This window comes from Myripristis murdjan, chromosome 13 (assembly GCF_902150065.1).
Source record: "Myripristis murdjan chromosome 13, fMyrMur1.1, whole genome shotgun sequence".
Taxonomy (NCBI): domain Eukaryota; kingdom Metazoa; phylum Chordata; class Actinopteri; order Holocentriformes; family Holocentridae; genus Myripristis; species Myripristis murdjan.
This window is the reverse complement of record NC_043992.1, coordinates 31,656,958-31,799,029: the sequence shown is the minus strand read 5'-3', so window position 1 is coordinate 31,799,029 and position 142,072 is coordinate 31,656,958. Positions and strand designations below refer to the sequence as shown.

Here is a 142,072-nt window from a genome sequence, read left to right as displayed (position 1 = left end):
GTTTTGATAAATCCCCTTAGTGCAGCCAGATTCACACTTCTCAGGCAAATCCTGCAGAGCCGCATTGTTATGAGTTAAGTGTGACGACGAATGCTAATAGCACACTGGAGCTTGAAAAAGAATTGAATTGTTCTATTTTTGGAGGTCTGGTGATCCCTCTGTTCTGAGCCATAGTCAAATTTGGGTGGCGGAGGAGCATGGTGAGAGGGGAGATGACACTGCACAGAAGAGGAGCTTGGCACGACTCCTCGTATTGGCAGGCTTCCACCCTGACTCTGCACTTTGACCAAGAAGTGGAGGAGCCACAAGTGAAACAGTTGTTTGCCTGTGGGGATCAATAAAGCATCACATTATTATCATTATAGTAATTTCTCTAACTTTAAATGGTGGTCTCTCTGTCCTCAAGTGTCTGGTAAAATGTCAGCAGGCCAAGTAATGTAAAGCAATTTGTATCTGGCCGGGTCCCAGGCAGTTTTCTTATTAGAGTGATGTTGAAAGGCTAGAACGTTGTTTGGTTGTCCAAAATTAATCGACTCCATAATACACTAATACATAAAAAGAAGAAGAAGAAAAAAACAACAAAGGACAGCACAGGATAAAGCCGAATGATACATTGCATTTTGCACTGCACATTTGTTTGCTTGCTCTTCGCCAACATTTTTTAAACTATTCTCTTATTTTTCTCCCTGACAGAGTGTGATGCAAAAATTCATTCTTCCCATGGCAATCATTCTTGAGCCATATCTCAAAAGCAGTCCTTCACTCTGTTTTCCCCTCCTTTTTCCTCATTTTTCTCATTCCCTCTGCCTTGACTTCTTTGTTTCTCTGTCTCTGCCACATCCATTCATTTTATTTTGTACACGCTCCTATACTCAACAGGAATTTTGGGCTAATTATGTATACACATCTTGTATATTGTTTCCCCAGCCCTCCTTTGTTGTTTTGATCATCTGTATTCTCCTCCTCTTATTCAAAAGGGTCATTTGCTGATTGGGTGGTGCATGTCACTTTTACTTCCCCCCGTGTGTATCGTGATTATGCATGTTTGTTTAATTATGGGAGAGCAACTCCTTTTGTCTGTTGTTCATTTTTTTTTTCTTTTTATCCTCTTCTGCTTTGCTGGATGTACGAGTCCTGCGGTTGCATCTGCATACGATCTTGAAGTAATGCAGCGTTGAGAAATCTCTTTGAATATATAGTTCTCCTCACGAGAGAGGCTGCGACATGATTTCTGTGTGTGCACATGTGCCTGTGTGAGTGCATGTGACACCATATTAGCACAGTGTTTCCCCTGGCAAGCTCATATTTTCTGTGGCACAAGCAGTTAGATCAGCCGGAGCAAACAGAAACCCTGCTCATCGGTACAGCCTCTGTGGGCTTGAGACCGCACATAGCTACATGAAACATGCATCACATGACTTATTGAATCTGCTTTTTTGATTTCGTAACTTTTTTGTGTGATGAATATATCATCATACCTGGCATGTTCAAAAGTGAGAAAGTCAATACAGGTCAATACAGGTAAAACATCCAACGGGTTGCCTATTCCAGCAGTTTCAAAATACTCTGCCAACTAATCCATGATGGTTGTTTTGCTGAAATTTCATTTCCTTGTAGCCATTAATGCTCTTCATTCATAAATAATCACTTCCTCCTTTCACTGCAACCACAATGTACAGTTTGCAATCAGTGCCTCTTCACATCCATGTAGTGTAAGATGCCCACAATGTAAACTACATTAGGAGAGAGAGATTATTGTTGGCAGCACTTGGAAGGTAATAACTTAATACAAAGCAACTATTGCCATTTAAATTGTAAATGATGCTTAATATAGAATACAGGATGTGGGTGTGGCATCACCTACATGGAAGTGTCTTATCTGTTTATTCTGATGCCAGTATTGTCAAATGATTAAAATTCATGAAATCTGAGGCAGCTGTACCAGCGCACATTTCATGACTCCAGCGTTTTGTGGTGTGTCATTTTCCTCTTCAGCTCGTAGTTAATGATTTGCTGTAAACTTAATAAACAATCTCACTGTTTGCGTGTTTATATGAGAACTCTTTTTTAGATACTTAACTGGAGGCAAAATGATTAAGTATGTGCTCGCCTGCCTCCTGTTCCATACCCCTTTTAAAATGCTGAAATAGTATGGGGTCCCTGTGGGAGCGACTGTGGAGGGAACCCAAAACACAGCAGCCTCGGTGCACAGAGACCTTCTCCCATGACACATTTGTACTGGAGAAGGGGATTTATCCTGTTTGGGAGGGAGCAACATCTGAGATCTCAGCATCCTCTATCCAGCTTGGCTCCGTGAGTGCTGGAGGCAAGGCACATCACCACCGTTTGATTAAAGATTTATACCCTTTCAGACATGTTTTCTCTCATTTTTAGCAAGCCTTATCTGCCGCTTTTTGCTGAGAGCTGTTTAAGATGAGGGAGTGGCTCCTGTCTCAATTGTTTTGCTACTGTTTCAGTGTCTGGAATGCCAAACAATAGCAGTGTACGTTTTCAATATATGTCTTCAGTTTTGCTGATGGAGATTATGCAAGTAATGAAGGACTTTAAGTGGCAATAGTATAGGAAATTTGAATTTTCTTAGATTGATAGAGGTTCATTTGCTGCACAAAATGTACTGTTATTACATTGTCAAGGACCTATTGATTTTTCAGGGACTGCTTTGAACTGTCATCAGTTAATGAACGACTGGACTGCACTTGAACTTGAACTTGAACAGCCCTAAGTAACAGTTTAAATGCTTCCTCTCAGCAGATTTACATTTGAATTGGTGGGGATGGTGGTGCAGTGTCTGCAAATCAGTATTCCAGAGTCAAGTATTGTAGCCGTTGAACAGATTTCCTTAAAAATGCATTAGTGCAGTGCACTAATCAAACAAAATTTATTTGAAAAACATCACAAGATGTACATTTGAATATAAATGAATGAAGAAGGCATAATATGATCCAACAATAAAACACACTGTTTCAAAAAACAGGTATTGGCCATGTACCTTGCTTGTCTGGGTTCATTTGCTGTTTGCTCGTGTATTTCTCTCATTCACATGGATGACATCGACCATGTGATGTCACGCACAAACACTTCTGGAAACTTTGCAGAGGAGTTTGATAGGAGAAACATCTAAAGCATCACCTGCACACATCAGGTTTTGGTGTCAGTCCCTCAGAATAAAAAACAAGGGCTTCTCTCTAGATTCATCATTTTGCGCCAATGTTCAGCAGCAATACGGGGAGAAATCTATCACAGACGAGACAGAGATTCGAATTTCTCCACCGACAGTATCCTCGGCAGACCAGAATGCAATTCAGCCACAAGACATGCTGTGTTTTGAAAAAAGGAGGGACTCTTGCTTTTTCTCCACTGGAAAAACTTGTTCTATCGCCTATTGTTATTATTTGTATATCTGTATGACAAAACCAACGCCCAAGTTCAATAAGCCCAGGTAAGTCATTGTGGGAAATGCAGGCAATCATTTACTGGAAGAGAGGAAGACCAGCCAGGTTGAGGCAAAGTGGATATACGACCAATAGACTGAAGAATAAGACTTCCTCCAAAAAAAGGGGAAAAAAACCCTCTTGGAGCCCAGCGAACATCACAGTGTGATGGTATATGAGTGTGAGAGTATCTGAGGGTGGAATTTTTCTTGAAAGGCTCTTTAATGGTAGCCACCTGAGTGGTCTGTTTTCTGCCAGCGGAGTCAGTCTGTGCCCTGAAGCCTTGCACAGCACCAGTGACTTTTAATTGGTCCCTCTGTCAGAGAATGAAAATGTTAAGCCTGGTCTCAGCCCTTTAATTCTCCACTGGTTACTAGCAGTAAAAAGTTTAAGAAGCTCCTCTTTTTACAAAGTCATAAAATTTAAATGAGTGAGTAAAAGGGTGAATGTGCTGTGCCAAACACTCCACATTAACTGTAAAATCAGTTTGGCTGAATATTTTTTTTGACAGAGGACTGGGAGGGAATGAGCATAGCAGTGAATCAGTCCGTTAGTTTAACCATTCTTTGATTTGTTCATCAATATTTCCTCAAAGAGAAATGTTGAGCATGTGATATGAAGAAATATGAAATAAAATATGCAATAATAGCAGTTGATGTGGTAAATAACCGGCTGATAATCTACATTTTTAATATACCTTGAGGTATTTGCAACAGGTTGGGGCGAATATAAATGAATAACTAGTGACAGTTTGTGCATGTTAGTGAGTGGGTGAGCGAGTGAGCGAGTGAGCATGAGGGCGGGTGAGTGAATGATTGAATGTGAATCTGGTGGATAGCCATTCATTACTTAGGCGACTTGATGGACTTGCTCACAAGCACATCATTGTTGCTGTGAGACCTCTGGAAACCGGGGTCTCATCTTTGAATTGCAGAGCGTAGAAGCCCGAGAGGCGCTCGGGCTTCTGGGAAGGCTTGGGAGCTGACCTCCGACCTTTTGTAATGGAATGTGGTCGGTGTTGGTAAGGAAGCTTTGTTTGTAGGGGAAAAAAAGTGCCAAAAGGAGTCAGGGAGGTCTTGATAATACAAGACCACGGCAGTTCAATCGCCCTTGGAGGCAAAAATATGAAACATAGAGATTCTTTGATAACCTCAAGTTTACTGGAGCGAATGTACGTATATCATGAAATGAAATACTCGTGTAAAACCTTTGAACAGGAGCCTTCAAAGCGCACTTCTGCATTCAGCAGAATCAATATTATTATGTATTTTTTAAACCTGTGGAAAGTGCAGAATATGAAAGGATTTATATATGTGTTTTATATATATATTCACATTGTTTTTTCTAGAAAAGCAAGGGTGAGAAGACAAATAAAGTCCAAAGATTGCCTCTGGCATTTCAGGTAATATCAAACATTGGAAATAACCCAGAGTAGAGGCACTAGAAGGTGTTTTCAAGAATGTGAACAGGCCATTATGCTGTCCACGTATCGCAGCAGATTAATGGTTTGTTGTCCTTGTGGCAGTTGCCAAGGCTGCTGCAAGATGAATGAAATGTGGCTTTTTCTGAAGAAATGTGGAAGCCAGGATACATAAAGAAAGAGATTTAAAGAGGTCGTCTAATTGGAGTTAGAGATAGGCAGTCCTACTCATTATCAACCCAGACAGACTCTCTAAGTGAGAATAGGGTTGACATCAATGAATAATTGCATTACCCTTCACCTCTATCTCCCCCATGCACTGCAGTGGCTGCACCGACAAACAACATGCAGTGGGATTGTCTTCCTTTACAGGTAAAAATATGGATAGACCACATCAATATAGCAAAAACATATCAAAGCACCCTGTGAATCCTGACCTTAATCGCAAAACAAGCCTTTTTTCCCACTAACAATCTTATTTTTTTGGCCGCAAGCTTTTATTTAATGCAATTTCACTTTATTCATTTACCGTTCTGCCGCTCCAGCAGACCGTTTATTTCTGAAAAATCCTGCACTGCCCCTGTAAAGTGCATGAAAAACTATCCATGCAACAAGTGGGCTGTCAGTCATTCATGGCTTGCTATCCACCAAAACACCCTGTTTATGCCAAGGTTTTGTTGACTCCTAGGGGAGGGCACTGAAAGGATTATCACCTTTGTTTAAAAACTATTCACTATTCTCTTTTCCTCTCCATGAGGGAGGTCTCAAAGACCCCTCAGTGTATACGGTATGTACAGTAGCTATTTTTACAGCACCATGCGTTCCCCTGCTGATTAATATTTTGAGGAGAGCAAGCCTGGAGGTGTGGCTCCTGCAGTCTATTAACCATACATCACAACAGCCCAGCCATCACCGAGGACACCTTGCTCTGCCTTGAAAATGATTTTTCTTGCGCTGTAAAAGAGCAGGAAATCTACTAGTGGGTAATAATCTCTTAGTGGTTAATCTGCTTATATCACTCATGAATAAATTTAACAATCAAAATCACATTAAAAAATGTAATTAAGGCTTAATACATGAAGAGGTTTCCATCATAAACAGCTTTAATGTGCCGTGCTGAAGCACAGAACCAAGCCAGGCTTTTAGTGGACATCTCAAAATGTATTATGCCTCTTACAACATGGCTCCTCGCCAAAGACCTTTAGAAACAGGAGTGTTGTTTTTTTTTTTTTTTTTTTCAGAGTGGAGGTTGGGTTTTTGATAACCGTGATATTCACTTGGCTTGAGACACTGAAGAAACTTTCTCTCGTCTGTGCTTGATAAACCGCACTTCCAGATTTGGCCTGACAGCGCACCGATAAGCTGATATAGTTGCTAACCGCAAACACTTACCTCATCTGAAATGTTTCATATTTCTGATGTTGTCTAAATGTGTATGTGGACTTGAGGAGAGGCAGCTGTTCACTGTTGCTGCAGCTCTTCTAGATAAAAACAAACAAAAATATAAGACCTACTTTGGCATGACAAGTGCAGACTGCATCACTGACTCAAATGTACATTAAACTGGGTATTTCAGAAAATGCCATTTTGTTAGATATTTCAACACTGTAGATATCAGCAAAACTGCCTTTCCTCTACATTTTCATGCATGAAGATCCTCTTGACTAAAAAACACGACTCAATGACAAACATTTCATTAAAAAAGACTGATAAGTAGATTTCAGTAGCACAGAGTTGTGTTTCCCTCATGAAGGTCCACTCGAGGTGCATTTTTGGATTCTAAAAAGAAAATATAATTCATTGAGCCATGTCCTTCATAGAAGATCAACTCAAGCTGCTCTGAGACTGAATACAGTGAAAACAGTGTGAAGCGGTCTGACACTGTCAATGACGGTGTAAATCAGTTTTAAAAAGTTCTCACATTTCTGTGTGTGGGATCAGAATTTGCTCAAACCCAGTGGATGAAAAGGTTGCCAGAATACACACTGTCTATGAAATAAAATCTTTAGCAACTTAAAATTTAAATGGTAAATGTTTAAAACTAAATTGATTACACAGAGATACAGATCTATATGTTCCTGTTACAACTACTTACATGCTCTTTAACTGAGAGGAGACAGCGTCCTTGGCTGTCATGCTGTTTTTCTGAGGCATTTTAAAGCCAGAGTGAATATAGTGGTATCACGTTGAACAAGACCACCTAAGGAATCCGCTGGCACAAATGGATGGCATGCTATGTTGTCGGCAAGGTGGCTAAGTATTGCTTCAAAGTTAGGGAAAAACTGGAATGGTCATTTTCAAGCGGGTTGCTGAATGAAAATGGGTTTTCTGGGCAGCCAGGGGTCTCCCCTCTACAGACATGTCCAACTTATGCTAATCCCATGCAGTTTGGGCCACAAACCATGCAGGTTTTCACATGCAGTACAAATGTGTTCTTTTGGCCTGTAGTAAAATGGTATATTACTGCGTACTGGGGTCTTGGAGTTGCATAAATTGGATTTGACTGGAAAGCCGAGACTCTTGTGGATTCAATGAGCCACATTTGATTCATGTGTGATGATGTTAGCCCCCGTAGCAGCCATTTCACTCTAGTGAGACCATTTTTTCAAACTTGACATCACTGTATAAAATGCCCTATAGTGACCTCTAGGATAATCACAGCCTCATGAAACTTTACATCCACTACCTAGAAACTGGGGCCATTCAGAGGGTGTATGGCTTTCCTAGGTGTATTGACGATTAAGGTGTTTCTGAGCAATTTCCAGAACAGAATGCTCGCCATTCAATCTCTGAAAAATCCAATTCTTAAAGAAATCTGTAAGAATTGTATTTGAATCTGAGTTTTTGATGTGAAATGCTCAGCATGACTTTTTCTAGGGTGTTCCTCAAAGTCCTGGTGTCCTAATGTAGTGTTTTGGAGCGATTATTGATCATATTTATCAAGCAGTCAAAATGGTCAAATTTTACACCAAATCTGTGTAACAAATGGTATCAAACCAAAAACTGTGACAACTGTGCAATAACTGTGACACATAAATAGGCATAAGAGTGATTATTATTATATCCTTGGATCATAATGTTGCAAATCCAAATAAACTGTAACTTTCAAATTTTGAATAGACACCTAAAAACAAACAACAATGTGTATTACAGATTTATAATGATAAAAACTTGACACAAAGTGTTCAGCTGCATCTCAGAATTTACTTCAGGTTTCCAGCTTTCAGATCATGAATATGACTTCTTTGACCTTTTTTTTCCCGCCTTCAAGATCCCCTGCCTCCCCCCCTAAAATGGGCTTAACAAATGGGGGTGGAGTGGAAGGATTTCTGCAATAAACCTGTCGCAAGAATTATTAGGTCCTCCAGCCAGCTACTACATTCATTACATTTTAAAAGTTTTTAAATGTAAAATACAACCAGTCAGCGCCTGTGTCAAGAAGTCATGAAATTCAGAGCTGTTTCACTACAGCAGGTTCCAGCTGAATGGCACAGCTAGCTAATCTCCATATGAAATGCATACAACAAAAGGAGGAAAATTAGCTCAAAGAGTAATTGTTTAAACTGAGCCATGGAGAGAGTGAGCACCAAGAGAGGGAAGAAACCAGAGCGGGGACGAGTCGGGGTAAGTCGAGTGCCGAACTGCCTCGCAAACGTCCCGTGACTTCACACACACGGGAGGCTTCTCTGCCCCGAGTAAGACAAAGTTCAGCGAGTGCATATCAAGATTAATTCTACCTTCTGTGTAAATAGGATCAGTTTAAGGACCTGAAATTACAAAATCACAATTCAGCCTGGAGTATTTACCAAGAACAAATCAGTCAACAGCCAATAAAAAATGATATAATTTAATTCTATTTCATTTTTACTGTTCAAATTGTTGCAAGCAGCTCTTTGGAGGATCATCAGAATGAACCCTGTGTCTGTGATAGAATAGAACAGAATACAATAGACTAGAAACTTTGCATTCCCCATGTGACAATTTGTATTTGGCTTCACAGTAGCAAATGGAAATGAGACACATTTTTGGGATATTTTTCATCACGGAGCAGCAGATTCCAGTCATCCAGCATGGAGAATAACCAAAATATCACGAGGCCAGCACGAACTCAGACACTGTATTGTAACTCCAGGCGCAACATGGTTGTCCAAACAGAAACATGTCGTAACACACAGCAGAACAGAGTGTGGAAACACTAAATAGAGGCGGTGTATACAATGCGGAGTGCACAACACGTGTCAAAGATTGGGGTTGCTGCATGCTCGGTCCGTGATCTGGCTTCAGGCAAGTTTCGGCGTCATTTGCATTCTTTCAAGCAGTTTCAGGGTTTAACAATGCCAGCCAGCGTGCCCTCTCGCAGAACAAACCATTATGTATAGACCTGCTTTGTGCCACCCAGTTGTCTCTGTGGAGCCCATAGCTGGAGTTGCATTGTCATGGACACGGAATGAGGCAGGGGGACGACCGGCTGAGAACAGCATTGACTGGTATGCTAATATTAGCTTGTTTTGGGGGTGTGGTGTGAAAGTGGGTGGGGCTAATTATATCCTTGTAGGTCGTAAGTGAATTTGCTCTGGCTATCATGTTGTTGTTCAGAGCCCAGAGGCATTGTAGAGACAACACCAGCCGAGCTGGGGCCAACCACCACCAAACAGATTGCTGCTCCTGCGCTGTTGTAAAAGCATACAAACTGGTATTACTATCAGTAAAAAAAAAAAAAAAAAAAAAAAAAAAAAACCCTGGAGCCGAAGATACTCCAATCCCTCCAGATTTCAATGTCACAGGGCTTAGTCTCCTCTCCTCTGCTCTGCTTTAGCTTCTGGGCAGACTCCCAGTGCAACTGCCCATGTTTAAACAGGCTTAATCAGCTCTATCTCCTGGACCGTTGACAGAAGGCTGGGTTGGATCCACATTGTTACCTTAAACAATGACAGGGTTTATGGCAACGCTGTGAGGTCCAGACCTGCAAGGTACTCAGCTTACACACAGCAAACAAGGAATAAACTGGCTGACAAGAAAAAAAAAAAAAAAGTCTCTTCTCCGGGATATGTGATTAAAATGGGGAATTCAATTTGAAGTCATTTTGTTCTATTTCAACATTTAATTTACTTTACGTGACGACATGCGTGCAGTTCACAATCCTTGGGTTAGGAAAAAAAACACTGTTCATCTGTAAAGTAATTGGTTAATTTGTTGGTTTCTGTACCTGGCATATCAAACTGACCAGATTAGATCAGTGCAGATGTGGAATGAATATGGCTCCTATAGAACTGCTTTGCAAGGAACTCCCTGTGGATATTCTGCAATCATCCAGCAATTAGAAAAGACTGGGAGGAAATGAACCAGCAGCTGCTAACAGATATGCTTTGGATTCCCAAAAAATCAAGTCCTAATGCTGCGGCATCAAGTGGCGGAAAACAGTGAGTACTAACACAAGATTTGAACGGCAAACCGCTGAGAAATTTGACCAGTGGATATGATGTATGAGTGCCTGCTGAAGTGTGCGCGTAGGAGCTGCACAAGGGACGTCAACCTGAACATTAACAGTGCAATCAGAAATCCAACACGCCCTCAAAACAAAGGGAAGGTCACTTTGTTTGAGAAGAACCTGCATTTAAAAGGAGTCCAGGAACCACAGCCTCTCCAAACCTGTGATTAGAAATACGTGATTTTTGGTCAATTTCTCATGTTTGCTTTAAACTGACATTGCACATACATCACCGAAGAGGAGGGCTGGAGAGACAAAATCGGACAAATCGGACAAAGAGAAGATGAAATCCCACCAACTACTTCTTACATCTTACATCCTACATCTTTATTTGGTACACACTTTTAAACTGTAAACCTGGCTTGCATGTGAACCAAAGCCCATGTTAAACTGAGTTGTGACAGACCTCTGCCTCAAATTCATTTTTCTTGTAACAGTGCCGAAAAGAAATAATTCCTTTTGCTCCATAGTTATGTGTATTTGCCTTTCATAACAATCAATGTACCTAACCCAAGGCAGCAGTTCAACACTCCACTGATATTGCAATTTTCATACCGTCGTTGATAATTCAGCAGTTTTATGACATGGATGATTTTTCTCACGGCAACATTAATCAAATAATTAAAAGAACTTTTTCACAATTTAAAATATAAACCTTCAAACTCTCAAAACCTTGTCTGGAGACACACTTTCTAAAATTGGAAAGGAAGAGGGATTACTGTAATGTATGTAAAGCTCAAAAACAGGGAAACGTGCAAGCCTCAAATGGCTCAAAGCAATCGTTCTTCTTCACAAACTACTTTTTGATGTAATCACAGTGTTTTCACTTCCGAACCATAAATGGCACCAGTTGATTCAGTTGTTGTGGATGAAGATGTTCATCTTTTATATCAGATTTCTTTGTCATCTGTTTGATATTCTTGACATGCCCTTTTCACTCCAATATATCAGGAGATGTTATCTTTCTTTTCTGGTATCTACCCCTTCTGCTTTAAAGATTAACGGGCTAATAGAATGTCAACCTGCTTTTGCCACCGCATTGTCAAACATTTATTTCAGAGAATGATAGTGTACACAGAGACAAATTATTCCAACAACTTTGCTTTTGAAACCCAAAACAGCAATGACTTACAACTTTTAATTATGACACAGAATTACCATAACATAAAATATCTTTTGTTTAAGAGTTAATTTCATGGAACATTTGGATGTTGCACATCATTATGAGAAAGAGGCAGAAGAAATATTCTAAAATATTCACCGCCACATTAAACAGGGATAACAAGAGTCTGCCATTTGTGCTTACTCTGGTTGTTGTTCAAAGCATAAGCCTGCTGCAGGCGGCATTTAAGCAATGTTGATTCCACAGGCGTTGAGCCACCATTAACTGACAAACCAACAAATAGTTTCAGGCTTAGGTGAGGAATAAACAATACTGACAGCTGACAGCTGCCTGGGTTGTAGCGGACCAGTCTACATCTTCATGAATAAATTCTCTGCCTCCTATGTCGCCAGTGAATTGGATTTAAGCATTCACAACCATGTGATTTAGGAAGATGGAGACCAGCAACAAGCCTGGTACACTGGGTAGTGTACCTGTATATCAAGCGCCAGCGCCAAAAACTGCAGCCATCCATTATGTAGACTGAGAGAGACTGTGAGCAATTCACCTGCAATACATCTGAACTCTGTTGTTTTTTTTTTCCTGCAGCCTTTGGCATAATTGATTTTTCTGGTACAAATATCTCCACAATCAGGTGGTATTTAGTTTCCCTGACTAATTCCTAAACAGTCCCTGCTCCCAGCTTGCTTGCTGAGACTATCCCCTACAATATCTTTCCAAGAGGCTTTCTGAAGGCTATGCTGTTCAGGATCAGAGCCAGAGTAAGAATTAGAATTGGAGATGAAACCAGAATCAGAACTGAAAACAGGGTCAGAATTATTTGTGGTTAGGTACAGTTGGCTCACAAGGAATTTGCTCAGGTAAATTGATACTGCCACCATAAGACATAGAATCAGAATTAGAATTGGAGTCAGAATTAAAATCAGAATCATAATCAGGGATAGAATCGATATCAGAATTTAAATCAGAGTCAGAATCGAAATCAGAATGAAAATTCTTTGAGTGTGTTCACAAGGAATTTGCTCGGGTAAATTGATACTGTCACATTGTAAGACATAGAACTAGAATTAGGATCACAGTTAAAATTCGAGTTAGAGTCAGAATTCAAATCAGAATCAGACTTAGAGATGGAATCTGAATCAGAACTGAAATCAGAGTCAGAATAGGAATCAGAATTCTTATATTGTCTGGAAAAATATATCAGTGACAAACTGGAAAAACATGACTCAGCTCACAGATGACTAGAACTGTTATGACTTCACTAATATGTTTTACACGCTCATGTAATAACTGTGATCTAGTTTGTAAAAAATTTAACATACATGCTCCTTAGTAAATCTCACTCCAAATCAATTTATACAAGACTGTTTACAGTTTTGTGGAATATGGGCTTATACACATTGTCGATATTTTTTTTTTTTTTTTTTTTTTGGCAAAGTGCCCCTTTAAACCTTGTGAAATATATCAACCTAACCACATAGGAAGTGGCATTTGGTATCCTCGTTTGTTTTAGTGATGGTATTGAGAAACCATTTCCATTGATTTGCCTTAATATAACTCAGGCATGGATGGTATGAGCACTCAGACAAAGAGATCCATTCTCTTTTTCTCTGTGTAAATGTGGGGATTAGATGGAGGAAAAAGTTCTCCGTGGAGAACAATGAAATCAATATAACACCGACTCCTCGCAGAAAGAGAGGTAACTTGGCATTGACTACAGGCTGCTCACACACTCAATCAGATTAACTAATGAAGCAATTATTGATTGAAAGCCGGGCTGCTGGTCGACATTGCACTGGCCATTAAGTGGATCTTCCCCTCCCTTGGCCATGCTGAAAATGTCAGGGTCACTGTGTTCACTGCTTGACACAGTTTACCAAGGCCTATTCTGTAGGAGACTAATCACTCCTCTGCCTCCCAGGTGCAGCTCTGAAGGGGCCGACCACTCCACGGGATGGTGGGGAGGGGGGGGAGAATTTGATTTTCGCAAAACCTGGAGTGGAGCTAAATTAACCTGTGCTATAGTTGCCGCTTCGACACAAGTGAAATGAAAGAATGAAAAAAAAAAAAAAAAAGAATTGGCTATTGTGGTGCTGCAAATGGGTATTTTTGATTTACCGCTATGTATACAGCGTGCAAAGAAAGCTGCATAGCCACCTGGTTGTGCTCAGTGGCGTTTGAAATGAATGATTAGCCTGCTCAAGCAAACAGATCAGTGCTGTTTCAAAATTAACATCTGTACATTCTATCAACATTATTTCTGAAATGCACCTGAAATAATGAGTGTCGGAGTGCAACATGAGCCAGTGGAAAACATTTCCTCTCTCTGCAGCATCCCTGAATGTCAAAAATATGTGTACTTTCATTGCCCAAGTCCATAGCAACGCGAGGTTGTTTGTACCTATCCTCATAGCAGGAGCAGTGTCACAAGCTGTCTCACAAGATGTCAAAATAGGAACGCTCATTCTTTCATCAAATAAAAGACAGCAGGAGCTGGTACAGTTTCTCCGATATGACATGATATATTGTAATTCATTATTCCTTGTGTAATCTCTCTCCCCAGCCATGGGGACTGACTGAAAATGTTCTCCAATGAATACAAAATCTACCTGCTCTTGACTTCTATTCGTTCCACTGAAGGAAAATGCATTACATTAAGTTTTTAAGGGTGACGGCTCAAGGGTCGCTAAACTTGCAATGGATTTTTAGTTATGAGAATTTGGGCTTGTCTTTCTTTCTGAGCATGTGGTCCTTGGAAATGATGTTCCTCCCTCAGATCTCACGACGATTCCCAGCTGTAACCGGAGTGGCTTTTGTTTGGGAGTGTAACACCAAACCCCGAGACTTGGTCATCGCTCAGTCTCAGTCACTTTCACCCATGTGGAAGAAGGAAATAGTTCTGTTTTTCTGTCAGTGAAGCGAGGCAGGGAAAATATTACTTCGCCGTTAACTTCTAATCAAATTGTATTAGGTTTTCACAGCCTGTGCCCTCACTACATTTGCACACATCATCACAGGCCTACATGAAATCCTTACCCGGGGTGAGGAATACTTGCTTCTTCACCCCAATAACTTTTCTCCCCCACACCAGTAGGACACACACACACGCGCACACACACACAAACACACACACAAACACATGCAGACTTTGCGATCAGCCAAGCATGATCATGCACTTGCAGCACAGGGGTAAAAGATTTTGGCTACCAGTGCGTTTTTTAATAATATTTCGCATTCTCTGATGTTAACAACTTGTGAGCCCAGCCAGCTGAGACCGTTATCACCATGGCTCGTTAAGGATGTGGTATTTCTAAGAAAACAGCCCTCACTCATATAGTGACCTACCGTATTTCACCAATTAATCGCCCGGCCGCAAATAGCCGCCTGGTTCTTATAAACGCCTGGGGTCTGCACCCATTTTGCGTATTAAACGCCCACCCGAATAACCGCCGGGGCGATTATTTGCATTATATTGAGGTAACCCAAAGTAAGGCTATTCACCTTATTTTTGCAGAAGTAAACAGTTAGCCGCACAATAACAGTGCGGCACCTCCGTTTTCTGTCAAAATAAGAGCGCTAGCTAACGTTAGAACAAAAGGGTGTACCGTAATCTTAAATCGACCGACTGTAAATATGTTGGACAGTAACTGTCATCACAATAATGGCCTGGTGCAAAAATAAATAAAGGCCTGCAGCGAATAGCCGCCTGGTTCTTTTAAACGCCCGGGGTCCAAGTCGATTTTGCATATTAAACGCCCGGGCGATTAATTGGTGAAATACGGTATCTATATTTATTCTTATCAGACATGAACCTCAGAGCATGACATGCAATACAAATATAGAAAACCACTGACATTGTACTGTTTCAGAGGGAAATGAGCGAAAGCTGTTACACCATATAATTTATGTCAGTCATTTTGCATTACACCACTTAGCACCTCATATTAATACTAATGAAAAGTAAAATGAGCATGGATTTGATTAATTAATAATTACTAAATTATTTATTTCATTTGACTTAATTAAAATTATTAACCTTGACACCTCATGGTTTATTTAGAGCTAACCTTCTGTCCTTTTCCTGTAAGGCACAACAGAGTTCATGGCAGTGGCAGAGGGATCACACTGATCAGCAGGTACTCTGTGTGAATTAAGTTTCGCCATGCGTGCGTGTGTGCGTGTACATGTGTATGTGCATGTGCGTGCGTGCGTGCGTATGTGTGTGTGTGTGTGTGTGTGTGTGTGTGTGTGTGTGTGTGTGTGTGTGTGTGTGTGTGTGTGTGTGTTGGAGAGAGGGAAAGAGAGCGGGAGAAAGAAATGTGTTTGAGATGAGGGGTGCACATAGGGGAGTGAGGGGGTAAGAGCTAATAGTGCAAAGAGGGACCATACGGGAGGGGTTCAGGGGTGTGTGTGCGTGTGTGTGTGTGAGAGAGAGAGAGAGTGAGAGAGAGAAAGAGAGAGAGGGGGGGTATCGAGGGCGGAGCTGCGAAGAGTACCCCCGCCCTCCTCTCGTCTGCCCCCCTCGCAATTACCTGTTCACCAGAACTGATGCAAGTGTGAGTCAGTGCGCACATGTTACGCCGGGAGAGGAGGCTAAACTGACCGAACTGCCACCGTCCAGCCCCCCGCCACTTTTCCCGAGGAGCATTTAACCCGAACACAAACTCCAGCCAAGTGGTTTTTAAAAGGCTCCGCGGCACAGCCCAGGATCTGTGAGACTTGCAAGGATGCACTTGTTGTCTGCCAGCTGCGTGTGCGCCCTCCTCATCGCGATCATCTATCAAGGTAGGCTATTGTCTTCATAACCATGCCCTTCTGTTATGCAGGCTGCGCTCAATTCAGTAGAACCCCGGGTGCAAAAAATAAATAAATAACTAAATAAAAGTCCCGGCATGTCTGAACATGTGCCACGAGAAACTTCAGCCCCGCTTATCGGCTGCATTCCTTTTGGACAAGTGGAGCAATAACTGGTGCTCGGCTTTATTTGGACAATGAGTTGAATGACCACCTAAGTATTTTGCACAGACGCACACAGCTCAGAGGGGGGGCTGTCCTGAATGCACCCATGCTGTTTATTTTATTATTATTTTAGATGTAGCTTCCAAATTAATTTATGAGTTTTTGTTCCGTTTGACTTGATTTTGAGTGCCATATCTTGCAATGGGCCTACCCAAAAAGACGCCCATGCCCTGTGGCAATCTGTTTTCCTGCTTTTCACAGTTGTAAAACATGTATGCATAGTCTATATCACTTTTGTATTGTTGTAAGTTAATTCCATGAGACAAATAAAGATAATAGAGCAGGTCGGTTTCAGAGATATCCACAGGAAGGGGGCTTTTATTGTAGGATCAGCAGCCTCAATGGAGGCAGCCTTCACTGTAACTTGTAATTAGCTTTTATTGCACTATCCACTGTCCTGTTGCCTGCTTATGTTATGTGAGGTGCCGCTTTCTACACCTAGGCTAATGAAGCTTTACAATCCTGTACAATCCTGTTTGTTTGACAGGGGATATTGTCCTCTGTGCCACATGTGGCACCTCTGTTCCCCCACATGATGGGAGGGGCAGTGAAGTAGTCATCTTCACATGTGCTCAAGCTGTGATGTCACCATGATGCCTCTCTTTCGGCTTTTTTTTTTTTTTTTTTTTGTCCTGTAATGCACACTACTGAGAGTGAAGTGTTATGCTCCATTCATGTCACATGGGATTTATGATAAAAACGAGCTGTCGACTGGGAAAAACTGCTCCCTTCAGCCTCCCAGTGGTAATTACAAGTGGGATATCTGGGATTACATGGTTGACTTTAAATTCATAAATATAAAATAATCTTGGATGTCCCACTGAGCTCTACTGGTGAACACCTTCCAAGTTTTAGCAGTGAGATTTCATCGTGTTCTTTTGTTTCTTCTGATGTGACGTGAATGCGGCATCGGGGCACAGCAGGGTTTGATGAGGCCAGGATTTAATGGTTTACATTTAAAATGACTCTGCTGAACGATGCCCCGAGATGAAGTGGGTGCAGGATTGTTTGGGGCCGGGGTGTGAGGGTTTCTGAGCTGTTTAATCCATCTGCTGCGTTTTACTTTGCAGGGGTGGGTTGATCGTTAATGGTGAGGTGGGAAGCCATATCTCAGATTAATGATGATGAGGATTAATGAAAAGGTATTCCTGTGTGTGAAAGAATATGAAGCCTCCTTGAAAGCTTTTATGCTTGGTTAAACTGTGTGTGCCATTTCCTCGTTGCCAACATCATTTTCCAGCCAACAGGTAGCAGCACCATGTGTTCATATCACTCAGGCTAGCCATTAAGCAAAACTGAGCTGGAGCTCAGTACTCCCTTGGAAGAAAAGGGGTGGAGAGGTTGATCTCAGTCTGTTCCTTTAGTCTTCCACCTCGTCGCACAACGGCGCTGCCTGTTGTTGTAAATTAACACCATGCACCGCCTGTCACTCAGGCTCAGGTGCTTTATTTGAGAGGAAACAAGAATGCCTTTTTTTAGGTGATTTTACACTGCTGTGCTGCTGCAGTGCTGTGTGCTGGAGGAGAGTGCAATATAATGGTAATGAGGTTGGACTTTATGCTCTGCTCACGACCGTGCGTTGAGTAGACGTGGTCAAACAATGATGGTCTAACCACGTGTGTGTTTGCTCAAACAGCAGATGGCCATTGATGTCTTCTCCATACTGTTGCATTTTACAAACCGAGTTGACTTTCATGCTTGAGAGTCACCAGTCAGCTGGATTCTCTCAATTGAGTTACCACGAAATAGCAGTATTTGTTATTCTCAGTCTAATTGCATGGCCTGGGCAAAGGCTTATTGAGGTGGTTTATTGAATTCGGGATTCACAGTGTAAGCTACATCAATACTTGTAATAAAAAAAGGGGCCTGTGTTTTATTATATTCAGGGGGAATGAACAGATGAAAAAGCAACAGCTCCTCAGGCTTCAACATAAAAGGCTGACCCACAGCCAGAACCAGATAGAACTGAAAAACAGGGCCCTGAATTGCTCTTAGAAGAAACACTCTGCAAAGATGCATCTGGTTTTTGTTCCCTCCCCCCCTCTTCACCCCTCCCCCACCCTCTCCCTCCTCTGAACAGACACCACTTGGTGTCACAGCTGGTCTTACTTGTCAAGCGAGTAGCGCTCTCCCATTGCTAATGGACTAATCTCTCGTTGAGGTGGTGGTGGTGGGGGGTGTCACCCAATTTCACCTGAGATAGATCCACTCTCTCTTCTTTCATCCATTAACTAGGATATGTCCAAACTTGACTTATCAGCGTTCCAATGATAATACACAGGAAGGGCTCATTTGTATGCTTGCTTTGCACACGGGATTTTGTACGAATCTGTATTTGTGTGCTTGCGCACGTCTCATCTTGTTTATAGGCGGGATCCTCTTGATGTCTGAAGACTGTTTGTGGTTGTTTCTCCACTGAAGAGAGATTTCTTTGTGACTTGCAAAGTATTGTAGCCCTCCATGCAGAGTTCAGTTCTATTCATAAGAAACAGGGCAACTCAGCGGAATCATGCCTTTGAATAGAAATGTTGCATCTGTACTCGGTGCTTTCAAGCTAATTCTTCCTCTCTCGAAATAGATTATTCTCAATAATTGTCACTGATAAGCAACCTGAAGGATATAATGGCATTATACTTCACAATTACCAAAGAGACACAGAGATAACCGAATTCAGGCAAAAAAAAATTATGTTTATTTGCGTTATCATTCTGTCGTCACACACTTGTTGTGGTGCTTTTGAGTTTATTCGCACAATGTAGATTGACTGGGAAAGTCTTAAACCTGGCTTTTAAACCAAAGTCATCAAGCTTGCCCTAAAGCTAAACCTAATCTTAAACCTGAAGCCAAGTAACGTAGCCTTCTCCCAAGTCTTATTTCTTTTCCTTCATCAGAAAAGACACATATTATCTACCCAACATCCACCAAATACATCTTAATTTTCCAGCTGTACGTAACGCAAACTGACAGCACACTCAAAAGCTCAGTGGGACACTCACTCTTCTGCGTCTGGGCCCAAATATGACCGATGCCATTGGTCATGCATGTGAAGGCAACATGGCTGCCACATGAATTTCTCTTGTCAGGCCAACCGATATGCAGCGCTAGCAGAAAGTTTGATGACGTCGCTGTTGCCAGCATCACAACAGAGAATAATATAAGAAGTATTCAGATGTACTTTAGGCGTGTGCTCATTGTCTGCTCCTCAAGCCTTGATCAGACTTGAGACTCTGGAGTTGGAGGATATGCAGATAGGTGAGCGGCAGCCAGGGGCGCTGCTTGTGGGAAGAAAAGGGGGACACTTTGAAGGGGCCCCAAACAAGAGAGGGGCCTCTCAGACAGGCAAGACGATACTGTACTAAGTAAAGAGACGACGGGATGGGGCCCTGTGTCACTTCTCATCAGGGGGTCCAAGATTCCTCCCATTGCCCCTGGCAGCTGCTCTTTATTGTCTGAATATGAGCATCGGGCTCATTCGACTGACAAGATCGCTTGTGCTAAAACTTAATTTCGAAATAAAAACCAAAAATACATCTTTTTAATAAGCTACAATGACACAAAACAGTCAAAACCTATATTATTAGCTCAGAGAATCACCGAGAAATAATTAATAGAATTGACATCAAATATTAATACGCAGTATTTCTTAATAAGATATCAGTATATGGCTTTAAGGAAATTCTCCAACCATGTTCAGTAAGTTTGAATAGAGCTGGAAACCAGTAGATTTGGCTCGGATTATTTTGTGTCACAGAAGATTAGCATGTAGTCCATTATGCAGCACGGCAAAAGTCAAGTGATGGCTTTTTTCTGCTGAAAATTGGAGAAATTGGCTATTAAACAACTCAGGTCCATGTATTACCATTCCATTTCCAGTAAAGCAATGTTAGCAATGTGCTAGTTACAACAGGCACTGTATTATCTAACTGGTGAAATTCCCCTCAGATGGTAAAACAAAGAGGCTTTTATTTGTTAACATATATACATATATAAAACATGTGAGCCACGCAGTGTATTTCCTGTCCCAAGTTGTAAAAATGAACCTAAAATTAAATGATGCAATTTCATAAAACACTAAGAATGTAATATAGAGGAGGTTTTGACGTAATATCACTGGATCTAGGGGAGGATGCCTTTGTTTTCTTGTAGAGTGTCCCTTTTCCATGAACACAGTTGGTTTGGGTTGTGCACATTATCCTCGGGGGGGGGTTGTCTGTCCCTCCCAGCAGGACACTGAACAGGTGGAGGCTGTGATGGTGAGACCAGCCTCTCTTAATGATTCCTGTCTGTGTGTTCAGTTGTCAAGGGAAATGCGGTATGTTCCTATCATTCACATACCTCCTGTTAAAATGAACATGCCCTACTTGCCCATTTCAGGATAATCTTTAAATGATACCCCAAACAAGGCGGTTTTCACCCTCTCTTGATTTTAGACAACGAAATGGATGTTCACTGTATGACAAAAGCTTGGAAAATGGTTTAAGAATAAACTGGAATTCATTTTATCTCTTAAAATCACATAGAGTGAGACAGCAGTGGAGAAATATTAGCCGCCACGTGAGCATGCTGAATTTCCCGACATGTCAGAGAGAGTAATTCACAGACTTGCTGGACACACGGAGAGAGGAGATGTATGAGTGGTCTTGCTTGGAGAAAATGAAAGGGCTTGTGTGGCAAATGTAATCACTCTCAAGCAATGACTCAATGAGAAAAAGGTCCTTTGTTCCCCTGTGACAATTTTACACACAGGAATATCAGTAAAACAGCAGCAAGTGAATCTTAATTACACGTTGGTGATTTGCTTGCCCCACCTTTCGAGGAGAGTGTGAGATATATTCTGTTTCTATAATCACATCTAAAATTGCCTATTCATCCCTCCATTTTCCCCAGTCAGGTTAAGAATTTCAGGTTGAAATTAAAGGAAATGCTGTAGACCTGTATATAAATATATATATGCAACATTCAGCATTTGGTTTACATATTAAGATTCTGTGTTGCAAAATAAATGTAAAGGCAGATGCAGAGGATTGTAATAATTTACCAAATGGAAAGGCCAACTTCCTTGTTTCTTTTTCTAATTTTTTTAATTGTTTTGCTCATGTTTGCACATAAATCTTTGCTGTGCTGTGCAAAATAATGGCTTATTTGTTTTCCAAGGGGAGGGACCAAAGGTACATTGTTGCAGTTTAGAGGAAAGCCTTAACAGCAGCAGAGGGATGACTGCTATGCAGTAGTGCTCCTTTCTTTTATGCAGGAATACCCCCATTGAAATGCATGAAGCCATCCTTGGTTGTGACCAACGGCATTCTGAAATTGGTCAGGCCTTGTATTTGGGACAAAAAAAGTGAGGTTGTTTCTTTCTTTTGTCATTGATGCAACCCCCAGCTTTCACTGGATTCCTGTGGACTCCTGCCGACTGTATTGTGAAGCCAGTCCTTTTTAAACAAATGGGTGTATGATAGCGACTTCTTACTCCCGCTCCTCTCTTTGTCATTAATATGGAACAGCACACACCCCTTGGAGAAGGCACAGAGAAGCTGCTGCCTGTCCCCGCACTTCACATGTGCAGCCTTACAGGGGGGGAAGCATCTCTCCTCCATATGAAAAGCCAGTAGCCACACCCAGCTTTAACAAGGCCTGGATCTTTGTTAAAAATTTCCATTGTTCCTGCTGCTCTGTTTTAATTAATTCTTTGAGAGCCTACCATTAACTGTGATGGTAATCACGACCTTCAAGAATATGTAAGGAATACCACACAGAGCCACTTGTGTATGGAAAGGCAGGGGTGGGTGCTTAAGGTGGCCTTTGTTTTTGTAAGTTACAATAATGAACTTCTCTTTCTCATTATAATGACTCATCTAGTTGGAAAAAAAGAGAAAGCAGTAATATTGTTCCATTACTGCAGTGCTATCAGTGAGCACAAAGTGTCACCACATGGGAGCCTCAACAGCAGGGACCCTTACTGACCCATAAAAGGGTCAATGGTGAAATCTCTAAAATTTATGTCTGCACTCCCCATAAAGTCATTATTTCTGCCACTTTATGAGAGCCAACTGGCAAGATAGGAAGGTGCTCTTGTATCAAACCATTTCCTGACTTTGTCTCGCGTTCAGACTGCTCACAGCTTCTGTGCAAAAGGTGAAACATTGAATTCAAGCCCGAGGCTAACTAATAAAATGACATGCAGTTTTCTCTTCCCATTCATTTATGAATCACCCACTGTTGGGTCCGAAGCACTTTTGCAGTGCTGAGGGGACGCTTTATTCATTCAAACTCTCTTGAGCAATTTTTCATTCATGAAAACATCCCGTTGCTCCCTGCTACGCCTTGCCTTTGGGACTCAACATAACGGTTTTGTGTCTGCATTTGACCCCAGTATCCACAGTCTGGCCATTTTAAAAGTTGTCTCTTTGTGTTGTGCTGATGTCCCTCATCCTTCCGTCATAGACTGCAGCAGCAGTCTGTGGTGCCTGAAGCTATCTCTGATTACATGCTGCTTCGGCTGAACTTGTAGGAGACAGGAGTTCTCATTCAGAGAGCCTCCCTCTCACGTCGGTAGGAACTGCATATCTCTGGTAGGAATTAAAAGCCTGTCATTTTGTCATTGTTTAAGTGTATCAAATATTAAATGTCTGGCCCATCTCCCTGGACCATTAATGTATCAATAGACCAGGTAATATTCTTGAAGGTTTTTTTTTTTTTTTGAGGGTCTAACACTTGGAACTCAAAAACTCTTGCCTTGTCTCATACCTCAGATGCCTCTCTTCAGATCTCAGCTGATATTAAGTTTGTGAAAGAGTGGTATTCAAAGGGATCAATAATTTAAATACAGAGTATTTGGAGTTTGTTAGATGTTGTCTTTTTGCACGCCCACAGAGACCCTAACCACCCACTGATAGGTTTATGTACCAAAGCACAGGATTAGTATTTATATTGGTGGAGATGTAAGTAATTCTTTGATCCTGTCTGGAAATTTTCCTCCCTATATGCTGCAGATAAAACACTAATCCCACCGTTCCTTTTGAAAGCAAGACATTTCAGCCCTGAACAGTTGAGGCTGAATCTGTCATCCTGTCCTAGGGCATGTACTTTTTAATGTAAAACTTATATCGGCACTGTGATTAAGTGAGAAACGCAGTCCTCACAGCTGATTACACCACATTAGTAAAACTGTCTTTTTGTAAGCAAAATGCACCGCTGTTGGTGATGTTATCTTCGATTCAGCATCAGGTTACATTCAAGCAAGTCAGGTGGTGACTTTCTGCAGGGCAATTATGATTCTTGTGATGTCTCCGCTGATAAGTGGAAAGTTACTACTCCGCTGTTAGGTATTCCACTATTCTACTGTCTGACCTTAACAAGGAAGGTGAAGAGACTCTTGTCTGGTAATTGGATGCAATACTTAATTTTCTAATGAGACATCTTAAGAGGTCAAACCTCATGTTCCTAGAGAATGTCTCAGCAGCAGCAGAAGGTACCTCCGTCTGCTGCTGCTGCTGTTTAAACACTGACTTTTATCCTCTTCAGCGAAAACACTTGGCATCTTGTACCAGAGTATGAAGATACACTTACCACTCTGCTCTTTGCTTACAAATAGAGAAGTCATTAAAGAAAGAAGCAGGAATATTCAGGGCTGTCACTTTTCAAATTAACGTTGCATTATTGCCATGCAAGGTTAGAGTATAGAGTGAGAACAATGTAAAATGAACTTCAAAGTGTTTCATTTTGAGTAATGGAGGTGCCATAACCCATTATACATCCACTCATTTTTTTCACCTGCCATATTATCATACAAGTAATAGATATAGAGGAGAGGACATGTCATTTCCTAGTGTAATGATAGTGATTTCATTTGAATGCCCAGGGTCACACATTGAGAAATCTGACAGCAAAAAAAATGAAAAAGCAACTTCTGCTTCATCCAAGTTAGCAAGAGGGATAAAAGATGGCTCTTAAGGTGTTTTTTTTTTTTTTTTTTTTATTTTTTTATTTTACTTATTTATTTATTTATTTATTTTTTGGAAATCTTGGGATGGCCTGTCATATGCTGGGAGGCTGGCTATGGTGTATTCATCCATAAACAGAGCTGACGCAAATCAATGCAGCACACCAGAGAGCATACCAGCGAGTTTGTCATAACATAAATATTTATTCAGACCTTCATATCACCCAATGACTTTCCAATAATTGGACAACTTAGTTAGTTCTCAGAGCAAGACAATAATCCCTCAAATATCATACATGGATGAATATGTTTCTCATACCACTGTATCACTGAATAAATAACAGAATACACTCATTCTTCTTAAAAGCAGAACTAAAGGAGGCACCGATGGAGCAGGGAAAGAAACAGGGCCAGGTGATAGATTGGTATTGATGTTGTGATATGAGACTGGATATTATCTGGGATTTTGGGTATTGTAATGTGATGAGGCGTAATAGTTGTCTTTTTCTGGTTTTAAAGGCTGCATTACAGTAGAGGAACATAATTCCCTGGACTAAATAGACTGACGTAGCTTTTCTGTTGTCTTTAGTCATAATAGCCACATCACTAATGACTGTTTACCAGAAATCTCTTGTGTGTAAACGCCTATAGTCATCTCAACAATATCGTCACAGTTTTGATAGATATTGAGGTATTCGGTCAAAGACATTGGGATATTTGATTTTGTCGACCTTGCTCAGCCCTAGTAAGAAATCACCTTTGATCTGCTTTTGGGGGTATTTTTCAGAGGCAATTTCAAAGTATGACATCATAAATCATTTTATTTTGAATCACAAAAGTGGTATGCCTTACTGGTTACATTTTAGCACCTTTATTTTTATTTTCATTTGCTGAACCTCAATATTATTCTCATAGCCCCTGTTAATTTCCAAATGCAAAAATTTTAGATGACTTTCTTGTTAATGTGTGTACTGGTTTAAGGGGATACTCAAAATGTACAGAATGTTCCTAAGGATTTTTTTTTTTTTTTTTTTTTTTTAGTGTAGAGCTATCCCACATTGTAGGTATATTGAATATCCTTCAGTGGAGGGTAGGGTTTTTTGTGCAAATTCTACCTATTGACAGGTTTCTGTGAAGTGGGCTGCTTCTTCACTGCCAGTGGTGAAGTCAGTACAACTCAATATCAGGTAGATCTGCAGGGCTCCTGCTCAAAAGAACCATGTTTTGAATGTAGCACTCAGGGCAGGGAGGCGGTGGGGTTGCAGATAGTGACAGATACGTGGCGCCAGGCTGTACGGCTAAAGGACTTATCTTGCTTTATAGCCACTCTTTATGTCACGATGGCAGAATAAAATGCAATCAGATGAAATGAAAATATTATTCTTAACAGGACTGTGTGGCCAAGACAGAGGGGGCGTATGCTGAATGATTTAAACTGAAATGGCCGATCTGAAGTCAGAGAAATATAAGAAATAAAGAAAGAAAGAAAGAAAGAAAGGGCTACATTTGGTATGTCATGACAGTTGTATGTATATATTATTTGATATTGACCATAATAGGTCTGAGCCTATTCTATCATCTATCCTAGGAGATTTTTTAATAAGCCCATCTTGGATTTCCACCTCAACTGCACACCGTCTTTTTTCTGTATCTTGTGATTTTGTTTGTGTGTACGTGTGTGTGTGCACCAATCAAGAATATTAAATAATAAGAATGGAATATTATCTTCTTTGAAGGAGGTTGACATACCCTTACATACTAGCAATGGTGTTCAGTCCAAACATAAAACAGTGAATTCCCACTTTCATACCAGTATGGCTTTTTTTGTTGTTGTTTGGGGCGTTTGTGAATTTATGTCATGCAAGCACTTGCTCTCGTCTCTGCGGAGGACACAAATCCATCTTACCCAGAATCCAACTTGGTGCCACTGGGCACTGCAGGTTCAGACTAAGAAATAGGCATTTACCCAAATCATATTACGGGTTTTCCCACCACGTAAATCTGGTCGCGCTGAAGTCGTACGAAGACTCGGTGATGTGACGACGTGTGTTAATCTCCCACCTTGCGCAGTGGCCCATCAAAGGAGACGTCGGTCGGTGGGTATTAAAACGTGAAACCACACAGATTTGATGTGCGTGCAGGTACATAATCCTTTCTATGTATTATCTGCATGCCATGTATTCCTCCCACTGCTCTCTGGTCTGTTTTGCCTTGCGAGGCTTTAGGCCCCCCTCGCCCCTCACCTGCCCCCCCTGAGTCAGAGGCTGAAGCAGGACACAATTTGAAACCGTCATGCCCTCTTAATACCAACCAGGCTGTTGGGCTTATTGGAATGGGGAGCAGGGCCGGCGCTGCTTCACAGTGAAGGGTTAGAAGGTCAGGCTTGTCATTATGAGTGCACAACAGCACACTAGACTCTTTGCTGAACTAATGTGAAAGTATCAGTCTTGCTACAGCAATTACCAGAGATGAAAGTAACATAAGCCGCCCGCTGAACAAACGTGAATACCTACCTGTTACTATTTTGTTTGTTGTTTACAGCCTGATAAGTCATACATTATTGATATACTAAAGCCGGGCCGGTGCATCAAAACAAGACCATAATGAAACTCTACGTACTTATTATTTTCTGTTGGGGAAATATTAGTCCCTGTTTCATACACCGTCTAACTTTCAGATCAATGGCTGGCTGATGTTTTGTTTACCCGTGCAGACATGTGATGAGCCTCAGGGTGGACTGTGTCTCCCACCATGCCTCTGGTGGTGGGTGTGGGCTGCTCGCCTGGTCTTCTGTGCAGACAAAGCTCCATTAACCCTCAACAGAAGTGTGTTATGGCAGCAGGCGAGATTGATGTCTTCAGGCACCTCCAAACACACAGATGGTGTAACAGTAAATACAACTGCTTCTTAAAAGCCTGTGTGATGCAAATGTTCAAAACCTTTCGGGGTCGGTGTTTCGGGGTGGGGGCCAAGGTGAGGCACAACCTTTTTTCCAGAGCGGGGAATGCTAAGAGTCGAGACTCAGATACATGAGCAAAAAACAAACAGCATCTTGGTCGACAAGCAGAATCTTCAGCCACCAGCTGGGCTGTAATTGCAAATAGTGAGTTGTTTTCAAATTCATAGGACTTGCCACTCAAAAAGAGATGTTTTTATTCCGTGAGGATGAGGATAGTTCTCGTTTTCATATCCCAACTCTCCCAAAGGGCTGTCTCTGTTCACATAGGTAATTCGCTCGGTATGAAGGTTTTTCAGGGTCATGGTTTCTTTTGAAGTACCTTATTATAAGGATAGTGTCGACAACCCCGTAGGCTAATAATGAAATTGATTGATTGAAAATTATAGACGTTTACCCCAGAAGTTGGTCCTGCTCTACTTGGATTGTGTGTTTGGTTTTGCTTCAGGCAAAGGAGGCTGGTAGTTTTACGGCCTATATGCAAAAATTGATACCTCCTGTCTGATGTGGTACCTGTTGAGAGACCTGGTGAAACGAGGAAGGCTTTGATGTCAAGAATGTTGTTTTGGATGTGTCAGGAACATTTTGGAGCTGCTTAATAACTCTTCCAACTGAGCAGGTAAAAAAAAAAAAAAAAAAAAGTCAGAATACAACATTAAGATAAACTGGCAAACAACTAACACTTTCCGTAGAATTATGAACATCAGTTCAAACACTTCAGTAATTTTGAAGGTGTTATATTACACATATATAACACATTTCTTTGATTTTTAGATTGATTTCTTGGGCTCTAAAGAATGACAGCGTTTCAGTTTAATTTTCACATTTAATTGATTTGATTCTGTTTGGTGTTTTTGTGATAATTGGCGCAAAAGAGATTCAGATGTTATATCACGTCAGCATTCAAAATAGAGAGAATTTTCCTCCAGCAATACATACCATCTCAGACATTTCATGTGTTGTAATCTATATTTTACAGTGTGACCCCCCCCACCCCTCCCACACACACACACACACACACACACACACACATGCACACACATGCACACACATGCACGCTTGCACACACACCCACACACACACAGTCACCGGGGAACAGTGCAAGAAATCTGTTATCAGGGCTCCACTGCCCTCACATGAAAACAGAGCTGGGTGGGATTCCCGGGATATAGAAAAATGGATCAGAGCTGCAGAGTGTTTTTTTGCAGGACACATGTTGCCATCTATGGGCGCCTGCTCTTTTTAGCCTCAGCCGTGATAGGATCTGACTGAGCACCCACAGCTCACTTCTGGCCCTGTAATGGCTGTTTGTTTTATCATGTGTGTTTCTCTAATGTAAAAATTGTGAAGGTTTCCTATATAAATGCCATTGTCTTTACAGACTGTCCATGCAAAATATTGGAAAAGGTCAAACCTTGGCCTAAGAGCTGCTACAAATATAAGTATAATTTTATTGAACATTGGGGTTACATATCAAATTAGATTAAAAAATAATTATCTGTGAAATTTCCAGAGCATTTTGAAGGCCACAGTGAGCTACAAGGCACATTCATTTTGATGCAAAGCCCCAGGCATTGAATGCTACCACAAATGTTGCATGTATGCAAAGTGATTTGAACTGTAAGAATGAGGGACAAACCCACTAACACTGGTATGATCCTTCATTTCATTAGTTAGAAGTGTGAATTCTCCTTCATGGCACCAGAAAGTTGTCATATCTAAATTATTCACAAAAAAAGAGGGATCGAGAGAGAGAATGAATGAGTGGTTTCTAATGACTGTTTTAAATTAACTGCATCGAGAGTTAATGGACCTTAGCCTTGCTATCCTGTACACAAAAAACATCTTCTTGGTGCTTTTTAGGTCCATAAATGCTGTAGGTTTGAATGGGAATTCACATCAGTAGAAGAGGGTGCATGGCTGTTTTTTTGCAGTTTGCAGATGAAGCTAAAGCTTTACTGAATACTGTTATAAACTGTGGTCGTGTACAAAATTGGTATTAAATTTCAGCGCTGTTGGTGTTAAAATAAGTATTAAACCTCCGTATGACCTGTCAAAACCTGCAGGTGACCTGCTTTGGAAAGCAATTTAACTCAAAAAGGTGTTGTATGATCATTTCCACATGTCGCAACCCTAATTAAAATGAGGTTTATCTATACAGCAGGGGATTTGGACGAGAATGGCCAACTTCTGCGTTTTAAAGAGGCAGAAGCTGTTTTTTTTTTCCTGTAGTGATTTGCTACAAGCCATGTTTCTGTTTTACTTTCCTTCTTTATTTGATATTTTTGTTGTGAAATTAGTTGAAAAGAGGGACTTTAATATCTGCAAAGTCATAGTGTCATTTTGAATCTTATCTGGGAAACACAGTGGAGACACAGTGCAGATATATGTGTCCATTAGCTTCCTACTGCCTCTGTCACTGACAGTGAATTCATTTTTTGAAAGGAAGATTTAAGGGCTTCTGGATTATTGTGTGAACATACATAGTCCATATATCAAGGTGAAGTAATTTGAACTCCTGCGGAAACAGCGGAATGATGTCATCGCCAAAATGTTGGACGTCGAATTGCATTAGGGAGAGTTAATGGATAAGTAGGAAACAATGTGTCTGTGCTTTGTTAATGGCCTAATGTTGGGTTTAATGGCAGGTCGTTAATGGGAGATGTTGCTGGACGTATTTTGTCAGGACTGTCAGCTCTCCTATGATCCGCCTTAAGCCCACCTAGGCATCCCACAACCACTTCTCCCTCAGGGTCCCCTGGCCTGCACCCCTCAAATACATAATTCACAACATAATGGAAGTGATTTCTGAGTGCACTTACCCCCTCACAGCTCTGAGGGCTGCTGTTTTAAGAGCAGTTCCTGTGCCCTTGCAGCTCATCTGCTGATGTAATTTATGACATTTTTAAGAGGGTTTTTTGCGGGAGCTCGTGTGGTCTAGTGTATGGAAGAGAACATTTGAAAGACTGATGATCGTGCCACAAGATCAATTTCAAGGAATCCTTATGGCAAGTCATTTTAGAGTGATAATCACTTTCCTTGTAATGTGCTTTATCTCTTCCCTCCTGTCTCTCCCGGAGAAAAATGCAGCAGAAATCACTCTCTGATATTGCCTACAACGTCCCAACACATATGGGCCTCTGTTTTCACAACCGCTTCCAGATTCTGGAAAAAGCAAAGCCATGATCCACAAGTACATGTGCAACACACACACGCACAATTAAGCAGTTACTTCCATGCATTTACACATGCTCTCATAAACTCAACTCTAATTTCAAAGTATATTCTCAGTTCTCAACTAAGCTAGATCTAAGTCGTGTAGTAACATTTATTTTCACTCCCATTCATTTGACTTCCAACTGAAGAAAGTTTTTGTCCCCTCTGGGTAACCACTATTTTTATTTTTTTTATTTTTTTTTTTTTTACAAACAATGTGCTTTGCTGAAGCTTCCAAATAGCTCTAATTTAACAATTTCAGCTAAATCAAAGTCAAATTGTCTCCTTTGATTGTGCCGTCAGCAGCTTTGAAGTAATTCAGTGATTAAAGAACCTTGAATATTATTTGCCAAAATTGTTTTTCAGTGGTTTAATTTTAGTCAAACTAAAATCTCATACAAAACTCATTTTCTAATCAAAGTTGAATCAGTTCTCAAATCTGTGGTGAGACCATCTGTACTCGCTGAGTCTTTATGTGTTTTTCTATTCAGCATCAGAGCTCGGGCATTAATGAGTGTACTTTCATTCTCTGTGACGCCGAATGTTCAAGAGGAGCACTTTTTTGGCGGCGCTGGTGACACAAAGCACCTGCACATTAAGCGTGCAGGCCTGTGGATCATTTGTTCAGCTGAGATGGTGATAGCTCTGCGTTTAATGGAAATAGAAGTGTGCCCTCATTTTTTTTACATTACTCTGATGATTTTACATGTAGGCTTAATGCTAAAGGAATCATCTGCCCGAAAACACATTAAGATACAGAAGAACGCTCTCATTGATGTGTCTTGTATTTCTGGGTACATTTTTTTCTTTTTTTTTTTTTTGGTGGTGTATTGCTCTTATTCCTGCCGGTAACTGGACAAATGTAGATAACTTGACGTGATGTCAAGATATTTCCAGCAATGCTACAACGGAGTTTGATAGCAGAATTTTTTTTTCAGCTATCTAAAACATCAATGGTAAATGTCAGGTTTTTGTGTCAGTCCCCCAGAATCAAAGAGCAAGTTCTTCTTTCTAGGCTCACCAATTTGCGCTGACATTCAGCAATCATACAGGGAGAAATTTATCGTGGAAGACGCAGAGATAGCAATTTCTCTGCTAGACCAGCATGCAATGCAGCAAAAAGGCATTTTTTTAGTAATAATAAAGTAAATAAATGATAGTAGTTTGGAAAAACTCATGCTCGCCTCCTCTATCCTGTGGCACACACGTGTAACCCACGGCTCAATGCAACAAGTCTATACCCTGTTCTCTTGGGATTTTCAAAGGCATTCTGGGAAGTGCACGAAATCACTTACTGAGCCATAAGCAGGTGGGAAAAAGTAAATTATATCACAAAACAACTCCTATAATGCATTGCGATGCATCCTATAGATCTGTGATTTGAAACAATCTGCACTTATCGAAGGATGGAGTTTTTTTTCCCTTTCAATATTCAAATGCAGAATATTTACTTTTCATCAGGGAAGCAGCTCTTGAGCACATGCGTGGTGTGCAACATTTGAAGTGAAACTCATCCTTCCTACTCCTTGAGCCCTTCTCTCTCTTTTTTTTTTTTCCTCCGGAGTCTCGTCACAATCCTTGAAGAGTAAAGCAGAAAGCAGAAACCTGATCCCAAGGCAGCAAGTCTACACAGGTATTGAGGCCTCCTCAGGATAAGTCTGAAACCAGGGAAAATGGAGCCAGCATTGCAGTCACAAGACAACAATGGAAACCCGACAGGTGGGACTGCAGGCAGTGTATTAGCCCCATTCCCGCCTGCTGTCGTCTGTAGGTGTGGCTGTTGACCACACATGATGCAGCAAATGAAGTTGTGCCTGAGGGAGACAGCCTGCCTGTATGCCTCTCCAAAATATATTATTTAGTCTAGGCTGAAATTTGTATTTTCTCCTGGAAAGACGGGAGACTAAAACGTTTAGGTGAAGGGACAATGAGTGTGAAGATGTAAGAAAACCACTTTAAAATCAGTGAGCTTTTGTCCTCTGTGCCTTTGTATTCCTTCATGCTGTAAAGCCTCTTACATAGGCGTCAGTGTTTCATCAGAGTGTTTTTTTTTTGCCTCTATTTTCCTAAATAACACAGTATGCTTCAACAGTTCTGTTGTTGTGTATCTTGTGTTCTTAGCATGAACACTCCTTGCTCTTTGTCTTTTTTGAGGCAGAATATGTGGCGTGAAAAAAGTGCCTGCGCTCCTGAGCGAGGTGCAGGAGCCAATGCGCTTAATAGGCTCACGCTAACAATAAATTGTGTTATATACTCACACATTTTTTCATTTGAAATCCATCATTGTCCTCAGCAGAATGCAGGCTGGTGTTGCCCTGAAGGAAGTGACAGGAGCGGCTCTGTTCAGTGCGGTTGGTAAAAATGTGAATTTTCGGTCTCCCTGCCGTTTTGGTCGGGTTGTCTTGTTTCTCTTCGTGTTTAATTGAGGAATTATCTGTGTTGACAAAGTGTGCACAGTTTGAGATGGATGCCATCTGCACAGAAATATGTGATGGGGGCGCATGCTGTGAGAGATGGCTTGAGGATTTCACAATAAGATTCACATTTTTATTCATTGTGTCACAGAGTCCAGTAGTATTGTTTATTAGGTGTAAAGGAAAAAATCAGTTCTCTTAATTATCCTGTTAAAATACATTTTTTAATCAATTTTGTGATTCCTGAATCCATATAATACAAAAAATCGCAACAAATTGTAATGTCAAATCAAAATGCTTGTAGAATCACAATATTAAAGTGCTGAAATGCTTAAATATTTGATGTGCATTGTTTTTTGGAAATATGGCTCATGATATACAGTCTCCAGAAGTGGATGATTCAGCTTTTTTCCATGGTCTCGTGTTAAAAAAGCAAACAAAAATCATAAAATCAAATTGCAATAATTAAGAATTGTAATACATATCGAATCAGCACCCAAGTATTGAATTGGGAGAGTATTTCGCCCCAGCCATGTTGTGTACCTTCGATATGCCCTAACTGAAGGACAGAGCCCTTTAGATATTTCTGCCTTTTCAGAAAATATTCATAAATCAACTGAACCGAAAGGCTGCCTGGAGCAATATACAGTATATAAAACACCTAAATTTTGCATTGACAGTGTTCTTTTTTTTTTTTTTTTTTTTACAATTCATCAGAACTCCAGCTGGATAACAGTTTGCAGAGTCATCGGTCTAGGGTTAGTGAGCACAATTTGAATCCCTCACACACGTTGTGAAAGTGATTCGAAGCCTCAAAGTGGAAGAAGTCATCCAAAGTTGAAGACGTTGCGCTAAACTGAAGCCTATATGTTTGGCAGAGAAGATAACATTTCATAAATATGAAAATAAATTGGCTGCCTGTGAATCAAACTAATTTGCCTTTCCAGTATTTTTTTCCATTGCGTGGCTATGCATCAGTTCAGTGTTTTATTAATGTCAGACAATATCAGAAAAAGAGTGTATTCCGCCATAGAGCTAATAAATGTGCTCGACTATGGCAGAGTTTACTTCTAGATAAGAATCCATGGAGAGAGGATAATTTATTTAAAAAAAAAAAAGAGAGAATGCTGAAGCCCAGACATGAGCAGGAAACCATGGTAGCCAGGAAAAGGCACAATTACAGAGCTCACGATGCTGATGTTTGGCTTGGCGCTCCCATGGTAGAGCCTGCATGTTGCTCTCAACAAAGAGTCCTGTGTGGAAGGGATGTTGTGCACGTCTGCTGTCAGTTATCCATCAGTGAGATGATTACACCCCGTCCCTAGAGAGAAAAAGACAGACTGAGGAAGGGATGATGGTGCTGCGTGTCATAAAAAACCTGTTCAACAAGCTGGTCTGGAGCACTTCCCACTTCCCAAGAACTGGTATTGCGACATGGAAATGCAGTCGCTTGTCTATCACAGCGAGCAGTGCAGGAGGAAAGAATATGTATTGATTTGAAGCATTGTCAAAACAACAATATATATATCACTCACATTTTGTCAAATAGTTGAAAGCGTCTATTAGGGATCATGGTGGAAAATGACACAATGCTGTTAGAATAAAACTCCATTTTCTGTGAACCCACCGCCCCTGCTCGCTCCCACCACAGCAGCTGAGAGCTTCCCCTCTCTATTTCACGAGTGAAAATAACAAGAGATTTGACTCAATAAATCCCTGACCTCTGATCATTTCAGACGCTTTACCTGGCTATAGGTTTCTTTGATTTCTGGCTGCCTGGCCCGGCGTTGTTCACTATAGGAGCCTGGCTTTTCTCCGAGTATCACTGATCGTGTTGGAGTGGTGCTGTCTGCCCCTCACCACTGAATTCTGAAGTTAGGCTATTTGCCGTAGAGCCTTTGTGGACATGCGCCAAGGGATCACCATTCACTGCACAACCCTTACTTGCAGCACTTGTGGAAGATGTGTGTGTGTGTGTGTGTGTGTGTGTGTGTGTGTGAGTGTGCGTGCAGGTGGGGGGTGGGTGGACGTAAGGTAGCAAAACAGGGATATAGAAAGTGGTGGAGGGAGGCAGCTGATTTCCCTGGTGAGCTTATATCTGAGCTCTCGTCACCTGTCTTCTCAGGGACAGAAGCACCTTAATCAGGAACATGAAAGTAGCTCCCGTGGTGCTGCCTTCTCTCTCTGTCATTCGCCTGTCTTTTATTTGATTCGCCACCACCAGAGTATTAGGTAATTTTTTTTGTCCAGTTTGAATACTTGACTGTGATAACTATAGATGACTTTACATTAAAAAAAAAAAAAAAAATTGGTGAGCCAAACTTACTTAGTTTTCAAAGGACTGAAGCGTCAAAATGTTATTTGCAGTGGTCTTTGTTGAAATAGAAATATGCTTTTATTTCCCTCATTGTAACTGTGAGTCACCATTTGTGCATTTGTGTTAGAACTGACTGTTTTTGTGAATGCGCATGTGCGTGTGGGCGTGCATGGGCGTGCGTGTGCATGCATGCAGGTGTTTGTCAGCGTGATGTCACACTGTTCACCTACTTTTGTTGCAAAGGATTACCTTATCTCAGTAAGCAGCAGGAGCTTTGTCTTCTGTAGCTCAACATGCGCGATTAGTTCTCATTGTGTAACAGTGTAATCTGGGGAGATAAAGTCTTTCCTTCATACGGACTCTTTTAAAGTTCTCAGAGAGGCTGAACACAGCTTTATTTGAATATTCAAAAATGCCTATTTGAATTTGAAATGTAAGGAGTCCATTATACAGGAAGTATGATAACCTTTCCAACACTGCTGTGCTTGTTGTGTAGCCTGAATTTATAACTGATTCTTCTTGTTGGTGAGCAACTTTATGAGTTTCCTAAAATTCAACTCTGCAGATTATGCAGTGCTTTTCTTGGGGCATTAGAAAAGTAATGGGCAACTGTTAGGCTACAGTCTCCTTCTGCTAACTAGATTCTGAAAAGTAAAAAAAAAAGAGGGAGTTTCCATGACCACCAGATTGGCACCAGCAGGCCCAGGTACCCAACATGTGGTTTTTAGGCTACATGTACAGGCAGGCCCTTTGTTTGTCGCTCTCTCACAAAGCTCCAAAAATAAATGCACAAGGAAATCACAACATGGATTTGGGACAGCCTATATCTATAGCAGCAGGTTTTTTTTTACTTCCAAATATTCCCTTGTTTTGCACCAAGAGCTCATTAATTCCCTTCTCTAATAGATTTACAATGTCTCTAGTTTTTGTGCAATCTTCTCTGCCCGAGCCAGAAAGATGCACATCTAGCTGAGGCTCATTCAAGCATGGCAGCCAGTTTCATTAGCTTTATATGAGAACGCCAGAACAAAGATGTAGGATGGCTGCATCAACATGCTGTTTTCACAGCAGCAATCTGCAGGAGCTTCTCAGGTGGATCCAACTGATGTATCCCCAGTTGCCAAAATCAGGTGTGTGAACTAGACAGTAAAATACAGACACAAATTTACAGTCCAACAGTGTTTGCTGCTGCGTCTGCTGCACATGCTCCAAACAAAGAGTGTTACCTGGAACATACACTGTGTCTGCAGTAGCTGTTACTCCAGTGTCATGGCAATCAAATCTGAAGTTTTGTCCTATCAACATTCAAACTGAGAAAAGTATAGCTAATAGGAGATGATGTGCAAATGCTTCTAGGAATGAAGTGAGTTAATCCTTTTTCCTTTTCCTTAGCCAAGCCATGAGTGGAGCCACATGAATGCAAACTTAAAGTGTTGTAAATCACAGACAATGAGGGGAGCAAATGCAGACAACGATTTAATTGTAATGTAGTGGGAATTTTGCACAGATTGGTTTAGGATTACTGGCTGAAATCGTGAGCATCTGAAAATGTGAGATTTGTTTTTCTCCATACAGACAAACAGTCAAATGTTGCACAGCTTTATTTGAATGCAGGGATTGTACCTATAGGTGTCTGAATTTATAGTTTGTTTTTGATTGGTTGGACAGCTTTGAAAATGAACAGTTAAAGCCACAATATGCAACATTTTCACAATACAATGGCAGTGAAATAGTATACATTATCACTCTGTTTCTGTCTGTCACAGCTTTGTGTACCCTGTTTGCCTGGAATTGATTTTCAGTGATGTTTCTGTGGTTTTAGGGTATGTTCTACAGACTACAGACGAGCCCTTTCCAAAATCTTTCTTTATTTTATTTTATTTTATTTTGTTTTTTATTATAGATTGCCTGCATTCACCATCTGCTTCTATAATGCCTGTAGCGACATTATGGATGCTAGTTGCTGCAGCCTCAGACTAGATGCTGTTTCAAAGTAGACCGCTCATCAAGATGAGTGACAGGTGTTGCAGCGTGAACTTCATGAGCGGATGGGGGGGGGGCTCTCCTAACAATAGACTTCACTGACTTGAGGCAAAAAGTTGCAGATTGTAGCCTTAATCAAATAATAAATCACAACTGTTAACAATTATCTGATGAGGTTACTGGGTTGACTCCATGAATTATAGACACATACAGTGTTGCACGTGATTTTATTGTCAATTCTCGACAATAATCATGTTTGTTAAGGCGCAGGATGCATAATAGCCTCCATGCAGTGAGTAAACTGTTGACTCTGGCATTAGATTCCATTGTGCACATACAAGATGCATGGAGCTATTTGTTACTCTGGCCTTGGTTTGCACGATATGGTAAAAAAAAAAAAAAAAAAAAAAAAAAGATTGCAATTATTTTGATAGATATTGTGATAATATTTGCAGTTGTACTGGGAGGGATCATTTTGGCATCATAATTTTCATTTTAACTGGCAAAACATAGTAAATAAATTAAGGATGATGTGATTTTCGCTGGGGTCTTCACCAAAGCTTTTTTTTTTTTTTTTTATGTCTGACGAATATGACTTGTAGGGCAAAGAATCTCTGTTGCTCCACAATACTTCACTTATAATGGTATACTGTCACATTTAACCTTCATCAAAATATTACAGCAGCTGCAATTTGGATATTACACCGATCCATAAGATGATTTCGGTTAATTGTGCAGCCCTACTCTAGCCTCATGTGAACAACGGCAACCATAGTGAAAGCATTTAGTTTTATTCAATCAGGATTCAAATTGATGGCATGGAGAAAACAAATAAATAAATCGTCCATCATGGTGTCACTGTGAAGAAACTCTAATCTATTCTCCTCTAAAAACTGATGAGATTACATGGGGAGTAAAAACACAACTATTGTTGCAGTCAGACAATAGCGACACTGTGGTGTGTAGCTGCTTTGTGCGTGAGTAGATTCAGACGAGTTCAGATTTGAATGAGCACAGAACATTTGCGTTATCTTGCTTGTTGTGAACTTACGCGTACACACAAGCTCATTATGTGCCATTTGTTTAGGAGATAAAGCGATGGATGGCTCCTGCTTTGCACTCATGCATTTCCACTGGGCACTTGATGAGCTTTGTTTGGATTTTACCTCATAACTCTGTCACTTGCATCCACCCACTCGTGCCTTCCCCTCAGCGTGAGCTCTGAGAGGGCTGAAATGTGAATTCTGGATGTGGAAAACTGAGCAACACCTTATTTTCAGTTGCTCCATGGAAATCTGCTTTTCCCTGTGGCCCTCTGGCTGTAACCCCTCATCCCAACTCATTGAAAGACTTCTGCCGGCACCATACCCTCCCATCCCCCTCTCAAGCACTTTGTCTCCATGGCAATGTTTTGAATGAAATTTAGGGCAGGGAACGTTTTTTTTTTTTTTTTTTTTTTTTTGGAAAGAGCAGTTTAATTGCAGTAGGCTATAAAACTGCTTTTCTTAGGGGTTTTTTAGGCAGATGCTAAAAAGGTATTGATGTATGTCAGTCAAATATGTACAGAAAAGAGAACTTTGAAGCATTCAGAATCTAAAGTAGATTTTTCACTCAAAAAAGTTTAAGCTAAATGTTTAAGCTGCCTGGATTAGTCCCCAGTGAAAAATAATTACAAATTGTGATTTTGCTTTTTCTTTCTCAGTGAACAGTTTGGAGACTGTTATCGGCCTGTATGGAGAAACACTTGAGGTGCCATGCAACAATGGAAAAGCAAAGCCAGAGGACCTTTTGATCACTAAATGGAAATATGTAAGTCATTCCCTCATGGAGGTTAATGGATTCAAAATGGTGAAGACTGCCTGACACCCACTTATCATGTCTGAACCACACCCAGTCTGAGTGCATATGCTGTGCAATAGACCGTGCATCTGCTCCTCCATATGACACTGAACATGAACGGCTATTTTACAACAGACAACAGTATGTGCTTTTATTTGAGCTAGAGGCCACTGACAAATGTAAGAGACATGTACAAACTACTTTTCCCTCAGGACAAAGGAGAGGCAATTCGAGGAGACCTGCTGGTCAGGAAAAAAGACCAGAGTGCCTCAGTCCTCGCCCAAGATGAATACAAGGACCGCGTGAGCATGGCAGAAAACTCCAGCCTGCTGCTGTCTGCGGCCAAACTAAGTGACCAGAAGACTTTTACCTGCATGATAGTGGCTGGCGCCGACATAACCGAATACCCAGTCAATGTGCTGATCCACAGTGAGTTCAAAGCGGCATGAGAATAAAATAGCATCATCGTTTTCTAAATAAGACTTTTTTTCAGGTGTTTCAATGAACAACATGAGCAACATGCAGAATTTGAATGAGTAACAAAAACGCGTTGTTGAGTAACCCCGATTTTGATGTATTGCAGAGGCTCCGTCAGGGCTGGAGTTGTCTGAAAAGGCTAAGGAACTGGAGATTGGCAAACCAACTAAGGTGGGATTTTGAATGATAAACATTGCTTATACCTACATTATTTTAAGCAGTAAACCATCAAGGGAAATCCCTCACTTGAGCTAAGGTATCTTGAGGCATACCAAAGACCATGTTACTGAAGTAATGAGTTCTTTGAAGTGATTCTCATGAATTAGTAAACAGCAGAATCCCCCCTACTGCAATTAAAAGACCCAAAGGATCTGAGAGGCTTTAGAAATGCTTTGGGCATTTCATGGTCTATTGCGTAGAAAACTAGAGTCCTCAAATGCTGTAGAGGCACTAAAAAGACCTCATTTGCACAGATATTTGGTCAATTAAAAAGATTCAGATTAATCCTAAATTCATCAAATAGACATTTTCTAAATATTTCTGTACATCTGTGTTGAATGCAGGGTTCTGTCATTATTTTAAAGTTGTATCTTTTTTGTTTCACAGCTAGGGGAATGTGTTGCAAAAGATGCCAATCCAGCTGCAAATATCACATGGTTAAAGGACAATAAACCCCTGATAGCTGATGGGAAAGGTGTGTATGGTTTTCATCCTGTTGCATAATTTTCTGCTGTTCAAGGAATGCTCCAGCACTTTAGGCAAAACACCCCATTTTCACTTTTTCATTTTCACCTCTGTATGTCCAGTGGTTCCATTCCTTTGGGTAGCATTTTGTGTTAGCCTAGCATAAAGACTTGAAGTCTATGGGAGTCGTTAGCCTGGCTCTATCAAAATCAAAATTTAACCTTACAGCAACTCCAAAGTGGTCTTATTTACACAATATATAATGTATCATGTATCACTGAAATTAAGAAAAAAAAGCAAGAGTCATTTTACAACAAGTTAAATTGTGTTGGATCTTCCTACACCATCAGCAGAGCACGGATCACTGCGATAGATGGAGGGATAAATGTTTTCAGCAGTTTCACCATCTAACTTCTCCTGAAACAGCTCTCTCTTTTTTAAATTCCAACATATATATTTTAAATCTTTTTAAATGTAAATAAGACAGCCTCTGCGTTGCTGTAAGGTTTATTTTTTCACTTTGACCGAGCTAGGCTAACGACTCCCATAGACTTCAAGTCTTTATGCTAAGCTAACATGAAATGCTACCCATAGGAAATTTGCATGTTCCTTTAAACAAATAATCATCAGAATGGGATTTGACACGTTTTTCTCCTCCCTGTTCGGGCCAGTTACATTTTTCTGCAGCTACAGACTGCAATCATTAGACCATTGTTTACTGGGGTTATATTTTGCCGTGGTGCTGTACCAGTCAGTGTTGTTTGTTTTCTTTGCAGGGATTCTCATCCATACCTCAGTACAGGAGGACCCTATTACTGGCCTGTTGACCACCTCCTCTGTACTGGAGTACTCTGCTGGGAAGGAAGACGCTCATGCCCAGTTCACCTGCAGCAGCCAGGACACTGTCGGCCAGGAGCAAGTGTCCTCTCCTGTGACCTTCACCATCACCTGTGAGCACACACACAGTCACCAAACCCTGCCAGCTACATTAACTGGACAAACTTTCCAAGCTGTACCAACTTCTGAAACTGCTGTTTTCTCTCTCGCTGTCCTCACAAGACGTACAGTGATATATTTGTCAAGGATTTAATGACTGAAATGCTTGTTTGCAAATTCCTTTGGCAGTTCCATTAACAAAAACCATGACAAGTAAATATTCCTGACATAATTCTGTTTCATTCTAGCCTAATATTGACAAAAATGGGTGTTTTTCCATGTTTTTTTTATGGCATTCTGCCAATTCTACTGTATCATAGTGGAACCGATAACACTTTTCAGAAGCTCTGCTAGGAATTGCTTTTTCTCTTCTCTGTTTTGAAAAAATGATCTTTCAGTGTGGATAGGTGGATAGGTTTATTGATACAGGTGAAATTATAGTGCCTGTTCACATCTACAGTAGATGTCAGTGACATGATGTTTTTTTATGACCTTTTTTTTTGACCAATTAAGCTTAATGATTCTGACATTTGCACACAAAAAAAAACTTCTCCTAAGGTTGAGAGTGGAGTTTAAAAACAGAAAGAGACAAATGATTGATTGTAGAAAATTCATGAGGTGCTATCTTTCTGCTCTAAAGTTGAACTGGTGAAATGGATATTTTTTGTCTATTAAATATGCTATGTCTGACAGAATTTAAAGGATTACGCTAAGAATACTTTACACTGAAAAATGCTTTGATCATTAACGCTGGCCGATATCGGCTCATTATCAAATAGAAACAAATCAACAGGCAGATTGCTGCTTGTCTTATGTTCAGGCTTCATTTACACCTCCCCAAAACAGATAACAGTAATGACACCTTAATGGCGATAATTCAAAAATGAGGTGATGATAAGTCTTTTGTGGGAGTGAAACTGAGCAGAGCATAAATGATTAATGTTATCTGCTCAAGATGACCTTTCAAATCGAGCCCATCGCTGCTAGAAGAGAATTTAAACATGTTCTTAAAAGCAGTGTGGGCAGTTTTCAGCAACATTGGGGTTTGAAAGGATTGTTTGGTCTAGTGCCCGAGGATGTGATTGCAGTTCAACCATCTTCTCGACTGCTTTTGGTGGCTATAACCATTACTGAGGCTTGAAGGTAGAGCTCTGTGGACCACTGCAGCACTCTAGCACAGCGCCTCTGTGCAGTTCTGCTATAAGCTGCCAGGGGCAGATACTCCTCTTCATATACCCCTTCACCCCCAGATGCATTTATACCCCGTTTCTCTCTCTCGCTGGCTAACTTTCCCTCTCCATAATTCTCTTACTGCTGACTCTCCACAGACCGCACAGAGAACATCAGCCTTGAAGTCATTTCTGGGGGCCGTTTCATAGAGGGAGACAATGTGACTCTCAAATGTGTAGCAGATGGGAATCCAGCGCCTACCAGCTTTAACTTCAACCTTAAGGTAGACTCATTAATATCCCTCATCAAAGGATGACAGGTATTCCTCCCATCCACATTTAGTACAGCCCTGCTTCAGTAAACTTGTTATAATGACTGTCTGTTCCTTCTCTTTGATAATGTATTTTCAATTGAGCACCTGCCAGGGTGTGATGGTCTAAATGTACCATTTTGTCTTTGCAGGGAGATGTGGTGAAAGTGGAAAACTCAGACAGTTACACCTTGACAGATGTCACACGTTACACAACTGGCGAATACAAATGCTCTCTTGTCGATGACCCCACGCTGGAAGCCTCCAGGCACATCACAGTCGATTGTAAGATCAGGGCCATTTTTCCAATTACTGATTACAGATTGCTGCACTTTTGCCAGAAACCAGGAAATTATAAACATAAAGAATCCTAGTTTGTAATAAACACATCTCAACACTAATGATTACAGAAAGATTCACTGTTTGATTGTTAGTGAACTGTATTTTTTCTTTTTTTTTTTTATCTCATTTGCTGTTATGTAAGCACACACTGTCAGAGAAGAAAAGCATTTCTGGCATCTATTTGCCTGTGTCTTAGTTTCCCATACTTTCGTGATAAAAGTCACTAAGCACAAAAGTGTGCTTAGTGACAACCATTGTGCCTTTTAATAAGCTGCATCTGTGAAGAAGCTTTGAGCCGCTTGCAGGAATTTTCATGGTTAAGAGAAGGAATGTAATGTCTTGATCCTTCTCTGGGTTTGTGAACCGTCTTTTCACAACATAAATTCTCTTTTTAGACCTCGACATCAAGTTAAACCCATCTGGAAAGATCCTCAAGAGTGCTGGTGATGCTGTGGACCTGGCGTTGTATTTTAATGCATCTGGAAAACCAACAGTGTCCTGGTCAAAGGTGGGTGAGAAATCATCAAATATCAAAGCCTAAATAGGTGGTCTTAGCTAAAGTAATGCAATAAATTATTGTGAAAAAATGCGGGCATGTTATCAGTAGTGCTAATAGTCTTCCTTTATTTTATCAGGATAATGTTAAGATAGACAAGGAGCCAAAGTTCACCAAGCTGACCTACTCTGACTCTGGCCGCTATGAGTGCGAAGTGACGATGGGCCCTCTCAGCCGAAAAGCTTCTTTTGAGCTGGTTGTCGAAGGTAGGGACTGGGGCGAGATGTTCCTCGGTTATCTTTGATGTGGACCTTAACGAAAAGCCAATGCTACTCATCCAAGTGATGTAGTATGACAAATGTAGTTATTTTCTCCGTTTATTGTAGCTGAGGAGATGTATTTTTTTTCCAGGCGCTCCAGTTATCAGACAGTTGTCCAAAAAGCGCAGTGAAGATGGACGGCACAAGATCCTGATCTGTGAGGCTGAAGGCTCACCAAAGCCCACTGTTTCCTGGAGCATCAATGGCACCTCGGTATGCGCACTTACTCAGCCCTGCTCCTCATAACATGAAATACTCATTGTGATAATTGTTCACATTTCTGAAGGTCATGTGTATCAGATAATCAGGTAATTGCACATGCATTTGTTCTTATAATTGAAAAGCAGTATTCAAAGCCATGATCCCTCATTCAACTGCTACCACACAGAGTATGCACAACGTCTACCCATTTTTTTGTTGCACTTGTAGAGGAAGCATGCTAAGACAGAACAGTGGCGACTCATTGGTAGCTGGTCATCAGCAGTCAGCTTTATTTCACAACCAGATTTAGTTTTAGCCACTTCTCACCACTTTTGATATTTGGTTGGACTGTTGTGGTTAACAACATTCACAGATCCACCCAAGTGCCTTCTGTTCAGACTGGAGAAAAGTCTTGAGATTCCCTGTTTAATTACATCCAATAGGTCCAAGGGTCCCTGCTGATAAAGATAAAAATAAAAATGAAATAAAATAAAAGCTAAAACACAAACAAAAACACATATGGATATGATTAGGAAAATTAATGGCTTAAAATTGCTTCATGTAAAATTGCCTACATAACTTTGTCTCAGTTGTAAGAAAGCACCCTCCTGCTGCTCTGCACCATTATAAAGTTCTCCAGGTCTAGCTCCCTATTGTTTCTTTTAGCTTAGTCAGCCCCTTCAGATTGATAAATATATTTGTTAACCACTGATATTCATGTAAAGTGGCTCATGTAAAGGGGCACTGGTGCTCCTGCCGAGTTTTGCGCTTTGTGCTTTATGCTTATTCCATGTTTTTTGTCTAAAGGGACCTCATTTCAATGCAATTTTACATAGTGACTTTAAATGGCTGAGAGAAGAAATGGGGGCTTTAAGAAATGTTCCAGGCAGGATGTTTTGAACTTCTCTGTCCTTGCATGCTTGTGGTCCAAACCGCTCCACAGATGATGGAATCTAACCACACCTATGCACGAATGCTATTTGCTGATTTTAGTTGAGAATTTAATGCCATTAGTCCCTGAAGAAATTCCAGGATATTGACCTTTCCATTTGTCTTTGGATTCTGGACTTTCTGAGGAACAGGAGCCAGGTTGTCTATGTTGGCAAACTTTGGATCTACTGACGCTCCATCAAGATACTGATATACGCTGATGACACCAGATTTTTTGGGTTCATTCCCAGAGACAATGAAATCCCCTAACGCCGGGAAAATCTGGTCCTAAACACAACCAGAGCCCAAGAAATAGTCATAGACGGAAACAAGACAATAAAGACACCCATCCAAATCAACAGTCAACCAATTACTATAACCTACTCCTTAAAATACCTTGGCCCTCACACAACCAGTAACCTGAAATGGGACATTAACTCCAGCCACATCATCAAGAAAGCTTAAGCTTTTCAGACAACTCAAAAAATTCAGTGTCAGGCTGGTCCAGTTTTACATCACTATCATTCGAAGCACCCTAACCCTGTCAGTAACAGCATAGTATGGAGCCACACATAAAATAAAAAAGATTGTCAACAAAGCAAAAAAAAAAAAAAAAAGACCAGCTGCATCCTGTCTTTACTTGAGTCCGTATATAACCAATGCACCATTAAGCATGCAAACAAAATAAGCAAGATCCCCTCTACCCAGCTAGCTCACCACCGTATCCAGCTGCTGCCCTCTGGGAGGCGCTATAGATCCTCGGTGGAAGGACAGAGCGCCTAACAGAAACTTGTTTCCCCCAGTTCTGCCCAACCTCAAGGATACGGCACTTTGTCTTGTGACTTTAGATGTATATATGTGACCTTTTGGTACTGTCCTGTCTGTCGTCTTCTGCATTTAATACTGTTGTGTGTAGTGCAGTGAATTGAAATGAGCTCTTTAAATCTGGACTGAATTTTAACCAATTGCTCCAGCCTGGCTGTGTGTTAATAAAACACTTGAACTTTTAGCATAAAGAAGTCTTCATGTTACAGCCCAGACAATCATGGTCGTCATAGAAATTCATGTTTTGATAGCGAGAGGCATGTTTCACTGCAGCAACAGCAGTACAATTTATAGGTAACCAAGGGTAATATCTGGATGTTTTCCACCAAGTTGTAAAGATGTAACATCAATTCTCTCAGCACCATGTAAATGCTGGATCTCTATGGAGCCAAATGAATACAAGCGCTTTTGGAGTATATATGTAGAACCATTTTGCGCTTGAGTGCATTGTTCATTTGAAAACCTTTGGGGGAAAATATATTTATATGGAAAGACTAGATGCAACACAGAACAACCAGTGTTTTTTTTTTTTTCAGGCAGCAAAGAAAAAACTCTGCCAAGTTCATGTGCTTCTTTAGCTCTGTAAAGCATCATTTTCCTCACAAAGACCCTGTGAAGTACATCATGTTAGTAAGCCAAAATAGGGAGGTGTGACTCTACAGAGGCAGCTGTTTAAGCTCCCTTTTATCAGACTGTCACAAAGACAGAAAACAATGTGAGGTTCACTGTCAGTGTCTTGGTCACGAGGCAGTTCTTGCTTTGCTTTAGCAGTCACACTTTACTGCAGAGAGTGAAATGTTTCCTGTTTCCTGCGTAGAGCCGTTTGACACTGTACCCCAACTGTCACACTTTTCAAATTAACTGGTCCAACCAGCTCTAAGGGGTTAAGCACAGTGTTTCCGGAGTGTAAATTTCTTCATTTTTCCTGAAGCTTGCTCATTTAATTATGCACCAGATTGTCAAGACAAAAAAAAGCCATTTTTTCTTATTTATGGAATACCTGTGTGTGTGTGTGTGTGTGTGTGTGCCCTTATAGCAAAACCCCACAAAAAGGCAGGGTGAAATGATGTGCACATGGGGTTTGTGTGTGTGTGTGTGTGTGTGTGTGTGTGTGTGTGGTGGTGGTGGTGATGGGTGGGGCGGTCGGGGGGGGGGGGGGGGGGGGGGGGGGGGGGGGGGATTTGTACACATGGATATAAATGTCTGTGTGTGTAGACTGGCAACAATTCTTTTTGTAATTCCTTTTGTGTCTAACCTTTGTGTTTTATACGTGCAGACAAACTCAAAACCTGCAGCGCAGTTAATCAACTCCAAAAGTGCACTGACCTATTTCACTGAGTGACAGTGCATTTGGGAACAAACACACGTTTCAGACAAAGTTTATTCCCTCTCCTCGCGCCATGTGAGGTGGCAGCCTTTAAAGCCTATTCAGAGGGAATAATGCAAGACTCAAATACAAGCTCAGAAGCGGCTATTTACAAAGTAGACACATCCTCTTGTACATGTAAAGGATGTGAAAAGGGTGTTGGCAGTTTGCCTTTGTGTCTGGGGTTTTCCTCTGAGACCTCAGTGTCTATATCCCAAAGGCACACACGCTCTCTCTTTGTCAGGAAGGCTGAGTCATCTAGATCACAACATCGCCCCCTAGTGCTAGGAAATAATATTACTCAGAATGCAATGGGGAAAGTGTGTTACTTCACAGTTACATGATATGACATGATATGAAATCCACAAAAATTTCACATTGTCTCAGATGAACCAAATACTAACTGCTGTGTTTCTCTCATATTGTTCAGCTTGATGAGAGTCCCTTCATCAATGGCAAGATCACACACAAGATCACTGTGGTGCCCACTGTGAACCTGTCTGTCTCCTGTACGGTGTACAATGAGCTTGGCCAGGACACCAGGGTCATACAGTTGTCACCCAGTAAGTATGATGTGAAAGTGTGACCTCTAGTTCCCCGTCCTCCACATCCCTCCTAAAGCACAACTCAATAATCCGCCTGTTTAGATATGCTCTCACCCTCTCTTTCCACTGTCTGTCTGCATGTTGACTTAACATAATTTTGATGTTTTACATTAGAAACGTCAGTCATTTGCCAGGGATTTAATGGAGGGAAGACCCACCTAAGCTCAGCTGACACACTTTTCTATTTTCAGGAAATGAGTTTACACAGCTATTTTGGCCGACATAAATCTTTATGACATGATTTCGTAGCCTACTAAGTGTATCAAGCTGTTGTAAGAACAGGGACATTTAAGGGGGGAAAGCAGAAATAAATACATTCTCTGAGTGCAACGTTCGGGGTTTAAAATGATAAGGCACGGTGTTGGGTTTCACGCATGGAGTTGTTGTAGATTAAGAAAATACTTTACTTCATGGAATATATGCATTTTCCCCCGGGCGACATTTCACAGGCTCAGAAATGTTTTCTTGCCCTGCATATTGATTTTTAGTGAGCAGTTGTTTGCCTTACAATTATCACCGGGTCTTACTCTGCAAACCTTTTAATTCATCACTATATCACTGTCATTTACCTAGCCGAACCTAGTCTGTGCATGCACTCAGCCCCGGACACACACCGTCCTCCAGCACTGCTGCCAGTCTCCTCTTTGCTCTCATCCCTGTGTGTTTGGGAACACATTTCACCTTCTTCTTCTCCCCTTACTTGGTGTGTGTATGTTGGGATGCTGGCCTCTATCCTTTCCCTCTCTGAGTCATGTTTTATTTGCATGCAAAAGTAGAATAAAAGTAGTCTAGAGAATTTCCTATAGCTTGACCAATAGATGCTTATTTTTATTAAGTTATTTATTTATTTATTTATTCATTTATTTATTTTGGTTGGACGTTAATGTTATTTTATATCTAATTTCAGTAATTGTGGAGGTGAGAATGGATAAACAAGGTAAGTTGTAGCGGTCTTCTTGCTTGTAAGAAAGGGGAGCGGGGATTATTGAGGGCTATGAAAAAAAATGTGGTATTTACTGCAAAGGAGGCTCTATTATTATGCATATATGCTCTTTAGAGATTTAGGACTCCACTACTGTGAAATTAATTTTTATACAGTGTGTTGCTGGTACAGTAAATGTTTTGAACTGTGAAATAAATGTACAAACATGGAGACGTAAGAGGAATGGAGCTACCAGCATCCTGACAAAAATCTCTCTTGGTCCATGCTCTCATTGGCTTGTGAAAAGAGTCGCAAATTAAGAATCGCCATCATTTACATTTAACTCTATCAGAGTCATAATCATTTACAGTGTGGGTGTGTCCATTCATCAATGCATTTATTGTACATGATAATGCTCTTCCCTCCCCATGCTAACCTACATTGAGGAGGTAGAGTTTTTAAGATGAAATTTGTCTCCACATCCACATTTTTTTTGTTTTACCTTCGTTACAGACCAGTCGGACGACAGTGAGCAAACTAAGCTGGTGGTCGGTGTCGTAGTGGGTCTTGTCCTTGCCGCCATGGTTATAGGCCTGGCATACTGGGTGTACATGAAGAAATCCAAGTAAGAAGTCACACCCAAACCCATCTGCAAATAAATCATAATTCAGTTACATCAACATACAGTAATGTGATATTAATCTGAATATTGTCACTGTGATACAAGTCATCAACACCTAACTAACACATAAATAACAGTGCATAGCTCAAGCTGTTAAATAGAGGAAGTGACAAAGAGCCTCACATTCATTGAGCAGCGTACAATAACTATTATTCTACACACCCAGCTCTCTATCACAAGGTGCAATTAATGTTTTGTTTTGTTTGTTTTGTTTATATATATATATATATATATATATATATATATATATATATAAAGCTACCATAAATGGATGGATTGTACAAGCATGTCAGTTGACAGTTTTTTTTTGTGTGAAAAAGGCAGGGAAGCTGGAAGACTGGTGAGAAGGAGAATGGATCTTCTGAGGAGGAGAAAAAGCTGGAGGAGAAGGTGGAGGAGAACAGCCAAAAAGCAGAGGTGTAGAGAAACAGGAGCCATCCTTTGAGCATGTGAAAGGTAGAGGTCAAAAACACACTGCACTGACTTTTTTTTAAAAGTATAGACAGACACACATGTAACAAAATAACAAGCTGACATATATGAAATATATATTTAAGCCAAGAAAAGGGGAGGGGGGATAAGCAACATGTAAATAAAACTTTTTAAGAAGAAATCTTTTTTCATTTTATCTTCTCTAGCATGAACATAAATAAAGCACCAATGATGAATAGATTCTCTTTTACATAATATGGTTTTGATCCACTCTTTCCCCTCCAGTGAGGAAGCAGCAAGAAGAAGCTTTTGCATATTTCTCTTCACTTCTATCTTTGGGGGAAAATGAGCGCATATTTGGATGAAGACCATCTGGATTCGGTGTCAGGGAGAATTTCCCTGACCCTGAGAATTTTCCAAAAAAAAAAGAAGAAAAAAAAAAGCATATCCAAGGATGCCGTATGTGATATACATAACTTGTCTGCACTACTGATACATACTATGTAAACTTGTGTACTATTAGGTTTCATATTCGTTAGAGGGGATTTGGGAAACTGAAAAAATGCAATTTTTTTTTTTTTTGGTTTTATTAGTTGATACCAGTAGAATTACTACTAGACCAGTTGCCTTCGCTGTAAGGATGTGTAGGCCTTCATTAGTCTACGTTTGTCTCTTTGACCCTCAAAGACACTGGAGGGACGAAGAACCATCGTCATCAATATTTCTTAACTTCCATTACAATCAGACAGACTCTGCCTTCAAGTTCAGTGTGTTGAATTTGCTCATTTGTGCATACATTTCAGTTTATTTGTCCGTGCATGAAACGTTAAAGTTGAGATGAAATTGCTGAAAGGGCTAAGGGTGTATAGTTATGCTCTGCATTAGATGTAGACGGCGATATGATTTACGGGTTATAAGGCATACAGTATGTCCCCTAGCAGTGCAGGAAAGTAGGTGATGTGCCACAAAGTTCTTTGATGTGACATGATTTTATTTTTTTGTCTGTGTTGCTTTGCTATCAGGTGAGAAATGTACAGACACTCAAGTCACTCTGCCTGTCTTTTGTCATATGTAGACCGGCCATCATCACTCTACAACATAAACATGTAGGTTTTTCAAAGAATGTAAATCATGACTCTTTGTTATTGGCGATAGTTTGATTGCACAGATACTTATTCTTCAAGAGAGTGTCCTTAAAGCCGTACAAGTGGCAAGGATTTATTTTTCATTTTATCTATCAAGACTAGGAACACGTGTTGGTGAAATTCTCAGTTTGTGCTACATCACTGTCCATTGTTGCGGTACGAACCATTTTTTTGGCCGCCTTTTGTAATAAGTGAGCCCACAGGAAGGATGGGAGTTTCTTTTGAAAAAAAAAAAAAATAGCTATTATGATACACTTGCCTTTTTTGAAAATCTACCTGTAATTGCTTCAGTTTGTAATGTGCACTAGGGTTTATGATTTCATGTCAAATTTGTGTAGAATATGACAGAAGACGCGCAGCTGTACATGTCACAGTTTTGGTCAGGGTCATCTGTAAGCATTTACTAAACCTGAAAATGTACGAGTCCAGGATGTAATTGTGAAGTTTGTGATGTTATTTTTTCTTTTTGCTATTTATATTGTTAAAGGTTCGGCAAAAATCAATAATTGATAGCAATTACTTGCAGACTTTACGGGAAGAGATTCAGTTCTGCGTCATCGGTAGGTTGCTCAGCGTCTGGTTGAATATTAGATTCAGCATGTGATCATCTCAGACTTTCAAGCTGCTGTTTGTTCCCTGCGTTGTGTAAAACCATCAAATTGGAAGAATGACCAAAGAAAGTGAACATTGCCATGCAAGTATTGTAAATATCTGACATTTGTTTTTGTACTTTTGTTTAAAATAAAGTGTACATTTGGAAAAGTTATGTCCACAGAAGGTCATCTTTGTCTTTTCATGCAGCTCAAGGCTTCGCTCGGTCTGTTTCCAGTTGCTCTCAGTGGCACGCCAGTCGTCTTTCAAACAAACTATAAGGCAGACGAGTTCAGGCAGGAATTTATCATCCTCACTGCAGCTTCTTGGCAAACTAATTGTTATAAATGAGGTATTAAAGACTAAAATCTTGACTTGAAAGACCGTATATCTGTATATCTTGGAACTGGACAAAAAAGTTTCTGTCTAAGTTCAACACTTTTTTAAAAATGATACATATGCATACAGAATTACAGATTTGTGTAAGTGTATTGTGTAACATATTTGCAGTGGAGACTTCTAACTGGGTCAATATATAATTGCGGGACTTTTTGAGTTTGTAAATTTCTGGAAAAAAAATTTTTTTGCTAATATATTTATTTTTTTCCCTTAAAAAGTATCCCCTGAAATCTTATGTTTTTAGTCATTTCCAAGCTCAAGCTCATACTGATTTCACATATTTATTTAAAAACAGAGATGTTAACTGATTATTTGGTAACTATGTTACAGATAAAAACAGTAAAGTTTTAACTTTGGATACAAACCAGATATTAAAAAAATCCATTGTTCCTGGAAGAATATGTTTCCGTTTACCTACATGTTTAACTGCAATCCCCAATTAATAAAGAGAATTACCCTTTTTAAATAAATAAATAAATAATTCTAACCCTTTATTTCAGAGAATGCATTTAACTGTCTGGATATTTTCTCCAAAAACTTCTGAAATTCATAGTAACTTTCTTAATTCAATTATTGTGAGCTATGCACTTTACAGCTACTACGTTTCTAATCATTTACTTAGTGTTTAGGGAACAATTAAATATTTTTCAATAAAAAACATGATGGTAACTTAGTTGACAGCATGGTATCATAGTTGACAAAAGTAACAGAGTTGACTGGATTAAAAAATATAATGATTTCTTCATCATATAACATAATCATGAACTAAATTAACTATTTATTATTATTTTATGTTAGCAAACTGCATATTCCATCTCATCATCTGCATTAAATTAAAACCATTTGGTATCATTGTGACATAACAAATAATACAACTAGTTTGTATGTATCACTTGCAATTTTACAGAAAAATTTTGTGACCAAATAAAACTGTCTTATAACCTTCAAAAAACAAGACTAGTGTCATCCAATGCAAATCAAAAAATGTGAACACAGAAAATAGTAATTCTTTCAGTCAAAACATTGAACAAAAAAACAAAAGTGCTTTAAATTTAGTGCAAAACTTAACCAAAATAGCACATTAAACAAAGTAGTGTTCCATTCAGTCAAAATTCAGTCAAAAAGTATGCATCCCATTTTGCGGGGTCGGCATCTCTCCGGCATCTCTGTTTACTTTTTAAGATTTATTAAAAACAATGTTTTTTTTATTTTTTTATTATTATTTACTGCAAATGTATTATATTAAAAGAACTCCTGAAAACTATAAAAAAAGTGTCAAGAGCATATCATGAGTGTCAACTATGTCACTCTTAGTCCACTAAGTTACCTTTACAGGGTAACACAGTTGACAGGTATCATAGTTGACATTTTTACTGTTTTCAAAGTCTGCATTGCCACTTATAACCAAATACCACATGGCATTTTTCCTGAAAGATCCTTCTAAATATGACATATATAATAGAGTAAAACTATTATTCAGTGTTATTTATAATGATATTACAGTAACACTGCTGACATGCAATAAATACAGACTTGACTCACACACTATTTCACAATAAATAATTAAGAAAGAGGAGAGAGAACATATCTTGGAGACTTGCCAGTCTTTTCTTCAAGAGGAGATGACATCATGTGGTGCAGGTCATGTGATTTGGAAAAAACCACACCTCCTTGAGAGGTGTTTTTTCAGTTGGTAACTTAGTTGAATGTGTTATTTTCCATATAATATTTGATATATTGCCCAAAAAATCTCATCTGCCATGATTTTCTCAACTTCATAAAAATAAAATGATCAAAATAATTTTGGAATAAGCTCATTTTATTATTTTTTGGCTAATTAGAAGGTGGCTGTTATTAAATTCGGATCGTTATTTAGTTGACAATTTTACTTTCCAGCCATTTTTTTTATCAATAAGTGATTGTTTCCAATAATAAATAATGATGGTATTTGTGAAAACATGATCATATATAAACATAAAAAAACATGTATTTTAACTTTTAATAAAAATGCGTGTTAGATATATCAGATGGACTTAAAAAGTCCCGCAATTATATATTGACCCAACTGTTTACAGGCAAATATTTTGAAGTCAACATATGACCTTAAACATTTGTCTGAGTCTGAACATGAATTCAGATAAGGCAGCTATTTTGTAAATCTTGCTTAAGACAGGAACAACAAAATCAAGGATGCCATCTCCTTATTTAAAAAAAAAAAAGCTTCATTATAAGATTCTAAAGCTAAAATAAGTATTAAATGAAAGACGATGTGTTCAAGTTCAAGTTCAAGTTCAAATTTATTTGTGTTCCCGTAGGGCGATTGTTGTTGCAGCAAGCAGTGAACAACATTTACAACATACAAGACATAGAGAACATAAAGGCATAAAAGGTTTAAGAGAATACAGTGTATACTGGCACAACATCAACAACGTCAGAAGCAACGGCCATGCATGACGGGGAAAGTGCAATAAGTGCAAACAGCAATTTCTGTATAAATAACATAATTATACATGTGTAGCAACATTTCAGGAGAGGAGGCTGCAACTTCAGAACAGTTCAGCTGGATCTGCTCGCCCGTTTTACATTAAGGTAGAGTATTATACCATGGTATGATGAAATCCTTGCAATCCATGGAGAGGGTACACGAGCACCTTCAGCAACAGGGCAGGAGTATGTTTGATCTGAGGAATGACGAAGCACACTGAGCCGTGGAAGCCTTTGTAGGCTGGAAAATGGCCATGGCACTCAGGAACACAACAAGCCCCGTGTTTTTAACTAATAAAAACAACTAAAGAGCAAAGTTAATTTTCTTCCCCACACAGATAATAGATAAATAGAAGTCATGTAAAAGTAAGCAGTAGTAATTTATTTTTCCAGGTGTCATGCAGCCAAAGGTACCCTGCCCACATGGCCTTACTGCAAAACATAACAGACAAGAACAAGAACATAATGAGCACAAAAAGACAAGTATAATACGCCTTCATTCATGTTTAACAATGTCCAAACAGACTGTGTATTTAACATTTTTAAGCATGAAGCATCCTCATACGCTGTCGATAAGCATTTAACACAAACTGAGCCATATGAAACGCTTTGTGAACAGGCACTGGAGTCTGCACTCATCAGTCACAGAAAACAAATCAGGATGTTTTTAGGAAAAGCCTATATCTGAAATTATGACATAATGGACAAATGAATAAAACTGAAGAAGGCCTTATGTTAAAATTTAACCAGAAATGATATTCAACTAATAATACAATGCGTGGGACTGCTGTAATCTTTAAAGTTTCAAAGCTTGGTTTAGTTATTAAAAGCAGTGTCAATACTGTTGTACTGGTAGGCCTACTTCTGTATTAACAGGCCTGCTGTTGCTACAGTATGATCCCTTTAACTCTTTTAATGCTACCGCTATTGTTTTTACTATTACTGTACAACTGTTTTTTAGATATTAGTAGTATTTTTTTAAATCAAGATTTGAGACAATTAAACATGCACATTTACACAAATTCTGTGTAAAATTACACACTTTTGATGCATGAACAGTATTTGTAGTCTCCAAGTTAAGTTAACCCCACTCATTGCAAACCTCTACCAACACAGCCTAAAAACATTTTACTTGTCCAGGTCAGGACATGGGGTCGTGTGTGTGTCTCTGTAGCTGCCCTCCTGCTGACTGAGCCTCGGGTGCTGTGGATGAGCTCTGGGTTTGCTTCTTTTAACCGCAACTCTCTGGGCTGATTGACCTCTGCAGCCACACTGAATGAAATGAATAGAGTTGAATGAATAGCGTAGAATTGAATGAAATCCAGGGACCTTTGACCTCATCACCAGTTGGTGTGTGTAACACAGAAAATATGAGCTTCTGCTGCCATCCTCTGGTCAAACAGCACAACAGGCAGAAGAGTGGGCTGAGTTATTGAAAAAACAAAACAAAACAGAGCATACCTCTTTTCTTCCTCTAGACACAGAGACTGCATTCATATTTCAACCATGATAAATTACCAGGAATTATTACATTAAGGAACTGCAATATCCCCACCTCCTAAAAAGTCTATTATTCTCATGTATCATGTCACGTCAACATTATTCAAAGATGTGCAGTGAAGGATCATAGTGTCAGCACCAAAAGTTTTTTCTTCATTCACTTCTGTTTACTTCTTCTCACTTGTTTCCTACCAGGAACTGATCTTGACAAGGGAATCAAGTTTACCATATCAAACAGGATAATCTGTCTGGAAGCGGCCAGCTAACTTTGCATCCTTGGTTTATGTCATGTGAAGGTTTTTGGCAAATAGATTCTCATTAGGTTCTAACATTAAGGCGAAATAACAAAGGAACACAATTTTGTATTAATTTATTTTAACATATTTAGCTTACTCTCCGTCAAATCTGACTTTGAAGTGATATTCTGCAAAAATAGTTTTCCTAAAACTTTAAATTTTAACATGTTTGTAGTGAGGATTGAGAGGGCAAAAGAATCAGTTTGATAAGGGAAATGTGTGTAAATAAAAAGATGACAGCATAGCTATATTCAGATTAAAAACACAGACATTTTAATTAAAAATACTTCCTCTGTTAACCCTTAGCTGGGGTCAGACTCGGCCTAGATTATATTTCAGTGTATCACAATGGTCACCATGTCAGATTAGGCGTTCAAGGTGACATACATCCCCCTTGATCACACTAGTCGACATGCTAGACTTTATTCTGTGGTGCGGTGGGATGCCGCACACGACAAATCTCAGTTCTTCAAGCCTGTCCACCCACACGATTGTTGTTCACTATCTTCATACTGAGGCATAACTTTGGAAATTTACCAACCTTGACAAAATGATGTCAAAATCGGGCTGAATTTGTGTAGTCTCAACCTGGCATCAGAAATAGTATCAATATCATAATGAAAGTGAGTCAGTTATTGTTTCCAAATATTTGCAATTCTTCACAAATTCACTGACAAGTACACTGACCATTGATAAAAAAAAAAAAAAAAACTGCAGACAAGGGCAAGACTTCTTTGCTAAAATTTGATGCATAGTTTTTGACACAGTGAGGTTTAGAGATGCATCAGTACATGTGGTCACAGACACACACCTGAAATGATCCAGTGGAAGATGTTCAATTCGGTTTTAATGACTTGCTGCAATGTATGCAACATTTTTTTTCTTGAGGTTTGCACATACTGAGTCCATTCATTACTGTCTATTATATTAATGTCTATTACTAATTCATCATTGAAATAATAATGAATTATTGTCTTTTGTTGACCTAATCCATCATACTGTACAAGCTTGAATATGGAGTTCTTTTAATCCAAACTATTAATAGTGGAATTAATTGCAGAGGGTTGATTTAAGTTAAAACCTTTAGAGTCATTTGACAAAAACAGCAATAAGCATGGGAATTATCAATGAGTTGGATCTATGTGGAGAACCATGCAGACTCATCCATCAAATTATGTGCCTATTCTACTTTTTTTTAAACTTTAACAAAATTGTTTAAGTCAACAGTTGTAATCTTATTTCCTATTCCTACCTTTTTATAGTAATTCTGACTTCGATGTAAACTTAATGTTGCTGCTGTGACATTTTGAATTTCCCCATCAGAGATCAATAAAGGTAAATCTAAATCTAATCTAATGTATACCTACTGTTGTTAAAATGGAGAACATGGTTGCAATATAACAACTAGTATCATCTGCATATAAACTTTTCTTTTCTTTTCTTTTCTTTTTTTTTTTTTTTGATTGTCTTAATCTCTCATACCCTCATTGTCTAAAGCCATTATAACTAAGGCCATAACATGACATTTTACCTTATCCCTCCAAACAAGGAGAATGTATTTCATATGCAGTTTCAATGACGTAGCCATCTTTTTATGATTGCACATATAGAAATAGAAAACAGGGCAGATGTCGACTTTTAAGTGTGTCACTTAAAATGACTGTAATTTTGGCTTGTTATGAATTTAGTCCAATCTGAACTTTTTTAAGTGCTTTCTCAATAATTAGTCATTTTATGTTATGTCCAACATACCTCCCTGGTAAGAAACTTTTGATTACTATTTGCATCTTTTGTTGCAGTAAGTGGGCGATTGTTGTGATTCTGTTGGGGGATAGGTTCCCTAAACCCATTAAAAGTGAAATTGAAGCCACTGGTGCCACTATGGGATCTTCAGCAATTTTGCAATACATCTGATACATTTAAATATAGAAACTAATTAGACCACTGGGCTTTGCTGTCCGAAAGGATTTAACAGCAAGTAGATCTTCCTTTGTGGTCAAGATGAAAAAAACATTCAATTTAAGAATATGTCACATGGTATTTTTTACCATCTGCTAATAATCACTGACACTGTGTTATATCTGTGTTGACACTTTAACACCTGGCTTGCAGGTGTTAAAGTCATGCATTGTGGTCTCTGTGGTGATTGTTGGGATACCCAAGTAAATTGGCAAGTGTCACATTATTGTACATTTTATGCTGGAGTTCATCAGAATATTGTCATGTAAAAAGCTGCCTATAGGGGGCTGTCAGACCCTCAAACTCTACTCTTTTTAACAATCAAAAGACAAGCGAAAGGATAAGCTTCATATAATGGGAGACAGCTCAGCAGAGTTAAGTTGATTAGATGCTTAAGAAAGTTAATAAAACTGTATTCTTGCTAAAGCTGTTGTTGCCGTCATATAAAAGTGATGCTGATACAATGTGAGGCCATATGTGCAAACATGTGTTTGGTCTGCAGTTATGTTTGGATTTTTAAATGTATCACATTTATGAACATGCTCAGATATTTGTAAATATGTAGCCGGGGATGCAAGTGTGTAATTAATAGCTCATGTCTCATTTAACACAGTTTCAAAGCCTCCATGTGTTTGCAAATTAGTGACATACTGATTGTGGATTTTGTCCTTCCTTTGGTGCATACAGATTTGTGTTGAAATGTGTGTAACATAGGGCTGCTTGACCAGCCTGCGTTATAACAGGAAGAGGTGCCAGTTGTTACCAAATATTGTCAGAGTCCTGGAAGATCTAGGTCTGACTTCATGAATCATACACAGCTGAACAAGTCAGGTCACAGTACTCGCAGTCATTTAACAGTTTCACATGTCAAAATCACAGTGGTTGGAGTTACCATTTAAATGCAGTCTAAGCCCAGAGGCCTATAACCCACCTAAGCACAGAAGCCATCGGTGCCCCCTCCTGGTAGGTGTAGCTGTCCTTGTTTGTTTAATATTAAAATGTTTGTATGAATATTTAAATATTTGAGGGACCAGGTCTTGCTGTTTGTGATTCTGCTGCATGGGACATTTTGAAGATAGCATCATGTATGCCATCTCCATTTATAATCCTTAATATCTCTGGTAAGGCCAAAATTATTTTTTCCTTGTCACCCATGGAAAAAAAAAAAAAATGCTTTGTTTCATTTTTCACACCTATCCTTGGAGGTCTGTGCACACCACTGTATTAAACATTTGATTTTTTTTTTTTTTTCACCACACCTTTTTGTGAATGGGCCAAAAAATTGTTCTGCAGTCGGAAAGGATGTTTTTAAATTCACGTTTTACTTTTCTTCTCTGTCTGGCATTGTTTTCATAACTCGCATAACTTTAGGTTGGAAAACAAGTGCAGGTGATCTGAGCTGTTGGTAGTTGTGTGTTTGTTCAAAGTCATGATCTTGGTCAAGACCTTGAAAGATGCTACAGACAGAGATTTAGGCCAGTGGCATCTCCCGTTTTGAAGCACAAAGCCTAATAGCAAAATCATTAGCAGTACAAACCAAAAATAATTTCCATAATTCTAAAAGTCATTGTCCAGCTAACACTGTATATTATCCTGTTTACATCAGGTTACAAGCAGGCTAATAGACTAGGAAAGCATCTGCAGAAATATAGACTAGTGTGATCTAATGTGGTCATCATTAGCTGATGGTTTCAGATGTAATGAGAAAATGCACTGGGCTTCAGACACAGTCAACCATAACCGGAAATCAGGTATGTTTCAAAAGCAGAATTGCTCCTGGGCTCCTGGATTAGCACTTTGTTGATGTGATGATAAATCTGAACTCATTACATGTTTCAACAGTTTCAACTCTTTAACATTTAAAGAGCGGTGGTCCATCTTCATGAAATACATAGACAAGCCGCTGATCTGACCGAGGTTGAAGGGACCCCCAAATCAGTTGATTTCCTCCATGCCAATCTGCGTGATGATGCTCGCTCCCCCTGAGAACCTTTCTTGTAACCCTTAAAAACGGAGGACACTGCCAAGGGACAGTACGGTTATAAGGTGAATTAGCAGACAGTTTAGTTATGCTAACAGAGTTGGCGAATGCCGAGGGCTGTGTAGGGATTTGTAGTGTTTACTGTTTAGGTCATGATTGTGGTAGCATAGCCACAAAACTGGTAAGATAAAGATACAGATCTAAAGAGCAATAATCAGTGAAAGACTGCATTTAAAAAACATAATCCAGGAGTTGATGGCAAACCACAAGTCTCTAGAAATTATTTAAAAATGAGATTCACAGTATGGAAAATGACAATATGACTGGGGGCACTCTTTTCCCAAAACCGGTGTGACATCATTACGCACTTTCCTGCTCCACTGACCAAAGGAGGGAAGTGTGGAGGCGATGTAGGTGTGACTAGTGCTCCCTCTAATGACAAAAAATAACTTGCATAGCAACTTTAAATGAATGTTTTGGTTGTAGTGTTCAAAACGGTAGTATTGAACTAACTGTTGTATTAAACCACAGTTAAGACCACAGTCACACAGAGAGTCATGGAGCTATGTTCACTGGACATGTTGGGGTGAGGGTGTGGCCGAATGGGAGGAGGCCACTGTGGCCTCTGTGGCTGAATGTGTGTATGTGTAACACACACATATATGTGTGATTCTTTTATTCTATATGACTTTATCAACTTGTCGATCCATTTGATTGTAAGAAAAAGAAGAGTTTGTTTAATTTATTTTAACCTCAAGGCTGTTAATCAAATAAAGCTTGTGTTACCTGTTATTTCGTCTGTCAGCATCTTACTTGAGTCATTTTCTTCAAGTATCTACCTCACAAAGAAAATGAAAGAAAATGACAAAAAGGATGATTGAAAATATGCTACACTGTCCTGCATGAAAGAGCAGCTTCCCCTGGTATGAGCCCATGTGATTTTTGCTGACATAGAATATTGTCTGTTATGCATGTGTATATAATGCTCAATAATAATAAAAAAAAAACTATGAAAAAAAAGCTATGATTAAATTTTAGTTCAAGTTCAGTGTTTAATTCCACTGTAAAAGTGTATTGATATTGCATGCAGACTCACGGATACACATATGTTCTTGTAGTGTAGCCAACAATGATGATGATTATGAAGAAATTCAAGCCCTGAAGAAATACTTATTTCTCAGACGTATCGCATATCTTCTGCTCAGTGGTGTCTCTTCGGTGGTCCGGGGTCATGCTATCTCTCAGGAAGTTTCTGCAAGATGCTTCATTTTCATGCATTTTTAAGTGAATTTGAACTTCATTTTAAAGGTAAACAATCAATCACCTGTTAGTTGCCCAAAAGACCTTAATATTAGTCACCAAATTTTTGCTGATGTTTTTAGCATTTTTTTTCCCCTAAAAAACAAATTAGGCAAAATTCACCCCCCATATGTGCTAAAGTCAAGTCAAGTCAAGTTTATTTCATCCATAAAAATGGAAATTACAGTGCTTGTACCCACCGTCATGCCCACAAAAGACCTCAATTAAGAGTAAATAATACATGCATGCCTGTAGTTACAGGCAAAGATAATAAATTAACATCAAATTCACGCTACAAAGATAATAAATTAACATTAAATACACACATATAGCTAAAAAAAGTTCTCCAAATGCACATTTATTGTTCATTGTGCTGCCTAACCGCTTGAGGTATAAAAGAGAGTACCGCTTAGTGCGTGTCACCGGTGGCCTGAACCGGCCACTACATTCCATAATCTTGCTGCTTAAACAGCTATGAAGAGGGTGACAAGAGTAGGGTTGCAAAGGGGCAGAAAATTTCGTGTGCAAACTAATGAGATTTTTGACTTTGACTTATTTTGAGTAATTTTTTTCTCAGTCCTTCAAGATTGATGGTGGATAAATGAATAGAAATGGGCTCAATGAATAGATGAACACTCCTCAGTCAGCATGCTAAATCAAACTATGACCTACATTCTTGTATGATAACTGTATTTGTATGAAGACTGGCGAGCAGAAGGCAGTAGAACCAGTATCACAGTTGAGCTAGCTAGCACCATGATAGATAGCCTCTTAAATAGCTACTGTATAAACACATTTTGTCTTATTTTTTTTCCAGTTAAACTTTAATACCATAGGTCAAATATATTTACCCCAATCATATCATCAAAACCTTCTTGACTGGATGTAGTCCCTGGGCTAAAATGTAGGCCTAGTCGTGTGGCCTCAGTCGTCCTGCTGCAGTGTGCAGGATTCTAGAAATGATCTGTGTTTTAACTAGGATTATGCTGCAAGATGGTTTTTCTTCAACTACATTAAGTTCGCACTCATAGGCTAACATGCAATTTTGCAAATTTCCAGATTATTCCTGTAAATTCCTTTTAATTCCCATATATTCCCATTAATTCCCATGGAAAGTTTCCAACTTTGAAAATTCACAGAATTTTGCAACGCTAGACAAGAGTCCTGCATAATCTTAGATGTCATTTTTTCCAAGCGGTCATAGTACTCTCGATCCACTGTCATATAACATACCTCTATCATATTAGGATTTTTTTTTTCATATGCTTGCTATAAAGTTTCTGTCTGTCCTGCTGTCCCTGACTTTCTGAGTCTTTTACTGTCCACCCAGTGATGTTGAGTGGACAACATTGCCTTTAAAAAAAAAATATGATTCATGAGTTTCATTTTTAGAAGGATTTCCTTTTTGAGGATAACTGTGCAAATGTATTACTATTTTCCACCACTTCCCTCAAACCTGGCTTGACATATCCTGCTAGTGGAAAAACACACACACATACAAAAAAAAAAGAAAAAAAGAAAAAAAGAAAAAAGAAATAAAAATCCCTAAAATAGGATCCATTCAAATGTTTCATACAATGGCGAGCATCAATACTTACTGAGACTTGTTAATAAATCAAATTATCTTCTGCACTACAGTTGTAGTGAGGCATCACATTTACATGATGGCAGCGGCAGCTTCAGCAAAGCAAAGAACACAAATGTTTTAGTTTTATTAACTTCCTTCATCATCTTATCACCTCAACTCAGCTGGTCTGTCTCCTGTTATTTGAAGCTGATCCTCCTGTCCAGCCTTTTGATTGTCAATGTGGGGCAGAGGCTGGGGTCCAACGGCCCCCTATAGGCAACGTTTTAACATGACAATATTCAGATTAAGGCCAGGATAAAATGTGATACAGCAAGCATATTTTTTCTCCTGACCAGTTTTACTGTCAGAGGTGTTCGGCCATCAAACTGTATAATGAGGTATAATGTATAATGTAATAATGAGGTTTTGACATTAGTTTAGAGACCATTAAGGTTTGGGATGCAGTGAGAAATAGTTCGGTTTTAGGATTATTTTGGATGGGTATAAGGTAGAGATGGACAAGGTTAGAAAGGGGATTAGTGTGGTTAAGGTTTGACAAGGGAACTACCTCTGTTTTTTGTCAGGAATATGGGTCAGAAAAAAAATGCAGGGCACAAACTCTGATGTAAAAATTCAAATTGAACTCGTAGTTAAAGCACTCTAGATGTGTTTGTCCAGGGAGTGAAAAGGAAACAAACAAATGAACATGGATCATTCTTTCTGTTGTCAAATTCCACCTCAAAGACACACAACCCACCTCCATCTGACCGGTCATGCCTGCAGCTTAGAGTTACGTATCGCAGGAAAATCCTAACACCTCAATTTTATATCATATTTTATGATATCCACAAGCCTCCTATATTCCAGCAAGCGGCACAGTTCAGCCACTGTAGGAGGGTTCGAAAAGAGCAGCATTCAGGAGAGACTTCCAGTCTTTCCAGACGCAACCGATATAAACTACCAGATAACTGTAACACAGCCCTTTCCACCAGAAACTCAGAATGCAAAATGATTTTTAAATTACTTTATATAATACTTTATATGACTCTTAAAGGGGATGCAGTTTTTTTTCTTTCTTTTTTAATAGATCCACTTTATTTATTTTGTTACTTGCATTTAATAGTTTTTCTACATCTCTTCTAGTGTTGAGTGGTATAGCGTACTGTGTAATTTTTGGACAACCTGCTGTTGTAACACAACAATTTCTCAGTTTGGGATCAGGAAAGTACAGCTTTCTATCTATCTATCTATCTATCTATCTATCTATCTATCTATCTACTTTTTTAATTTAAAAAATTTTATGGGAAAATTCTGGAAAAGCCTTTTTGATTATGCCAGAATAGAAATACATTTACCATTATTTTGAGACTCACAAAACACTACAAAACGGTGCAAAAATAAATACAGAATAAAAATACCTTAAGGTTTATGGTTTTAAACAATAGTAACATGGTAGATAAGTTAGAATTGTCAACAACACCTATGAATAAGCATGCAAAACAAACTGACTAATTAAAAAAAGCGATTAAAAGCAGAAATAACCTTGTGACATGACAGAGGATGTAAAAAGCTTGTTGCTTATTGTTGCAGTGAGACTGATGATCCTCACAGTCTCATAACAAGGCCAGGAATAGTTGGGGTGAGGGCCCGAAAATGTCCATGTTTGCACAGTTTGCTGCCAAGTTAAGGAAGTAGAGCTGGTTAACGTTGTATTTTTTCGCCTTGAGAGCTAGTCCTCGGCTGCTAACACCGGGCCAAACAAGGTTAAGAAGAAGACAGACAGGGACAACGCCAGAGTTATGATATCCTGTAACTCCGAGCACTTAGATTTTATTCGTCATTGGTACATCCGGGCACTTTATTTTTTGATTGACAGTTGCCATGGCAACAAGCTAGAGCATCGCCATTTTGTCAGAAGGGTTTTTTTCCCCAGCTCAGTCTTTTCAAATGTTCTCCCTTCCCGCCGGAATAATGCTGTCATTGGATATACATTTGACGTTTTTGGTTAAAGAAACGCATCGAGTGGATCGGATTAAGAAAATCAAGAGGCCAACTATTTAACATAGTTGAAATAATTAGGCGGCGCCGCACTAACTCAGTTGTCCGTGTCTCTGGTCCACCGGGCCGGTTCACTGCGCAGGTTTGGACCGCGCGCCATTTTGTGAAAATTGACACAAAATTCTTAACCAAAATTATCAGAGGACACGATTTCTGTTTCGTGATTTTTAAATAATTGGATCTTATATGAATGGTTATATGTATCGAAGTGGCCGATGCTGAAATTGTAAAGACGCGTAAAATCTGAATTTGGCACAACGTTTATTTAGCGGTAGCTAGAATTGTTAGCTTGAGGCTAGCCAAAGAAGCTAGAGCTAGCCAGGGTAGCTAGCTAACGTTAGCCGCGTTCATTTTGTCAACCAGCTAGCCAGCTTGCTAAGGTTAGCTAGTAAGTTATGCGTGCTAGTTAACGATAGCACGTTGCTAGTCATCAGCTGATATTAGTCAGCGTTGCCTTGGTCACCGATGTTCGTGGAAGCTTATGATATAAAAAGCATGGTGAAACTGGCTGACAAATTATTTTAGAGTTTGCCGGTCAGAGGAAGGGGGATCGGGTTTAACGTTACTCGCTAACCATACAGGGAGGGGAGAATCTCAAGCTGGATAAGTTGCCTCATCATACAGGTTATTGGACTTTAAATGAAGATCGTGCCATCAGAGGTGAGCATTTGTAAAACAATATATTTGACGTTAGCCGTTATTAGCTTCAACGTTGAGCATTTAGTGAGTATGCAAACCTGTGTGTGTGTGTGTGTGTGTGTGTGTGTGTGTGTGTGTGTGTGTGTGTTAACGTGAAGGTTTAAAGTTGAGAACGAGAGCTCATGATACGGCAGCTAACTAACGATACATGGCGGTGCCGACTCTTTTGTAGGTAACGCTAGCGGGATCGTTTGCTTTTAGTCAGTGTGTTTTAGCGAACTACCCTTAAGGTTGGATGAAACTAGCTTCCTAGTTACTGGTTTAGCTGTGGGTGCTAGCGGATTGTGTGGGCTTGGACTAAGAATCATGCTGGCTTGACGTTACAGCTAACCTTGCAGTATATGTGAGATTGTCATTGTACGGTTGAGGCAAATGTTGGCCGTGCTAGCTAACGTCCACATTCGCCTTGCCAGTGGTGTAATGTTTAATTGCATCCATTTTTTTGTCGGCGTCATTTGAGCTCCACAGCGAGACGTTATCCCACATTAGCCCAGCTAGCTAACCTGGCTAACGCCTATTAGCTAATTTGGCTAACCTGGCTAATGGTTAACGTTGGCTTGTTGACGAGCCAGCTGAATGGGCCCACAACCCCGCTGGCTGAACATAGCGTCACTAGCTAGCGTTAACGCTGGATTGGTGAGAGATATGCTCGCCTGTCCCGCAGTTTGTAAGGTAACGTTAACGACGGTAACGCTAGCTAGTTAGACTGCTAGCGGTAACGTGAGCTTGAGTACGTTTGTCATTTACACGGGGAATTGGAGGCATACACGAAGGATATGTAGGAAGTGAGGACGCGAAATACCCTGAATATGCTCTCTAAATCCCAACCATGACGAGATCTACCCCATCAACTGTAAGTACAGAGCTACTCGGGTATCTTGTGGACATGAATCGCATCGCTTTTTAATTATTTTTGGACGGGTACATTTCGTTGGGCTGTGGAATGGCTCTGGTGATCAACTGGGGTGGGAGAAGATGAAACATAAGCTTGTTTCAGACATTTTTCTACAGCCGTCAGTTACGATACGAGACAGCTACTAATAGCTAGCTAGCTATATTTACACCTAAATAGGCCCGTTGATGCCGTGATGAATAGAAGCCACAGAAGGAACTGTTCATAAGTCAGTACTGAAAATGAAGAATGACCTCAGCGTCCACAATGGAGATAAGAGCCACAAGTACGCTTGTTAAGTGCTTTTTATGGGCTTGTACAGTTTTGGATGTTCGTGGCAGTATTTGTTGTTCATAGAAGTTCAATCCATCCTGTAGTTTTGTCGGTTAGCCTGGTGTCAGGTATTACGTTGACGGGCTCAAAACAAACTTTTTCTCTTCTTTCTACATTTGCATAATCATATACAGTAATTTAACTTGGGTCAGTTAGGCTGTGACTAACATTTAATTATTGCAGGCAACAGATTTTAGGTCCACACATCCACTATAATTTCCATCAGTTTTGACTATGGACATGCTGAGAGGAGATATCCAGTATTATTAAATCCACAACAACATTCATCCTGCTTTATTTTGATTATCATGTAGTATCTGGTCTTTACCTCCCTGACTGAATTATGTGTCTTTTAATAGTTTCTAATAAGAGCTTCACCCCTTTTTGTGTTTTGAATTTTTTATTGTCTAGGCACTAACTGCCTTTGACTCCTGGGTCAACTGAATGTATAAGCAGCTTGCTTTATTTTTGAATTTCAGCCATATTTAAAAAAAAAAAAAAAAAAAAAAAAAAAAAAAATGATAGTATATTATTTCTCCCCAAGCACAGTTCTTTAAATTTTGGTGTATACTTTCTCCTGTTGGGGTGTTCTATCCCTTCTTTTTTACTAAAGTTAAATCACTATGAAGTTAAATCCCACCAAAGGTGCACAATGATAATGATCTGTTTTTATTTTTTGTAGTGGGTTGTGGTTTGCTGCTGGACTCTCCTCCCAGGATGATATGAAATTTTACTGGAGACGATGCATCCAGGTTAGCTGCTATTAAGTCTTTACCCTTTGGTGGGGAGTGGCACACTTCAGTTCCTCTACCCTTTCAATAATTTCACTGTTATCACTGAATAAGGCATCTAATCTTGTAGATTAAAAGGTGTCCTAAAGTGGGACAAGTCAAACAATTTCTGGTCATAATTAAGCTCTGTAGCGTGTAGTATTTCAGTATTTCACATTTCCATGGATTGCATTTTTTCCTTATTTGTTGTGAGACCTCCAAATGAGGGAAGTCTAGTTGACATTGGTCTTTAGGTCGCAACTGAGGAAGCAGGAAATAAAGGCACCCCGGTCGTCCTGACAAATCAGCCTTTATCATTTCAGTGCTGGAACAGTGCTATGTTTTCAAAAAGAGCAAAAGACAATTGTAACACATTAAATTGTATTGAATTAAATAATTGTTTAATTAAGACATAGGGCTATCAAATTGAGGAAAAATGCCATGCCTCTTTCAGTAAGTAGTTGAATCCTTGTCACTTGAGGGTCAGGTGTATATATATATATATATATATATATATATATATATATATATATATATATATATATATATAAAATTATAACCACACTGTTAAATTGTACAGCTTAGTTTTCTTAATTTATTGTCACTGTTCAACTATGTTCTCTGATTTCCTCTTCTTATTTCTTTTACTGGATGGGTATTTTTTCCTTTTCCACAGCTGGGTCAGCTTTCTAATGCTCTCAGATGGAGTGCAGGTTTTGGGCTGTGCTGCTATTTTGCTGTCAGGCTCTTGTGTTGAAAGCACCGTCTAAGTGTGCCAAAGTTCAATTTTATTTCTTGTTTATTTCTTGTTTTCTCATTGGAAAATGGGAGCAGCTCTGCCCTGGCAACAAAAGTAGGCTATTTGCATACTGCGTTGTGATTGGTCTGTGCATTGATGGGCTTGCCAAATCACGCTGTATCTCTGTGGTGATAGGCTATGCTAATTAGGTGCTGTTGCTGGGATTCTGAATAGTGGTTACTGTGTAGCACTGGTGAATTGTGTTGTCTGGTGAGAGATGCTGATAGCTGAACATGCTATTTAATAATTTTTTGATTCCTTCTGGCTTAAAATGAAGGATGATTCACTGTACAGTGTGGAGATGTTTTATTTTCACCCCTTTTTACTGTTAAACTCACTGTTTTTGCTCCTTTTTCTTCACAAAGGTTGATATATGATTATTATATCTGTATTGTTTGTACATCATTTGATGCATTTTATGCTGTTTTTAATTTATTACTATTTTTTTAATCAAAAGATAATGTATTTAATTTTATATTTCCCTCAGCAATGAATTTATCCTTGTGTTATTGTTCTGTCAGCATGTTAGGAATAATCTTAGTCTATTTAAAAGTATGAGCTTCAGAATGTCAACATGCATGGTATTACAAATGCATTATGTACTTAAGTCCACCTTAAAGGCAAATTAAGACACTTTTTGTTTTTAGGAAATTTGCTCTGTTGTACAGGTTATGCTGTAATTGATGGGTATTAATATTGAATCTGCACATTAAGGCTTGAAGCCCAGAGTAGCCTATATTTTTAGCAGTCTTATGCTCTGGGCATAGATGTCTTTTGTGTGAAAGAAGAAATGCACCTGTTATACATCCAGAAGATTGTCTTTTTCACTACTTTGTGTATTTTTTCCATGTATCATGTTGAATGCATTTAACATGCAACTCATAACTGTTAATTTCTTGTAGGAGGAGAGACTTCAGCATGCAAACCTTCGTCCGTCCGGCTTGCGCCCTCTTTTTCTTTCCACACTGCTGGTCTTCAGATGGCTGCTCCAATGCCCCATACGCACCAGCAGTACAGTGACCGCCACCAGCCAAGCACTGACCAATCTGTTACGGTCTTACCGTACAGCGACCAGACACCACAGCTCACTGCCAATCAGGTATACTGCTCAGTCATACTTTCAGCTATAAACTATGTTTTGCACATACTTGGAGGTAGGTTATCATGCAGAAATGTGAACAATGCATCCCGCAGGCAGTACCACATGCCTTTTGTTTGATTTAATTTGGTCTTAATGTGTGATGTTTTAAGAGTTTTAATACTTAAGTGAAATGAAATTGTGCGCCAAGCCCACATCACTTTCTACTGCTATCACTAGGCAGATTAGTTGCTTGTCAAATGTTTCCTCTACTCAGGCCATTTAATGTTGTATCAAATTTACTGAATGGTCTGTAAGATTCTGCATGAGGCCTTCTAAACTAAAAAAAATACACTGCATATTGATCATGTGTCTGAAATGTTAATGTGATTTTTCTGTTTGATACTTCAGAGGCACATGCCCCAGTGCTTTCGTGACCCAACTTCAGCTCCCCTGAGGAAGCTCTCCATTGACCTTATCAAAACATATAAACACATCAATGAGGTTAGTATTTGTTTAAAGCTCTATTTCAAAATTATAAAAAAAAAAAAAAATCAGAATTGACTTTGTAAATATTCATAAATTAAAAATTTAGAAAAAATTCACAATGTTTTCACTGAGTTTGATCATGCCTCTTGGTTTTCCTCTGCATTGAATTTTACAGGTGTATTATGCAAAAAAGAAGCGACGGCACCAACAGGGTCAGGGTGAAGACTCCAGTCACAAAAAGGAGAGGAAGGTCTTCAATGATGGCTATGACGATGATAACTATGACTACATCGTCAAGAATGGGGAGAAGTGGATGGACCGCTACGAGATTGATTCCTTGATAGGAAAAGGGTCATTTGGACAGGTGCTTAAATATAAATGACGCATACTCTTGCATAAATATACATGAAATCAAAAGAGCCACAACTGTGATGACAATAGAGAAAAAAGTAGTAGTATTGTTTTACTCTATATAACCTGTGAAAGTTTTAATCCCATCTCCTGTTTTTTTTCCCTTACACAGTCAGTGTTTTATATGTTGGTGTTAAGATTAAAATGGCATTTCTTCATTAACTTGGCTAAACACTTAATTTTTTTTCTTTGTTCTGGCACCTTCAGGTTGTGAAAGCCTATGACCGCGCAGAGCAGGAATGGGTTGCCATTAAGATCATCAAGAACAAGAAAGCTTTTCTCAATCAAGCCCAGATTGAAGTGCGCCTCCTAGAGCTCATGAACAAACATGATACCGAGATGAAATACTATATAGGTAATACTCAAATACTTATTCACTGCCAAACTTTATTAAAATAGTTTTACCTTACTTGACTGAGTTTTTTTTTTTTTTTTTTAAACTTTATTTATTCATTTGCAGTTCACCTCAAGCGTCACTTCATGTTCCGGAACCACCTCTGCCTCGTGTTTGAGATGCTTTCATATAACCTGTATGACCTACTGCGAAATACTAACTTCCGCGGCGTCTCGCTCAACCTCACCCGGAAGTTTGCCCAGCAGCTATGCACGGCGCTGCTCTTCCTGGCCACGCCTGAGCTCAGCATCATCCACTGTGACCTGAAGCCTGAGAACATCCTCTTGTGTAACCCCAAGAGAAGTGCCATCAAAATAGTGGACTTTGGCAGCTCATGCCAACTGGGACAGAGGGTATCTAGCTATAATATTTTCCTCTGTTAACAATAACAACGCTTGTTTTTGAAAAACCAGGTCACTAACAAATGTTTGACAGAAATGTATGTTGGTGGATCATTTACAAACCGGAGGTAGAAACAGATGATTCACAGTGGACAAAGGAGTAGTCTAACTGTACTTGGTTTCTCTTTGTAGATATACCAATACATCCAGAGTCGCTTCTACCGTTCCCCAGAAGTGCTGCTGGGAATGCCCTATGACCTGGCCATCGATATGTGGTCCCTGGGCTGCATCTTGGTGGAAATGCACACTGGAGAACCTCTCTTCAGTGGAGCCAATGAGGTACGTCGCCGGTGAAACACCCATATCAACAGACAGATTTTGAATAGGTTCACTGACAAACATGAAGCCAACAAGCAAATAGAGCTAAAAGCAGAAATTTCAATTAGAATTACACAACATGAAATTTTTTTTATATGACCTCCCCATGGACAGACATGAAAGTAATCTGAATCATGTAACAGCCCTTATTTGACTACTAGCTAGGGCTGGTACCACCTATCGACACTTAAATCAGTAACAGGCAAATTATTAATAAGTAAAACATATTGTTATTTTGTGTAGATAAATCTGAACGCCAGTTAGTTTTCAAAACACTCCCACCCTTGTTTTCTGAGTAACTGTTGATGTTCATTTCTGTGATTGGATGCCATGTGAGCCTTGACGCCAGACAGCTTGTTTTTTTTTGTTTTTTGTTTTTAAAAAAAAAAAAAAAAGTACCAGGAGCTGGACACTACTATTGATGTGTGGCTCCATTTTGAAAAGCAAGATGATGTAAAAAATATTGCTTGCAAAACTATCATCTTAAGGTAACAGAGCAAACCTGCTGAGAAGATGGTAGTCCTCATCCTTCATTGTCTGGTAATGTTAGGCTAATTCTGCTAGCATTGACTCTGCTAGCACCACACATTAACAAGTGCTCTGTTACTGTGTGGGCAGGAAAAAAATGACCAACGCTGATCTAATTAAATTAAAAATAAAACTGGATTGCAATAGATGGGTTGCCCATTTAAATTGCTGATTGAAAACTATTTAAGACTTCACTTGTACCAGAAAAACTGTTTGTTAGAACAAAGAAGTTCATATGTTACAGAGGGATGCCGTGGTGCCTCCCCATGGCAAAAATAAAAATTTCAGTTGAACACAGATGATCTTTTGACAACTTTTATAGTACTGTAAATAGATTAAAAAAAATATTGATAGTTTTCAATAATTTTGTCACAGTAGATCTATTTTTCAAAATTGCATATCATCCTAGCCCTACATATACCCTAGATCTCAGAGATTAAGAAGTTGAATTCATAACCCTTAAATATCATTACTGCGGCTGAATGTGACTGCTTATATGTTGAAAACATTTCAGAATGCCCAAATTGTTTTGGCAGCTTTGCTGGACATACATATTTTGACAAAGTAAAATAACATAACATCTGATGGTTTGAAAACAAAACACTGTTTGAATACAATGTAGCAGATATGCAGAACACTTATTCATCAGACTGCAGCTGCAGCTAACTTAATCGACACTTTCCACAGGTGGACCAGATGAACAAAATAGTCGAGGTTCTTGGTATCCCGCCTAATCACATAATGGACCTAGCCCCTAAAGCCAGGAAGTTCTTTGAGAAGCTATCGGATGGTACATGGAGTGTTAAGAAGACCAAAGATGGCAAAAGGGTGAGCTCATTTCCCTGCTGCTGTTCTCTTGATCTGATAGAAATTGTAGTCTGTGGCTAATCAATGCAATTAATGTATTTTGATCACTGTCATCATTAAAGTTGTGTCAGCGGTGTGGCATAAAACTAACAGGTGGCAACGTAAAACTTTTGGTCTCTATGTGTCCTACTTTGAGCAGTATAAGCCTCCAGCCTCGCGGAAGCTCCACTCCATCCTGGGTGTGGAGGCAGGGGGTCCAGGTGGCCGGCGGGCGGGGGAGTCTGGCCACGCTGTTGCTGACTACTTGAAGTTCAAGGACCTGATCCTCCGGATGCTGGACTATGACCCCAAGAGCCGCATCCAGCCCTACTATGCCCTGCAGCACAGCTTCTTTAAGAAGACTGCGGATGAGGGGACCAATACAAGCAGCAGCGTGTCCACAAGCCCTGCACTGGAGCAGTCCCAGTCTTCAGGAACCACCTCCAGCACCTCCTCTAGTTCAGGTAACAGCCACTTGAATCTGCATCCAGTTACTTTATTCATCATTTCAAGCTGTGGAAGCCATCGATGTGTAAATACTTGTGTACTTGAGAAACATTATAGGAATACAGTATTACTTAACACCTTGCTGTAGTCATCTGTTCTACCACACAGCAACATGCAAGCTATAATGTAGTTCTTTTGAATTTGCATTTTATTTTGAGACTTAAGGCAACTGTAATACTTGCAGAAGTATAGTGTTTTGCCTTAGTAAATATTTTAGTGCTATTGTTGAATCACACATGAATATTTTGTTTATGTAATGTCAAGGCTGTGCTTATGACACTTCTGTTTACCCCTTAGGAGGGTCATCTGGGACGAGTACTAGTGGCAGAGCGAGGTCAGACCCTACCCATCACCACTTGCACAGTGGAGGGCACTTCGGCACGGCCATGCCTGCCATCGATGGTGACAGCCTCTGCCCACAGGTCAGTACGCCGGCCTGAAAAGACCTAAAATCATATTTGAATGAACACATTAAGCGATTGATATAATGCATTTTGTATCACAAACTACCTTGTAAATTCCAAAGGAATGCCAGCAAAAATAGTTAACGCTACTAAACCAAGGGGAATTTTGCCAGTGATTGGATTATTTGAAAGCTGAAATAAATGTTTTCCATGTGAACCAATGTAATCATGTAATAACACTGTATATCTCTGCATACTAGTGAAAAACTTAACTGACTAGCTGTATGGGTTGGGATATTCTGTTTATATTTGTTACCATTTATTTACTGAAAAATGCTTGTGTAGATGTGCAACTTTAAATACTTAAAAGGCAGAGGCCATGTGCCACATGTGATGATTTCTATGTGCTTGACATTAACAGGCAAGACAGCCTTACCCCCCTCCGCTGGTGTGGGGAGGTGGCGTTGGACCAGAGTCAGTCACTGGAGAGACCCACCCAGTTCAGGAGACCACCTTCCATGTTCCCCCTCAGCACCCTAAGGCCCTGCATCCCCACTCACACCCTCATCACCATCACGGGCAGATGATGGCTACACGCCCACGCCCACGCCACTACACCTCCCCAACACACAGCTCCTCGACACAGGACTCCATGGAGGTGGTTCATGGCCATCTGTCCATGACCTCCCTGTCTTCCTCTGCCTCCTCTTCCTCTACATCGTCCTCTTCCACTGGGAACCATGGCAACCAGGCCTACCAGCTCCGCCACTTGCCCGCTGGTGCCCTTGACTTCGGTCAGAATGGTGGGCTGAGCATGGGGCTGGGTGCCTTCTCAAACCCACGGCAGGAGACTGGCATGGCAGCACACCCTGCATTTCCCATGGGCACGAACACAGGGCCTGCCCACTACCTAGCAGAAGGCCACCTGGGCATGAGGCAGGGTATGGACCGGGAGGAGTCTCCAATGACTGGAGTGTGTGTGCAGCAGAGTTCTATGGCCAGCTCGTGACTGCACTGACATTTGGCTGTGTGTTCCCCCTGTGCGTCATTTTTAAGGTGGTGTTTTTTACTACAAGGTGTGTTGAGAACAAAAGCTGCTCACGTCAGAAGGGAGATATCACTGAACCGCTATTACAGAGAAAAACCTTTGTTAAAAAGTATATATGTAATTTTCATCAGTTTTTCTTTTGCAATCATTAGGCACAAAATAATACTGCGGAATAACCATAGTAAGATTGAGACATTCATCTTATCATTTCACCAATTTCATGTAACCACCAAGTAATCACCATATGGTATTATGTGGCAAATGTTCTGAGGAGCATTTCAGAGTGAAGTTTGAAGCTGTTTTACAGGTAGCTGTCAGTGATGAAATGCTTGGCATCCTCTTTCGGTTCAAACCGTGGAATGCCTGACAATACTGTTCCACTGGTTATTAATTATTTTGCCCTTTTTTAAGTGAAATTTCACGTAAAAGCTGCTTGTAAATCCTGTAGCTTGACAATGAGGGGAAGTGTTTGCGGTGATATTTCTTGTTGGTCGGTATTGTGCAACTCTGTAAAAGGGGAGCACATAGCAGTGGAGTCCCTATAGCGTGTGCTGGCCGGGTGGAGAGGAGACCCCGCGGGTGGATACTGTCACCGGCTGGGTTGGGGGATAGGGAAGCACCACCCCTCAGGCCTAGAGGTCCCGTAGTCCTGCAAGCTGCGACGGGGCCTGGCACAGACGAGAGCAGCAGTGGGCTCGGGAGACGAAAGGATCCAGCCCAGTGAGAGGAAAACAGTCAGTGGCTGGTTCTTAGATAACCCTTTGGCCTTATGACTCATGGACTTGGAAATGGAATGGAGCTGGACATTATCATTTGAATTAAGATGGCTTTTCTCTATTTTTCTCTCTAGACAGCCCTTAATTCTTTAAGGAAATTAAAACAACATAGAAAAAGTAAACAAGAATGGTAATTTGAGGCCTTTCTCTACAAAGATTTCTTCTTCAGCAGGGCCCCACATAACAGGGTCTTATTGTACACAACAACCTCCTAAACATTACTTCCTTGAAAATCTTATTCACTGATTAAGGATTTTCCAGTGGAAAGAACTATCTATTCCAGAGTCTACCCTTTTATGTTTTTGTTACTTTTCCCTTTTGCATGTAGTTCCTCATCAGAACCACCTGCACAAGTCTCTCCATCCAAAACATGGAAACTGAAGAAAAAAAAATGAGTTAAGTGACTGCCTTTTTTCTCCTCAAATTATGCTGTGAATTTTACAAGAATTTATTTTCCCTTTGGATATGTTTTTATACCAAAGCAGTTGTTTTATAGCATATAGGTGTCTGTAACCAATAATGTAGCAGTTCACCACTTTTGACGCAAAGTTTATTAAGATCTTATTTTAACGTCAATACAAAACAGCTGCAATATATTACTTTAGCAAAACTGGAGACCGTTGTTGAGACCGTTGGCTATTGTGTATTCTGGCCAGATTTGTTTGCAATGTTTTACCAAAACTGTTTCCATATTAATTGGTAGATTATTTTGGGAGTCTTTTAAAACTTTGGTATGTTAGAGAATTTGGTAGTTACTCTGCAGGCTCCGGAGTAGCAAGATAGAAGCTGATGGTTTAAAAAAAAAAAAAAAAAAAGAAAAAAAAAGAAAAAAAGAAGAAAAAAAAAGAGACTAATGCGTTCTATTTCTGTGTCGTCGTTTTTCTTTTGCCCCCATCATACTATTTCAAAGGGTTTTGCTGCCTTTCATACATCATTTGGTCAACTCGCTAGTTTCTGCCATGAAACAAGACTTTATATCATTGTCCTGGCAGGGTAAGGATAATTGTGGCAAATCAGAATTTGTTTTGAATGGTATTGTTCTGATTTGGTAGGGCAGATCCCCATGATTGTTGTCCTATTCAAAGGGAAAGGGTGCCCGTCAGCCCACAATCACATGCTTGGCTTAGGCAGACATGCATGTCCCAACATTACAGTAACCAGATTTTTTTTCTTTTTCTTTTTTTCTTTCTTTTTTCTTTTTCTTTTTCTTTTTAAATTTTTTTTGTATCAGGGATTTTGAAGTGCTTTTCTTTTTCTGTTGCTCATTTTATCAACTTTGAAATTACAAAAAAAGGAAAAAAAGAAAAAAAAAACAAACAAACAAAAAAAAAACCTGCCCGCAACAACCTTTCAGATTGAGGGCAGGGCACAGGTCATTTTCTTGTCAGTTCAGAGAAACTATCATAAGGAGAAATCATGCTTGGTATTTCCACAAACACAAATGCAAAGCTACCTATAATGAGATTGGGGTTTTATCTGGATGTCAAGGTTAATTGCAAATTTGCAATCATTTTTCATAACCCACAGAATTTGAGACATTCAGAAATAGCCAGTTGTTTTATTACTGGCACTCATACTGGTACTAAACATTCCAAAATAAAGACTGAGAAAAAAAAAATTGACTGCAGTGACTCGTAAGTGTGCGCCTATTTCAGATCATGCTGATTGACCTCTTATTTAGAGCAGTTGTCATGAAATGCAGCCCCTTTTTAATAGTTGAAATAGAATTTATGTATATATTTATATTTTTTTAATAAAGGAAGTATAGAACTCACTACCTTGCTCCTGCTGGTATGTTGATTATGTTTGTCAATTTGGTGACCATTCAGTGGGCAGGAACTCCTGTTTTCTTAGTGGCAAAACCTTGCCTTTTGGCAAAGGTACTTGACTACATCAGGACAACACTATGAGGTAGGGTTTGAATCAAACAGGGAAAGCTAGATCTTCAAACCTTAATAATAATCACAGGGTATATTGTAAGTGCATGTACATCACAAACCTTACTTTTTGGTTATATGAGAAGCACATGGTTGAAAAAAAAATGGTTACATTTTCCATAAGCCTGTTAAGTTTGTGGGTTTTACACAAACGAGTATACTTGTTAACATTATATCTAACACCCAACAGAAATCAAAAGTCCTCTTATTTAATTTGAATATTTTCCTTCATTTTTGATTTCACATTTTATCACTTTTTTGTACATGCAACATGCACTATAGAGTTGAACAGCATGGGGGAAAGGATAAGTCCATGTATCCACAGATTGTAAGATCTAGTCAAGACTTTGCTGTGTTTATGACAATGCCCTTTGTATTATATTAAGACAGTCTTATGTATGATATATAAAAAGAAGTTAATTGAATTGCTCTGCGTGTCTTTATTCTTCTCTGCTAAGTGTGCATTACTTGGAAGACAGGCAGGACTTCAGTTTCTAGGTCAGTAGTTGAACAGCTTGAGAGAAAGTAAGAGTTTCATATGTTGCATAATCATGTCAGATTCATACATGTTACCCGCCACAGATCCACATAACAGTTTTCCATACACAGATAAAGCATTTAAAGCTTTTATAAAACGTTTATACATCAACTTGACGTCGTTGAACATGTGAGCTCCATTCTATATAGAACTATAATGTGACTCAGTTAATGCCCCGGCTCGTTGGTCTAGGGGTATGATTCTCGCTTCGGGTGCGAGAGGTCCCGGGTTCAAATCCCGGACGAGCCCACGCATTTTGCCCTAAGTACAAAAGCTGTCATTCAAATTGTTTTTCTACAAAAGACGAGGAAGAGAAAGGTCGACGAAACTGACAGTACGAAAAGATTAAAAAATGTTCACATATCGCCGCGTCCTCTTCCGCCACATGCAGTTGACAGTGCTACATGTGTCCAGTTTCTAGTTTGTTATTGTCCGAGGGTGAACAAAACTTAAGTAGATCCCAATCCAAATCAAAGCAAACTGAAGGGTGAAGAAAACACGAGACAAAAAGGTGGGCTCGTCCGGGATTTGAACCCGGGACCTCTCGCACCCTAAGCGAGAATCATACCCCTAGACCAACGAGCCACGTGGTAATATGGCCACTCGTTCGTAGATTTCCCTATGTGGGCGACCGATATTTTTCTAATTTCTATTGTGAGATAATAAAAGAATAAAACGGCAGAAACGTGTCTTTTTGGGAAATTCACACACACTTCGTCAGTGTAGTCGCAGTAACGTCAGCATGCTGATACTCTCGACTGAGCAGAAGACTAGAGGATGCTGTTTCGAGATCATGTGTTTGGTTTCCAGCAGACATGGTCACTAACTGTTCAATATATAATCAATTTAACTGTTTTTTGCTGACAAAGTGCCTGGTTTACATGCTCGCAGGTTGGGATGAAAGGTCGTAAGACATACTTTATAAGCCCCACCTATGACCTGGTGAGGTCGAGTCACAAAACAGCTCTACTGGCTCTGTTTTGTCGCAAGTAAGTGCTCTTAGAGGAAAGTGTACGAGGTTGGCTGAGGTTTGCTTTTAAAAAAGTCAGAAGTGACACACACCACGAGGGAACAGTCCCACGGCAACAAAGCATCAAGGCTGGCCGCCATGTTAGCCCTGCCTCTGTGCCATGTGGCCAACTCACTAATAGATGGCAGCAACGCGCCTGGAGAGTCGGCACTAAATTCAGCCGAAGAAGAAGAGCGGAGACGGGCTGTTTTGAATCCGCCAGGCAGCCGCTCTGTTGCATGTTTCAAATACTTCCTCCAGGAAACGTCAGCGAGGAGCAGATAAAGCGGTAAACATCAGTTATTAAAACCAGCAGCGCGGTCACGCACAGTCACGCAAAGAAGTTACAGGTGGCGTTGGAGTTTGCTCGGGAACTTGTGTTGACTGATGGTAACCCGCTAAGCTAACGCTAGCTAGCTCCTGGAAAATGCCGAATTTTTGCGCGGCTCCAAACTGCACAAGGAAGAGCACACAGTCTGATCTGGCGTTTTTTCGGTTTCCACGGGACCCGGAGAGGTAAGTGCTGCCATCTGAAGATACATGTTTTAAGCACTTCTTCAGCCTTACAACACTCACCAGCTGTGATAGACGCGGAATGGGTCAGCATCTCTTAACATTTGGGAGCGGCGCTAACGTGACGGACTGAATGAATGACTGCAGACAGAACCTATAATCCTTACAACCCCATCGATTAGTTTCAGTCACTCATTTTTAGACTGAAGGATCCCCTGCTAAGCCAAAGTGGTCTTCCATTCAGCCTCACTGTTTACTGTTTTTATAGTCTGCAGCAGGGAGAGTGTGAGGCTTTTTAAAATCAGACTTCACCTTGGTATTGGTAATTAAAACTTGAACTTGTACTTCACATTACTTGGCTAGTATCTTATGTAATTTAGAACAAAACAGTCTTGGCAACAACAAGGAATACACTTCACATTGGGGGGAAAAGCTCATGGTGTGCATAACTGTTATCTGTCTAATCCTTTTTGCACAGCGTGTTTAAAAGTTCTGTGTGATGGCAGACATGTTGATGCAGTTAGATTATGAAACCTGTGACCTCTGACCCTTGAGCATTTATTAGAGGGAAGAAAAGAATCTGTTCCTTGGATATTAAATATAGCCGCGTCCTATAATCCAGTGGTTCCCAAACCAGTCCTCAAGGCCCCCCAGTCCTGCAGGTTTTTGTTCCAGCTCTACTCTTGCACACCTTACCCAATTAAAGCCCATGCACCTTCATGCATACCCTGTTCAGGTAGATCTGTTTCAACTAATCAGCATGAAGCCCTTAAATGGAGCAAGCGTGAAAGAGTTGTGCTGAAACAAAAACCTGCAACCTGAAATGCATTTTAAATTTAAATGTAGTGAAATTTATTGTCGTACATATCTATAGTTGGTGATTCTTGTAATGTTAACTGCCACCACCACTGTGCAGCTGTTTTTAAGATGTTAAGTTGGTTTGTTTTGTCTTTTTAGATGTCGAATCTGGGTAGAGAACTGCCGCAGGGCAGATCTAGAGGCAAAAACATCAGACCAACTAAACAAGCACTACAGGTTATGTGCCAAACACTTTGACCCAGCAATGGTGTGCAAAACGGTAAGTTGCTCACATGATTCCAGCCCACATGCCATTAATATCCAAAAAAATATTTCCCTAAAATAACTTGTTTGAGGTTTTTGTTTTTCAGAGCCCCTATAGGACAGTATTGAAGGATACAGCCATTCCAACCATATTTGATCTGACAAGCCACCTGAAAAATCCTCATACCCGACATCGCAAGCGGATTAAAGAACTAGTATGAAAACATTTAACTTCCTTCATCATTTTTTGTGTTGCTTCAAATGCAGATCAATTGCTTTGAAGCTACAAATTGCTGTCTGGATTTCCTTCTTAAGAAATGCTTGTGTATATTCTTTTCAGACTGAAGAAGACATACGGAAGATTAAAGAAAGACGATGTAAGTAAATAAGAGATATGTTTGAGCTCTTGTTTGGTATCCATTCACTTCAGTTGATAACACCCATCTCCATGTCTGTTACCAGTGGCATCATCTATAGAACAGCTGATTTCAAAAAAGGATGCAGTGGTTGAGGACGGCAGCAACAATGTGATTGAACCGCAGCTCTCTCCAGAGGAAAAGGAGTTCCGTGATTACCTGAGATCCTTGTTCGAGGTTGTGGTCATGCTGGGAAAACAGAACATTCCCTCGCTGATTGGCAAAACATCTGATGGAGAACACGACTGCAGCAACTTCCAGGCCCTCTTAGATTACCGCATGAATGCTGGAGATGAGGCCTTGAAGAAGCGGTTTGAGGCAACAGCTGTGAACACAGAATTCCTCTCTGCGGTCCAGCAGAACCAGCTTCTGGACATTTGTGAAAACACAGTGAGAGAGGAGATACTCATGGAGGTCAGGGAGAGTCGCTTTTTCTCCCTAGTCACCGGTGACCCTGTTGAAATGGCCAATGAGAAACTCCTGCCTCTATTCTTGCGCTTTGTGAATCAGCACAACATCCTTCGGGAGGAATTTTTGGACTTTGTGTCATTTGATGGTGATGAATCTTCCCTGGTAGAGAGGCTCGAGGCCCAGCTGACTGACCGTTGGGGGCTGAGCATGGAGGACTGCCGTGGACAGGCCCACAAGGCCACGGGAACCTCCACCACCAAGATGAAAGCTGTGGCAGTAATGCTGATGGAGAAGTATCCGCTGGCATTACACATGCCATGCTCCACCATTGCACTGAACATCCACCTCGCCAACAGTCTACCTTTCCCCAATGTCCAGATTGTCATGGAAACCCTAAGGAGGATGGATGCTTTCTTTAGGACACCATCCACCCTGAGTGAGCTCCAGAAATCTATCTGCATTTATTACCGGGGAAATGAGGAGCGAGCAGCCGCACTGAAGCAAGCCTGTAGCTCGCACTGGACAGAGCAGCACAATGTCTTTGACTTGCTTCTGGATATGCTGGAATCCATCGTGCTGTGCATGGACAGCATCCGGGACAATGAAAATGCCAGGTTTACTGATTCTGTTGTCACAGATGCCTACTCAATTACAGAAACCCTGGCTGACTTTGAGATTATTGTCACCATCGTCATCTTAAAGAATGCCCTGTCTTTCACCAGAGCCTTTGGCAGGAATCTCCAAGGAGAGACTCTTGATGTGTTTTTTGCCGCCAACAGCCTAACTGCTGTCCTGCATTCACTGAATGAGGTCATTGATAACATTGATGTCTACCATGAATTCTGGTATGAGGAGGCTGTGAATCTTGCAGCTTTAATGGAGATTCCTGTGAAAATACCACGGCTGTTTCTTCGGAAACAGCGTGCAGCTGATGTGGGTGAAATCCAATCAGAGGCGTATTTTAAAGAGTACGTGACTATCCCTGTGATCCGTGGCATCATCCAAGAGGTGGAGGATATATTCTCAGAGACCAACCTCAAAGCACTGAAATGCCTGTCTTTGGTCCCTGCTGTCATGGGTCAGATGAAGTTCAACACATCCGAGGAGAACCATGCAGATGTTTACCGCAACGACCTCCCCAACCCCGACACGCTCCCCGCAGAGCTTCACTGCTGGCGAATCAAGTGGAAGCACAGAGGCAAAGAGGTGCGCTTGCCCACCACCATCCACGAGACCCTGCAGCTTCCAGACGTCAAGTTCTTTCCCAACGTGAATTCTTTCCTCAAGGTTCTCTCCACCTTGCCAGTGCTGAAGCTGGAGGACAGCACCGCTGAGACGGCCAGTGAACGGCTGCAGGCGTATCTGGACAGCACCCTGGTGAAGCACCGGAGCAAGAGTCTGGCAGTGCTGAACGTTAATGCTCATGTCAAGCACGACCTGGACGTCATGGTAGACAAATATTGTCGGCTGTACCCCGAGGATGAGCCTGAAGTTGAAGCCGAGTCTGAGCCAGTCGATGCTGTGGCGACGTAATGACAGAGATGGAGCCTGATTAGTATCAGCCAAAGGGGCAACACTGAATAATACACATAAACTTTCACTTTGAAAAGCAGACCACCTTTGATGTTTTGCCTCTTTTAATCAGATTAGAGTCAGTCTTTAATTGATTTAGACAGTGATTTACATGCTATTAAATTAACACCATGTGTAAAGCAGATCATGGATGGCATTTGAATACAATTTCTCAGGTTTTAAAAAAAAAAAAAAAAACTATATGTGGAAATGTGTTTTTCCAAATGCCATCCATGACCTTTACATGTGACATTAACTTAATTGGATCATAACCCAATTGGAAAGAAAACATGATGAAAGTAATATAGATCCTCATGAAGATTCAAAAATATTAAGGTGACACAATAAAAAGCAAAGTGGAGTGATGAGCCATGAAAAACATGGTCTATACTTTGTTCATACTGTTGGTGACATATGTAGATAGTTAAGCTTGTTGGTAATGTTGATATGATTTTTAAGTATTTTCTAGCCTTTTTGTATGAGTAATGTTCCCTTTGTTTTTGTTTTTTTGTTTGTTTTGTTTTGTTTTGTTTTTTTAATATTAAATCATCTAGATGTTTATTCTTCCCAAATAAGTTGCGCTTGGTGGTGCATAAGTTAGCATCTTCTTTTTATTCCTATTTTTTCTCTATTCAGTGCTTTTAATTCAAACCACATGATAAGGGCAAGTAGGATAATTAGATCTATGGTTAGTTGCATGCCACTGACTCCAAGGCAGGAAGAGCACAAGAGGAAGCCGTTACCTCTAGCATCAACATTTCATTGTTGTAACCCTCAGATAGAGGCTGAGTTTTAAAAATTAGTGACTTGTGCCACTGAGCATCAACTGTTTTGGGTTGTGTAAAAAGGATTTCCTCTATAGGGCTATAAATCTTGTAGCCTACAGCATCATGACTGGATTTTTTTGTACTCCCATATAACCTAAAATAGCTCTTGGTCAAAAGACTGGATTTATCAATCAAACACAATTGAATTTGAATTGTATTGAGTTGTGAATTTTTTGTCCCATTGTATATTGTTTGAAAGTATTGGAAAAAAATATTGTGTAACCAGAGAATGAAATCTTGTGCAAACAGTCTTCTTGGTGCCCTAAAACATGAATATGTGATGAAGCTGGAACAGTATTTGGCACTAATTAAGACAGTATGATGTTGTAACTGTTTTTATTGGCAGATCACATGATATTTGACATTGGAAGAGGATGTCACTCTTTCAAAAATGTGGCCACACAAAAAGCATTTCCCCTCTTGTTGCTTTTTGCATACATTTCCACATTGCCCTTTGTACAACATTCACAGACAATCTCAAATAAACATACTCTGAGTTCAGATTGTAGCAAAGGAAATGTTAAGTTGTGGTTGCTCATGGGTATCCTTTTCCTCAGATTGACCCCCAGCAGGCGACTGCAGCCCACACCGCGCATCCTTCCTTTTGAAATGGTAATGTCACTGCCGTGGCACCAAACGAGTTAAGCGTGTCTCCTCCCTCTGTGCTGGCCAGACGCTGACGAGCTCAGGTGATAGTTCATCGTGCGAACTCACAGTGCAGACCCCGGGTAGCTCGCAGCATCACAGATGTGGGTGGGGTCGTTTTGATGCGCAACCAGCGAGTAACGTGCTCCACACAGCTAATCCCAAAGTCCATTTAAACTTGAGTGAGACCAAATACCTTGCGGAAGGAGAGAAACGTGACGAGTGCTTTTTTTTTTTTAGCCAGGAATTATACGCTACTCATACACAGAGTGGTGTAAAGACGAACAATCCTGACTGGACAGATACTGAATGTGCACGGGGTGAGGGGCCGAGCATCTCAACTCCTCAGTCGTGAGTAGGACCTTCATTTTAAACTAAGACGAGCTACACAATTTCATTCCAGTATCTCTGTGCATTTCGTTAATTTATCCTCCATCATCATGGCATGGCCGTGCATTACGCGTGCTTGCTGCATCAACCGTTTCTGGAGCGAGTTGGACAAAGCGGACATCGCGGTGCCTTTGGTTTTCACGAAATACTCGGATGTGGCCGACGTGCAGCATCTCCACCATCACCCTCAGCCTAAACAGAAGAGGGCCGGTGCCATTGCCATAGAAACCCAGCCTCATCTCGGCGAGCAGGAGGCTGTGAAGGCACCGCCCGCGACGGGTGCCGCAGCGGTCAAAGATGGCTCTACTGCGTCCGTCATGCGCCAAGACTTCAAGGCGTGGAAAGTGCGTCCCGAGCCCAGCTGCAAGCCCAGGAATGAGTACCAGCCGTCCGTCACCCCATTCAACAACGAAACCCAGTACCAGAAGGATTATAAGCCCTGGCCTATACCGAGGAAGGGAGACCACCCCTGGATCCCCAAGCCCGGCTCCGCCGCCTCCAGCGGGCGAGACGGGAGCGCAGCGAGCAACAAGCTGGAGCATGCGGCGAGCGAGGCCGAGAGCGGCGTGGAGAAGAGTGAGATCGAGGAGAAAGTGCAGGAGAAGGAGTCGAAAGAGGTGACGAAGAAAGCGACGAAGAAGGAAAAGTCGGTGGAGAAAAAAACTACCGAGAAGATGAAGGAAAAGTCGCCTGGAGATGCCAGCAGCTTGGAGAGGAAAGGGAGAGCAGCGGCAGACGCTCTCAACCAGCAGATTAAGGAGGTTGTGACGACTGGCAGCAGCTACAGGTAAGTGACAGGTTAAAGTAAGAGCTAAAATAAGCAGACCCATAATTAGGGAGAATATACTCTGCAGAGTAGCCTACTGTATAGTTGCTGTATGACGTGATAGAAGGCTATTTAGCTGCAGTGTAGGCCTTAAATTAGTATCACAGCCACAGATTGTTTAAAGTGGGGTCTGCAGCTGTTACACATGTCTGATAGTCCAGTTTATTTCAGTCAGATTAGCCTACAGAGGCTGGCCACATGGTGCAGTGCTACAACATTATTATGGAAGCCTGCTTTTCTCAGCTGTCATCATGGGACATTTAGTGCATGTTCTCATTATGATCTCCAGTGATTTTGGCAAACTAATATTGTCATGGATAAAGGCTGCATTATTGATTTTTTTCCCCCCCTGTCTTCTGCTTTACCTTCCCAAAGAGCATTACCAAATCAATACAGTTCCCTGTGAAGGAGTGTAGAGCCAACACAAGGGCCTGAATGGACTCATGTGTGTCTGACACGGTTTTGTTTTCACAGGCTCTATCTGGCTGGCGACTTATGTGGTGCTGTATGGATTTGCTGAAGTTTAAAAAAAATCCTCATCCTGTTTATCCCCTCTGAAAGGATAATACTAATTAATTCGTCCGTATGCCCTCAGACAGTTTTATGTGTGGTCGTAAACATAATAAATGTCTCACAGACCCAACGCTGTACATGAGTTTGGTCCAACTGTTAACCTGTGATGATAAGAAATATTTCAGTCAAATGCATTAACAGCTATAAAACAAAAATAAATCTAATTAAATAATGTAAATGCCACACTTTTTCGCTAAAAGCGGGTTGAAAGAGGAACACAAGTAAAATTACAATTCACATTTAGCAGACGCTTTTATCCAAAGCAACGTATATGTGAGGTTTTTACACACCATAAGGAGAGATCAATCCAGGAGAACAATGACATCAAGAGCCATAAAGTTCTGGTTCTGGTCCAAAGGACAGAGGAGCTACAAGGCAAAGAGGGAATGCATCAAGTGCATTCAAGTGAATACAAGAATAAAACACATAAAAACAGTTTATATACATTGAATATAGGTATCAGCCGCAATATGGCATGTTCTACATAACCTAAGTTGATGTAGTTTTCCTTTTTTGCCCGATGAATGTGTACATTTTGAACAACTTACACCTGCAACTGCCAGTGGGCCATCATGATGAGAGTAGCCATAATAATATGTTAATTCCACTACAGGAGAGACCCGATGTTTTCTGCAATTAGGTGCAAAACATATGTTCATATATTGGTATTAGCAATCAGGCAAAGGAGGTGGAAAATATTCAATATCGGGAAAAAATCTAGTAGTGTTATCCCTAATTAAGAGATACATTTGGTTTAATCCTTCCTACATTTTTAACTTGGTAAAAGCGTGTGTTAACCAGCTTGTTAGTGTGTTGTTCTGCTGTCAAACAGTGTGTCTTGTGTACACTGGAAGTGAATTCTTGTTGCATTGTGTTCTGCAGCTAGTCCATCTATCCTGTATTGTGCAGCTTCTAATGTGTCAGCACCAATTAAATAGGTGAAACTCCTTGTGCACTCAGTGAATTAACATGATTCTGATTCTGTGGATGTGCCGTGAGAGTATTAAGGGCGATTATCTGGGGATAATGGTCCACTTTCTGGTTCAGAACAGATTACATTATGTGGTACAGCTCATTTGAATGTATCAGGTCAGACAAAAATTCAGTAATTTCCCCATCCACTATCATGTGGCACCTGCAGCTTCATCAGAATGACACAGATAAGTTCTCTAGTGTTTAGCTTTGACAGATACTTGTTCTTCATCAAACCTCATGATTGCAATGCCCTAGGCTCTGGGAGTTGCATGATATGTTACAGAACCTACTTTGCATGGTATATTAGTTTCAACGACCACATTGTATAATTGGTGTGTGTATAATTGGTGCCAGCAACATTTATTTTCTGGTATATTCCAACATGCTGTTTGTATCTACTGCTTGTATCAAGTTTAAGTGCAATTGAAGCATTTTAGTTTATATAAAGTATTTGTTTTTATGTTAATTTAGATAATACAGCACATCTATCTATCTATCTATCTATCTATCCTGCTTGAGTTTCCTCTGCCTGCAACCTTTGCACTTTTCATGGCTGTCAGTATGTTTTGAAGCAGTTAATAACTGACATAATTTTTTTTGACCTAAAGTTTTTGTTGTCATTTTAGTTTAATTTATACCTTTGTGAAATGGACATCAGGTCTTTCACTGAAGCAGAGTGGATCTGAACTTAGCTTGAAAAATAATTCAGACATGGACAGGTGACTTGGGCTCAGGTACAGGTAATCATTGGCAACTTGGACTCAGGCTTGACCTGAAAACCAAGGACTCGTAACTCGACTCAGACTTGAGCTCCGGTGACTCGACTACAACACTGCTATCTATAATGTAAGATTAAATTTCACGGGAAATGTATTTAAATTTTAAGTGTTATTGTCCTTACGTAATAAACACTCATACAACCGTGCTGCCTTTGCACCTCATCATAAAATACACAGCTATTTTCAAAGACACTGTTTTGTTTTGTTTTGCTTTGTCATTGCTCTCAGGAACGAATTCAAGGCCTACAAGGATGTGAAACCAGTGAAGCCCATTAAAGCCCCGTCGCAGTATAAGCCCCCCGTGGAGGAGACCAGCCTGGAGACCAGCTACAGCGCCACATTCAAGGGAGAGCAGGCCAAGGCGCACCCCACTGACAACAAGCTGATGGAGCGCAGGAGGATACGCAGCCTGTACAGCGAGCCTGGCAAGGAGCCCCCCAAGGTGAGAGCTCATCATCACACAGACCCTCGTAACTATTGACAAAAAACACTAAGACAAGTCTGTGGAATACCATTTACATGTTGAGGTAGCTTTCCTCTGCGCTGTCACCAGCAATATTAATCTTAAAGTCGAGAAATCAAACGAGCGTAGTTCTTAGATTGTTGTGCTGTGTTTGCGTTACCACCATTATGACACTGATTTACATACAGTCAAATGCTAATGCTAAGATGTGGTAAGGTGGTAGCTGCAACTGCCTTTTGTGTTTTCTGAAGTACCCTAAATGATAGTGAAATCAGCTATTTTACAATTTTTAAAACTAATTTGTCAATTGAAAACAGCTTAATACTAGCTAAATACATGATCATTACACCCAGTGGTTTGGTACATGTCCCATTGCGTTTTCCATTGACAGTCATTTTTAACTAAGCGAAAATAGATAATAAAAAAACATGAAAAATGATTTGTGTTTTTGATATTCATTAGTTATTAGTTTTATAGGAATATCCCGCCTAGAATAATACTGCATCCAGCATTCAGTGGTTTCATCCCATATTAGTTGCAGGCCTTTATCTGAGGTTATTATCGGCCAAGACGTGTAGCTCTTGTGTCGGCGTGCATGTCAGCAGTAGGTGACTTTTGTGTCTGCATGCTGTGTGTTCATATGGCCACTCCCTCTCTCACTCTTGTAGGACTTCTCAGAGACTGAGAGCAGCTCTGTTCTAAATCTGCTGTAGTCAGGTGTGTTGTCCATTTCTTCTAGAAGGCATGGAGGTTGACCTCAGATTGACAGAAACAAGCAAACAAACAAACAAAAACCACAAACGCACACACACACACACTCACAGAATGCTCTATGACCAAGCCGAGACTCGGGTCACATTATTCACCCAGCTGCCAATCCTTCTGCCAAACTATCAGCCACATCTTCACCGTCTGCACCACCCACCACCTTTTGTTGGGCTCGGTAGTTTCAGCAACTAACCACAGAGGTACAGCGGGTTTGTGCAAGAAGGTGGATAGATGGATAGATGGATAGATGGATGGATGGATGGATGGTGCAAAGAAGCTCAGATACCTTGAGTATGTAAAGTACAAGAATCAAAGCAAAATATAAGCATTTGTTACATCAGTGGGGATCAAAAATAGTGGTATCTTGCACAGGACTGGATTGTTAATCTTTACGTTTATAATTGAAAAATAGCCTTTTATGTAAATTAAGATGATTTTTTCTTTTTCATTAATGTAAGATTTTTTTAAAACTTTTTTTTTCATTCAGAGAAAATTGAGAATATATGCTTTTTCCACTCTTTACATGAACACATTTACACACATTCATACCCCTGTGCTTCCTCAGCTGTGCCTCACTGGTCTCTAGCAGGGGTTAGGGGTTAAGTGCCCTTGCTCAATAGCACTTTGGGTAGTATTTTAGGGAGGGGACCAGTGTCACTCACTCATCTCCCACCCACTCTGTACTGGATGTTGTAGTCATGCGAACCAGCGACCTTCCAGTCACAAGCCTGCTACTGCCACCACTCTCAGTGGCTGAATGTTACAAAAACAACATTCTGTGACATAAGAGACTAACATCATGTACCAGTTTAGATCCTGTACAGTAATGTGAATGTTCTTTGTGTAGAGATTTTGTTTTTAGTGGAAAACTGTGCACGAACCACTGATGTATATAAAGAAAGGCACAAACGCATCTGATGTGCAGTGTTTTTCTTTTACTTTCATTGCACTAACCACATAACGCAAATATCACCAACACCTTGTGGTGACATTTGTCTTTCATTAGTTATTAGGCACAGGATAATGAGGGGGTACGTTTTGCATGCTCAAAACAAAAGTTTGACATGTGATTGAGTGCGTCACCATGAGAATGAAGCAAACATTAAAACATCAGAGTTTTAAGTTTGAGCGGTGACGGTTCTCGAAACACGCAGCAGTTTAATCTCAGGCGTTCGCTCCTCTCTCCTCGCTCAGGTGGATAAGCCAGTGTCACGCTCCAAACCAAAAAAGACACCAACAACAACAGGGAAGATGGTGAAAAAAGCAAAAGAGAAGCAAATTGCTGGTTCCCAGTCAGCCAAGAAGAAACCTTCCTCAAGCAGCGCAGAGCCCAAGCCAGAAGGAGGCATCACGAAGAAGAGCAAAGAGATCTCCAACAGACTGGCTGAGGCAAAGCAGTAAAAAAATTACATCTCTGCACTATGATCTTTTCTGAGGGAATAAAAGGCTGCTTAAGGAATTAGGCGATTCTTATTCCTTTCTCCTTATCTGTTGTTTTTGCTGTCTTTATTTACTGTTCACCTCTGGATGGGCACTGATGTTGAGCGCTTAGGTTATTGCAAATTTCCACATAATATTTTCACTTCTAACAGTGTGTACGTGTGTGTGAATGTGCGTGCGTGTATGTGTTTTGGAGCATATATCTGCTTTCTCTATATTACTGAGCACATAATTTGCACATTATTAAGTTCATTTTGAAGTCAAACTATGAACCGTAGAGCCATCGGTACACATGCTGTATGTGTATGAAAGGGCATTTTTAACCTTTTTCTGAATGGATATCTCCTGACCATTATTGTAATGATTGTCGGAAATGTCAAGGGATTCTTTTTTTCTCCGAGATTGTATCAAATATGAGGTCTCTCTCGAAGATATGAAATCTGCATTATGGTTGTATTTCCTGGTTACAGTGCCTCTGCTGTATAGTCCTGGTTTTCATTTCGTTGTTCTGGATGATATCTGGTTTCATCAGTTTGGTTGCTAAGAAACCAAATGAACTGTAATATAATTGCTACAGCTTGCATGCAAGACGCCATTTTTGGTCGAGTAGTAGCAAACATTGTAGTAGGACACATGAGTCACAGTCACATTCCAGCTTGTTAAGTAAGGCATTCAAAATAAATTTATAGGGGCGAGACACTTCCAAATATAATGCATGTGTAGTGATAGACTTTGATCACACCATTTAAAAAACAACAACAACAACAACAACAAATGAATAGACTTTTACAAAGACACACAAATAAAACCCTAGTCTAGTGGCTGTACAAGCTATCAAGTAAACCCACCAGCAAAACGGTTCTACCAACAAACATGTTCCTAGCAGCCTGTGAACCAGGAGTGACTATGTCCGCTTTCCACTCTTTTGAGTTACTAGGCATACTGTAGTTTTGATGATAACACAGTATTTCGTGGCATAGTGCCCCATCTTCTTCACCAAGCTGTAACGTAGTGAGCTGTAGGTGTGCTAAATAATAAAATAATTATTCATATAGGCCTGACATAGGAGAAGAACCTATTGTATTTACTTGATGACCTTCACTTTCAATGGGCTGATCACTCCAGGTGTTAAAGGACAAGGAATGGGCCAGGACTTGAAGTTTAACTGCTGCTGTCTGACAATACTCGAATCTCATGTGATCGTAGTGAGTGTGAGATGAGCTGTTGTCGCCAACAGCATCTCAGCCTTCCTTTCTATGGTTGTGTACACGGTCCTCTACCATGTTACCTTTAGCGGCCCGGTTGGCCACTGTGTGTGAGAGCCCAGTCAAGTACTAGCCACCCTGGGTCTGCTTCCTGTCCACGTCAAAGCTTCTGTATATGTGTGTGTTTGAGTGTGAGTGTGTGTGCGCATGTGTGCGTGTTAGGGGTGAGAGTCTTTGGTGTCTGACCTCTGCAGCCTGCTGCCTGCTAGCACCCAGTCTGGCCGAGCCACTTTAAGTGCCGCTGAGCACGCCAACACCCTGGTGCTATATCTCTCTCATGCTGTCTGGTTTGGACTGTCTGTGGGGTCAGACCAAGGGAAATGACAATATGATGATGTCATTATACTGCTGCAGACGTGACTTTGTGCTTGTATTCTCAGCTTGCTCTGGATGAACTGATTAAAATGATGATACAGAATAATCTGCTGTTGCATCCTTTGTTTCCGGCGGTGGTGCATGTGTGTGTACATAGGTAGAAAAAAAAAAACTAACTGGTGTACATTTTCAACAATACTACAATGTACAATGACATTTTTTAGTCTTTATTGATAATACACTCAAATATTCAACCATTTCAGATATGCTTAACAATGTAGAAGACAGTAGTATGAATGATAACAAAAATATTGCCCATTAAAAAATATGCCCCATTAATATAAAAACATTAGAGAATATGAATACAACACATCAGTTATTCTTATTTAAAGTGTTCAAAGGGGAAAAAAGCCTGAATGCTTCTGTATAAACATTTAAGGACTTTGATTTCAAGTGAGCAGTAAATCAAATTTTGCCCTGAAATACAGTAAAGCATCATATTTGCATGCTGACTTATATGGTTTAACTTATCTGGACCATTATAAAACCTTGGATAATGTTTATCAAATCATCATGAATCAACCAGTTTATTAGAATTTTGTCAGCACATGAAGTGGTGAAAGAAAAAAAAGAAGTGTGTGAAATAATCTTCAGACTTCTGTTGGTTGCCTGCAATATTTCCTAGAGGCCACAGTAAATCCTGCAAGAATGCGAGGTTTATGCAAGAGCACACCAAAATAAATTCAACAGTTTTTGGGAGTGTGCATGCTTAATCTGGCCTGTAGAACACTTACTGCCTAAAAGCGATTATCATTTTTCATTTTACATTTAAGGATTTTGAGGGTGCTTTTTTGAATCGATGGGTAGAATGCTCACTCAAAATCAAACTATGGCTCCATGTGTGTCCATGCATTCAAATCCTACACAATAAAATTTTGAGAGGGTTCAGTATGACTCAGCTAAGATGGTTTGGTCGCTCTGCTCATGTTTTCCACAATGCTCTCTTCCCAAATAATGCATAAGATTGTACAAAATAAAACTGATTGTCAGCTGATCCTGTATTATCATTCATATTTACTAACACTTTTGAGATGAATTCTGAGGTGCAGGGTTTCTCACTGAGACAGAGCAACCATTGCTTTGGAGCTGAAAACAGTAGAAAGCACAAAAGCCAGTCATGCAATGGGAACATTACTTGATTGTTTTTTGGCTTATTCACTGAGTGGCTTTTGCATGGCGGTGGTCATTTGACTGGGAATCAGTCATCCTGACATAAAACTACATGAATAATTCAGTTGTTATGAGGCCTTAACGTTTGCAGAGTAGCATGAAATATTGAATACAAGATCAGAGATGGCAGTGGAGCAGCCTAATGCAGTGTTTCCTCTCTAAAGGACTTGTCTGGCTGGCTACATTCTCACCCAGACAGCTTACTGGGCTGTATTTAAAAAATACAGTTGACAAATTGGTATATAGGCCCAATATATGTTCAATTCTGTGCTAAATATACATGTGTGTCCTTCGATATAATATTTTCAAAAGAGGACTTTGGGTTTATTGGTGCAACTTATGAGCATTCAAGTAGGGGACAACTGCAAAATTAACTGATAAATGATCAGGGAGTGAACAGCAGATTCACAGGAGTGACTACTTTGTATCTTTAGATATTTGTACTAATTGTTGTCAGTTTATTAGTCTTTATTAGGTGCCAAAGTTGTCTTTTTAACGTAGCATTCTCTGACAGACTAACATCTCTTATCTGACTGCATAGACAAACTCACATTGGGATGAAAACAACAAAATAAAATACCGCAACATTTTAAAAAATATATTGTTTAAAATTAGTGCACAATACTGGGCCACTGTACTTGTGTTGTTTCCACTTAACATGAACAAACATGCACACCTATGATGATATTGTATTTGTGGGACAGGCAGCCATGTGAGATGAACTGTGTGTCAGCCAGTTGTGACCTCTAGTGGATAAGATCTGCCACACACTCTCACAGCATCTTATGTGATTTAAAATACCAAGTAGTCCTGATGATGAGAGGGTATGCAACAGTGCATTTTTAAAAAAATTCATTGGTAACCAGGTTAATTTTTACAACACTTAAAAGTTAAATCTGAAAAGGAGTTTATGTAGGATAGGTACACAGGACACCGGAGTAACATTTTAGGATATTTTACAGTGTTAGCACTCTCCAAATATCATTATGGCACCATTAAATGCTTACACATGACCAGGACACCTGGCTTATAAATAGATGAGGAAAGTCAAATTAGAGTATCATGCAAACTTGTGCAAACCTGGTTTAAGATTTCTCTCAGACTTCTTTTCTTCTCTACCATGTGCACAAAACATTTTCAATATTTTTTGTACTATCAAATGTTATGTTGAGCCAACAAATTTATGGCCTACTAAAAATACCATTAGTCTGTAGGTCTGATTGCTTTAGCTGGCAGTTCATTATATGCATTATGTGCGAACACACAAACACGACACACAGTCACAAAACAGTCAGTTTTGATTGTATCCCTGAAGATAAAAATATAGGTTAGTCCTATTTCTAAACCACTAAATTCATTTGTAGCAAGAATCAAAGCCAAACTAACAATGATAAAGACTCAAAAATACTAAAACACAGTAACATCACAAATCACAAGACATTTCACAAATATCTCAGACTTTTCAATGTATAATTTAATTTTCCATTCATTTCTCTTCAGCTGAAATTACACTAGATGTAACTCCAGTTCTATGAGTACATGTGAAGCTCTGTAACAGATTTGAGAAACAACTTTGCATTCACTGCCAGTCAGGTAGGAAGGGCCTCATAGTACCCACCGACTAAAACCCTTACGCCTCTGCTGCCCGTCTCCCCTTAAAACTCAGCGCTCCATTCTGAGGAAGACGAGGCCCCTCCAATCCGGGCACCAAGCACAGAATGGGACAGTCATATCTCTTAGGTATGGCTGCACAAAAGTTGTGGTAGAGGGCCAGGAGGCTGCCAGGCAGATGTCCTCCTCCAGTGAGTCATAGAGGATGCTGGTCCCCTAGCAGAGTGCGCCTTGAGACCCACTGGAGCAAGGTGGCCCATCGTATCATAACTCTTGTGGATGGCATCATAGACCCAATGATCAAACTGCAGCGCCAACAGAGGAGCCCCCCGAGCTCAGCCACCATGGCAGAAGTCATCCAGATCTGTCTGCAGGTCATACTCAGGAACAAAGTACTAAATAGGGGGCCTCAGCCTGCAGACCCCCATTAGCCAAGGCTTAACCAGAGGGTGGTACCTAAAGGTAAAGAGGCCAAAACTGCTGCAAACACTCCCGAGGTGGAAGCAGTGTGGCCACCAGCAAATAAGTCTTGCAGGAACTGGGACCCATGTCACCCATGTGACCTGGATGACCTTTACAAAGTGTTGAATTTTACAGTAGAAAGTACATTTATGGCTAAATTTTTATGCAGAAAGAATTAAAACCATTAGAACAGCTATAGTCATATCTTTAATATTGATGACACACAGCATACCAACAAGGAGGACCACACCAGGGATAAAAGGGAGAAGGAACGCACTAATTTAACAAAATTACCAGATGCCATATTTACCAAAAATATTACATGTTTTCCACAGCTTCCTTATTTTTATTTATTTATTTATTTAGCCAATTGTGGTTTCGTTTCAGCTTATGAATGTGATATTTTTGTGTCAGTGATTATACACAGAAAACAACCTTTGTCCATTCCAGAGTTTGTGTAGGAAAGGAAAATATCTGTTTCTTATATATGCAGTGTTTTCTCCACATCATTCCAAATGAATACTCTTGGCATATTCTGTGTTTGTAGAAATGATGTTTTTATTTTGAAAAACGCGAACCGGAAGTCTTATTGTGGCTGAGTGAAAGCTGGAGAGCGAAGGAGCATAGCGTTTGGTCTCGGTTGAAAGCAGAATATATTATTACGAGACAATTCCTAATTTAATAAAGTGTTAGCAGTGTCAGGTAGTCTGTTAAGGTTACCGTGTGGGATTAAAATGTGTGTCGCTCTCCTCGGTGTCCGAGACAACGGTGGGAGCCGAAAAATCCCCCAAGTAACGTTAAGACTCAACGGTTTCTTCTGTTAAGGATTTCAGGACGGCTACGGTATCAAGTACAACTCCGGCAGAAAAGTGAAGGTAAGGGCACAAACATTTGGCAGGCATTAACTTAAACTAACGACATAACTTAGCGTGTTTATCGACCAGCACATCGGCTCCAGCAAGTGTACTCTTTGCATTGGCTAACAAAGGAGCAGGCTAAGTTAGCTCGTATGCTAAAATATGCGACAAATTGGACACAAAATAAATGCTGTTCGTTAGATAAAGACGGTGAAATCACCATTTACGAGCACCAGCCGGACACTCAATCCAGAAAGCACCAGTCATTCTGCTAATGTTACTCTGCCTTCAAGTTCATTGACTAAGACTGGAATGCAGACCATGTAAAAAAAAAAAAAAAAAAAAAAAAAAAAACTATAAAATTACGTCACCATGGACATAATTTAGAGGTAATTTTTGCTTGCCCTCCCCTGCAAATTACGACCACATTCGCCTTTGATGGTCTTCATGGTCCTTAATTTATAAATGTGTTTTTAATTCATGTTAGTAGTTTGGAGAACCCAAGGCAGCAAACATGTTCAGTTTTATCCAGCCTAAGATGACTCTAGAGAGCTTGTTTAAACTGTGTTAGCACTCTCCAAATACCATTAAGACACTGTTTAAATGCTCACAGATGAACAGGACACCTGGCTTATAAATAGATGAGGAAAGTCAAATTAGAGTATTATGCAAACTTGTGCAAACCTGGTTTAAGGCTTCTCTCAGACTTCTTTTCTTCTCCACTATGTGCACAAAACATTTTCAATATTTTTTGTACTATCAAATGTTATGTTGAGCCAACAAATTTATGGCCTACTAAAAATACCATTAGTCTGTAGGTCTGATTGCTTTTGCTGGCAGTTCATTATATGTATTATGTGCAAACACACAAACACAACACACAGACACAAAACAGTCAGTTTTGTATCCCTGAAGAGAAATATACAGGATAGTCCTATTTCTAAACCACTTAATTCATTTGTAGCAAGAACCAAAGCCAAACTAACAATGAAAAAGACTCAAAAATAGAAAAAAAAAAAAGATGACTCTAGAGAGCTTGTTTAAACAGCTATACTGTCATATATTTGTCAGTTGTTTTTGTTGTCAGTTTTTTATTTTGCAATGATGGTCATAATGCTTTGTGTCCAGGTGTTGACGATTTGGTGTGAGCAGTAATAGCTAACCAGCCGGGGGTCACCGTTGTCATCATCGTCATGGCAAATAAGAAGAATCTCGTTAACATGGTGGTGTCCTGTGAATGGGCTATGTGCACCTTCAAAGGCAAGACTATGGAGGAACTGAGCGACCACATGTCAGCGCACTTAATGGACCACTTGGGAGACCGAGACGCCATGGAGGAACTCGGTGGGTTCAGGAGGTTGCATGTGTGAGATACGCATGCCATGTCATTTCTTTTGCGAGCTTATGTAAAAGTCATTTGGCTTTTAGACCAGCATTTGATCTGCCATTGACAAACACAAGGATTCAGTCTATGTCAGTCAAATGTCTTGTCTCCTGGAACATCCTATAGTAACCTGTTGCCTCCTGTTTAGATGACTACGCCTGTCTCTGGGAGGGATGTGAGTATCTGGCCATGGGCAGCCCCTGGGAGCTGGAGGTCCATGCCCATTTCCATACTTATCATGGCAAGCTCAAGTTCATTGGGACACAGCTGCTGAAGGCCCACCCTGAGCTTCCTAGCTGCAACCAGGACCCGCACTGCAACAACCTGGTTTCCGAAGGCTCAGACAGGCTTGTTTGCCAGTGGGAGCACTGTGATGTATGTATACTGTCAAACCTAATTTAAAACGAAGTTGAATTGTGGTGAGCGTTGGGATGTATAGTTACCTGGGCGTTATGTGAGTCTGTATCGTGGAGAAATATCCTTATTTTAGTTGCTTTGTGCTCTCCTTGGCTGCTAATTCTCTTGATTCACCTCCATAGCCTGGCAAAACCAGTCCTAAAATATCACTTTCAGCACATAAAGTAATGTGAGCAAAGGTGATTATGCCAATGTAAACAAACAACAGAATTGCTGTTCCCATTTTTTCATGTAATTGCAGTTATCAGTGGGAGTATTGTCAGGGTGTTTCTTCCTGATGCAAGGCCACTATGCGGAAGTTTGCTGCACACACCACCTGCTGAATCTACTTTCCAGTTCAAATGGGAAAATAACAAGAAAGAGGTGTTAAATTTCCTCAAAATGGATACCTAGACTTGTTGCTTTTTATATTGGTGTAATCAGCTTTGTTTTCATTCATTTATGTGCTAACAGTGTTATTGTGGGAGCTGTTTTGCTGCACTATGGCAGTAAAGAGACAAATACAGTATCCTGGATCAGCGGCCCAGAGCAGTACAGAGCAACTAATGAGCATATTTAGCTGCCATGTGGTCTCATATAAGGACCAAAGTTCAAGTTTGTTTAAAGTGAAAAGCTGCAACAGCCATACAATGTATGATACACATGTATTAATGAATAATTTTACTGATGGTCAGATTTTTGTTGAGATTATCTTTTTATGCAAGTGTTTGTATTTTGTGTCTTTGCACAGTGTACATTTAACAATCCAGAGTGGTTCTACCGGCATGTGGATAATCACGTTCAGTGCATCGACCAGCAGCCACTCTCACATATGCAGCAGGCTCTCTTCTGCCACTGGAGAGGTAAAACTAGCAAAAAGAGTCTAAATGACCATGGGAGATGTAGGCTGTTAGTGTGTCCTGCTTCATCCCCTTTGGCATAGTAAGGCTGACCGACTTTTATGTCTGCTCTTATCTTCGTTTTTGCCTCGTAGGCTGTGATGCCTTCTTCAAGATCAAGTATCGTCTGAGAGAGCACCTGCGGAGTCACACTCAGGAGAGAGTTGTCGCTTGTCCTACCTGTGGCTGCATGTTCTCCAGCAACACAAAGTTTTTTGACCACCTCCACAGGCAAGCTCAGCCAGAAGGTGAGAAGAAGGCCCGTTTGGTTGGCTTGACTTTGGTAGTACTCTCATATGTTAATTGTACTGAATAATGCTGATTTATGGTTTTATTCATATTAACAGAGTCCCTGGTATGTGAGCACTGTGGCAAAGGCTTTGCCAATGAGAGGCTTTTGAGGGATCATGTGCGACAGCATGGTAAGGATTTCCTACCACTCTAACCATTAAGTGTCTGGGACTGGACCAATTAGTGATATTGTAACTGTGCAGTAGCTGATATGCGGTTGCTAATTGAAATTTACATTTTTCTTGGACTTTGTACTAACAATGTTATTCTATTAAAGTGCACAGCAAACATAAATTTTAGATTCAGATTCAGAAAAATGATATTGATGCCTGCAGGGAAATTGCTTTGTCACAGTTACTCAGTTGTTCAACACACAGTTGCAAGGAAAGAGGAAGTAAATAGCCTCAGCAAAAAGGTAAAAACTACTTTGAAATTAAAATGATAATAACAATAAATGAACAGTAGGTAAATAGAAAATTGTGCAAATTCAGTGTGTGCAATAGTACAAAAATGGAAAAATCTGCAAGGTAGAATAATAGTACTTTAACAATAAGATTAACTGTAATGTGTAAAAATGAACCATAATGAGCAAGAATGAAGAAGTCTAATGTGGGTAAACAGCAATTCACTAAAGAGGAAACAAGTAAAAAATAATACAGTCTATAACTGGAAAAATGTGCAAATGTAGTGCAAAAATTAATGTTAATGTGCAAAGGTAGCTGAATGCAAAGTATAATGTGGGTCAGCAGTAAATTAACAGGAGTTTAACAGCAGAGCACTGATGGAGATGCTCAGATCAAAGTGATTTACAGTAATTATGATATATCTCGGTCATAGTGAGGGTGGTTGTGGAAACTGTAAAAAAAAAAAAATCAAATTTAGCAGAAAGGGGAAGAATTTTATAACCTGAAAAAATAAGAAAACAAACAAGAGCAACTGCAGTGGCTTGTGCATGCATACACTCTCTATATACTTTCAATATATTACTTCAGTATATTAGATTGTTCTTATGGTTGCACACCTGCAGAAAATGAAAAAGGCCTTCCCTTCAGCCAGCATAGGTAATGTGTGCAGTGTAATACATTTAACTTAAAAAAAAAAATCATATCATTTGAGCTCTGAACACAATGTCAGAAATGAATATGTAGTATGTGAGATGTCAGTGATTATTAATGGTTGAAAACGCATGATTTGATATGAAATGACAGTCTATTTCTGTGTTGCCCTCCCAGCAATTCTGATATTAAAAACAGAGGTTATCTAAAGGACAGATGTGCCTCTTCTCTATTACAAAATTAAAGACTGTGTCCTGTTACTTTGGCACATTAACATAAATAATAACTTGTAGGTCTGTAGTATGATCACGCAGTTGAAAAGGCACGCAGTTGAAAAGCGTTCACCAGTGACCTTTTAAGGGTACAAGTCATGATCACATGTCTGATGTTTTCATTTGCTTCCAGTGAATCATGTCAAGTGTCCCTTGTGTGACATGACCTGCACCACTTTGGCAACTCTGAAGATTCATATCAAGTTCCGTCACTGTGACGAGCGGCCTTTTCCATGTGACTTCTGTGAGAGCAGGTAGACCTCTGACGAAACAGCTGATCAGATGTTGTTTGCATCTGTAGCAGGATGACAGTGCATATGGAAATGTCCTACTGGAAGACCTGAGTTCAAATGCTGTCGGAGACGTATGACTTGCTGAAGCTTCTTTGGACAAGATACTTAATCCCTACTAGTTTTAGATGTGCTGCTGTTCTATAGCAAGGCAAAACTAATTTCCTGACAGGGATTATTAATAAATCATGTTCTATCACATCATCTGCACCTAATGTGCCATTTTCACATAAATTCTTTCTCCATAGATGTTGGATTATGGCACAATGGAAACTTGTAAGAAAAAAAAAAAAACGATTGAATGACTATTTAATTTTTATTGTGGTTTTCATGGGTTTCTGGGACACAGCAGTATGTAATATGGCATTGTTTAATATTAAATGTTGATAAAAATAGAAACACAAGCTGTTTAACAGTCTGGGCTGTTAATTTCTGTCATGGTGAGAATGCTGTAGGACCCGTATTAAAAACACTTAAGTACTTATATCCATCTTGATGGTACTTTTTCAGTGCAGTCTAAAGCTGTAAAAAAAAAAAAAAAAAAGTTTAAAGAAGGAACCAGTGTCTCCTCTACTTTGTACTGCAAGTTAATGACTTGTCTTGGAGCAGCATGCTGTTACACAGGCACATTTCATTCAGTCAGTTTATGAATTCACTTTGTCAGTTTCATGAAATAATGTTGCAGTTTTTGTCTGCCTGTCTGTGACCACTTACAGCTTCAAGAACCAGAACGATCTACGGAAACACATGGAGACCCATAATGAGGGTGCTGCCTACCACTGCACGGTGGAGGGCTGTGATTATTCTTCTCGTATGGCCCACACCATGAGCCAGCACTACAAGAGAGTGCATGAGGTTTGTCAGCTTTCTGTCTGCTTTGTGCTTCCATATCACTTATTGAAATCAGTCACACAACCTACCATAATTTTTCACATTGAGCTCAGTGACAGTGTTTTGTTAACTTAGATTATTGTTTGATTTTGACCAACAGGGTGGTATGGTCTCAAGATACAAATGCCATATTTGTGATAGGACCTACTCCTGGTGTTATACTCTCACCCTGCACTTGCGTAAGAAGCACCAGCTGAAATGGCCTTCTGGGCACTCCCGCTTTAGGTATGACTAGCCCTGCGATAACCCCTCAAATAATCTGCTTTTCTTTTAGTCATCAGCCATCAAGAGATACTAAGAGTTTCATGATTGTTTTTTTTGTTTTGTTTTGTTTTTGTTTTTGTTGCATTTCTTTCACAGATACAAGGAGGATGAAGACGGCTACCTGAAATTAAACATGGTGCGCTATGAAACAGTGGAGGTGACCCAGGAGATAATGAAGGACATGGAAACGGGGCGCCAGGTCATTCGGAAAGGCCCGAGCACCAGTAGCAGAGCCAAGAAGGCTGATGTCAGACCAGAGAGTAACCGCAACTCTCCCGCAAGCTCCTCCTCCCCCTCATCCTGCTCTTCCTCCTCCTCCTCCTCCACAGAGCTATCAGGAGGCGAGGACATTTCATCTCAGCCCAGCCCCCGGGATAGTGACTCTCCAGTTTACTGTGTCATGAGCAGCATCCCTCAAATAGATGGCGAGCCTGAAGAATTACCCCCGGAGGAGGCTGACTGTAGTGGGACATGTGGAGCAGTCAAGGCGCTGACGGAGGTCGCCAGGGGCCTGGGCATGGATGTGGTGTGAATCCTCCACCCTCCATTACAACATTCATCCTCATGGGTTAAATCTCACATATCGTCTGTCCTAGTTAGCATGCAGCCACAGGACTGGTGTTCAGTGTATTGTTCAGTGGAAATTTGAACTTTTCCTTCATGGCCTCCTGTGTTTTTTGGGGGTACACTATGTTCTGATGAAAATATCCCAGTCAACACAACTATTGTTGATTAAACTGTTGATTGTGTAGCTGTTTTGGAGACCACAATAGCACTACAGCAGCTCTCAGTACCTGTAGTGCGGCAGCTGAGCTTCGTGATGACTGGTGTTTGCTTGAGATTGCCTCATATGGAGTACAGTGTTTCTGTGAGATATGATGCCTTTCAAAAGTATTCAGATCCTTGATGTTTTGCACATTTTGGTATGTTCGAAAGTTGTTTCAAACTGCATCTAGTTAGGATTTTAGGTCTACACAGAGCACTAAGTTCCATCAATGAGAAAACAAAACATAAAACACACAAGTGAATGTTATTTCCCCTTTTTTATTAAAGTAGCATAAATTAAATTTGCATAGGTATCCAACACTTGCTTTGTTTGGTCTAAACTGCCACACTAGAAACAGTTTGTTCATCATTTCATCTGTTACTCAGATGTCAGATTTAGATTGTGTTTAGATAGTGTAGACAGTGATTCTGAACAGTGTTTCCTTCTAAGCATTTCTGCTTGTCCTGCTCTATCAGTGAGAAAACAAAACATAAGAATACCAAGTCGAGTTCCTTTCACTGGATCAGGAGGGACTCTGAAAAATTTAAGGGTGCAGGGTGGACTCTACTTCAGCACAGTTGTGATGTGTGTTCCATTTATGAATTAGCATTTGAGTACAGTTCTAGAGATTTAAAAGAAAATATAAATCCTCCTTTTCCAGTAACTGCAGTCGAAAATACAGGACGTGGGTCTTTCTGTGCGTTTCTCCAGTCCATGTTTTTTTTACAGTGGAAGTCACTGGAGATGTTAAACAGAAAAAAGCTGACAGACATGACAAATAATGTATTTTCTCAGAGTGATGGAAAGATGCACTCAAATATCCATAAACAAACCATATAGACCTTACTGCATTTAAATATTCAGATGGGGAGTTCACCTCGCACCTTAAGATCCCATTCAGTCCCAGCTTTGTCAGCATGCATTTCTTTCTTTTCTTTTCTTTCTTTTTTTTTTTTTACTGCTAAAGCAGAGTCCTTTGCATATAACCGAATGTAAATCTCAAGTAAATGTGTTTTGAAATAACAACAAAATGTCCCAAACCTCAAAGGGTCTAAATACTTTTGCGAAGCACTGTGGTCAGTAACGCTAATCATAAATGTGATGATAAAAGTGGCACTAATAGAGTTCTTCTGTGAAGTATTCTTCCTTACGCTTTATGCTCTGTGTTCCTGTTTTGTGTGAAATACCATTATGATTCTGAGGCAGTCAAATGGCATTATGTGTATCATAGTTTTGAAACAGAACTCCATCTACAAAGCAGCAAGTTTTCAGTGAACAAGTCAGTCCATCTACAGTATTAGAGGAATACTTTTCTTCCTCTTATTTTTAGATTACCATAACCACCAGGTATCATAATGGCATTCAGTAGTGTTCACATTTCAGATTTGCGTTGATCTGCAAACTTACATTTTTGAAGAATTTTACATATCACTTGTCCAATTCCCGTTCCATGCATTTTTTTTTTTTTTTTTTGTATATCCATATCTTGATTTTTGTTATGACATTAAATTTCTTTTCACAGCACTTCTGTCATGCATCTTAATATACCTGGGCACACAACCAGTTTAACAAGGGAATCATAACAGAATGTGGCGCTCCATTTTACTAAAGAGCAGACCAGAGTGAGAGGGAGAGAGTTTATGGACACAAACGGGCAAATCTTGCAGACGTAGCCAGCCTCTGGTGTGTCAAGCTCCCGTTGGACACGTGGGGCGCTGGATAGACAGAGGTCAGAGGGCCAGACTGATGGAGAGGACCCATGGAGACAGAACGGTAGGGATGGTAGTTCTCGCGGAGGGAGTGCAGAAACTGTCGGCCTCTGAGGCAGACATCCTCCTGCTGCCTCAAAGCAACATGGAAAGGAACGTGTGCTGGAGGGATGCAATGAAACGCTTTGTCTCTGAGCCACCATGCTGCGTCGGGCATGCTGATCACTTCACGATTTAGAAAGTAACCTCTCTTGTTGGATGGGTCCTTATTCCTGTGTACATCCCAGAACGCTTCCCATGATGGAACTGGGTAAGGATACTGTCCAGCTGCTGGGTAGGAGATGATCCCTCCAGGCGTGGTGTTGTATGTCCTGGCCACATGACGTGTGTTACCAACAGAGTACAGAGCAGCCATGTCATCCACTAAGGCAATATGCTTCTCTGGCATGGTGCTCAAGGGTGGATCTGAACATGAAGTGTGAGTCTGTCTTGATGGAAACGGATCGCTTAAGGCTGGATGAGGTTGCAGTTTCTTGGATGAATCATGCTGGTCATCTTCCCCCACTTCCTGCTTCAGCCTCTTCACATGCACATGGCTTCCACACTCAAGCTGTCTTTTCCGGTCACCTGGTTCACATTTATGACTCCCACTGTGCGTTTCAGGAGTCAGTGTCAAGTGCACAGACTTCTCTGGAAGAGGAAAAGCCTTGGGAATCATCATCAGTTCCTCATTCTTCTTCTCACTTCGCGTTTCATCCATTTTTAATTCTGTTTTGTGCCAGCGTTGATTACTCGACTGTCCCCAGTTGTCCCAGTCGAGTTTCTCCCTCTTGATTGGATGCCTGTGCTGAGGCGCTGGTGATTGTCTGTAACACTGGTCAGGGGATTGAGTTTTGCTGCACTGGCTTATATTTTCCTCTTTTTTTATTGTCCCACTCATTTCCGTGAAGTTTATTCCTACATTTTCATGTTGAGACTGTCCACGGGGAGATTCTAAGAAGCGGGAAGCAGAAGAGTTTGATCAACTTTACAGTCTTCTCTTGTGTGGTTATGATTTTTATCATTACATTGTTGTCTTTGAACTCACCTAGACTGGAGCAGATGCAGGAGGATTGGACTAATTCCTTGTGCTGCTGCATTATATCAGTTAGACTGATGGCAGATGGAAACTCAGGCACCAGTTCTTGGTGAAGATTATGAGGTTTAACCTGCATTTTCTGTTGCAAACACAGAGGGGAAAGTGTGACATATTTGTGGAACCAGATACAAAATGATGCTGTCAACAAGTTTGTCTTTCCTAAGTGATGCCTTCAAGCTCTTCTAATGGGTACATACAGGGTACCTAGTTCTTGGCTTTTTCTGCATTTTGTGGTGTTGCAGAATTCAAAATGGATTAAATTTCTGTGAAACAGTTTAATCCATTTTGAATTCAGGCTGTAACACTCCAAAATGTGGAAGAACTCAAGGTTGAATATTATGTTATGTGACAAAACATTTGAATAATTTAATTGTTACCTTGACTTGCTTATGGTAATAGATCTGCCATGCAATGCAGACATGCATTGCACCCCACCTCCTTTGTTTCTGAGAAGAGGAAAAAAAAGTTTAAAGGTTATACAGAAAATTGGCAGTTCTTACAAGTCTTTCAATTTGAAAAAAAAAAATTCCCTCAGTCTGACAGTTTAGTGAGCTGCAAAAGGTACTAGAAATGCACATTGCTACATGCTCGTTCATGACTGGTGCGTTATGAGTGTACCTTTGGTTGGATGCTGCCCTGTGAGGTTTTGTGGACGGCAGCAAAGGAGGTGAAAGAGGGCGGCTTTGGGGTTTGTCTGGACTGCGGCTGAATGAGCTGTAGAATGAGGCAGAAGTTCAAATTAAGCTCACTGATTAAGTGTCAAACAGAAAGGGGTGAAAGCAGTGATATGACTCAACAGACATTAAAGGTAGCTCATGCTGTGTCTGTAGAGAGGAACTACTGTGATTGGCTATCAGTCAGGTCATGAAAAGAAATCACCACAATCCATTCGACTGTAATGTATAACGAGACCACAAGGGACATAAAGCAAAGGGACTTCTCACATCATCGTCCTGGGTCCCCATTACAGATGGAGCAGGTAAGATGGTGGGGCAACGGTGAAGCACGGGAGTGAAGGTGTGCCGGTGAATGTGCTGATGCATGTGTTGGTGCTGGGTGTACACGCATGAGGAGGGCTGCTGAGCGGCAAGCGCATGTGCTCTCACCTCCTGAGTGTGCAGCATGTTGTAGTCTAGAGGATAAAATCACAGATACACAACCATCTGGTAAGTATTCATTTTGGGAAGGATCAGTGTACTATTTAACTATTCAGTAAATATTGCAACTCTGATGGTACTCTAAGAGAGGACATCAAAAAACCGATACAATCTCAAAAATGGAGCATCTAGGTGTTTATGTTTACCAGAGTGGTCAGTGCTTTTTGGAGTTTGAAGGACTGGCATCAGCGGGCCTGGAGTTGCGAACATAACACACCACAGTAACTCTGTGGCACAGTTCAATGGCAAAAATGGAGCTTTGCAGAGGACACGAGGAAGTCAGCAGAGAACTGGCAGATTCAGACGATGCCGAGTCTTCTGTCACATGACGAGAGATCACCCTTCTGTCAGACAAACCACACACAAACAGTGTCAGTGAATAGTCAGAGAAATATAGATAAATAACATCATTTCTTGTTTCTTGCGACCAAGTTTACAGGATAATGCCCTGTAAAATCAGCTAAAAACCTCCTCCAACTTTTTCATGCTTCCTTCCATATGGTTTTCATACTCTGCCAACGATCATATGTTATTGTTATCACCCTCACCTCTCTCTTTTTCTCTTTTTCTCCACCTCTTTGGACACTGTTGTGTCGTGTTGTCTTGGCAAATCATTGTATTAGCTGAAGGATTGTTCTCCTATGGGTAAATGTAGCAATTTTGGTCCCAGAACTGATTTAAAAAACTGTTTAAGAAGGCTCTCATGCTCATCACAGTGTACAGAAAATTCAACGGGCATAACGATTTTGTACCCTTTCATGTTTACAGCACTTTGGCCCTGACTTTCTGTATCGTGATAGTGGTGAATTGCCAAGGGACACACATAGAGTCCCAGTCTGCTAAATCAAATATTCATGCAGAGGTAGATATTTTCAACGAGGTTGTTTTGAGTATTGCATCTAAAAACAACTATAGGTAGATTGCATCAGGAGGAGTAATCCAATTGAGAGCATGCTGTATGCCAATCCATTTAATTAATTTGGGATCCATCCGTTCCAAGGACACATGATTAGTAATGCTGTGGGTGGACAGTGTGATATGCATTATAGCTGTTGTACTCGCTGTGAGCACGAGTCTCATTACTGTTGTACCTTATGAATGCACTGTGTTTGTCTCTGTGGCGTGGCTATGTGCAGCAAGACAAGACTGAAGTCATCGTAAACAAGCAGTGCTGACTGACTGCAGTGAGCTCCCCTCTGAGAAAGTGTACTGTATGCATAAAATAAAAGTCTTGGATACTCCTTGCACTGATTCTGTACTGCTTTATGCAACTTCTAATATCAATATCGTAGGGCTTAATGTTTCCCTCCCTAAATAAAAAGGCTGATTTCATTAAGAAATGGGATTTGTTTAGAACACACTGCAGGACCACGTCTACCAGCACCCACCCACAGTGTCCATAAATGGCATAAAAGCAGTTCCTTTCAAAAGATATCAATAACCGTGTGGAGAAACACAACACATTTACTCAAATCTGAACAAACCGGCAGCACAGCAAGTGATTTGCCGCCATCTCAGCCTTTTGTTTTAGTCTCTGGATGCTGTTCTTCAAGAGTTTAGTTGATTCAGCGACAGACCAGCTGTCTTGATGATGCCCACCCAATGCCACCCTAGTCATTTATGTTCTGCTATGAGTTTTTTGACTAACTCCACCATCCACACCACCACAATGTTTGTGCCGGTGTCCCTTTAACCCCTCTAGGCCACAGCAATCCAATCCAATAGCCTGATCCCTCCTTTCCAATAAAGATGAGATTAGCTGCAGGTTAAACAACCTCTGTTCTCTAAATTTTGTCCATGTCAGCGTGCCAGGGAAATCTCTTAATCTCATAAAGGAGCTGTTTGTTAGGAGCTTTGGCCGGGCATAAAACACAGTGAATGGGGTATGAGAAACACGGAGCCGTGTCATTGAAGTGCACACAGACCACTGATACCCGTCTCTAAGAAAACACCATGCGGCGTCAGGTGTAAAAACTTTAACACTGCTGGAGCAGGATGCGCCCAATCAAAAAAATCTCTTAAATGTCAGCATACTTTTCATGGTTCACTAACACCTGTGCATTACAAGACAGATGTAAACAGTTCAGACAATGAGCCCTTTTTCACTTTAGATTATAATTCACTTGTAACACTAGAGCCCCTTCCTGTTGACAACAGGTGAGTTTAACACCTCACATTACACTCCACTGTTCTCACATCAAAATCTGATGAGTGAGAAACATTTGAGAAGTGTTTCACTGTTTGAATAGCTAAATATATGATAATTTTTTACAAGTACAAACTCTGAACCGTCTTACTTCCATTTGTGCACTTCCCTGTGGTGCATGGCTCAAGTGTTACATGAGAAAATTAAACAAGTGTGGGTTTTCATGTGATGAAAAGCAGCCATGACTGCCGTATTGTCTGGTTCAGTCTCAGACCTGTATACAGACTATACAGGTCACAGTCTGTACAAGCCTACACAGAATACTCAGCCACTGTGTGTGTTTGCTTACCTCAGAGAAGAAAACAGGTGAGAAAAGTCATTCAGGCTGGCTTCTCAGAAATATCCAGTGAGCAATGTCCGGCTCCTGCAGCGTCAGTCCACCATGTGGAACTGAAGTAAAGGAGTAAAGGCTTCCTATATGTCCTCCCTCTGTCCTCCCTCCCTCCCTTCCTGCCTCTCTCTCGCTCTCTCTCTCTCTCTCTCTCTCTCTCTCGCTCTCTCTCTCTCTCTCTCGCTCTCTCTCTCTCTCTCTCTCTCTCTCTCTCTCTCTCTCTCTCTCCCTCTCCCTCTCTCTCTCTACTTATACACCCACACACACACGGGCTTAAGAGGTGTAATAATCATTTCTTCACAAAATTCTCAGAAACAAAGTTGTCTCAGAGTCCTTCATATGACCAAACAATGTCACAAAGAAAGGAGATGAAAAGTAAGAAAGAAAAGAAGAAAAAAATCATAATGTGTTACTTCATTCATTTTGCACCATCAAACATGGAAGAAGGAGTGGGTGCCTCTGGGCTTCATGCTGATGGCTGGTAGGACAGTTTCCTCTCATACCTGGGGACACTGTGTACCTGCTGCCTACATACTGGACTGGTTGAGTCTTATTTCTGCTCGCATTGGCACTGACATATTTAAGTATAACCTAAATTGCATTTTTTTGGCTAATGGTAAATAATGAATGGATGCCCTCAACAGTGAGCCCACCTGTTTCTGCAAGCCAGCATCAGCTGTTTGGGGTTCCTGGCCAAATTAGTCAATGTTACTTACCAACACTAGGAAAGACAATTAACTACTCCTAATGGCTTATCCTAATCCCATTAGGCTGCTAAACCCCTTTGATTTGGTTTAGAGAAGGAGAGCTTACATGGTAGCAGAGTTGTACAAACAGGGTAACTGGATAGAAATCTTGGATCCGTGAGGCGTATTCCATGAAGCAGGATTAGTAAATTAGCCGGATAACTTTTAAAAAGTGTCGCTGGATACCTAAAAGTTTTGTCTGTTATTAGCAGGAGGACTGGATCACTATCCTAGACCAAATACTTGGCCTTTGTTTTACAGATTCAGATCGCTGTCATCAGCATAGAGCATCATCTTTTCCACAGTTATCGGACTAACTTTCTAACCCTGGTGTGTGGAATACGCTCCAGACTGAAGAAACACAAAAACAAAAGAAAACAAAACTTTTAAGATAATTATGTCATGCCATGTGGTGCACCCTGTGTTTGCACACGTTACACACCTTGGGGACGGCTGTAAACTCAGATTCTACTTTTCAGTGCAACCACACCATCAACACAGGCTTGTCCAATGATAAGTTATTGATTTTATATAGACGAGACTGAATGGCTGGATAAGGAAAACTTTATTGTTTCTCTGCTGCTCTAACAGTGACTTCAAATACAGATTCATTTTCAGAGAATTTTTTTTTTTTTTTTTTTTTTTAATTTTTTATTTACTTATTGGGAGGAATACATCAGATTTTTACCATACTCTCATTCCAGTTTTTTTTCTTCTGACAATTCAATTACGAATAATCAAAATCAAAGGGGACCTAGCTGGTAAGTTGTCAACATGATGACCAGTTTTAAATCATATTTTATTTTCTCCCTTTCTCCTAAACTTGGTGTACTTTTTTGGTTTATATATTTGGTTTATTTTACCTGTATTTATGTATGTATATCTGCATGAGCATATTCACTGAAAATATGACTGTGCACAAGCATGTGTGTGTATGTATATGTGTGTGTGTTGGTATGTGCTTGTGTATTTGTGTGTGGATATATGTGCTCACTTCTTAAAGTAAAATAATAAAATTGATGGAAAAAATGTGTGAAAAAGGTGTAATGTGTTTCTAGTTAGAAAGTCTTTGAAACTTTTTCCTAATGCCCTCTCATGCAGCTCTCTTGATGACATCATCAAAACGAGCCAACTGTGAAGGCAGCTCTTTTAGAAAACCACAGACTGCCGAGCCACACAGAAACATGTGAGCTCACTGAAAAGCTCCAAATGAACAGCTGAGCTCAACACAGTGGCATAGATGACTAACAGGAGCTATAAACCACAAACTAAGAGAAAGAAAAAAACATTTGTGCTGGCTAGAAAAAAAAAAGAAGAAGAAATTTCCCATTATGCGTGTGTTGGGGTTTGCTGAGGTAACGTCTCTAAATACCGAGGCAGTTCACTGAGCAGGGATTCTCTGAATTGGGGAGTTTGGCACGAGCTCTGTCCTAAATGGCCCCAGACAAATTGGGCTACCCTTCAATTGGATCCCATTAAGCAGAACATAAGAAGATGATTGGATGAGGCTTTGGGATGACATGTCCTCCTTGATTAGCTAATTCCATTCTCACTAACCAGTCGAATCCTTTTAGTACGGGCAGGGTTCAAATCACTGCTCCATCAGGGAACAGTGTTTCCGCGGCCATAACCCATTGCCCCTCATGACCCTCAGTTCACAGACATGCCAAAACTCATCAGTCAGCTGAGAGCAGAGCGTCTGACCAGCAGCCAACTACCTGCCATTTCTTGAAGATTAGTAAAGACATTTTTTTTCCCCCATATCGTACGTCACACACTCTGCATCTCCTGGGTGCAACACTTCATGAGGCTCTGTCATGTTTATATTGAGTGGAATATTCAAGTCCAAGATACTGTTGTTTTAATGGCTGCACCATTACATCAAATATCTCCATGGCCTGTGCATCGTTTCCTACATGATTTCCTATAATTCAGCAGCACCTACATGGATTCTTTGGAAACCACAGGATTTCCACTCAAATTTAAAAACAAGCTTCTGTGGGTTGAAGCCATGCAGCATGGGAGCGGTAGAGGTTAGACCCTTCTGAAAGTGTGGTTCTGAGAAAAGAAGGGGACATAAAGGGAATAAAAACATTCACATGTAATGGTGTTTGCGCTCTACAGAACTAGTTTCCAAAACAGGGCCTCCCACTTTGTAAAACCTATTTAAATCAATTGTGATAAATCAATTTCCACACCAGTTTGTTCAGCTGGAGTGTGTAAAAAGGCACCAAAAACAAAGACAATAGGTAGACGCACTTTATTCCTAAAACAGAAGCTGCACCATCAGTAGCGGCACACAATTATATGTACACATATACACACACAATTACCTAAATCTGTTATATAAAATATATAATCTGACAATGTACCTTTTATTCCTCTTCAGAGCTCATTGAGTTACTGTGCGAGAGACTCTGGCACACAAAGCAGACAGAGAGGTAAGTCTCATCCACTCATTGGGTGGGACGCAAATGCCCAAGCCAGCTTACTTCATTTTTACAGCATGGCAATAAAAAGGTCTGTACCCTTTGAAAAAATAATACTCTAAAAGCAATCTACAGCAAATTCACTTGAACAGGTTTTTCCGTATTGTAATTGAGAAAATTACATCACTTTTTAAACCAATTCCTTTACAGTGAGATGGCAATATACACACCCTCTAGGATTTGTAATATATAAAAGATATTAAGCATTAAAAATTCCACATTTAAAAACTTACAATAAATAATATATGCAGGCATTTCATTAGGATAAAATTTCATAGATTGCAATCTACAGTCATTAAAAAGACAATTTATTTTCCTTTATGAAATGTCCCTTGATCATCCAAAATGCTAAAATGGATTCTTGGCATTTGATTGATTGATTTGTTGATTGGAAACTTCCAGTCAGTCAGTGTTGTGTGAGATACACCAGGGAGGGGAGTGCATTCTCCACATCTACCCTGATGGAGCTCGAGGTCCATTTAGTCGGGATCCTTTGTAGCAAAAAAAATTTTCATCATGAAACTGAGTGATCCATCAAATCAAACCTCAGCCGTCAGATTAGAGTTCAGAGCATGTTCATGATAAAGTTGTACATCTGGTTGAGCACCACAAAGTGAACAGGCAGACAGGAGCGCCGGTCCTGGGTTGCAGGGTCGCATGTCAGCCAGGAGAGGGCGTTGTACTGCTCCAGCACAAATCTGTCACAAAGAGAGGAAGCAGACACACCAATGTTACCTGTGGGACTTGCCCTTGCACATGCACAACAGTCATTTTGATATACACTCAGTGGCCACTTTATCAGGTCCAGCTGTACAATCTAATGCAGCTTAATGCAACAACTCTGACATAAATTCTACCTTTTATAAAAGTTTATAATGTTTAGTTTGTGTTGAATGTGTTTAATTTAATTCTGTGTTTATTATTGAGATTGTAGTTTGCAGAGCTCTTGTACTGGACTGCATTATACTGAGATGTTTCCAATTTTTTGTCCTCTTTATTTTTATACATTACGGGAAACAAAATAGTGGAAACAGCTCTCAATAAAATGCAGTACAACGGCACTGCTAACTATGAGCAAATGAGTGTGGTGAGAATTGAATGAACACCTCTATTACTGTGGCAAAAAGAAAACCTGAGCATTATATGCAGCGGAAAAGGCAACTTTAAGGCACAACAGTTGAATTACATGAGACTGTGCAGGTGGACTAAAATGGAATGGTGGAATAAAATGGCCACTGAGCGTATAATTCAACTATTGTTAACCGGATAGGGGTAGCATACCTGAGTACATCAGAGGTGTGGTTGGAATCCAGGGGATGGGAGTGTTTACTGTGCAGAAGCTCATCTGATTGGACAGAAGACACATGCAGGTGCAGAGAGGCCTAGGAGAGGAAAAACGATAAGTTACATGTATTTCTATCTTCAACATTATTTCAAGCCCGAGCTACGGGATACCCATCAGAGATAAAGACCTGAGACAGATGGTATTTGGAAATAAATCTTAGTATCTGTCTTATTACTGCTCAGAGAGCCAGATGGCTTAGGGATTACTATGCAAGACAAAACAGTGAGTGCCAGTAGGTTAAGTTTATTTCCAAGTCGGTCTTTCCTTTGACAACTGTGCACACACCAGGCAAACTGCTCTGGTGCTCCAAAAGCTGACAGTAACTGTTAAAAAAGAGCTGTAAACACGGTGTGACCACGGTGTGTAGGCGATGTAGTGTTAAACTACCTTGAGGAAGAGTGGGCACTGGTTCTGGGCTTGAGGGCAGGCAGACCAGAACCAGTCGGGGAGAGGTCCGGCCTTGGCTGTGGAGATGAAGTAGCCCAGCGCCATCGGCTGCTGCAGGATGTTCAGGGCTTCCTCATGGGACTCCATACGATCTGCACTCTGGCCCTGCGACACAACACCGAAGGAAATAAGGAATGAACAAGGACTTGTTTTCCACAGCATGAAACACCTTTTGGGTTATAATGTCATTCAAAATCTTTCCACTTCCTACAGTTGGGTCTTGATAAGACTTCATCAATGACAGTTTCTTCAAGATTCCTATTAAATGGTCCTATCTTGTTTAAATGACCTTGCCACTGAGTCTGAATAAGCTGACTGAAATTCTGCTACAACCGTAAATTAGAATGCATTTTAAAATTTTAGTAGGACTGAGTTTCAGCAAGCTAACTTTCATTTCGACTGAATAAGATAAAAGTTGAGTCTATACCCAATAAACATGTTTTCTTACATTTGGAAAATACTTTTTTTTTTTTTTCCAATGTTGTGTCACACATTTTACCTTTATTAAAAAAAAAAAAATTCAGCTCCTGCCATTTGGATATTTCACTTGGCCACACCTGACAAATGTACAGTGTGAGCAGCTGCACTGTAAGTGAAACACACTACAGCACACACACACACTGCTTGCCCTGCCCTGAGCCTTACTATGCCATATCAAAACTTTCAAGTTAGCTGCACACAGCATAACACTGAAATAACTTGACAATGAACAAAAAATTATGGACAATGTCAACAAAACATGATTGCAATAACCAGCACTGACACTGGCAGCAATAACTGAAAAGGCGAGTGCTTTGGTAACACTGGAAGCAGGTCTCGGTTTCCAATCCCTCTTGTCACACAGGTAAATGTTTATAGTAAATTAAGTCCAAATTAGTCATCTGCAGAGTCAATGTTTTCATGCAGAAATGATGAGCTCTACAAGGCAACTGACCTTGCTGCCGTCTCCCCCCTGGTGATAGTGAGACCCGGGAGAGTGTACAGGGGAGGTGGTGGGGGAGTTGGGCAGGATGTTGATGAGGTCCGGGTCCACCATGTCATTGTCAAACAGGTCAAAGAGGCCCATTCCATCAGATCCATCTGCACAGGAAAACAAGCAAGAGGCCTCAGGAATTGTCGTTTCCATGAACGAGCTGTCAGCTGATGTGAAGTATGCTCTCTATGGAATCATGACCCATGATAACGCTAACTGTGGAAGCATGCAATATCTATTATTCAACATTTCATAGATGCTGGGCACAAATGTAACAGCCTAATAAAACAACAGACTTGCATTTCTTTTGAGGCCTCATGCCACATTCAGACAGGATCAGGCTTTGCTGCAAAAACGCAAGAAATCTCATTCATTTTAAATGGGGTTAGTGCATTTTGGCTGCGGCAGTGTGTGCCGCAGGGGATTCCACAAAAAGGAAACACTTGTGCCTGGCAAAAAGTCGAGCCAGAATCGAGGTTTGCTGCAGTGCAACCCGATGTCACGCTGCATTGGCCAATCGCGTAGCCAGCAAATAGACCAACCGGTCAGACAGTGGACGGACGGGCAGACAGCAGATAGACGGACCGTGTAGTGACACGCCCACATCTCTGCACAGTGCCGCAATGTCTGATCATGTCTGAATGCGACCTCAGAAGCCCCAGTACGTACCAGGATTGATGGGATTGAAGTTGATGTCAATGGGCTCGGTGGTGTTGGTGTTGACCTGCACCATGGCTGAGGTGGGGAACACCAGGATGTGTGTGCAAGATGTGTCCTGAGGTGTACTCAGCTGGGACGTCTGCATGTTGAGTGTGGTGCTGCGACCGAACACTGAACCTGTCGACACAGAATCTAGACAGAGGACGGTGGAGAGGCGGGTCAGACTTAGATTTTTATTAAGTGGTATTGAACAAAACATACCTTTATCTTGTCCCTCTCTTACAGTGTACACCACTATCAGTTGATTTTTTTCCCCCATTTTCCCTTACCTGGCATGATGACAAAGGAGCCCTGGGGCTCCATGGCAACCAAGCAGGCACTGAGGATGCTGGGAGTGTCAGCAGCAGAGATGCCGCACATCCTACATGTCTCCTTCAGCCGCTTGCTGAGAGACTGCAGGTTCCTCCTGCTCAGCAGAATGCTCCAGTCTGCAACATGAAGAGATTGAAATTCTTCATCAATAAAGGCATGTTGACATGTTTATTCAAGAGGGCTGGGTGATATTTCGATATTAAATCCATACTGTGATATGAGACTAGATATCAATATTTTCTTAATGTATTAGACTATTCTAGCTGCTCTACATCATATTCATATTACTAATGATTGGTTATTATTAAATTTATTGTGTGTAAATATCTTATGAAAGCAATACCATCACATATCAACATTGTGGTATTTGGATAGATATTGTGATATTTGAGTTTGTCTCAGCCTTATTATTCAAGTGAGCGAGCCGAACCAGTCAACTACAAGTACAAACTGCAGATATCTGAAAGGAGCGTGTACGTACCTCTAAGCTCGCCGTGGCCCATTCTTCCAAGTCGTCCAATCACTACCCTCCATGGCAGTGAGGTCACCTGCACCAGGCCCAGACACCACTCCCACAGCTTCTGCAGACCCAGTCGCCTGGCTGAGCCTTTTTTCCTACGAGCCCTGCACCAAACACAACAAATACATTTAGTATGGAAACAACTTTATGTGAACATCAGTTACAGTGCTGGCTACAATACAGGCAGCGAGCCTCAGTACCTGTTGGGCACATCGATACTGATGATGCAGGTCTCCAGCAGTTCTCCATGTTGGTCGGTGCAGGAGGCCAGCAGCCAGCGCTGATCATGGGAAAGGCAGTAGCCCACAAACAGGACATTGTACTTCTGGGACGCTTCGCCAAACGTCTCCCCCAGCTCTGTCTGTTTGTCTTTGACTGGTGCCAAGATGAAGGGGGGCGTGTACAGACGCAGACACTCGGGCCTCTGTGCAAAGGTTGAAGATACAGAGTAAAATGAGTATGTAAACAAAATCAAAGTGTCTAAGACCAATTGCTCAACTATGACCTTCTACGTCCTTCTTTATCATAGGTCACAGCGTCTTTCGAATGACAAGCACACTAGGCCTTACCTCTGGGCTTTTGAGCGCCGTGTCAATTGCCAGACCAGGCCCGAAGCCAGTCAGGGCCTTGAAGTTGGTGGAGGTGGGCAGAGGCCGGCGACACTGAGTGAAGACGGAGAAGGCCAGAGACTTGAGGTGCTGGCCGTAAAGGTGGCGCTCCCCACTGCGCACAGGCTGCAGCAGGTACTGGCAGGGAATGATCTGACCAAACAAAACACACAAAAAAAGTTATTTTAAACTCACTTCTTCTGATAGAATTTTACATCTTAGGATATTTGCAGTGCTAATCTGTTTTAGACGCTGGTTATGTACTCTACGAAATCTTTGCCTTTTGATTTTGGTTGCCTGGCACAAGATCCTGTATGCAAACATCACTGTGCTCGAAACCACAAGCAAAGTGTCTGGTAAATTACATTTAATTTGCTGTGTTCTTCTATCAAATTCTATTTTTAGTTCAGCTGCAAAATTGCTAAATAAAAATTCTACAGTGGCATTTATATTTTTGTAAAAAGTGCTGTGCAATTGATTCTCAGTATCTGGATTCACTGCAAATTTTCACCTGGTGTCCCTGGTAACTTTCTAATGCCACCAAAATCTCTTTCAATTTTCATTACCAAGTTAACTCCTCCCTGTAGAGGTGGGACATAATCACAAAATCTTAAAGGGCACAGCTTATGTACTGTATCTATGAATCTTAAGTTACTAAGCAAGTTTAAATAAAAATAATAAATCGGCTTTAGTTATCTGTCATAAGAGGCATGCATGTTCTATGAAAATTCATGACTCCTCCATGGATCTCCTGCATTCCTGCTATTAAAGAGGCATTTTCACAGATTTTGTTCAAGTTAGTGTCCACGCATGAAATTTTGAATGAAATTCGGTAACAAAACATAGGGCTATGTCGTTGTATTTTTAGGTAAAAAAATAAGTATCAGTCAAAGGTCCATGTGGGGTGAAACATTATGTGAGGGAAGGAGGACAGCAGCCCTGGCCAAAAGTCTGGTATTATTGCGTGTATGACCCCCATTTTGGTACAGAAAAGCCTTTTGGCCCCTCCAGCGGTTCAAAAGTCCCCTTGGAATTTTAATGTGATCGTGTAATCATTACGAATCACAGGTGTGGTGGTTATCACCTCTGCTAGTCTCTACTAATGGGTCCCCTGGTTATTCCCGCACTGAGACCAGCCAAAACTGAAGGCAGCAACACACAAAACACTGAAGCTGACTGTCCATTGTCTGTCTGGTTTTGTTACACTGGAATTTATTCACTTGTACTGGAGACATCTGACAAAGTGGTAATGCAACACCATGTTATGGACAACAGTGCCATTGTAATTGTATTGAGGGATATGAATGATTTTATCTTGTGCTGCCAGCAAACAAAAAATATAGCTTTGAGTAAAAATAACAGGAGCTAGCAGGAACATTTCCACGTTGATTGATAGTGAAAATGTTGGTGATGTGGGTTGCTATTAAGATTGTTTCAAAGATTACAGATTTTCATGTCATAAATTCACATAATGATGTGGGTGCTTTCCACTATCTTTGCATAGTCAAGCCGCTCTGGCAGAATAATGGGCTCTCCTCCATGATAAATATTCACATTCTTTGAGTGTAACTGCTCTGCGTCAGTGCTCTGAGGGTAAAGATTGCACTGAGGTGTGAAAAAACAAGTAGTTTCAGATAAGCCTTCAAATTACAATGAAATGAAAAATGTCTTTTCCAGGTGTTTGCCATATTCAAACCAATCATACAGCCCCGATTTTTTAACAGCCCCTATCACCAACATTGTATTTTTATCCAATTTCCCTAAGCAAGAAACTGAGGTTGGGTAAAAATATTAATTTTCCAATCATCTTTTAATCTATGCCTTATTTCAATGAATGTATGAAGATTTATTTGTTATTTGTTGTGCGTCTCCTGTCCTGAAATCCCTGCATGAATCAATTTGGAACCGAATCAAATTTCCGCTGAATTGAAACCTTGTGAACCACAATCAGCTCTAATTAGGAAATCATTGGCAATATCCAGCCATAAAACAAACCATCAAAGTGTTGCATGCTTGTGGCTTTAAAGCTGAGCTGCCTACCTGCACTGAGACAGCGTTTCTGATGTGAGGAGGCAGGAACTGGAGCATCTCCAGGTAGCAGCGCAGCAGGCCCAGTGTGTAGGTACTTGAGTGGACTTCTCGGTCAGCATCCTCATAGCTGAAGGGGTCTATGATGTACACCACGATGGCAGGAGGGTAGGAGACGGCATGGGACTCCCCGTCTGTTGGCTTGCCCACTTTGTCTCTCTCCATTGTGCTGTTAGGAAAAGTGAGGGAGTTGTTCATTTGTATTTTGGATGAATTAAAATCGCTAGTACAGACCTAACGTGGTGGTAACCTACCTCTCTGCTGTTTCAGTGGTCCCCGCAGGCTGGCTGGCATTGGGTCCATTTTCTCCCAGACCCACTGGTCCCTGGGGGTTTGACTGGGGTCCGTTTTGAGAGGCGCCACCCTGCAAGCCTGTTGATGTCCCAAAAGGGGCATAGGAGCTTGGTTTGGCAGAGGCCATTGCCCCAATGTTCTGGGGGCCTGAGGAGGAAGAGGGAGGGGTGCTGTTGACTTGGGCAGGTTGGGCAGAGCTGGTGCTGGAGTTGGTAGTGTTGGTGCTCTGGGGTCCTGAGGAGGTGCTGGAAGAGCTGGAGGTCTGGGAGGAGGAGGAGGCCACAGTGGGGTTGCGCTGAGACAGTAGAGAGCTGTCTAGAGACTGGTCCGACAGGTATGGAGCTGGAGGAGGTGACAGAAATATGACAGAACAATTAACCTCTTCTATGAACAACTGGCTGTGACTTTTTTAAAATTATGAAATAGGCCTTGGCAACATGGACAAAATTAAATCTCACGATATCTTTGACTCAACACCTCAATACCAATATTGTGACAATTCTATAGAGGACTATACTGTTTTGGTAAGATATTAACACGAGACATTTTTAATACCCAATCACTGCTAATTGGCTATGATGACCAAGCAGGCATAGGCAGAAAAAAAACCCAAAAACTAGAACAGTCAAATAAGTTCAGAGAATTGCATTCCTTTACGGTAAAGCAGCCTTTAAAACCAGGAAGACTTATCCCACATTGTGATATTATGATAACACAAAATCCCATATGATGTCTAGGCCTTATATCACAGTACGGCTGTATCTCTCATCTTCAGTTTGAATTATTGTGAATGAAGGTGAGTTACCCAGATCATAGCGGCACACTTGAGCAAAGAGTTTGAGCTTATTAAAGGCTTCATTGTTCCCATCTCTGGCAGTCATCTTAAGGAACCAATCGCTAAGGGGCTGCTCTGCCGTGCTCCTGCCCTCTGTGGTGCAGACCTTCAATATGCCCTCTGGGTGAGTCTTACAGATGGGCCTGTGCTGGCCGAGCTGGCACGCCTGTCGAGAGAAATGGAGTGAAAGAGAAAGTGGAAGTGTTGGGAGTCATTACATTTCATTAGAAGACAAAATTGTGTTTTTGCAGACATGTCACAGCAACACAGATGAGTCTTATTAGCTGCCAGCTGCACACCTCATACACAGCAGTCAGGTCCTTGAAGAAGGTCTTAGCTCCACGGAGCAGAGCCTCATTCTCTGGGCAGATGACAACATAGCCCACATCCCTCTGGGAGCCAAAAGGATCTAGCAGAAGCTTCTCCCAGTAGGGTAACCCGAAGGGAGACAGCACCACAAAATCATACTCATAACCCACCAAAAAGGTAGGGATGGGCAAGGGCTCTGGAGACTCATCTGTACCTAGGGGGAAAAGATGATGTAGGTTCAGCCTTGGCTCTCACAAAAACTAAGCAATCATTTGATCCCATGCAGTGAGGCGTATATGGAAAGTGCATCTAAATACTGAACCACAACACCACCTTATAAATGCTCTATAATCTGCTAGGGATCAATATGATTAGGTAGGTGTCATTCACACTTACCATAGGATCCCCTCCCAGCCATTTTGTGAAACTGTTGCCAGGTGAGCGGTCCCTGCACGCCCCAAGAGCGCACACTCCGCTTTTTCTGAATGGTGTCCTGGAGCACAGGCTGGAGGGACAGCAACACCCGCAGGACGTCCTGAGAATATAACTTGCTCATATCTGCAGCTTCAGGTGCAAAAGGAGCAAGAGAAGTTAAAGTTAGTACCGCCCAGTTTCAGGTTAGTAGACAAACAATGGTTGGAAGCACAAAAAGGAAAAAAAATAACATAACCTGTATGTAAAATAAAGGAAAAACTCACATTTTCGTTTTGGCCACTGATGAAGACAGGTGCTTTTCACTAGTGTTTCGTCTACTTTGCCTCCTGACATATTGTCCATAAACTGCCTGCCATGCTCCAGTGCCATGTAGCAGTCATTGTAACAGTCTCTCTCTTCAACCCGCAGGAAAGAGCTGGGGGCTGAACTCACAGGCCTGGGGTACTCCACACCTGCCATAGGGGCAAACGGGTTGGTACACTGGTCCTGCAGCAGCAGAATAAGCTCATCTGGAGGCTTCTCCTTCAGGCTGCTAGCCTTGTGCATGGAGGAGGCTCGCAGTTCCTCAAAACACCGCTCTGTATCCCGACTGGCGTCTGAGCCCCGTCCCACCACATCCAGCTCGTCCTCCAGGAAGAGCCCCGCGGACTGTCCAAAGCGACGGTTGGTGACAGCACTGAAGCCACAAGTGCAGGGATACTGGGCCTCGCCGTTGTCCTTGAGGTACACCCCGACATCGGCTCCCCGGATGTTCATGTTGCAGACACACACGCAGCAACTGTCGAAGTTACAGTCCTTGAAGAGATTCATAACTGACTCTGAGAGTATGAGTGTGACGTAGAGGCTGTGCGCCTCTGGAATGGAGGGTACGGTGGCTGGCTCCACTGAGCTGAGGGGTCGGCAGGTGGAGGGCGTGGAGGCAGGTGAATAAAGGTCGGAGTTGTCATACTTGAGCGAGCCCTGGACGCTGGATGGGCCGCGGGGTGTCCGTGGAGTGCGGGGTGTACGAGGGGTGGGGACGGAGAAACGTGGTGTGGCTGGGGAGGGCAGGATGCCCGTGCCGCTGTTGCTGGGCGGGGCGCTGTTGGACATGAAGGGCGTGTGGGTCTGAGGGGTGTAGCTCTGGCTGTAGTCCGGCTCCACACTGGGGATGTTACTGATACAGGAAAAAAAAACACAATGATCAAAACAAGTTCAGATTATAGCAGAGGTTTTACTCATTTTCAGTTTCAAAAGACCATACATTATTGTTTTAATTACATCTGAAGATTTCTGTTCTGTTCTTCTATTCTGTTTCTGATTTCTGTTAGTGCTCAAGATGATGTGTATTAATAGTGGTGAAGAAAATTAAACTATAAACTCATTGCATAGCAGAAAAATACTTTTTCAAAACAACAATAATAATCCCAATTGTTTCGCTCCATATTGTATTCTTGATCACTCGTCATTTTTCACTAAAAAGGTTATTTGCATTACACTTTTTGCATCCAATATCAACATCTTCACATCTTCCACTGCGGTGGACATTTCTAGTAATGATGACTTAAAATGATGTGTTTCACTTTTGTTGATGAGCCAAAATTTTACAATTAGCAATAATGGAAACTAAAAATCAAAATAATCAAATTACCATCCATACATAACAGTAACATCCACAACTACATTAACAGTACTGCCACAGGTATGAAGATCGTAGACCACAAATTTCCAATACTTGCACAGAAGTGTAAAAGACCCTGAAGACACAAGTTTCAAAACACAGAAAGCAGCTCGACTGGCCTGAGTTTCCTATACAACGTTAATATCTGGGCAGCCGACCAATGTAAATGAACAGCCTGCCTATTTTTTTTTTTTTTTTTTTTTTTGTATTTCAGATGCTGTGATACATTAACTTGGCTGTTTGCTGATGCTATTTTCAAACAACCAAGATTTAACACTGTCAAGCAACAAAATCATATTGCTGAACTACAAGGACCACAATGCTTTGCACTCATGATATAATGCATGTGTGCTTGTCTGAGCCGTAGTGTGTCTGTGCAGACAGAAACTGAATGGAGAAACAGTTTGAAAATAGTTTACAAAATTACACTGAAGTGTAACAGTTGGGTAATGCTACACTGCTCTAGCTTACACTACATTTATTACCTAAATAAACGTTTTTGGGCTTCTTTAATGCAACGTCCATGAAAGTCACCACTGAGGGCGTGCCTGACCCTACCAAAGTAAACCAACAAACTATAGGAAACCCTGTGGTCTGGTTCAGCGGGTTTTGTGTTTTCCTGTTTTGTCTGTTTCTGTTTCCTGTTCTTTCATGACTTACGGCACAGCACCGACCTGTTGGTAACGTCAAAAGTCAAATTCACCTGTCTTTGGTGAGGAGACTCATGGTTGAAACAGGGGGTATAAGTTCCATTTTGCCCAAGGTCCAGCTGGGCGTGTACACACAGTCTTCTGGCAGCTTGATAGGCAATAGACACTGGCTGGGCAACGTCTTCAGAGGGGCATACATGGAGCAGCCTATGAATGGCTGACAAGCGTCTGGCTTGTACACGAAAGAGAAGTCCTGAAAACAGAGGCGGTGTAAAGGGGACACCAGTCACTAATGAGGAAGGCTATTTAAAAGCAGTGATGTAACCCAGCCTATCAATTGCTGGATGCAAAAGCAGTGATGTAACCTTCCCTACCAATTGCTGGGTGCATGGCACATATAATAAATGCCATACCTTGATTTCAGAAGGCTTCGGGCTGCAGAAACCCTCTTCCACCTCCATTTTAAAGTGGTTGTTGAGCTGGCTTCCATCCAACAGTGTGAGGCCTGCCCCTGCTTCCAGGCTACCATACTCCTTGCCCCCGGTGTTCATGGGAGAGTATCCCATGATGTGCTGCTCCAGGGAAGGCGGGGTGGGAAACATCTGGTGCAGGTCTGCTGAGCCTGGAGAGGAGGAGAAGAGAAGTGAGAGTTGTTGCCTTTCTTGGGAAAGCATATGTACAAGTGTGTATAATGATGCACTGATGTTTAATTAGATGTCTTACTTATGCAAGACAGGGGGTCCAAAGTGGCTGGTTTAGCTTCCTTAGAGCCAAACTTCTCCTCTGCACCAACACCAGCCCTTCGGGTTCCAGGCTGTGTGAATAGGACAAACAATAAGTATAAAATTAAGCCTTTGGTAGCAATTTTTACTATTTTTCTTCAGTGTATTTGAGCTTTATGTGACAACCAAATGCACTCAATTTAGAGCGGAATATACAAGTGTAAAATGTACAATTTATGGGCTGACATATACAAATTTATGAACAGACCGCTAGCTCATCTTCATCAGAATTGAAGATTTTGTCCAGATCGCTGAAGGACACAGCCAGGTCATTCTCATGGATCAGGCTGGTGGATGCTGTAGGTTTGCTGCCTGAGGATCCTTGGCCATCTGCACCACAAAAGATTGGGAGAGGAAATCTTGAATATAACACAAACCCTAAATCAAAGTGACTCTGAACTCTAAATGTAACATCTCCTAAAATAACTGGCAAACTAATATAAGGGAACACCAGGACAAAATTCAGTTGTTCTCACCATCAGCTGAAGTTCCAATTCCATCGTCCCCCTGGGTGACATAAGGAAAGGAGCACAAGAATAACCTCAATATTCTTGGAACCACATGCACAACAAGTCCAATAATATTTAACACAAGATGCCTATTTCAACTGGGGTATGCTTTCTCGGAAAGAGAGCATTATTAAATTAATAATATAATTTCATGTCCCACAACCTTTTCAGAATATTAGTATTATAGCACACACACTTTGTGATAATAGAAATTACTACAATATAGCACCAGAGGTTTGAATACATATTAAAATAATAAACAGACGGGGCTCGAAACAGGGGCTCGATGTTCAATGCCCATTGGCGGATCAGGACCCCACCTTTTGTTTCCTGTTGCCCTCTCTTTCGGCCCCAGGCTTGTCCTTCTTCTCAGTGAAGCTGAACTCGTCGTCTCCCTCTTCGAAAGCGTAAGGGTCTGGCTCTTCACTGTGGTCTCCATCCGCTGTGGCGGAAGCAAGATGGCTGTTTCTCCGCTGAGCGTAAACCTTAACCAGCTCCTGAGATACTTTCAGGGTCCGCGTGGAGCCCGACATCAACCTGAAATGAGATAAATAGCGCAGAGATGCTCAGACAGATGGCACACATGCTGTTTAAATAAATGGCTACAGCTGCTGTTCTGATGCCTTTGAGGTTGAATTCTAAAATACTCACTCAGTGACAGACACAACACTCTCGGCTCCTCCACCTCCTCCAGAATCATCTCGTATTTTGTCCACAGGTAGCTGGGGTGGGAGGAAGTCAGAGGTCCTCCTCCTGGGCAGACTGAAGTATTTCCAGGGATTGTGGGTGGAATCTTCATGAGGGTTGATGGCTGATCCCACAAAGACTGTGGGCTCCAGGGTCTCGGTGTATGCTGGGGGGAAGGGCAGAGGCACAGGCATGGGATCTAGCTGAGGCTCCTCAGAGGAGGCCTTCTGGGGCACCAGGCAAGGCTCCACTGATGGGGGGTAGAAAGGCTGGTGAATGGGTGTGGAAGAGCTCTTCATGGCACCTGGGTCACCCTCTACATGGTCACAGGGATGGGGGCTAAGGGGAGGGGGCTGGGGGGAGCCGGCCAGATCGGCAGGAGGGCCGTGGCTGTGCAGCGTGGGGGCTTTGGAGGGGGCCGTATCCACATGGTGCAGGCTGGGATAGGAGCCCTCTTCCTGCGCTCGTAGGCAAAGCCTCTGGGCCTGTGGCTCAAGGGACTGCTCCTCACTCACAGAGCTGCGGTGGTGAAAAGGCGTCTGCGGCCGCTTCTGCTGCTTCTCGCCCTTCTCCAGCTTCTCCCCCAATTTGTACTTGGGGGCCGGCTGCGGGGGCTGGCCTGATGAAGGCGGGTGTCCTGAGGTACTGCTGGATCGCTGTTTCTGATTCTTATGCCTGAGGTGAGGACAACAAAACATGTTTTTCAAATGCTTGCCTCAACAGTGGTATCATTTGTAGTGGCAATCAATATTAAATCATAAAAAAGGACTTTGTATCCTTGCCCTGTGGAAAGTGCTACACTACATAAACTTTACTTTGACTTTCCTACTTAATTTTAGTGTTCTTAAAATACCTTGAGCAATTGCAATGTGCCCTGTACGTCGGTTCCACAAAATCCCAAAGTCCGGTTTTGTCTGCCTCCTCTTCACAGGTCCCATTGGTCAAGGTAGAATATTTCCTCCTGTGATTTAAAAAAAAAAAAAAAAAATACATACATAATTTATCTTTGGTTCTTTGACTGGCGGGGCTAATTTTGAGCTGAGAAGCTGTGCGTACTTGTTCTCAGCACGGCTGATGTTGTACTCCTGCCACACAGACTCCACCACCTGGCTGGCAAGGCCCCGTGGGATTTTCCCCCCATGGAGACCTCCACTATTAGAGCTGTAGCCATCAGACGCAGAGGACAGTTTTAGCCACCTCTGTGCAGGCTGGTAATCTATATGGGAAGATGATTAAAAGTACAACACAATGAGTGCAAAGAGTCCTGCAGAAAATACAGGCTGGAAAACAGATAAATGTATGGAAATGTTTGGTTTTTCCAGTAAATGCATGGCTGTAGGTCTTACCGGTCTGAGCCTCCTCTGGTGATGTTGGAGGAGTCAGAGTGACAGAGGACATGGCAGGGTCTCTGTGCGCAGCCTGGCCCTGCTGGGCACCACACAGGCTTCCTGAGGTGTTGGCTGAGCCCTGCGGGACCACAGCAGGGAGGTCTGACAGGGGGATGAGCACCAGGCAGGCAGGGTAAACCATCCTGACTCCCGCTGGAATGGAACAAGCACATCCGATTTATTCATCTCAACAACTTAACACAGACTGAACTGTACTGTAAGCACAAACTTTCCATTCACTATCTTGCATGGACAAAAATCAACATCTAGTCTAACACGATGACCTGACTGCCTTACCGACGAGGACCTCCACAGCAGCCAGCGAGTCGTCCTCCCAGTCCGAATCCTCCATCTTGTCTTCCTGAATCTCTCTGGGACTGGGGCTGATGGGATAAAACTGCCTCCACTCCTCAATCAGCTTCTGAGTCGGGTGGTCTGACATCTTAAAGGCCTGGCCTGTGAGGGTCCCATTCAAGCCGAAGGGGCTCAGGATGACTGCAGAGGAGAGAGGTGTCAGAATTCTTAGGTAGGACAGACTCCCTGATAAACGCAGCTGAAATGCATGCAGGTAAAGATACAGCATCTCCGTGTAAAAACTGCTGGAGTGCAACATTTTCTGGTGATGTCCTACCTTGCAAGGGGCTGGAACTCTGCTGGGCGAGGCTGAGGTGCTCTTCGCTCAGTCGCTGGACAGGCTGATGCTGGGCAATCTCCACACTTGTGCACACATTGCTGTCGCCATGCACAAAGAAGGTGAAGGCACACGACAGGTGCTCACTGAAAGGCAAGTGAACAAAAACAGGAATCATTATAAGAGCTAGGACAGTTCTGCAGGAAAAGCCACATCATTAGGAAAAATAAACACAGTGAGTTATTTTTAAGTTAGCATTTGAGAAATCCAGCCCATCTTCCAACAAACTGCCATGAGCTATAAGACAGCAGTATGTCAAATCTAGTGCTGTGACCAAAAGCCTGCATGCTCACTGCAATTTGAGGTCCGTTTGTTTAATGACACTTCACGCCAGATGTGAAGTTTGCAAAGAACGTAGAACAGGAGGAGATGAAACTGAAAACTGTGCCTAGTCTGACTGGCTGAAACTGTGCACACTGCAGCGATCAAAGTCAATGTGATACTTTGATTTGGTCACAAACCGTCCTTTTCACCTGTGCAAAGATACCAAATTTCAATTTCGTTTTCACTTTACTACCGTCTTTCCACTGCAGTCACCAAACGGAAAGATCATGTAACCCCTGCAGGCTAGTCAAGTTATCTGTGTACTCCCCAACAGAGTGAAGGAATCAGTCAAGATGGGGGGGGGGGATGAAATGGGAGGAGACAGCTGAGGGAAAGAGAGGATGTGAGAGGTCTAATTCCTAGCATATCTGGCTGAGCACTTTGATCCATGTCATTAGTGCTTTCAGGTGACAATTGTTGCTTACACAGACAAGGGGCAAATGGCCACAAAGGCCTGCTTAGATCTTCAATCAGACACAGTTGACACACTCAGCTTCAGTGAACTCTGACCCTGCAACAAACCTGATCTCAGCAAGCAGGCCAAAATGTGACTTATACACAAACACGATGGCTTATTATAGCTTTGAAATGTTAAAACAGCATTTGTCTTTATTTTCTAACTAGTTCTGGAAGGCCAGGCGAGTAAATGTACTAAAATAGTCCTTGTTGACATGGTTGCTGTAAAACCACAGTGCAGACTCAGCGTTTTCCAAAGACTGCCCTGTTTACCAGCCAGAGAGGGCAGGCGACAGTGAGACTGCCAGATTTTTCTGTTATGAGGTCCTGCGCTGCTGCTTCAACACCCACTTGTAGACATCTTCGTCTAAAACAAAAGCCAAAGAGGCCAATTCCCCACAAGCACATACAGTGATACCAGTGACCAAGCAATCACCTCAGTTCTGTGCACTTTTTTTTAGCTACCAAAACATTCAGGGGGGGAAGCTGCCAGAGGCAACTGAGTGTCTAACATAGCTTCAGTCTGCTTGGACCACCGGAGCCAAAAAGCCAAGGCTCAAATTAGCCTGTCAGGGAACTCCAGGGTTCCCTAAACCCATCATTCCAGTGCAAGAGGAAGCCAAAACTATGCCACTACCCTTAAGCAGAAGATGTGAGAAAATACAGTGAAGCTGTACAGTGCTCTGATCAGGACACATCTTTGTACACTGTTGCTTGTTCTCCTCAGGCGGGAACAGACCGGCGCTGACCTCATATTTCCACAACAAATTAGACTAGTTATGCTTTTTGGTTTACTAGGTTGATGTATCAACATGATAGTAAATACCTTACACTGGAGGCGTTACTCTACAACCTTTGAAAAGTACGACTAACACAAGAGGCAGGCTTCCAACAAAGAACTGATGCAACATGTGGGAAAATTAAGTGTGTAAAGACAGACAATGACTATGATTCATTCACTTTACACATAAAACCAGCTGATGAACACATCATGCTGAGGATGTAATTAGCAATTTGTAATAATGCCATCATATTCCATCAGGTCTTAAAAAAAAAAAAAAAAAAAAAAAAAAAAAAAAAAAAAAAAAAACACCCTGACTGAATTCCTGGGATCCAACATTCCCCCATCTGGACCGCAGCTCCGACAGTTCCAATAACTTTATGACTCACATGAACCATGATAGCTTGAGAAACTGTAGTCATAAATAACCTATCAAATCAAGTTAAGACTAACATAGGGGCACTATAAAACCTGTGTAGAAGTTTTTTTCAGTCCAAACAACACTGCGTCTCAGTCAATAGTCCAGCTTCTGCATTTTAAGAAAGCCTGACGTGAATTCTGTCTGGGACATTTTTTTCATGTTTCATTCCTTGGAACCACACAACTGTCAGCTTATGGCAAAGCTGAAACAATACAGCTGCAGGCAGCGATTCTTGATTTCAATCCCAAACTGCAATGCAAAAGATTAAAGTCTGTCAGTGGCCAGGAATTGTTACAGGACTGTTTTGGCTTGGAAACTCAAGAAAATTTCATAACAATGAGGACATCTGTCCAACAAGACTGTTAGCAATACAGTATGCATAATGCCCTCTATCTTTAATACTTCTTTCCAGCTGCTTCTGATAAATCTGCATAAAATGTTAAAAGCAGCCTTCACACACTGGTCTCAAGAAACACACCACGCTCCATATTGTTAAACTCATTTAAAAACAGTCATAGCTAATGCCCACATTGAATAACACTCCAAATATTGACTACTTGGTCTCGCAGATTCAATTTTGCTGCCTTATGGTCCTCTTTAGCAATTCTGCTGCACCCTATTTGCTGTCTTGAAATTGGCATTAGGTGCATGTTAACTGGACTTTTATGAATAATGTGAGCTGGTGCTATGTGCTGAGATGACTGAATGCTATGATGGGAGTTATGCCCACTTTGTGATAAGCCATACCTAACTAGCTCTGATACTGACACATTATTTTTACAGACTAAGCTGAATCAGGATCAGTTTTATCATTATTATTATTATTATTATTATTAATTTAGGTCAATTAATGATAGCAGAAGTTTTTTAAAAAGATAGAAATCTTTGACGTCTTTCAAAACTGAACAAGACAGCATACAGATAATAAACTTTTACCAAAACAAAAGAGATTGTGTCTCTACACGATATACAACACCCAATAAAAAACAGAAAAAAAAAAAAAAAACAGTGAACTCCAGCATGCTCTGACTTGAGGACTTGTCAAAACTGTTTGACAGAAATGCTTATCACAGTCCCTGGCCAAAGTTAAGCAAACACAGGCTCTGTAACAGAACTTGGGAGTTATATGACAAAGCCAACCTGAAACCTGCTGTGGTGAATAGAGCATACCTTTTGTTAATGGGCTTCTCCTCCTTCTGGTAGGGCTTCACAAACCACTTGCCGATGCGGACAAAGCCGCGGTTCATGAGACAGCGCTCCAGCAGGTTGTGGATGGCTTTGAACAGGAGGGTGCGACACTCGTAGGACAGCCCGCTCTCCCACTCGCCATCCTCTTCACCTGAAACCAGACACAGACTTTAACCCAGATGCCTCTTACCAAACTAAATGCTCCCATTTGTCTCGAGGAGATAACTACCTCATAAACTGTCAACGTTTGGACACCCACGGCAAGACTTAATTTGGCTCTGCAGACAGCTGACTACAGTGAAACTTGCGGTGACATTGGTAAGCATATGAAAGACATGAGATTTCAGCATTCAGCTGATTGGCTATGGTGAAAAAAAAAGGAACCAAAAACAGTGAGAATCACTCAGGTGGCAAAGTTCATGGCTCATGAGGCATAAACTGAAGCAATTCTTCTCATGCAAAGTGAAACAACTGAATGAGTGAAAAAGTTCTGAAAATGCTGTCCAAATGAAGCCTGCTGCTTGACATTTCTTGAATGTGGCCGTCATCGACCATGTTTTCAACAGAGCCAAACCTCATCATGTTTGAATGTAAATTTCCAGTTTAAAACCAAATTTACATAAACTATGCTTTGCATTTTAGTTGAGGTTTGCAACCAGGAGACTGTAACTCATGACTATCAACAAAATAGTTAAAGGCCAATTTGTGCTGTCATCAAGCAACTCTTTTGGGGACTTCTTGGTAAACAAGCAGATAGAAGATGGATTGGGTGGTCAATGTAACGGTACCCAAGGGCATTTTTTATAGATGGGAATATTTGTAACAACAATGGCAAAGGTCATTTCCAATCCAAAAATCAAATCAAGATTATGTGGTGTGACGCAATAGCTTGCTCTGATGCTGCCATACATGTCTGTAGCCCTGTATTTGTTTCTGGCTTCCAAGGGGCCTCGGAGACTCGGGTAAACAGAAATGCCTTGGCCAAAAGTCACACACCGCTATCACAACTAATTATCGTCAGACTTTGTATCATCAAAACAGCAGTGGTGTTTTATGCCACAGTTCAGTATTTTTGGCACTGCAGCCTCATTTTGAGTTTTGTCTACCGTTCACTGTCATTCAGCACCACAGATTAAACTCAAACCTGTCTGGATTCTACCTTAGGATGAGAGTTGCACTTGTTCAAACATATTCAATATATCATATGACTAACGTGAAAGCTCCTCTGTATGTGTCGTCTAAGGTACATGGACCACTCAGTCTCCTGTCAGACTGGTGCATGGAATAATTTAAGTGGAAGCAATGAAAATGTTGTGACATTCGCAAACGAACATCCGACGGCAGCAGAGCACATGTGGTATGAAACATGCACTTACTTGAGAGCTCATTATGGATGAGCTCAGCAAAACTGGGGTCGTCTCCCCACCAGAAAAGCCAGAGCTCTCTGCGACCTGGGGTGTGGTGCCTTCTCCACACGCTCAGCACATCTGCCGCTAAGCATCGGCTGAAACTGCACAAGATGGGGTCCTCCTCAGTCACAGGGAAAAGGATGGGTGAAGAGGTGGGTCCTTGCCACACGAAACGCCTCCATTTTATCCCAGTCAAATCAGCCTTAGAGATGGAGAAAAACAATGCAGGAATCAACAGAGAGCATTACATAACTCAGCTGTGGCACTAAAGTCAATCATATGTTGCTGACTACATATCTCCAATGTGCATCCTTTGACACCCGTGCACATGCAGCAATGTGCAACTGCACACTACTCTTCTGTGACATAGCAGCTCACTTATGGCTTGCTGTCAACATAAAAAGTTTTGCAGTATGCTGTATGAGTAATAGCACAATCATGCCTGAATACCTCCCATGCAGTAATTTACACAGCAGTTGTTACCAACTGCTCAGGCACTTTTGGAGGTCTGCCTAAAAGCAGATTAGTTGTATAATGTGCAATAGCGATGTCACAGCTAATGCATTATGCTCCAATATATGTGGATGCGTCAGTCAATATTGCAGTGCCACTTTAATTAAGGAAAAATAGCATGTTAACACAGTTTTGGTGTCATTCGCCAATCGGCCTGAATGGTTACAAGCTTGTAGCTAATGTTAGCTGTATATTTGTGTCACCAGTGCCTCGTAAGTTCATAATCTCTCTAAATTCAAGTCCTCCGAATATAATGTTAGCTTGCAGCGTGTGCTGTCTCCCTTATCAAAGTTAGATCACGATTTTCCAAGTTGCAGGCCCGATGCCTTCACGTCAGTTGCAGACTGACGTTACATAGCTTGTTGCCTTATTAGCCAAAATGGCTTTCTGGCCTCTCAGTGGAGGAGCTAACGCTAGCTAGCGCACAGAGCACAGTGTCTTACCAAGCAAAATAGGTTGGAGTGGCAGTCCTCCAAACTGGCCCCGTTTGGTACAAAGCACGAACTCATCCTTTTCACTGCGTTGTTGTAACGTTACAGTCCATTGTCTCAATCACCATGAGGAGGAAGAAGTTGTCGGGCTAACTTGCAGGCTACGCGCTAACCTTATTTAGTTGTAATTGTTCGCTAAAAGCGCAGACGGCAGCAGGCAGCTAGCCGCCGCTAGGCAAACACACAACTTTTAACCGGCGCTAGCCACCGCTAGCTTCAGAGCTAAGCTAATGCTGGACAGCGTCAACTGTAAGCCCCCAGCTACTGGATTCATCAATCCTATTTGAAATGTATTGTCTGATCTAGTTAGCCGCCTGCTCGCTACATAACCTCAACATCAAACTGGCATCGTTAACATGACATGGGCAGGCTAGGCTTCAACTAAACACCGGGAAAACTGCGTGCGCAATGAAAAATACAGGAGATCGCAAGCTAAAAACTTCACCTCAAAAAGCTTAGTCTCCCCCGGTTAGCTACGGCTAATGCTAGCTAGCTGGTCTGAAACAATTTCAAAGCAAAGGAACTCTCCCCTCCCCCTGATCTCTTAGCTTGCTAGCACACAGGCTAACATACCACAGCTCCAGCGTTAGCCAGCCAGCTAAATAAAACAATTAGCTACACCGCCCTCATTTTCGCTAAAACCACCGCGGCGCTCCGACATAGTAAAACCAACCCTAAAATGAACGAGAGGTCAAATTTAACCCACTACTCATCGCCTGCTCTTATCTCACTGATTCATGGGTCCTGCAGATTTCCATTATTTCAGTTCATGGATTGAATTCTTTAATGGCGGCCAGGAGGACAACTCTGCCTCTCAACTCCTATTGGCCAATTTGTGGTAATGGGGGCGTCATCCGGCTTCAAGTAGCTCCATGACTTCACAGGTTTACACAAGATGAAAGCATAAATTCATCTGTCACTCCTTCATCATATCTGTTTCCATATCTATATCATGTTTCACAGTGCATCGCGGGCTGGCCCGGAGTGAACACCAGCTAATCAGAGAGGGCGGTTTGTATTTGGAAATGCAAGAGAAAAAAAAAATCTTTGCAGGAAATTCTAAAACAGATCTTGAATATTGATATGAGGGAAATCCTATTGTCTGGCTGTGCCTGAGTTATGCAATAAACTCCATGCATGCAGTGATGTGGGGCAAGTGGTGCAGGCGACATGGGGGGGTTGCAAGTAGACCCTAGTGCTAATTACTCAGGTGGATAAAATGCATATCAACATTGTTCATTCTGTAAATAACTTCAAAAAATCCTCTTCAGTTCGGTGCATTAAATAGTTCAAATATTAAGCAATGTATTCCAATATGCTTGTGTGCAATTGTACAGAACAAATGCAAATCGTTGTCTTTTGGGCTTTTATAAGACGTCCACTCTAATTTAGTAAATAATACATTTAGTTATTTCAACGCCATCTTCCAAGCCTGTCATGTCAGGAGCCAACCACAAGGTGGAGGCATTTCCCAGGCAATGTGTCGCAGTTGGCTCCCGGAGGGGCGGAGCGACAGACAGGCTCAGGGATGTCAACATGCCGGGGACCAGCAGTGACACAGACAGGCACACTGAACGAGAAAAGAGGGGCAAAGAGGCTCTAGATCAACAAAACCAGCCGTCTCATAACATCGTGTCTATAATATCTCAGTTCGGCGATGATAACTTATCACTTGTGCGGGTAGGAACCTTCTTGTATGATGTAGCCCCCTGCTACAGGCGGCAGTGCATGGCGTCTGCCACACATTAGCCTCAGTGCGTCCACATATCATGTATTTATCAATGCTGTAATCACCGAAAATGTTGCTTAAATGGTGGGAAGTCATAAGGCTTGAGGAAAAGCTTTCCTTCGTCCTCAATAATAGATCTACAGGACGAAGAGCATGGAGTTGTCTTCCGACACCCCCACTCATCAAACCTGGGCTACAGAGACAGCAAGAGCATAAAGACTCTGTGAAGCCATGTGTCAGATTTGTGAAACCTTCTATTTGTGAAAGCAGAGAAAATGCTGTTCACTGTTTTATTTCTGTATAATGCACACTAAACCAGGTAGACACCAGTTTGCGTCACATGGACTGGTCATACCTGGGTCAGGTTAACAGTATGAGCCTGAAGATTTCTAAAACTTACATGCGTGAAACTGGAGAAGAGTTTGATCTCACCAAATTCCAGATATATATTTTGTATGAAGGCAAGAAGGACTTTGGTGTGCACGTTAAGGCGCTCCTGGCAAAATGTCCCCTCCTGGAAATATAAATTGTCCCCTAATAATAATAATAAAACAAGATAATCTATATATTTTCTTTTTTCATTCATGTGCTTGATTGTTTTAGTGGACTAAGGTTACATAATAGTGGAATTGTTACTTTTCCACATCATGATGAGAGAAGACACTCAAACCGTTGTTTGGTGCTTAAATAGCAGATATGGCCACAGTGAAATAAAAAGGACAGGACAGATTTTAGTATCTATTAAAAACAAAAAAACAAAACAAAACAAAACAAAAAAAACAACAACCCTGAAATCCAACTTATCTCTGTTTTCACATATCAGGATAGGCTTCACAAATCTAAAACATGGTTTCAGAGTCTTTAGGCTCTTGCTCTTATTCTTAATTCCTATTCCAGGTGTGATGAGCAGTTTTTGATCTAAGTACAGAGAATCAGCTGAGAAATGTTTTCCCATAAGTTTCCCCTTAAGTCTTGAATCAGAAGCCAACTCCAACTTCATATCCATGGGACACTCATCCACGACCAGTGTCCCTTCCAAGCTGTGTGCATTTCTGCAAAAATAGTTTGACCTAATATAGTATTTCATCACACTGACAAAATAATAGCATCCCGTCAGTCCTGGCTAAGTGCTGCAGTTGTCCCCAGCTGTCAGTGTGAGTGTTGGTGTGAAGTGATGCTAAATGCAGGAACTTGTACAGACAGTAAACATTAGGGTGCATTGAACTAATGCCCCTGTCTGCCTGTCTCACTGCCACTGTCCAGTATGATTAGCTGAGTTTATGTAACTGGTCCGCTGTCAAATCTGAACTGTCTGACACTGTCTTGTCTCTCACGCAGAACATCAGCACAGGACTGGCTCTTGCTGGTGTTATTGTAATAGCACGGAGTATCAGACTGGTAAGACAGAGAGATGCATGCTGGGGCGCGGGGGGCTTTCAAATGTCAGTGGATTTAGGGACCCAATTCAGGTCTCCATTTGACATGTGGGCTTGAGCCTTTGCCTCTGCTGCCCACACTGAATCTAAAACCAGATCCTCCGCTGTGGCTCAGGCATATTGTTGACTCATAGCCTTTTCTTTACTAATCCAGAAAGTCTCCGGACCGACTTACAGCCTGATTCAGCCTGTAGAGCCGCTTCTGTCCAGTCAATTAATTCCAAATCTTGTTTAGCTTTGTAATTGAGCAACCAGTATTTTCACATCTGTTACCAGTATGGGTCGTAAGATTTTGCCATGTCTTGTTCCACCTCTGCAGATGACCAAGTTTAAAGCTGCGTCTGAGATCCCTGCTCGTTTTATTGAGAGGAACGTCAGCCTGCGTGGGAAAGTCCATGGCGTCACGGAGGAAGGACTCAGTGTGGAGCACGTCCCCATTCATGTCCCAGGCCTCTCTCCATTACTCTCAAAGCATAAGGGTAAAGTGGAATATCCTTTAAGGGAAATAATGAATGCATGCACACAGGCACACACACACACACACACACACACTTCAGAACCACGAATTAAAAAACAAACTTCAGTGCAAACAAAAGACAGTCTTCAGTCATAACTGGTTTGTTATTCTAGATCTGACTTTTTTTCCACAGATGTGACACAGATCAGATTTTTTTTATGCCAGTGTGAACAGTAAAAGAAAAAAAAAAAACAAACCTAACTGAATGTGATATTTTCCATTCTGACGTGGGCCAGTTTCACTACGTGGTCTTAAATCAGATATATGTCTGCTTCCTGCTGATGTGACACTGAGCACGCTCTCGTCACTGTCAGAGTGTCACGATGTCCTTATTGTCAGCAGTGGTGGACAAAACAAAATATGGAGGATCAGAGCTCCAGCAGCAGGGAGACAGGAGGTTACAAACTAAATTGATGAATAGCCTTTTCTGTCTTCCTGCTCTCAGCCTGAACAGCGAGCGGACTGCCACCACACCACCGTTACCACAGCAAACAACCCATTTAGTCCAGTAATTTTAGGCCAAAATTGGGGTCAATCTAGGACAAATTGCAAGAGAAGCAAACTCAACTGATTTTGTATCCTCAGTTTGTCCTGAGTGAGGGAAAAAAAGTCCCAAGAAATCCCATTGGTGGAAAGTTTTGAAAATCACCTATTTATCACCACATATTACCAAAAACACTGTTTTTAACACACAGGGGAAAGGGGTTCAAAATTTTACTTTCAGATATCACTATAAAAATTCACAAGTTGATTACACACACAAAGACAAAAAAAAAAGTCAATTACAAGTTCTTTGAATTATTCTGTTTACACATGCATATCACACATTATCTGATTTGATATGTGCTAATAAGGAATATAAGGAATAAATGCCAGAGCAGATATTTAAACAGTGAATTAAAAGGTTACTATATATATAGTAACCTTGAATTAAAAGGTTACCATATTTTCCCTCACTCAGGACAAACTGAGGATACAAAATCAGTTGAGTTTTTTTCTCTTGCAATTTGTCCTAGGTTTTTTCATAAAATGACTGGACTAATTTACTGAGTTGCTACACCACTTGCTGCATTGTGATGATGGACTGTAGTGCAAGTGACATTATTTTTGGTGGTTCAGCAGCATGTTTGTTCTGTGCAGACTGATGTCCGATACAGGTGATGTACACTGCAGAATCTGAGAAATAAATCAGAATTGGGTCACTTTGGACTGCTGTGTGAACGTGGCCTGTCATGAGTGAGATGGCCTGGTAAGCCTGTTAGTTGCAACAGACCAGCTGTGTCATCAGATCACGGTGCTTATTGAGTCATGAAACCAAGCAGCCTGTACGTTGAAGAGAGCGCTCCATCAGCAACTTCACTCGAGAGAAATTCACATGAACGGGTCTCCTCCAGCTAATTTTAAGGATTACCTCGGTCCCCTATTTTTAAGCCCTACAAAGTGCCATCGATGGGGACGGTGGGTGGGTTTTGTATCAAGATAATCTGCTTATGTTTTATGTAGTTTGTAGGTCTCCTTGGTCAAATTCAGCTCCATTCAATCCATATTTCTCAGTTCTGTACCTCACATACTTATTTTTTTGCTTTACACTGGCAACACAAGTGAAGGTGAAGCTCCACAGGCTTGCTAGCAGCCATACTTCAGAAGAACGGTTACCGCAGGGTTAAATGGACCTTCCCTCTCTTCTTCAGGTGTGTGTGCGTCCCCACTGCTTGTGCATCTGGCAGGAGTGGAGCTGACCCCAGAGGGGAGGGCGTGGCTGGAGGAGAACCTGGATCCTGCCCAGTTAGTCTGGCTGAAACTGATCAGCCGCGAGGAGGACACACTCCACTGTCTGGTGTCACACAGCAAGGTCAGCCATCTAATGATACAGGAGAGGCAGGCGGAAAAACTGCTGGCATGTCAGTTAATATGTGGAAAAAAAAAAAAAAAAAGAAGCCTGCTCACTTTTTGTGATAGAGGCTGCTGTGATAATGAGCAGCAGACATGTCAGACTGATATGAATCATGACAAGTTTACAGTTTTCCAGTAGGCCATTTCCTTTATTAACCAGTTTAGCTCTCATCTCTCCAGCAGGGGTCAATGTGGAGCAGCTGTATAAATGAAGAGGTCCTCTGGCTCGGTCTGGCACGCACTGCGCCTATCTCTGGAGTCCCGCCTGACTCTCATCTCTATTGGCGTCTCCACAAACGGCTGCTCAAGGCAGAGGGTAAAGCTGAGAGGAAGGGGCGGGGCCTGTGGAAGGAGGACAGCCTATGGCAGCGGGCCTCAAAGGCTGTCGGGGACAACACAGTATTCAGACTGATGAAGAGGCTCTTTAGGAGGAGCTGATGCACTGAATGGCTGATGATTGATTCAGCGCAGAATCCAAAAAGAAGTTTGTTGGCTTTGAGTCCCGAATTAGTCAAAACATGGCAGCCCTCTGCATCATAAATGGACACAAATCCCTTTGAATTAATGGACCAGAACCAGTGTCAAGTGTGGTGACAGATGTATTGCTGTGACTAATGCACAAAGGATTCTCGAAATGTTACAAGGCTGAAAAATAGTCGCATCCATCACTGATGCTGTGTGTGACACAAAATGAAGATGTTTTACTCAGTGGGGTATTGTAAAAAGGACAATGTTACACTGCTGTTTTCGTTACACTAATAATCACCCTCCTACCACACCTGTATCAAAGATTTTTTATCACCCAGCCTCCTGTTTCTGTTTTAAATTATAAAAATTTTTGTTATAAACCCTGCTTCAAATCCTGATGTTAATCCCCTGGCTTTCACTTCCCCCATAAAACTACAACCCTAAATCCCTCTGTTTGCTAACCCCGCCTCCCCTGTTGGTGTGAGTGGGACACCCCTGAAAACATAAGGAAGGGGGGTGGGGGGTATTTTAATGGCGTTCAAAGGGAGAGGGGGGGGGGCACTTGTCCCTCTGAGATCACTGTTGCTATAGAAACACCAAATCTGAAAGACAAAGCGTATCAGGGGCTAAACTCTATGTTGGCCCCCCTCAAACCCCATGGGAGTCATGTGTGTGTGTGTGTGTGTGTGTGTGTGTGTGGGGAGAGTCTTTAAGAGCCCATAAAGAGGGCTCTTAGATGTAATGTGACCAAGGCATTATAGCATTTAACCACCAAAACACAAGGGACAGAAGACAGCCTGCAAATTATGTTGTGCCTGTGATTTTGTGAAGCTATGGCATTACTTTTCTGGAAAATAACACAGAGAGAGACAGAAAATAGAAAAAAAAAAAAAAACAAACACACACACACACACACTTCCTGCCTGTGTTTTATTTTCCTCTTATGCTTTTAATTTTGCAACAATTGTGTATCAACACCAACCGGAAAATAGAGGCAATCAACTTGTTTATTTGTCACCGATGTCACAGAAATATGTCTGTGTGTCTGGGATTTTGAAATATGAAGCCATTGCGAGCCCTGCGCGCTCGTGCTGTTATCCATGCTACACCCAAGGAGGGCACATGGGGGGAGTCCTGCAAATGAGGAGTGTGTGTGTGTGTGTGTATGAGGCAGTGAAAGGTAGTATGTAAGGTCATCGCTCTGTGGTCAGTAGGAGATTAGAGCAGAGGGGAGGAGGTTTGGAGGAGCAGGAAGGGGATTTTGGGTTCATGCACAAAGGCAAGAGAGGAGGAGTCACAGTGTGGAAGCGAAAGGGAGTGAGGGAAGGGGGTTGATGAATCAGCTAGTCTCTCTTTTGTTGTGCAAATGTTACTAGCGGCTGTTGCCACTGGAGTGGCCTCTGATTGGTGGGCTGGTTTAAACTGTAAGGTGCAGTTAAGGTTGATGGCTGGTGCTGCTGGACTTTGAACTGTCACTGAGGAAGCAGCGGGAGTGAAACCGCGGCTGAGACGGTGATCGAGGCGAATGGATTAAGGCTTCTGAGATAATGACTTTGGGAAAGTTGAGCTGTCTGTTGATGAGATTACATGTTTTTCTGTTATTCTGAGAGGGATTGTTTCCTTAAAAAAGGAGCGGGCGGGATAGCTACTTTTGCAAATAAAAAATGGTGACGGCACATACACTCTTTACAATTAATACAATTAAAAGAACCAAAATATTGTCACACAGTGAGAAAGTGGAGGGTAATCAAATTGATAATCAATACAAAAGTTTAATCGCTTAGTGTTGTCATCTGTTGATATTTGATCAGATAATCAAATAAGTCCAATACAACTTTTTTTCCCACCAGTTGCTTGGCCTTTATTATACTGGTAAAGCATCTTTTCTGAAACTTCCAAAAAAGTAGCCCCAGGGTTTAGCTGAAGGAGTCCACTCCGAATCCATCCCAGGTTTTTCCAAAGCCAGTGGTCCCGCACTAGCAGTGCTCATTTGAAAAGGGACTGTGCCTGTAGTGGGTACTTGCCTACACCAGTGAAGTTGTTGGGACATTGTCTCTCTCAGACCACACCACCGGATTTATCACTGACTTACACTTGTGCCCTGAACCATGGGAGGAGAGCACATGAAGGAATATTGTTTTGCTGAGAGTGACAGGATTTTCTGAGGAGGCTGACGCCGTGGTTTC

General features: G+C 41.1%; 8 protein-coding genes and 2 non-coding genes across 17 annotated transcripts; 7 read left to right on the top strand and 3 right to left on the bottom strand.

Annotated features, from left to right (window-relative positions):
- Positions 1-16,043: 16,043 nt before the first annotated feature.
- On the top strand, positions 16,044-51,778 carry LOC115370728 (CD166 antigen homolog). The gene is made up of 16 exons (XM_030067883.1): positions 16,044-16,268; positions 39,033-39,139; positions 39,382-39,598; positions 39,753-39,817; positions 40,253-40,340; positions 41,107-41,280; positions 42,595-42,719; positions 42,899-43,031; positions 43,484-43,596; positions 43,724-43,850; positions 43,996-44,117; positions 47,657-47,789; positions 48,739-48,768; positions 49,267-49,378; positions 49,756-49,891; positions 50,153-51,778. The coding sequence occupies exons 1-15, from the start codon at positions 16,211-16,213 to the stop codon at positions 49,856-49,858; spliced, it is 1,707 nt and encodes a 568-aa protein (XP_029923743.1). The 5' UTR covers positions 16,044-16,210; the 3' UTR covers positions 49,859-49,891; positions 50,153-51,778.
- Positions 51,779-64,962: 13,184 nt separating this feature from the next.
- dyrk1ab (dual-specificity tyrosine-(Y)-phosphorylation regulated kinase 1A, b) lies at positions 64,963-78,201 on the top strand. Of its 4 annotated transcripts, none has more exons than XM_030067592.1 (12): positions 64,963-65,806; positions 67,753-67,822; positions 69,542-69,738; positions 70,129-70,221; positions 70,382-70,570; positions 70,825-70,972; positions 71,078-71,364; positions 71,545-71,691; positions 72,946-73,086; positions 73,265-73,568; positions 73,909-74,033; positions 74,437-75,024. In XM_030067592.1, exons 2-12 carry the CDS (start codon positions 67,813-67,815, stop codon positions 75,022-75,024), a joined length of 2,229 nt encoding a protein of 742 aa, XP_029923452.1. In that variant the 5' UTR covers positions 64,963-65,806; positions 67,753-67,812. The 4 variants fall into 4 exon arrangements, with proteins under 4 accessions (XP_029923452.1, XP_029923455.1, XP_029923453.1 ...); XM_030067593.1 differs by lacking the exon at positions 64,963-65,806 and adding an exon at positions 66,352-66,698; XM_030067595.1 differs by lacking the exon at positions 67,753-67,822.
- Positions 78,202-78,491: 290 nt separating this feature from the next.
- Positions 78,492-78,563, top strand: trnap-cgg (transfer RNA proline (anticodon CGG)). Its single transcript has one exon. It is a non-coding gene; the product is annotated as a tRNA-Pro (tRNA).
- Positions 78,564-78,827: 264 nt separating this feature from the next.
- On the bottom strand, positions 78,828-78,899 carry trnap-agg (transfer RNA proline (anticodon AGG)). Its single transcript has one exon. It is a non-coding gene; the product is annotated as a tRNA-Pro (tRNA).
- A 510-nt stretch (positions 78,900-79,409) lies between these two features.
- thap12b (THAP domain containing 12b) lies at positions 79,410-83,476 on the top strand. The gene is made up of 5 exons (XM_030067591.1): positions 79,410-79,839; positions 80,794-80,914; positions 81,006-81,113; positions 81,239-81,275; positions 81,361-83,476. The coding sequence occupies exons 1-5, from the start codon at positions 79,751-79,753 to the stop codon at positions 83,256-83,258; spliced, it is 2,253 nt and encodes a 750-aa protein (XP_029923451.1). The 5' UTR covers positions 79,410-79,750; the 3' UTR covers positions 83,259-83,476.
- Positions 83,477-83,722: 246 nt separating this feature from the next.
- map6b (microtubule-associated protein 6b) lies at positions 83,723-92,401 on the top strand. 2 transcript variants are annotated; one of them, XM_030067597.1, is made up of 4 exons: positions 83,723-85,946; positions 88,541-88,754; positions 89,444-89,492; positions 90,738-90,861. In XM_030067597.1, exons 1-3 carry the CDS (start codon positions 85,210-85,212, stop codon positions 89,486-89,488), a joined length of 996 nt encoding a protein of 331 aa, XP_029923457.1. In that variant the 5' UTR covers positions 83,723-85,209; the 3' UTR covers positions 89,489-89,492; positions 90,738-90,861. The 2 variants fall into 2 exon arrangements, with proteins under 2 accessions (XP_029923457.1, XP_029923456.1); XM_030067596.1 differs by lacking the exon at positions 89,444-89,492 and having other exon boundaries at positions 90,738-92,401.
- Positions 92,402-96,456: 4,055 nt separating this feature from the next.
- Positions 96,457-104,710, top strand: LOC115369938 (histone H4 transcription factor). The gene is made up of 10 exons (XM_030066675.1): positions 96,457-96,741; positions 97,852-98,067; positions 98,256-98,482; positions 99,255-99,366; positions 99,498-99,650; positions 99,750-99,824; positions 101,154-101,274; positions 102,027-102,165; positions 102,302-102,426; positions 102,562-104,710. The coding sequence occupies exons 2-10, from the start codon at positions 97,917-97,919 to the stop codon at positions 102,995-102,997; spliced, it is 1,539 nt and encodes a 512-aa protein (XP_029922535.1). The 5' UTR covers positions 96,457-96,741; positions 97,852-97,916; the 3' UTR covers positions 102,998-104,710.
- On the bottom strand, positions 104,687-109,834 carry LOC115369937 (uncharacterized). 2 transcript variants are annotated; one of them, XM_030066673.1, is made up of 7 exons: positions 109,731-109,834; positions 107,382-107,579; positions 107,023-107,210; positions 106,697-106,792; positions 106,456-106,524; positions 106,028-106,157; positions 104,687-105,933 (listed from the first exon to the last, which is right to left on the bottom strand). In XM_030066673.1, exons 2-7 carry the CDS (start codon positions 107,443-107,445, stop codon positions 104,870-104,872), a joined length of 1,611 nt encoding a protein of 536 aa, XP_029922533.1. In that variant the 5' UTR covers positions 107,446-107,579; positions 109,731-109,834; the 3' UTR covers positions 104,687-104,869. The 2 variants fall into 2 exon arrangements, with proteins under 2 accessions (XP_029922533.1, XP_029922534.1); XM_030066674.1 differs by having other exon boundaries at positions 107,185-107,210.
- A 2,929-nt stretch (positions 109,835-112,763) lies between these two features.
- LOC115369888 (mediator of RNA polymerase II transcription subunit 13-like) lies at positions 112,764-134,642 on the bottom strand. Of its 2 annotated transcripts, none has more exons than XM_030066594.1 (30): positions 133,796-134,642; positions 132,807-133,041; positions 131,413-131,581; positions 128,201-128,346; positions 127,867-128,064; positions 127,528-127,722; positions 127,238-127,397; positions 127,035-127,142; positions 126,146-126,856; positions 125,815-126,031; positions 125,462-125,492; positions 125,194-125,315; positions 124,927-125,017; positions 124,617-124,825; positions 124,257-124,456; positions 122,157-123,049; positions 121,855-122,022; positions 121,449-121,672; positions 121,120-121,315; positions 120,275-120,656; positions 119,973-120,189; positions 117,894-118,085; positions 117,525-117,748; positions 117,286-117,428; positions 116,762-116,920; positions 116,442-116,624; positions 115,734-115,879; positions 114,740-114,904; positions 114,289-114,389; positions 112,764-113,705 (listed from the first exon to the last, which is right to left on the bottom strand). In XM_030066594.1, the coding sequence occupies exons 1-30, from the start codon at positions 133,859-133,861 to the stop codon at positions 113,573-113,575; spliced, it is 6,384 nt and encodes a 2,127-aa protein (XP_029922454.1). In that variant the 5' UTR covers positions 133,862-134,642; the 3' UTR covers positions 112,764-113,572. The 2 variants fall into 2 exon arrangements, with proteins under 2 accessions (XP_029922454.1, XP_029922455.1); XM_030066595.1 differs by having other exon boundaries at positions 121,855-122,019.
- Positions 134,643-135,366: 724 nt separating this feature from the next.
- Positions 135,367-140,266, top strand: c18h3orf33 (c18h3orf33 homolog (H. sapiens)). 2 transcript variants are annotated; one of them, XM_030066244.1, is made up of 5 exons: positions 135,367-135,523; positions 136,911-136,970; positions 137,328-137,487; positions 139,217-139,377; positions 139,602-140,266. In XM_030066244.1, exons 1-5 carry the CDS (start codon positions 135,380-135,382, stop codon positions 139,854-139,856), a joined length of 780 nt encoding a protein of 259 aa, XP_029922104.1. In that variant the 5' UTR covers positions 135,367-135,379; the 3' UTR covers positions 139,857-140,266. The 2 variants fall into 2 exon arrangements, with proteins under 2 accessions (XP_029922104.1, XP_029922103.1); XM_030066243.1 differs by having other exon boundaries at positions 139,599-140,266.
- The last annotated feature ends 1,806 nt before the right edge of the window (positions 140,267-142,072 follow it).

What these genes read in the sequence shown, in the direction of transcription:
- LOC115370728 (XM_030067883.1), top strand. Translation starts at nt 16,211, where the DNA reads ATGCACTTGTTGTCTGCCAGCTGCGTGTGCGCCCTCCTCATCGCGATC. An exon ending in CCTGATAGCTGATGGGAAAG is followed by an intron (nt 40,341 to 41,106) that starts GTGTGTATGGTT and finishes TTTTCTTTGCAG; the next exon opens with GGATTCTCATCCATACCTCA. An exon ending in GTGTACATGAAGAAATCCAA is followed by an intron (nt 49,379 to 49,755) that starts GTAAGAAGTCAC and finishes TGTGTGAAAAAG; the next exon opens with GCAGGGAAGCTGGAAGACTG.
- dyrk1ab (XM_030067592.1), top strand. An exon ending in GAAAAGGGTCATTTGGACAG is followed by an intron (nt 70,571 to 70,824) that starts GTGCTTAAATAT and finishes TGGCACCTTCAG; the next exon opens with GTTGTGAAAGCCTATGACCG. An exon ending in CGAGATGAAATACTATATAG is followed by an intron (nt 70,973 to 71,077) that starts GTAATACTCAAA and finishes ATTCATTTGCAG; the next exon opens with TTCACCTCAAGCGTCACTTC.
- thap12b (XM_030067591.1), top strand. Translation starts at nt 79,751, where the DNA reads ATGCCGAATTTTTGCGCGGCTCCAAACTGCACAAGGAAGAGCACACAG. An exon ending in GCAAGCGGATTAAAGAACTA is followed by an intron (nt 81,114 to 81,238) that starts GTATGAAAACAT and finishes TATTCTTTTCAG; the next exon opens with ACTGAAGAAGACATACGGAA. An exon ending in GAAGATTAAAGAAAGACGAT is followed by an intron (nt 81,276 to 81,360) that starts GTAAGTAAATAA and finishes GTCTGTTACCAG; the next exon opens with TGGCATCATCTATAGAACAG.
- map6b (XM_030067596.1), top strand. Translation starts at nt 85,210, where the DNA reads ATGGCATGGCCGTGCATTACGCGTGCTTGCTGCATCAACCGTTTCTGG. An exon ending in ACGACTGGCAGCAGCTACAG is followed by an intron (nt 85,947 to 88,540) that starts GTAAGTGACAGG and finishes CATTGCTCTCAG; the next exon opens with GAACGAATTCAAGGCCTACA. An exon ending in CTGGCAAGGAGCCCCCCAAG is followed by an intron (nt 88,755 to 90,737) that starts GTGAGAGCTCAT and finishes CTCCTCGCTCAG; the next exon opens with GTGGATAAGCCAGTGTCACG.
- LOC115369938 (XM_030066675.1), top strand. Translation starts at nt 97,917, where the DNA reads ATGGCAAATAAGAAGAATCTCGTTAACATGGTGGTGTCCTGTGAATGG. An exon ending in TCTCTTCTGCCACTGGAGAG is followed by an intron (nt 99,367 to 99,497) that starts GTAAAACTAGCA and finishes TTTGCCTCGTAG; the next exon opens with GCTGTGATGCCTTCTTCAAG. An exon ending in TGTGACTTCTGTGAGAGCAG is followed by an intron (nt 101,275 to 102,026) that starts GTAGACCTCTGA and finishes GACCACTTACAG; the next exon opens with CTTCAAGAACCAGAACGATC.
- LOC115369937 (XM_030066673.1), bottom strand. Translation starts at nt 107,445, where the DNA reads ATGTTCGCAACTCCAGGCCCGCTGATGCCAGTCCTTCAAACTCCAAAA. An exon ending in AAAAAGCACTGACCACTCTG is followed by an intron (nt 107,211 to 107,381) that starts GTAAACATAAAC and finishes TTTATCCTCTAG; the next exon opens with ACTACAACATGCTGCACACT. An exon ending in AGGGCAGCATCCAACCAAAG is followed by an intron (nt 106,525 to 106,696) that starts GTACACTCATAA and finishes TCCTCTTCTCAG; the next exon opens with AAACAAAGGAGGTGGGGTGC.
- LOC115369888 (XM_030066594.1), bottom strand. Translation starts at nt 133,861, where the DNA reads ATGAGTTCGTGCTTTGTACCAAACGGGGCCAGTTTGGAGGACTGCCAC. An exon ending in TGCTGTGGAGGTCCTCGTCG is followed by an intron (nt 127,723 to 127,866) that starts GTAAGGCAGTCA and finishes GTTCCATTCCAG; the next exon opens with CGGGAGTCAGGATGGTTTAC. An exon ending in ACCACTGAAACAGCAGAGAG is followed by an intron (nt 120,190 to 120,274) that starts GTAGGTTACCAC and finishes TTTTCCTAACAG; the next exon opens with CACAATGGAGAGAGACAAAG.
- c18h3orf33 (XM_030066243.1), top strand. Translation starts at nt 135,380, where the DNA reads ATGCCGGGGACCAGCAGTGACACAGACAGGCACACTGAACGAGAAAAG. An exon ending in TAGCACGGAGTATCAGACTG is followed by an intron (nt 136,971 to 137,327) that starts GTAAGACAGAGA and finishes CCACCTCTGCAG; the next exon opens with ATGACCAAGTTTAAAGCTGC. An exon ending in ATTACTCTCAAAGCATAAGG is followed by an intron (nt 137,488 to 139,216) that starts GTAAAGTGGAAT and finishes TCTCTTCTTCAG; the next exon opens with GTGTGTGTGCGTCCCCACTG.